Below are 140,112 nucleotides of genomic sequence, written 5' to 3'. Positions count from 1 at the left end.
CTTCTAAATTGCTTTTTACATTTCTAAAGTTAACATCCTTCTCTTCAATTAGCATATTCAAAAAAAATTAAATATCTTTTTTTTTTAAAAAAAATCCTTTTTACTATCTATTTTCTCTTAATTTCTCCACAATTCCATTTCTTGACACTTTCCTCCCTTTCTCCCATTCCATTGCCTTCTTCTCCTCCTTTTTTCCCCATTTCTTTCTCTTCTCTTCCTTTTTTAGATGTATTCCCCTTATCCATTTTTATTCTATCACTATTAATCCCAGTGTAATCAGCTTTTTTATTGTCACTGTTAATCCCAGTGTGATCATCTTTTTTATTTTATCACTGTTAATCAGTGTAATCATCTTTTTTATTCTATCACTGTTAATCCCAGTGTAATCATTTTATTCTGTCACTGTTAATCCCAATGTAATCAATTTTTTTATTCTGTCACTGTTAATTCCAGTGTAATCATCTTTTTTATTCTGTCACTGTTAATCCCAGTGTAATCATCTGTATCTTTATTTTCATTTATTTCCTTCCCAATTCTCCATGTTATCAATTTAAAAGGCAAGGATTTTTAAGTTTATTATTCCTTTACATGTAATTCATATTCAACGTCCATGTAGTGTCTCTTTTTTCTTTTTTCTCTTTTCTTTTTTCTCTTTCCAGATAGTGTCCAATTCAAACGTTCCTTTGAGCCATTCCAATTTCAGTCTTTGTTCTCCCCGCTCCTCTTGCAATCACGTTCTAGTTATATAAACAAAACATTGTACAGTACTTCCAGAATTTGCTCACGATGATATAAATAAGTTTAGTACAATACTTTCTTTCCACCAGCAGATGTCTCTCTCCAATTCACAAATCCTGCAGCCACAAAATATCCCTTTGTAAATCCACAAAAATGATTATTCTCCACTCCTGCTCACATCTTAATCCGATTGCCCCAGCTTGTAGCGGACATAATGGCTGTCTCCCCCACCGTCGGGTAAAAGAGCTGTCTCCAACCTTCTGAGAAGCTTGCCTGCTCCTCTTTGATCTTTCGAGACACCTCTCTCTCTCCCCCGTCCCTCCAAGACAGTTCCGGTGCGAAGATCCCCCAACAACGGTTTGTCTGGCTGGGTTTTCGCAAAGCCCATCAGAGCTTCGCTATTTTCCAGCCAGTATCACCACAACGCTTCCGGTTCCTCCTCAAAACATTAAACTTTAAAGTTTAAGATGTATTTGAACCACTGTATCAATGCGAAGCCATTTATTTGGTACCCTACCTACACAGTATAGCAAGCAATAAAGCAGCTCTATTTGGGAAATTTTTAACGGAATTTATCTTAAATTTGTGGTTGTCCAGATTTTAAAGTCCTGTAAACATTAATATACAATATCAGGACTATGGATATCCTCAACACCTTTCCATGCTAGCCATCAAACTCTATGTCCCAGTTGATGAGAGCTTATTCAATATTCTTTCCTTCCCTTCCCTTCCCTTCCCTTCCCTTCCCTTCCCTTCCCTTCCCTTCCCTTCCCTTCCCTTCCCTTCCCTTAATCATTCTTTTAATTAAAAATGAGAATTGTGCACACTGCAAAATAAACTATCTGCCTTTTTTCTGTCTCAAAAATAACTCTGGATCCCATCAAGGTCCCATTGTACCTTTAGAAAAATGATAGCTAACAAGACTGAGCTTATAACAAATATAGTTTTGAGTAAACTGGATTTTACTTCCCTTACTCCTGTTTTCAGCTGCCCCTTTTGAACAAACTTTTCAAGGTGACAGTAAGGCTACAGTTCCATTTCTTTTGCTATTGTTAAACAATTGGGACTCATAAATCTGTTGATTTATTGGAACTCTATCCATAGATCCAAATCAATCAGATTTGACACAGTTGCTTACTTAAATTAGCAGAGACTCTCAAACTTCCTGGGTGTACAGTGACCTGATATGTGTAAAAACAAAGGAAGATTTCATTTGTGTTTTGTGGACATAACTTACGTTATCATTTAACATTGTATTTTTGGATTAAAATGTTTTTGTAAAATAGCTGATAATCCCTTTCTCAGATGGCCCACTAAGGAATCCTTCTGAAGTAATTTTGGGGGGAAAAACACAAAATAACTTTTTCTGAGTTAAATCTTATTCTATGAATGAGATGACAAAATAGTCACAACTGGTAAAATTATTTTTTGAGGAAACATTTGTTGTATCCAGAAAAGTACTCCTGAACACATGTACCGTATTATGTTATCACTTATGTTATCATTTAAATTATATAGTTAGTATGATAGGTAAAGAAGACCTATAAGTATTTATTATATGTCCCTTGCATACATGTACATGAAAGTGACAGTTTATATTACAAAGCATATTTTGTCACCTCCCCCTCCCCAGCTCCTTTGATGGCTCAGTCAACCTTTCAAGTCAAACCTTCAACCTTTCTGTTTCTTGACTTTTTAACTGAAGATGCTAGATAGTAAATTTTAAATGTGCTTGATATTGAATATTTGCTGCTGGTTTCTTTGTTCATGGAATACATTCTAAATCAGCAAACCTTCTCAAAATACGATGACATGCCTTGATCTCATGTACATATAGAAAAATCCAGACTCATAGCAAACAACTCAACTTTCTTAGCCAAGGTTGTGTGAGGGGATCTTGTAACTGCAGTCTTTGCCTACACATCGACTACATGTTGCCCTTCCTTTATTCATGACTTTGTACAAGAGCCTAGGCAGCATATTTATATAATCTAAAATGTCATTCTACAACAATGCCAGAATGTGGGTAGCCCAGCAAGGTCTACAGTTAATAAGCACTACTGTGGGGGAAGAGATTTCAGTCTTCCACGTACAAGTTCTCCACTTATGGTGGGGTCTGGTAAGCTCATGAATGATTTCATCACAGCTATAAGGTAACATCTTAATCCTTAGAAGTTGTTCATTGCTAAGTCACTGAAACATCAAGAAAAGTTGTCAACATCCAGCTTTATCTTAATTAGTAGAGTAGACAGCACCATTTTTTTAGTTGGCAGAGAAGCTGTTTTGTTCCTTTCATTTTTAAGTCCTTGTGTTTGATCAACTTTACATAGTGGTGCGTAATTTTATCACCGGAATCTGTTGTTGAACCTTCCTCTCTGGCTGAAAGAACTTAAAAAATAATAAGTAAGGATAGATTTAAATAAATAAATGGGGCAATTTGCACATTTGAATGTGCCACCACAGGCTAGGCTTCCAACAGGATGCTCCTTAATCGTCGCTTCAGAGAAGATATTATTTATAGAAATTGTTTTTTATTTAAATACTGCCCCTTTCAGCCTCATTCCAGGTCACTGCCAAGAAGCTGGAACTTCCAGCAAATTAATAATGAAGTGTTTGATTTCTTATCTCTAGGCAAAAGAAGTTTCTCAATTCAGAAGAAGATGTACTTTTGAAGCATACTTAGATAGCTCACCCCTAAACAGGGATTACAATCTTTTTCAGCAAGGGCTATATTACCTCTAGATTTGAAATGAATGCCACAGCACAAGACAGAAAACAAATCAATATGAAAATACACTGTATATTTAAAATGTATTCAGACATAAAAATGTATTTTACATTTTTATGTCTGAGGAAGTAAGACAGACTTGTCCCCTTCAGAGATAATCAGAAGGCTGCTTTGGGTGTGATTTAAATTAAGAGCACATGAAAGCAGTAAGAAGTCAGTCATAAGTGTACTACCCCTTCTTTTTCACATCCTTCTTTTCCTTTCCATCTCCATCTTGCAACTGTCAAAGCCCATAAACACACATATCTTGTTTTCCCTTTGCCTTCCTAAAGTGATATCAAAGACTGGAAACCATAGCAGTGCAAATGCTTAATTGCTCTGGTCAAGCCCCCTGGCAGTAGAGAATGGGTAGGCAGCCTTCTCTGCCTCATCAATTGAGGGCCTTTGTTTTGAGAGCCACACTTCCAGACACCCATCCAGACAACCCTGCCATAAACATTCAGCCTTCTTTATGTCCCTTTTTCTCCCAGAGAATCTAGTATTGATGACAGGAATCATCTGATACAGGATGAGAGGAAGAAAGGTGAAAGCAGTGGGTGTAGAATTAAATCTGCTTACAAAGGCATTCCTGTGCCAACCATCTCCTTTTTCTCTGTCTAGCTACAAGATAAATTTTGTCCTAAATTAGCATGAATAAAAAGTGCCAATTAACTTTGAATCTCACAGAGCATTTCCTATGCGTTTTGATTGTCGTCTAGTTCATTTGATTATGGGATTTATTGACCAGTTCTTTGATTTAACCCGATTGATCCCTAAACTCCTATTTTACTAGGAAAACTTTCACCATATCCTAAAAGGAATGCATATACATAGAGGCATGAAAAAATTCAGCCTTTAATGATAAAATAATAATAAATGCTTAAGGATTGGACAGAAAGAAAGGAGTGATGCTCATACCTTACAGACTCAAGAGAAGTATCAAAACTGCGGTCAGCAGTCTGCTCAATCAATTAAAAAATGATTAGGAAGATACCACCTATCTGCTTGCTTAATCCTATTGGAAAGAGTAAGTTTCTTTGCCTGAGACTGTGGACAGCTGTTTGGTCATGCAAGTTATAAGTGGCATGAGGTTCATCTATAACCTGACAATTATAATAAAGCTTCAAATGTCAAGCTGCACATGGTTAATTTTGATTATTTATTTACCTTATACAATTGCACAACCATCAAGCTTGGCTGAAATCTTGATTTGGATTAAGAGACGGGGGCTTGTGAGATGGACGAGACAATGGAAGAGAGAAGCACTGACTGGTATACAAAAGACCTGCCTTTTGGGCACGTGTTGTTCAACTTATTAATGAAAGTCTTCGTTGAGAGATCACATCCAATCTAGGACAATGAAGAAAATATATAGCTTGGAAGGAGGAATAAACATTACTTGGAATGTTTGGAGGTCTTGGGTATGTTCAGCCTGAAAAAAAGGCTGGGGGGGGGCATAATAGCTGTCCTCAAGCAACTGAAGAGCTTTTATGTAAAAGACAGAGCAGAACTGTTTAGAGTTATTCCAGAAGAAAGCAAAAGAACGATAGGTTTAAATGCAAGGAAGGAAATTTCAGTTGAAAGTTGTGGAAAAAATCCCCATAGTAAGAACTATTCAATAATGTATTTAAGCAGAGCTTGCATGGCTATCTGCTAGAGAGGCTAGAGTAGCAGATTTCTGAACTGAAGTGAACTGAGGTTGGACTAGATGAACTTCTGGGTCATTCTGACCCATACATTCTATAATATATTTGGCCTAAAGTAGAATCATAAGAAAATATACATTGCAGGAGGAAAAAAAAGAGAGATAAGAGCATTATGTACTCCAACTGGCACAGACTGAGAGAGAGCTGAAGATGTGTTGAATCAGTCATTAAAATTATATGTGTCCATTGCTTGTTTTAGAATGATATGTGCAGAGATATGGCTAGAAGGGTAAGCCCATGGAAAGACAGGAAAGATGGCATTCAAAACTGTTAAGGAAAGGACAGCAGGAAGGAGGAGGCAGTATCAATTTGCAGAAAAGTAGGTGTTATGCTTGAGATCCAAATGTACACGACAAAACTTTTCAGTTGTTTAGGAAACGCTATGAGTAACACAGAAACATTTGCATAAACAAGTGCTTGGCAAAATTCCTAAGAAAATCATACAAAAGGCAACTTTGACTGAGAATGTGTCGCTAACTGTAGCGTATACATATATTAATCTGTGCAGAAATGAACCCTATTGTGATTTTGTGCATGCTACCCCCTAGTACTTACTAGCTCAGTAGAACTAGTAGAACTGAACTGACATGAAAAAAAATGTTTTTCACTAAAGATTTAGATTGGTCCAAAAAGTATCTTTTGGGGAAAGGATTTTTGCTGTTCAGTGCTGTTGAACGGATTTATTTCTTCAGAATGTGGACAATGCTTAACTAGAATAAGGGGTTACTTGCTTGACAGTGGCTGTAACAGTGTGATGATGATGGGTGCTTAAAATATGCTAGTATATCTCTCTTTTAGACAGATACCTATAGAAGCCTTCCCCAAGCTCTGCTACTCCCTGGAAAGTTTGGACTGCAACTCTCAACACTTCTGCCCCACAGAGAACTTGGCTAGAAGAAGTTGATCTATACATCTCTAATTGCAGCTCAACTGAAGGTCATCAACATGGTGTACCTCAATCTTCCCCCCCCCAAAAAATTTTTTTATCACATTCATTCCTAGGGACTCCAAGGTAAAAGGCCCTATCTATTGTTTAAGGCAGATTTCCAAATTAAAGCATTTCTCTTCAATTCTATGCTACCTTTGCTTGAACCTCTGCTATCTTGAAAGGAAGGAGGCCACTAATTCCTTCGGTCTTTGTCCTTGTTGAACTGCTGCTCCTGTTTCTTCTACACTGAACTGAAATCTGCCTTTCTGCTATTTAAGACCATTATTCTATAGTGTATCTTGTCTTCTGGGCCAACATGGTTTCCTTTTCTATGATTCCTGGTCACATATTTGAACAATGTTAGCATTTCTGTCATTGGTTCTCATGCCTAAACATATCCAAGTCCCTCATTCTCTCACATGCCTTGCCTAAAGAACTACCCATTCATTTTTCAGTCAGCACTAAATAGTGCTAGCATATAATTTGCTGTCACTACTACCAATTCTTATTTTGCCTCCATGTCCATGGCATCTAATCAATTTACTGCCAGATGGTGTTGTTTTGATCAGTAAGTGGGCCACTCATTATAAAGTAGGTGATTGATTTTCTCTTCTGGATTTGCTGCCCTCCTTTTTTTTTTTTTTTTTTTTAGTGTGTCACAGATAGGGTGGGTAGGTGTTAGCCATCCATTAGAGCATTGCAACAAAAATGGGCTGAGTTTAACTGGAAGACTCTGGCTGTTAGCTTCTCTATCTTGGTATGCCTTCCCCTTCCTTCCACATTTCTGTGGGAATCTTCAAGTTAAAATAATGAGAAATAAAGAAACAGGGGGAGACACTAGGACAAAAATAGGCCTAGAGATGTTGCTCTCTGCAAATTTGCAGTTTCCTCCTGGGTCCTACGGGTAAAACTGAGACTGACTAGCTGCTGGGTATCCATCCTCTAACTTCATAAGGTATGTGGGTAGGAAAATGGGCAAATAAACCACAAAAACACAGCTTGATATCTTTCATCATTCTGTGAATACTGCAATACAGGATCGATGCATTTAGCCAGTACAGGTAATCCTCGACTTGTAACCACAACTGAGTCCAAAATTTCTGTTGCTAAACAAGACAATTGTTAAATGTGTTTTGCCCCGTTTTACAACCTTTCTTGCCACAGTTGTTATGTGAATCATTTTTTTTTTTTTAATTTGATTTATATGCCGCCCTTCTCCGAAGACTCAGGGCGGCTTACAATGTGCTCAGCAATAGCCTTCATCCTTTTGTATATTTATACAAAGTCAGCTTATTGCCCCCACAAACTGGGTCCTCATTTCACCTACCTTAGAAAGGATGGAAGGCTGAGTCAACCTTGAGCCTTGGCGAGATTCGAACCCTGCAGTAATTGCAGGCAGCTGGTCTTAATAAGCTTAATAACAGGGTGCCTTAAACCCCTGTACTACCAAGGCTCTTGAATCATTGCAGTTGTTAAGTTAGTAACATGGCTGTTAAGTGAATCTGGCTCCCCCATTGACTTTGCTTGTCAGAAGGTCACAAAAGGTGATCACAGAACCCTGACACACAGCAACCGTCCTAAATATGAGTTCATTGCCAAGCATCTGAATTTTGATTACATGACCATGGGGATGCTGCAATGGTTGTAAGTATGGAAAATGGACAGAAGTCACTTTTTTTCAATGCCATTCAAACAGTCACTAAATAAATTGTTGTAGTTTGACAACTGCAAATTATTCCAGAACTATATGAACATAATACTTTTCTTTCTCAATCCTCCCCCCCAAGAATATGTAATAGCAATCACATAAATACATTTCAGAAGAGAGGAAAAGATCTGGAGTTTTTTTATGTGACCGCAAAGATAACTTTTCTTACATTTAAAAAAAAAACCATGCATGTATTAGGATGAGTCTAGGGTTGATTGCTAGTTGATTTTTTTCATCTGCATTACATTTATTACACGCACCAACATGCACACAACACACACACCAACATGCCATAGAGTATTAGTTCATATGACTTTTTTCATATGAAAAAAGGGGTGTGTGTGAATTGTTAAAATAAAAAAGCTTTGAGATGTATTTTGGGAAAATAGAACATGAGAAGGAAGAAAGCCAATATTGAGCACCAAATGCTAACTTCTCTGTAGTGGTAGTGATGTTTGTCTGTGTTGATTAACCACAATTGCACAGACAGCTTCCATGGACCTTCTAGAATCAATCTCCTTCCCCTTCAAAAATATTAAACTTGGTTGATGTATTCAGCCCTTTACCCTACAATTCCTGTGTTTATGAAATCATTTATAAACTTCAGTGGAATCAGGAAACCTGACAACAAAATTTGGAACCCTGCATACTCATGATCTCTTGGAGGGTAAATCAGGTTCAGCCTCCGTCCAGATCTTCTCCATGAAGATAGGGAGATCCTAAAGGGTCTAAAGCAGTGTTTCTCAACCTTGGCTGCTGGACGATGTGTGGACTTCAACTCCCAGAAATCCCCAGCCAGCTCTGCTGGGAGTTGAAGTCCACACATCGTCCAGAGGCCAAGGTTGAGAAACACTGGTCTATAGGGTTATATTCAACACGTATCTTCATCTTCTTCCAATGGATATTTTTTTCAATGCTTGAAAAGGGCTAAAATTTCAAGAGGTTCTATTGTCACCATCTTCAAAAGTAGAAAAGAAAAGAAAAGAAATGGTATAGTGGTAAATGCTGTTCCTACTTGTAAGGAAAAAAAATGGGAAGAAATGGAAACTAAGGAAAAAAGAGAAGAACCCATTCACTTCCGTATGAAATGTTATATGAGAGAGTACATGTTTATTTATTTTTTTAAATAAGGAGACCATCTAGTGGAAAAAGACGATGGGATACCACCAGAAGGCATCCCAAAAGAGATTTATCCTGTGCTCCTGTTTGAAAACAAGATACTTTCAAGTGATCTAATTTTCTCTGCTTGGATTCTAGTGGGATCAGGGTAGATTCTATTCACAGAACATGATTACACCATCAATGGTAGGCTGGGTGGGGTATTACACAAGTTAAAAGCCAACATATCTGAAAGGGTGAAGTTTAAGGAAGGCACTATTAGAATCTCCAACTGCATGGAACAGGTTACAGGTTTCTAGACAGACTATCAGTGCCTGGCTAAAATACATGATAGCTTCTCCTGCCTTCCTGATGATTCAACTGCCCTAGTATTGGTGGGCAGACACAGGACTGCTTTTTCTTCAGGGCTTAGTAGTGAGATGCACAAAGCCACTGGTTGGAAGTTTACGTTGGCCAGGACTGGCATGGGGTATTGTCGACAGCTTCCAAATAATTCCTGAACTGTTGAATCTACTTAATTATACTGTGAGGGGGGGGGGTTCCCCTGCAAATATTTAGAAAAATCCAGCTTAATTAATTGTGAAGAGGAACAGAATTAGAAACAGGAAACTTATTCTCTGTGATAAATGATTTTGTACTCTGGTGCTCTGAAGAGTGTGCATGACTGAATTTCAATCGCAAAGCATGATGTGTGAGAGACAGACAAGGAGAGAGAGAGGCTATATTAGTGGAACACATAATCAAAAGCTCATTTACAAATGCAGGAACAGCAGCATTATGTAAATAAAATTCCCACCAAATTATTTATATCCCCCCCCCTTCTTCTGCCTTGATATGTGTTGATGATCTTATTGCCATTTTCTTCCTCATTCTCCAGCTTGAGTTCAGCATGAAAACAAGATCTTGACTGAAATCCTGGGATGGACAGGAAGACAGGGACAAAAGGGTGCACCTTAAATAGTTATGTGGAAGCAGGAATTCCAGCATGCTGTCACTATAAGCTCTGCAATTCCTTAAACCAGAAGCATCTATTTCAGGATGGTGCAGCTGGCAGCTGTTATCAGGACTTACTAGTGCTACATGAGCGCCCCCGTGTGCTCCAATGCACTTTTTTTTTCTTTTTGTCTATGAATTCAAAATGCTGCAAACTATTAGATTCCAAATGGCTGGGCTTTCTTGTGCTGGAAAAAAAGGGCAGGGATTTTTTCCCAGAAAAACCAACCCATTCAAATTTTGAGTATGTTATGATTGGGCAAGTCCTTCCAAGTCACAGGTGTGTCAGACTGTCATTGACCCCCAACCCAGTCAAGATCTTTTAAGAGCACTGCCAGCCAACTTGTTTTGTCAGACCTTATGCTGGGTTTGCAATATGCTTGGATTCAGAGGTGGGTTTCAGCAGGTTCTGACCAGTTCTGGAGAACCGGTAGCAGAAACTTTGAGTAGTTCAGAGAACCGGTAATAAAAATTCTGACTGGCCCCACCCCCATCTATTCTCTGCCTCCCAAGTCCCAGCTGATCGGGAGGAAATGGGGAGTTTGCAGTATCCTTCCCCTGGAGTGGGGTGGGAATGGAGATTTTACAGTATCCTTTCCCTGCCACGCCCACCAAGCCACAGCCACATAACTGGTAGTAACAAATTTTGAAACCCACCACTGCTTGGATTGGTTGAAAGTCATGCTACATGTTTCCTTACTTAAGGATGGTTCTGAAGTCAGACTACCTTGGCCTTCATTGAACCTCTTGATCATTACATCATAGTAATTCTCAAACAGATGGAAGGGAGGATGTAGAGAAGAAGCAAACCACTGGCAAGTTCTGTTCTATTCTTTGTTTTTTCCCTAAAGAGAGGGAAATTGTTGGGAAAACAGCTCCAGGATCAGAAGTACAAATAGACCTGCCAAATTGGTGGCAAGAATAATGGCTGATTGGTCCATTTTGGAGAGCAGTAAGAAGTGTAATGATTGGTTTGACTTTATAAATTGGACAAGGACATAGTTGTATGGATTGTCAGCATGGTACAAAAATGCAGATAACATAGTACTATTTGAAGATGTTTTCTAAGGCAGGCTTGGATTTTCCTCTTCCACAAAAAGGCAGCATATAAATCAATATTTAAAAGTATTGGCTAGCCATATGGGAGAGCACTTGGAAATATGGGTTTTTTTTACATTAAATTATTTCTTATATGTTAAAGGTTTCTACCTAAGTTAATATTTAATGCTAAGGTCCCAGTGTTTTGCACATTAAAAAAAAGAAGAAACAACAGAGAAGGCACATTTTCTGGACCCACAAACCGTAGATTCTTAACAGCTGATTCCCACAGCTTTCTCTGCAAGATGTGATGGGCAGGCTGATATAAGTGGGGAGAGATGAGCCTTCAGATAGCTCAGTCCCATGACATGAAGGGCTTTAACAGTTAAAAAAAATAACACTTTGACTTACACCCGGAAGCAAACAGGTCCCACCTGTTTGCCCCACGGAGCAGAAATGTAATATGTGCTGTTTAGGAATGCATCTTAACTGCCTGTGATGCTGCATCTTCTATCAGTTGAAGCTTCCAGATACTCTTCAAGTGCAGCCCCCTGTAGAGCACACTGCACTAGTCCAATCTGGAGGTGACCAGAGCATGAGTGACTATAAGCAGTGCCTGCTGATCCAGGAATGGGTGCGACTGACAAAAAGCAAACAAACAAAGGCCTTCCTAGTCATGACTGCCACCTGCTTATCAGCCAGGAGTTGTAAGTCAGGGAGGGAGTACAACAAAGCTACACACTGAGGTGTCTGGGGCAGTGTGATCCTATCCAATAGGAAGGTATAGCATAGTCCTAGAAACGGCAGGTCCCCAAATCCAAAGCCACTCAACCTTGCAGGGTTCAACTGAAACCTGTTGTTCCCTATCCAAATCCTCACAGCCTCCATGCACTGGAATAAGATGGTAACGGCACAGTTTAATTCACTACAGGTAAAGGTTAATGAGAAAAGTCATCCCTTATGGCTTCCTTAAGGGCACTCTACCCACACAGAAATGGCTCAGAGAAAAAAAAAAACATTTGTTTGGCATGATGCATCAATTCATGGTTAGTTATATCATGGTTTATCCAACCCCAGCTAGTATGAAAAAGAGTGGCTGGCTCACTCTTTTGGCTGGAAGGCTCCAGTGAGAGGGCAGGGGATAGATGCTTATATGGGAAAATAACCTTTGACCTGAAAAGCCATATGCTGTTGTAAGCTGCCCAGAATCACTTGACAGCAAGGTGGGTGGCATATAACTTTAATAACAAATAAATAAAATCCTGCTCTGTGGGGAAGGGCATGATCATAACTGTCAGGGTGGACCTATCAGGGGCACAGCCAGAGTCATTTGGCTCTTCATTTCATTGTACCTTTTTCTTCGCCATCTTTTTTGTTCCTTCTTGACTTTCTACCTGTTTCTCTTCCTAAGGCGTAAATGACCCTTAAAGGAAACAGCTTAGGCAAAAAATGTGTCCCAACAGATGAGAGTCTCTTGCTTTTTTCTCTCCTTCCATGTGTCCCAGGGGGATCCCCTGTGGGACAGGCACAGGGGATTCTGTACCTTTTATGGAATATTATTTTGGCTGCAAAGGGACTCTGAAAACCCAACTGCCATCACTACTTTATTCACTGCATGTTAAAATAAATATTGATCTATCAACCTATTGAGTCTTTACTTCAGAACTAAACCCTCTTTCTCAGTTCTTTAAAAACACTTACCTAAGAGCTATACTTGGGTCTGCAGAAATCCTCACTACCAATAGAGGGTAGTGGCTGCCCTCTATTGGCTCTTGGCTGCCATTTTGAGGCCAGAAGATTGATAGGTCAATTCTTTAGCAAAAAAGAAAAAAAAATAGAAAAAGCAGATGAACAAAGCCCTTAAGACAGATATTCTGAATAGTACTTGATGGCTCCCTTTCCCATGATTGAAAATACTGGATGGGATTGAAATCTTAGCTGGAGAATTTATTTTAGCTAGCTAAGGAGTCATAACATGTCAGAACTTAGCTAGGGAACCAAACATTGTACAATGTTGAGTAGTAGCAGCACATCACAGCCCTATTTCAGATGCACATTAAGGGCATGCTGTAGAGCAACCCAATTTATGCCAATGTGATCTTGAAGGAAAAGCTGGTAAAGCACCTATGTAAATGAGTCCTATGGTTCTGCTTAGAGGTGGCAGAATAAAGCCCACCAAACATGTGTTATGGATTGCCAGATGTTCATCAATTGCACTGTTTTGTTAAGCTCTTATAACACCATTGCAGCTTGCTAGTGAGTGGGCTACATTTGGCTTAGCTGCATAAATTGAACAGACCTACAAGTAAGTTGGGAGATGTCAGTTGTGGTATTAATAGAATTTGATAAACTGATGGCGGAATATTTTCTAGCTTGAGTGGAAAAAATGGAAATGACACCTGAGCTTAATCATTAACACAAAAATAGGAAATGCTAAATGTTCTAAGATACCAGCCAATGTGTGCTATTGTACAGTTCACTTTTTTACAAGAATGTATGACTCAGTTTTTGTCTCCTATGCTTTTGAGCCAAAGTACTCAGCCTATCAAAATCCAACCACTGCATTTTAAAAATAACAGCGAACATTGCTATCCACCAGAGTACACTGGAATAATCAGTTGCGGATACTCTTTAGTGGTGCAGCTACCCCACTGAATGGTGTAAAGTGTACCTGAACAAAATCTTCTGGTGGCAACTAATGAGTTGTCATCAAGAAAAAGTTTCCTGAGATGAATTCTTTTATACGGTAACAGAGTGAAGATTGAACATACATGATCCACTGGGTATATATCTTCCAAGCTTTAATCCTGGACTAGAATTCAGAAGTGGTTTGATGTTGCCTTCTTTCAATTCTCCAATCTGCCCGGAGGTCTCCCATTCAAACACTGACCATGCCTAATTTAGCAGCTAAATCTGCAGAAGAGCTGTCAAATGCTCCCTCTGAACCATCCAGATGAATGGGAACATCTCATTAGTGCATTTTTATCCAAAAACTGCCATATTTTCTCTTGCCTGACTTTCTTTAATCTGCATCTCCATTACGAACAGGAACAACCATGGGTTAACTTTTAGTACCCATAATTGCAGCAGTCTATCATAGGTTTTTTTTTTATTTGCATGAGCAGACAAGTACATTTGTGTTCTTAAAACTTCCTCTGTTCCAAGCCATCTTTTACTATTGTAGATTTTAATAGAGGTAGTATTAACATTGATGGCCGCTCTCTTTTCTACTCTCCCAGTTCACTCCCACATATATAGAGATTAACTGCTTTGAAAAACTGAGCTTTTTAGCAGAAGGCAATGGCACCTTATCAAATCTGAGGGCACCGTAATTTACCTTTCCTTCTCTGCAAGATTGGAGACCGCCTTGTTTGCTCTGTTCTAGTTCAAATTAGCAGTTTTCCCTTAATAACCCAATTAAGGGAAGGAAATTATGTCGGGCTCAAACAACAAGCTGACTGGTCGATTCCTGTTGCAATCAATGGATCAACACACCAATCTAGGGGGAAAAAAACCAGACTCTGCACTTGTGGGAAAATACTAAGCAGCAGCAGCAGCAATATATATATTAAATATATATATTTAAAATTATAGGAAACAAATCAAAGGAAGGCTTTTCTGACTGGGCATTTTCCAGTGAGAAAAGTGTAAACTAAATTCTAACATGTGTTTTCACCAGGTTGGCAGGGATTATGGGAGGATATAGTATTTAATGATTCATCTTTAAAAAAAAAGCTAAGTAGGGATGAATGGGAACCCCAGGAAATCCCAGGGCTGATATAAAGTAGATTGGAAAGTTTTAAAAAAGCTAGAATTGAAATAGTGTCAAGTTGTTTCCCTATTATTTCTAAGACGGCATAGTCAAATCCATGTAAAGTTGAGCTAGCTGGAGGCAATTGACCTTGGCTGATTCTAAAAACAAAAAAGGATTGAACCCAGTTAGTATTTGCATGGAAGACACCAGAAATCTGAGAGCTGTAGACTAGATTGGGAAGTAAATTTAAAAAATCACTCTGGAAGAACAATAGCCCTCTATTATTGCCAAAGCCACAATATAGACCGATCCATGTAAAATGTAGCTAGATTCCAGCCCCTTGACAAATTTGGTGGATTTGAAAAAGCTAAGCAAGGTTAGACCTAGTTAGTACTTGGATGGGAGACCACCTTGAAATTCCAGGTTTGAGAAGCTAGAATTGGAGGTTGAAAACACAGTACAGAAAAAAGGCAGTGGCAAACACTGCATTATATTCAAGCATTATATAGGCCTGTCCTTGATGTCAGCAGAAGCAAAGCTCTAATTGAAATATACTTTGTAGTAAAGATCTGCTTGTAAACATTGATAAAACACCAGATTGCAGAGGGCTGATTCTTTCAGGTCTAGTGCAAGAGGAAGATAAAAAGACTGCCCCTTACATTTTCTCCCCCCAGACATTTTTATAGCAAATGCTGATAGATGCAAATCGTTTCGTTTTTGTTTTTAAAGATAAGTTTGCTCCTTCTTCAATTCTTGTATACTTCCCAATTTTTATACAAATGCTGGCCTGATTAAACCCCCAACAGAGATTTTAATTTTATCTGAACTCAAAATACACCACTACACTGGCACTATGTTCTCTCCAAAATTAAACCTTTCCCTGCTTTGCAATTTCATTCCCCCTTTTCAGGATGACCTCCTGCAACAGCAGACCAGCTGAATTCAGATGTACAATAAACACAGAAAGATGTGGAACCTTAAGCGATTCTCAAAAAGCAAAAATTCAGTGTATCTGTTATCTCCATAGAAACAGAAGAGGCCCGCGGGACTCTTCAATATGGCAAGAGAAATCATTCAACTTTGCTCACCACATCATTTCCAACTGGTAGGAATACTTTGGTGTCTCTTGTCCAAAGTACTAGAATACTGGTAGTCCTTGATTTATGACTACAATTGGGTCCAGAAGTAATGCGGTCATTGAGTGAGTCATCATGTGACCAGGGCCATTTTTCTCAATAGATAAGTTTTATATGGATTTTGAATAACATGAGAGAGACTACATTGTATTCTGCATTGGAACAACCTGAGGCATGAGTACCTTTCCCTCTGCTAACTGGAGATTTGCAATCATGTGAAACTATTGTGGAATTGTGTCCCGATCCCCTAGCTTTATAGCATACCATGGCCAATGATACTAAATGCAGTTCAGAGGTTACCCTCATTCAAGTGCCTATGAAGATCCCCTAGTGCAGCTAATATTGTCTCGGACCAGTGGTGGAATTCAATTTTTTTTTTACTACCGGTTCTTTGGGCGTGGCTTGGTGGGCATGGCAGGGGAAGGATACTGCAACTTCTCCATTCCCACCCCACTCCAGGGGAAGGATACTGCAAAATCCCCATTCCCTCCCCACTCCTGGGAGAAGGATATTGCAAAATCCCCATTCCCTCCCCACTCCTGGGAGAAGGATATTGCAAAATCTCCATTCCCACCCCACTCTGGGGCCAGCCAGAGGTGGTATTCGCCAGTTCTCCGAACTACTCAAAATTTCCACTACTGGTTCTCCAGAACCTGTTGAATAGCACCCCTGTCTCGGACCCATGACAAGGTGTGAATCCTGAGTGAACGGGATCCACATAACCAGCTTCTGGAATGTTCTGAAGTGGATACTACACATCTCAAAATTTCTATCCTGCTTCTTCATAATTAACATTCCAAAGCAAATGATGGAAGTCAGAAGCCAATACTATGAATGACTTAATTGGATTTAGACCTAGGCAAATAATTTAATAAAATAAGATGACATTACATTAGCATTGGACATTACATTACATTAGCACTGACTAACTTAAGTGCAGCTGATTTCCATTCAGGATGTTTATATTGCAATATACCTTGCAGGTTACTAAATGAAGGGCTTTGCTCTACACTGGATCAAAAATGCAAGAAGCATTCCAACGGATGCTGTCCAGGCCTAACTTAAATACCAGCAATGTAGGAAAGAGATCTTCTGTTCAAGACAAACTTCTCCCACTGATAAATGTACTTATTTGTATAGATTTTAAATTTTTCATTTTTCAAATTTGTACCCACTCCCCTTCACAAAGATGATTTGCAATGGTTTTAAAAAATAGATAGTAAAACCTTTAAGATAAAGAAATCCCAACAACAGAAACAATTATATCACAGTATTAAAATAAAGAAGTGGTGGTCTCTCCTATAGGGGAACAAATGAAGTTAAGTAGACATTTGTTGAGGATGCTTTTGGCTAGATCCTTACACTGAAATAGGGACTGGACACTGAGACCACTAAACTCCCCAGAGTTTAGGCAGGTTCAGAGATTGGACTGCTTATCAGCCATTCTGGCTAGAAATTTTAAAATCGTAGTCCAGCATATTTAGAAATTACCAGACTAGAAAAACTATTTTACCCAATTTGAACCCTCATATGTTGGGGTGGGGAATGCTTCAAAAATGTAGGGTCTAAACAGCTTCCAATAACTGAATTTAATTTCTGTATCTTGTGTGCACTTATATGAAAGGAAAATGTTTGGAAAGTTCAACAGATCCACTGCTCCATTCTGAAATCTATGTCTGAGTTATAAATTGTTGGGGGCAACAAGAGTTACATAAAACTGTAAATCTTTACATAAAACTATAAGTCCACCAGACCAGTACCTCTGGAAAGGTAGAATTACAAGCTACAATGACGAAAGACGAAGCTCAAAAACATCAGGCAACCTATATTCAGAAACTTTGTTTACTAAGGCTTTTAAGGCCACTTATTCAAACACATTCTGGGCAGTTTATTTGAGATATTTTGAACCTGACCAGGCTTTATCTCAATTTCATGGTTACTAATCAGTCAAAAGGTCTCCTTTGCCTTTAAAGTACAGTGACTTACAAAGGACAGCCCTTTATTTCAGAAAGTTGTCCTTTTAGAATTATTTGCTTGGTTTTACCATTGGATTTTCCTTTGTAAAGCAAAAAGTATAAACGTAATTATTTGCTTGGTTTTGCCATTGGATTTTCTTTTGTAAAGCAAAAAGTATAAACGTAATTATTTTTTATCCTTCTGAACCTCTTTTAGACTTGTCCCCCCCCTTTTTTTTTCAGCTGTATCTTTGTATTTTTTTTCCCAAGAAAATACGGTCAAGTACAGAGGGGAACTATTAGAATTCTGTGACGAAATATTTTATTTTGCCCTTAATTCTCCTCAGCGCCTCTCACTTTCTTATTATTCACGTATATTTGATGGTAGCGATGTTTTTATCTCGCAGCATGCTTGGCCGGCTAGCGCCTTGCAAATACCTTGAATTCGGTCCTCACAGCACAGAAAGGTGGTCCACGTGGGAACGAGCAGAGAGCGTTGGCCAAAGCCAGGTGTATCCTATTAGGGCATTCATCAGAAGGGAGGGACTAGCATCACCGGCCTTTTGCGCCCCATTAAGGCTGGCGAATCAAACGAGCGAACTCACAGCGAAACTTCGGAGAAGGGGGGCTAATGGCTTTTGAGGACACAGGGCACGCCCATCTCTCCCTGGGCTTCCTCGGCCGCTGCAATAGCGGGAGTTTTGAGATGGCCGGTAACGCGCGGGTCGCTTCGGCGCCATTGGCCATCTCGCCGCGCTGGGGTTTGGGTAAAATGGGAAGAAGGCAAGCGAACCGGTGAGTGTCGGGGCGACGGTGTGGTTTGGTCTGGGAAGAAAGCCGAAGTTGGAAGAAGGGCGGGGAGGGGGAATTGCCCGCAAATTGCCTAGATAGGCGCGAAGTGCTGAGAGGGAGACGTGGGAATCGGGTGGTGGAATAAAATGGGAAGGAAAGGGTGGGGGGGGGATTCCCATTTTTCTTCCTGTTGGAGAGCTGCACCTGGGTTTCAATTCTCAATTCCTCACGAGCATTTGAAGTACAGCAACAATCCTACGGGAATGCTTGTAAAGCCGTTTGAAGGTCCTCCCTCTCCTTATCGTTTCTTTCCTCTATTGGATTAAGTAAAGGCAGCTCCTTTCCATGTCTAAACTAGGAACTTCTGAGTCGCCCTGCAAAGTGTGTATTCTTGTGAAGTGGCCTTTTGCCCCCGAACATTGCCTTGTAATAAATGTATTGAAGCAGCTGTTTCCTTTTTTTTTTAATACTCTTTATTCAACCTTTTTTAGTTTTAAAAGCACATTTCCATTTTTACAGCTTTCAACTATTGGTAACAATTCAAATTTCATAATTTCAATCTATGGTCTATTATTTCATACATTATTTACATCTTTAAATATCTAGTATCTTTTACTATATTCTATTTTTGTTCTTCATTAACATCGATTTAATCTATTCTTCATATATGTAGCGTATCTATATTTACATATTCCTTTTAACCTTTAACAAGTTTTATCATATTTATAAATGTATATAATTTTCAATTTAACGTACTTTCTATATCATCTTTATGCATCAATTTTACATCCTGTTTCAAGCCATTGATACCACATATTCCAACTCTTGTAATACTCTGATTCCTCTCTGTCTTTAAGCTCCATGGTTAATTTATCCATTTCCGCATAATCGAGGACTTTTTTTTATTATCATTGCATTTGTTAGCATGTTTTCTTGTTTCCAATTCTGGGCAAATAAGATTCTTGCTGAAGCAGCTGTTTCCAAATGTCCACACTTGAGCCCTCGTTGGTGTGATGTTTGGAGAAGCTAACCTTGAAAACAATTGTCCCAGCCAAAAGGAGGAAAAAATAGGCATAATAAAAAGATGATCAATCCTATATGCATGTGAAAAGAACAAGAATTCCTCCTTTTAAAAAAAAAAAAATCTAGAAATATGATAGGGAAGCTTTCTGGCATGGATGTACAAAAGTCTTAGAACATTTTTCATCTGTTTGTTAAAAGGATGCTGTATTTTAAAATGGCAAACTTCTTCACAGACTGAGTATAGTACACACAAATGTAGCCACAGGATGAGATGAAATAGAATGGGGAGACTATTATCACAGTAATTATTACATTAATGTACAGAAATTAATAAGGTTGAAGGAGAAAACATCTTGGAGATTGTTCTACACAGCTATTCTGTATATGGAGGTGTGGGAACTGGCACTTGACTTATATAATGTAAGGCATGTAGTAAGGCCTGTTTTACATAAATTCCCACCATTCCCACCACTAGCTTTAATACTTCTAAAGTTCCACCACAGTTAGGAATAACTGCTGAATCACCTAATGATCATTTGAAGCTGCTATTAGCTGGGTTAAGTAAAGATTGCTGTGGCAATTAAATCACCTGAAATTGAGAGCAACGGTGAAAAATCATCTTGACTTGCATCTTAGTTGGACTAGAGTCATGCCAATTCAAATTTCCAAATTTAATTCTGGAAGTTTAATAACTAGTCTTGGAAGGAATGTAATAAAAGGAATTGATAATGATTCATTAATAAGGACTGCAGTCCTATGATATCAAGGAGCACCTCTAGCTTACACTGTGTCTGTTCTGCACAACAATGCAGTGGTTTAAGGTGAGAATGAGCATGATGACCTTAGGATGTCTTTTTTTTTTTCCTCCAATGTTAAAAGCATTCCAGAATGCTATACTTATTCTCAATTGCTAAGCTAATGGGTGTGCTTAAAAGTTGAAACAATTCAGCTTTATCTCCTGCAGCTAATCAGAGAAAGGTAATGAATTGCAAACAGGAATGTATGGAACATGGGGCATATGGTGGCCTGTGATCCTTTCAATTCAGAATCAAATTAGCATAGCATAGTTGTCCTTTTCTTTTCTGGGATTTTAGATTATTTAATTTCTTCCAATTTTACGCTGTCAATTCAGGAAAGTTCTGAGGCTTGACTGTTATCAGTCTCCTGCCTGATGCAGAAAGAGGTCAATTAAAACCTAATTACATGCATTGGTATACAAAATAATGTTTGAGAAAGGAAGAGTCCAACTGAATGTTAGTGGAAAAAACTTCTAAAAGTACATTGGCAGTAGAACCAATTAATAATGGTTGTTATTAATAAACTTATGTTTCAATTTGGAATCCTGCACTAATGGATGAATTTAATTAGCTAAATGTTTTTTTATAACTCTGCTTCTATATGTTCACAGTCTGCTCTGTTTATTTTATATCAATGCAGATATAATACACTACAATAGGCACAATGTACTTGCCGTATTTAGAATTTGCCTGGGCTTGGAAGCTGAAAGGATTGAACGTACTTGAATGGGAGATTAGCAGGAAATCCTAAGGCTGATAGCTAGATTGGGAAGTTGAAAAATATACTCAAAACGGGGAGCAGCATTCTACCTTCTCAACCTTGGCAACTTAAATATGTGTGGACTTCAACTCCCAGAATTCCCCAACCAACCAGCAGCATTCTTGGCTGGGAAATTCTGGGAGTTAAAGTCTACACATCTTTAAATTGTCGAGGTTCAGAAACACTGCTTTATAGCATTGCTAGAAAAACACTGCAAGGATTGGTTCATGAGGTCATTGGCTATTAAAGTCAATTTATAGACTTTTTAGTTTTGGCTTCACAGAACTTCTAACTAAATCTATATAGCTTGTCAAAATGCCAACTCGTGCTAGATCTGCTTGGATTTTACAATATGGTGTTACTTCTTGCTGTCTATAAGTTTACATGAATTGATTCTATTTACTAACTGCATTTCACATTTGCCTCCTCCAATGGCTAAAAGTAATGTTTACATGTTCGCTATTTCTATGGGATTGTGTGTATTATAATTTTGTGAAATGGGTCATAAGGATTTATAGTGCAAATATGCTGCATCTCAAACAACAGTCAAGATTGTTGTTTGGGGAAAAACATGAATTTGTACGATTTAGCTCTGTAAAGCCTCAGTAGAAGTATGGGTAGATGAGATGCTGGCTAAAAGGTCCTATACTCTAATAATAAGGTTTTCCATGCAGAACTGCATTAGCCTGATGTTCTATTCTTGATCCATACAAAGAATGTGACTACTCAGCTTAACAAAGTACCAAAAATGTGCAGCATAGCACCCTGCAAACCCCAACAGATAACCCTATAGTAGTGGTCTTATGGCTTGGTCATTATCTCACAAGTTAGTCCTCTTTCTAAAACATTGGAAAATAATTTCATAATAGAACATTTGGGAAAGGAAAACAAGTGGAACACATCATTATCTTTGCAATTAATATAAAGAAACTGTATGCAGTACAGAATGATGGATGAGAAAGTTCTCAGCAAGTTAGAAATGACCATACTGTATAGGTTTTTTAAAAAAATTGTAAGCCACCCAGAGTTACCTAGGTGAGACGCATGATGTAGAAATTTACTACTCACTACTCAATTGACTATGGAATCTTTATTATAATGCCATTCTTTGACAATATGGAATTGGAGTTTCTACTAATGAATCCATTTCTATTGTCTTCATAGGGATAACAGTGACATTGTGAAGATTGCAAATGAAAGCTGCCAAGATCCCATAATGGAGATACAACTAGATTGTGAACTTGAAAGTGATGACTGTATCTCCAGGGGAGATCAATCAAGTGAATTCAATAGCATTTCTGATTGGGTGGGTCATAAAGCCAGTCCTCAGCTCAAGGTTAAGGAAGACGATTTGACACCTTTCTATCCAAACATAAGTCCTGATACACTTTCTTGTCATGTGGATTGCTCTGCAAAACTACTGTGTGGACAACAGGAAATATCTTCAAAAGGATTTCCCAAAACTTCAACTTATTGGCGACAGCAAAATCCATGTACACCTGGGGTATATGTTCCTGCTAGAATAATTTATAATCCAGCTTCTCAAGATAAAGATCTGGAATATCAGTGTTTTGACATTTCTAAGGATCTTTATGGACAACAAGAAGAAGAGGAAAATTTTATTATCCTTGTTGACTCAAATGAGGAGGAGAATATATCACCTCAGTTGGGAAAAACTTTGCCTTGTCACTACCAGAAATGTCATACATCTTTCCAAGATCTCACCAGGCTTCAAGAACACAGGAAGCTACACATGGCTAGGAATTCATATCGCTGCCCCTTTTGTGGCAAGGAATTTTTTCGTGCAGCTAATTTGCGAATGCACAAATTGACCCATACTGAAGAAAGACCACACAAGTGTCCAATATGTAACAAAGGTTTCATTCGCACTGCTGATGTTTGGAGACATCTGCGCAGTTTTCACAAGATAGAGCGCTCCAGTGTTGTTTTGGGAAACGCAAACATAAGGAATCAATGGTGCACAGCGAAGACAAATCAGGATAATAAAGGGAATCCTAAACAGTTGGAATCTGCTGCCAGCAAGCTCGGAAAGGAAAGTTCAAAATCATGTATCTGCCCAGTATGTCACAAAGCTTTCCGCAAACCTAACTTGCTTTCCAAACATAAAGTGATACATCGACAAGAAAAGCCATACAAATGCAAAGAATGTGGCATGGCCTTTGTCCAACTGGCTAGATTAAAAAGGCATAATCAGACACATACTGGAGTGCGTCCATTCTCCTGTGAAAGATGTAACAACACATTTACGCGTTTAGGTTCATTACAGCGCCACCAACGTATCCATACTGGAGAGAAGCCCTATTCTTGTTCCTACTGTGGTGTGTCCTTTACAGACTCAGGAACTCTGAAGAGGCATGAACAGATTCATAAAGTCATCCAAATATAATGTGATGTCTTTGTGCTATGACTTCAAATCATGGAATTCTAACCCTAATGCTAGTTCTGATATGCATCTTAATCTCATCTTTGGTTCAGCTAAGGAATTATCTGGTGGAATGAAGATAAAAATGCCAGACTTATATAATAAATTGTCATTACAACTGGATCTTTATTGTACAGTATATTTTTCTTATATTTCTATTCAGCCCAGGGAAGGATGAAGTAAAATTTCAAAGGCCTTAAATCTAGATCTCCACAATCCTAGACTTAACATCTTGCATTAACAAGTCATTGTTTAATGCAAAGAATAGTAGCATTTCACTTACATCCCCTATTCCATGTATGGTAACTGCTGGAATGAAAATAGATGGGAATTGTGCTTCAGAATGATGAAGCAGCCCTACAATTTAGACTGGTAATGTTGTGGTCTGCCAGCAGCTTGCAGAGCTGGCAGCTGAGTTGGACAGTGAGGAGGCTGGGGAGGAACATGGGCCAGTCCTGGAGTTTGGGGAAGGCTCAGACGAGGGCTCTGCATCAGAAGCAGAGATGGGGCCAGGGCCATCGGGGAGTTATGCGCAGACTCCGGAGCCTCCAAAGTCAAACATCAGAGAGGCAGAGGAATAGGAGGAGCCTGTTCCTAGTGGCGCATGCGCAGAGCTGCCAGAAGGCAAGAACAAAAGGGATGACTCGTGAGTAAGGCCTGGAGATGATTGACCCCTCCCATAAAGCTTAAAAGAGGAGCAAAGGCACGTGGGCCCTTTGCAGGAAAGCAACATTGTTAATTCAGTTCCCAGTGAGCATCTCTGTTTGATTCTGGACTCCGTGTGGCTTTGCCAAGTTGGTCTTTGGCAGTGTGTCAAGGGATATAAAGGTTGTTGATTATTCCAAAGGACTTCTCCTGAAGGACTTTTTGCAACTAATTGGGACTCAGCTGTGAATAAAAGTAATTCACAGCTGTTGCAATAAAAGAAGTTTTGGGGACTACTCGCGTGTTTTAATGACTCAGTAAGGTCATTACAGGTAACTTATTTAACCTGCCCCACATTGTAACTCAATATTTTACCAGTGTCTCCATCAATACCAAATCTGGATGTATTCTCTTCATATTTGAAATTTATTTTATTAAGTGTTAGCATTAGGAGCCCTTTTACCCAATTCCTAATCAACATTTTGTTGGGTTGGGAATAAACTAAATTAAAAATATTTGTTGATTACCAGAGAAGAGAAAGAGAGAGAAACGTTTGCCAATGGCAAACATTTATCGGCAATATTCCACCCAATGGAATATATTCCATCTTTCTACCTCAACAAGTGAGAATCCCTTTGGAACAACCTCATCTCTTAGCGGTCCCTTCAATGAAAGGATTTGGTAGAAAAATTAATTCACTCCAGGATAAAAATGGCTTGGAGGATGGCAAATTGGAGTAATGACTCTTCATATAAAATTCTGTTCTCAGTCCTAGGGATGGTATGTATGTTTCTCAAGACCATCAGAGGTCTTGAGGAATTTGAGGGTTCTGCACAGTATTTTAGTTCCTAATACTGTGCTCTTCTGGACAGAGAGCTCTGATGTTCCTGGGATTTGTTGGATCCACCCTCCTTGCCTTTTTTGAGATGTTCACTTCAACACTGTGTAATAGATTACACTGATAGAGGCAATTAAGTTATAAACTCCTGTTGGTTTCATAAATACCCTAGTCATTTTCTTAGTAACAGCATTAGGTTGTTTTTTTTTCTTACAGCCCTGGTATTTCCTTATGACCTTCCTTCAAAGTAATACCGAGTTTTGACATTGCTTAGCTTTTGCAGATCAAAAATTTATTGTCACTAACCGTTTATACAGAAGTTTAACTCTGGACCTATTGTCCCCATAACAGCGCCAATTAGGATGATGGGCTTCCAATAGTAACCTGTGGTGGGGTTTTTTGTTTGTTTTTTAAAAAACAAAACTATCCATTTGGGGGATTGGGAAATTTATTCCAAACAAGTGTGCAAAAGAAGAACATTGGATATATGTACAGAGGGAAACATGCTCTTAAAAACTCAGATTCTTTAGCTTCACACATTGTCTTATCCAAGGGTTGCTAAGGAATGAGAAGGGGGAGTCTATGAAGTTTATATATCAGCTATTTCTGGTTACAAAACCATGTCTCCTTTACCTGAGCTAAATATCAGAAACTCTTGAGAATCAAATATCTGGTCAAGAGTACAGTGCAGGCAGTCCTCATTTAATGACCACAATTGAGACCAGCAACTTCATTATTAAGTGAAGTCATTAAATGAAATATCAAGTCATGACTGCTTACAGCTTTGCTTCAGCTTTCCTTAGCTTTACAAAGGATACAACTCCAAACATATCCAAAAACTTTATTCAAGAGAGTTATGTAAAAACAAATCTTGTAGTTCTTTTCCCCACTTGGCTGCCCTTTGGAACACAAACCACAGCTGAGATATAAGGATATCTGCAAGAGGGACCTAAAGGCCCTGGGAATGGACATTAACAACTGGGAAACCTTGACCGATCATTCAGCTTGGAGGCTAAAGACGCAGCATGGCCTTCTCCAATTCGAAGAGACACTTGTTCGGCAGGGTGAGGCAAAGAGGCAGTCCCGGAACCAGCAAAATCTGGGGGCTGGGCAGGGGACAGAATGTATCTGCCCTCAGTGTGGAAGGGATTACCACTCTCGAATTGGCCTTTTTAGTCACACTAGATGCTGTTTTAGGACCTCTTTCCAGAGCACGATACCATAGTCTCTTGAGACTGAAGGATGCCAATGAATTATATCAAACTAACAATAATACAGCTCTATTAACAGCGTTATGTATCCTAAAAATCAGCAGTAGTAGCAACAGTAACAACAATTTTTTAAAAATACCTTGAAAATCTATAACAATTCAAAAAACTGGCTACCGTATTTTTTGGAGTATAAAATGCACCTTAGTTTTTGGGGAGGAAAATAAGAAAAAAGCTGATTGGCAGTTGGATCGGCCTCCTGGAATATTCCTAATCAGTTGTTCCCAGAAGTGAATTTTAGCAACAGGTTCCTTGTTTGTGAGCTCTGTGCCTTGCTTTTTTTTGTTTGTTTTTTCTGCCTCTGAAAGCCTCCGAAACAATTTCAGAAAAAAAGCCTCTGAAACTCTGTTTGGGGACTTCTTTTCTGAAGCTTTGTTTCTGATGCTTTTTTCAGCCTCTGAAATCTCTAGGACGAGCCCCTGAGAATATAAGTGTAGAGCAAAAACAAGATGTGACTACTTATAAGGAACTTCTTAATAAGGAAAGAGGTATATTACAACTAAAATCTTTGAATCAAGAGAAGAAAAGATAATTAAAACATGGTTTCAGTATGGACAGTTGCAAGCTAGATGGAGAGAAGATCAGAAAGTTGGTATATTGCAAAATGAGGAGAACTTGGTAAAACAAATTAGAGACCAAAGTCAAATGCATATAAAAAGGTTGTATAATGCATTAGTAGGAATAGATTCAGAAACAGAGCTAGTTAAGGACTGTATGATAAGATGGGCACAGAATATTGAAGAACCAAAAATGATAGAAACATGGGAAAAAATATGGGTTAGAAATGTAAAGTTTACGCAAGCCCAAAACTCAAGAGAAAATTTTTATAAAATGTTTTATAGATGGCATCTAGATCCTAAAAAGTTAGCCTGTATGTATCCAAGTTTGCAACCTAAGTGTTGGAGATGCGAATGTGATGATGCTACATATTATCATATATGGTGGACATGTAAAAAAATTAAGGCATTTTGGATAAAAATATGGTGGATTATCCAAAACATTCTCAAGAAGATATAATTTACTCCTTTTTCTGTTGGGTATAATTACAGATTGTACGGATATAGAGACTAAATTGATTTTAAATTTAATAACAGCAGCCAGACTTTTGGTGGCGCAGTATTGGAAGAAGGAAGACTTACCTACTATTGAAGAATGGATGTTAAAAGTAGTGAATTTAGCAGAGATAGCAAAAATTTTGGCATACTTGAAGGACCATTCAAATGAAAGATATATATCGGAATGGAGAAGATGGATTGACTATATTCAAAACAAATATCGGACTAAAAAGTTTCAAATAGCCTATGAATGAAACCAAAATGTTCTTTTTGAATTATGTTTTGTTAAAGGGGAGTTAAAGAGCAAGAGGGAGTTTGGACATTACAGAAAGTTAGCATATTTTAGTTTATGTTTGTTAAATATTATACCCTGTATTTGCTCTGGGAAGTCCGGGGGAGGGGGGTTGGAGGGAGAGGGGGAGGAGGGATGGGAAAAATTGTTGTAATACTTGATAAAACTTTTTAATAAAAAAAAAGAAATCTCAGTTTGAGAAGCTGGGCAAGGCTACATTCGAAGTATAAGACTCACCCAGATTTTCACCCTCTTTTGGGGGGAAAAAGGGTACGTCTTATACTCCAAAAAATACAGTATATGTCTGAAAAATGACTTCATTCCCCTTTGTCAGGAAAAAAAGTAACCTAATTCAAATTCAACACACTAACAATCATTGCTGCCAATCAAGTGTTTAGGTAGTCTTTGAATTTATAGCCATTTGTTAGTAACCATTCAAAGTTACATCATCACTGAAAAAAGTGACTTACAACCAGTCTTTGCACTTATGACCATCACAGTATCCCCAGGGTCACATGATCAAAATTCAGGCACTTAGAAACTGAAATATATTTATGATGGTTGAAGTCTCCCTGAATTATGTGATCACCATTCACGACCTTCCCAGCCACTTCTGACAAGCAAAGTCAATGGGAGAAGTCAAATATGTTTGACAACCCACAATTCACTTAACTGAGGCTAAAAACAAACAACCCCTGAAATGATTCGCTTAACAACTACGAAAAGGTCATAAAATTGGACATGACTCATTGGCAGCCACCTTGCTTAAAAATGGAAATTCGTGCCCAAATTGTAGTTGTAAGAACTACCTGTATATTTCTTGTATTCTTTGATATGTCAGCTAATCCCTGTATCTGAAATATCCACAGCTCTTGGTGTCTTCATAGATTCTACCTGGTCTGGATGTAGCAAAGAACTTTTATATTTTTAATACATAGAAATGATCTGGAGTCATATTAAGAATTCTTTTGATTTCAGTCCAACAGATAGAAATCAAATTCAAAATATATGAACATATATTTTCAGTTCATTCCAGTTCCAGTTCCTAAATATATGAACATATATGAACATATAGTACATTCCAGTTCCTAAATCCGTCACCACATTATTATTGATCATTCTCTGAAGTATCCTGAATAGCAGGGATGTCAAACTCTGACGGGCCGCATGTGTCACACGACCACCCCCACCTCTGGTTTAGCGAAGGAGAAAAAAGTCATGATATGTCAAGTGACAACGTGACTTTGACACCCCTGTTGTACAGTATAAGGATGGCAATATTTTTCTTATATCTCATTTTAAAATAGTAAATTAATTCCATATTATTTAAATAAACCTTCCACTGGTTTACTAGAATAATATATTCCAGCTCATTATTTTAAGATTGCATAAATCATATCAGTTTTGACAACTTCCTTCAGTTTCCTTTAAAAAATGGTTGCTGAAATAAGATCTGTCATTAATTGCTCCTTAACTTCCTAAGTACTTTGAAACTTCAGAAGCAGAAATAGCATCTAGGCCAAGTTGACTGACTTGAGGAACTGTCAAGAAGTATTCTGAGATAAATCAAGCATATATTGAAGTCAATTCCAGAACTAGACAGCAGATGGTGACTTTGTCCTTCCAATGATCAGAAATACTAATGAATGAAAAGAAAGCAAGCCTGCTGACATAAGAAGATGCATAGAAATCAGATGCAGTTTGTAACTACGTGATTCAAAAAGAGCTCTTCACCTTGGGTAGAGGAAAGAGGCACACATTTTGACAGGAATCAAGGTCCTTACCTCACACCTGCAGTAAAAGGCAATTTGTTCTGTGCATGATACCTGAATTTTGAGATGTGCACACCAAGAGTGAAGCAAAGCTGAGGCAGCCAATGGGCCAGAGCCTAAAGCATATAGGGTCCCCCTCTTGCCTTTCCCCCCATTTTTTTTCCTGGGTCATCCTTTCCCTCCCCCCCCCTTTATCATCATTGCCTGAGAAAAAAGGTTGCTTTATGTTAGACATTCACAGAATTTATGACATCAGTCTGAAGGCATGAGAAATTCATTTGTATTTTAATGTTTGGAATAAGATAATTACAGTATTGGAAAAAAAATTCAGCTGCAGGCTGTCTGTGACCCAAAATTACAGAACATTTCCCACCCACCCCCTTGTAAAATTATCCATCCTAGAGATACCAATTGATCTGATTTGCCTTCTGCTTCCGCCTCACCTCACCCTTTACCAGACATATCCATAAAGATGTCAGAACGCAGCAATGGCCTCTTTTTGGGATTGCAAATCTGAATTAGTTGTTGGGTTCACATTGATGTACCCAGGATATTCAGTGAGATCTGGAAGTATTTTCTCTTGCCAGGGATAAGCCAAAGACCCTTTGAAACTATAACCCATAACAATGTGTGGTGGGATCAAGTTTCCTAGCACTGAGGGCAAAGCTCTGTGTACTTTGAAGTTTTGTTTTTTTAAAAAGTAACCTCCTGGCAACCTAAATTCTGGGCCAAGAAAAGTTGATTGAACAGAACAAATTGTTATAATTGCTGTTTTTCATGAATTATTTGGTTGTTTGTGTTTATCACAGTCAGGCACATAATGCTAACTCTGTTGGTAGCCAATAAGAAAGGCAAAAGACTATAAAGAGCATGAAAAGGCCACTTCCCGGTCACTTGAAATTTTAGGGAACATTAAAAATGGACCAGTGAAATTTCACTTGATTTTATTTGCTTTACAAAATGACAAAATTTTGAGATTTCTCAAATAATGCTTTACACCTGATTAATCTGACACATAATCAGGGCAATTGAGGATGTAAGGGCTTCATTTGTACAAATGTCCGGTATCTAATTTAAAATTTGGCTTGTTTGTAGCATAGCATGTTGTGCAAGTCCAGACCATTTCATTAGCTCATGGTTCAGTACACAGCAAGAACCCAGGAAATGCCTTAATTCAGGAACAAGAATAGCATATTTTCAGATTGCAGCCGTTCTGCATTTTCCTGGTGCTTTTGCCGAACCATAAGTTCCTTCTAAAGACAGAATATATACTCTGGATCAGAGATGGTATTCAGCAGGTTCTGACCAGTTCTGGTAGAGAACTGGTAGTGGAAATTTTGAGTAGTTTGGAGAACCAGTAAATACCACTTCTGACTGGCCCCGCCCCCATCTATTCTCTGCCTCCTGAGTCCCAGCTGATCAGTAGGAAATGGGGATTTTGCAGTAACCTTCCCCTGCAGTGGGGAGGGAATGGAGATTTTACAGTATCCTTCCCCTGTCACTTCCACCAAGCCACGCCCACCAAGCCATGCCCACAGAACCGGTAGTAAAAAAAATTGAATCCCACCACTGCTCTGGATCATTCGGCTCTTCCCAATCTTTAAAGTTCAGGATACAGTACAAGAATTATATAGCTTCTCTTGTGGTGCATGCAGGAGAGGAAGAAATTTGTCATTTAGAGATTGCGTGGGGGAGTCCAAGGTAGGGAGTTTGATTCTGATGGTTATGTAGCCTTGAGCATTCAGATAGTGGGAGCCCAGCTATAACGCTGCTGGTTGTTTTGCCCAGAATGAGCAGATTATAAGGACTTTGTGCATCCATCCCATTTATCTGATGGAGGCTGGCCCAAAACTGTACTTAGGCCTCTCTCCCCCTCCCCCACCTTTGATGCAATGGTTATGTTATGACTTTAATTAGACTATGTTGCTTATTAAGGTAATGTAATACAAAAAGGGCACCCTCCAAGAAAACTCAGCTGTTCTTTGCTGACATTGTTTGGTTGAAAAGTAGGTTGGGTGGGGTGGGTCTCATAGGTTTTAATTATTGATTTATTTAAACACACATACATATGTATACCTGGAGGGAACCTTAATCAGAAGATTGTCTGTCTGTCTGTCTGTCTGTCTGTCTGTCTATCTATCTATCTATCTATCTATCTATCTATCTATCTATCTATCTACCTACCTACCTACCTACCTACCTACCTACCTACCTACCTACCTACCTACCTACCTATCTATCTATCTATCTATCTATCTATCTATCTATCTATCTACCTATCTTTTGAACAAGGTTCCTTCCAGGTAAACACACTTCCATCCAGACACCTTGGCAATATGCACTGTCAGCAAAGTGGATTCTTATATACTGGTGTACAGAAGACATGCTATTCCATAAACGGCATTCTTAGAACAAGGTTTAAAATTGAGATCCATTCCTCAGTGCCCTCAGATTAATTCATCATTCTCCTTTTCAGAATTAACTTTTTTGTTGTTGTATTAGAAACAACAATTCAGACATACCGATCATGGACCAACTCTCTGATTTCCCCACTTCCTAGAATAGATTTATGGATTGCTTATTTGTGGGCTTAGTTATTATCCATCAAAGACCTGAAAGAGATACCATCAAGTCCTTTCTTATGATGAAGTACCTGCCTTGGGGCCAAGATCGTATGAAATAATGCTCCAGGATGCAAGACCCCAATTGGACCCTCTGATTACTAATATTGGAGAAGGGAAGCTATTTACTAGGGGATTTTTTTCCAGCTTTTGGGGCTTAATTAGTTTATAGGGGTTGATGGAATTTGGCCCCTTGATTTGGGAGAGGGAGGAGGAAAAATACTTGGCTATAAATCAGTAGAGGCCTTTTATGTAATTTCTTGATTTGTTCTTTGTGATGTCAGCATTTTGGAATAAGCAATCAGATTGGTAAACTACTCTGAAGAGGGCAGGGTTCATGGTTACAACAAGTCAGCACTAATCTTTTGCTCATTATATAGTCTAAAGATGGATATTGAACACACACAGTAGCAGCCAAGGCTGGCCTGCAAGAAGGAAAAAGAAATAAAATCAGCTGAATTATACTGCTGGGTCTTCTAGCATGCATTTTCTTCAAGCATTTCTTGAATCTAAATATTTTGCAGTCCTGTGCAATGTCATAGGACTTTTTCCAGAACGCTGCTACTACACTCCAGCATTGGGAAAATCCTCTTATCTGACAGCAACTGAGAGAACTTTTTTTCACTTATCTTCCACTCTGTGCTCTCTCCACGCCCCCTTTTGCACCCGAATCCCCAGTCTTTCTCTCAGTTGCTGACACACTGGGAGGATTTTCTCTGTGCTCTGAGTGTTGCGTTAGGCCTTTTGGTTATTTTTGATTAGCCCCCTTTTTTATTTCTCCTTTGTTTTTCGGTTAAGGGTTCCTGTGAGTCTATCAGCTGCTCGTCGGTTTCGTGCCCAGGGAGCTGGGTCGTGCCGACTTTCGCGCTTCTGCGACTGCTGCTGCCGGCTTCTGTCCCTGAGGGGCGGATCCGGCAAGACTATTCTATTGCCGGTGAGGTCGGGGCTGACTGGATCGCTCCCCGACTCCCGTGTGGAACAGCGAGCCGGAACGGAGGTATTTGCAGGAGCGGCTACCGGCTCGCTGTGTGTAGTGGCGTGACTCATCCAGCGGCCGTCCCGTCAGGCTTCTGCGGGCGGCGCTGTGCCTGGCGGTGTTTTCGGCCTCGAAGCTTCGGCCGTAAGTGATTGCTGAGGGGGGGGTGTGGTGTGGCTGTCGGAGCTCGCTACCCTCCCGCCGTTCAAAGCCGCTCCGGTTTTCATCCCTGATTGGCGTCCGCGTGTGAGCGGCGCCAGGGGGAAAGCGCTCCGCCATCCTTCAAAGCTCGGGCGGCCCGCCAATTTTACAACTACGCCACCAACTTGCGGCCGCCATTTTGAGCCATTAGGGCGGCCGCCATTTTGGGAATCACCTCGTGGCAGCGCGGACCCTAATTAGAGGGCCGCAGCCTTTTCACCGAGGTCTGGCTGGCTGAGTCTCTGTCCCGCCCTGGGCATTGACTCGGAGGAGGAAAAAAAGGGGGGGGGAGCGTTGCCAGTTTATTGCTCACCCCCGTTGCAGCCATTGTGCAAGGCTTTCCCACACACCTGGGCAGAGACAGGGGTGCCCTGGTTCTTGGCGTGGCAGGAGTGCCAACACTGCTTGTTGGGGCATAGTGTTTGCCCAGAGCGGCAGCCAGACTTTTAATTCATCAATCAATTAATTAATTAAGCAAGCTTTCCTCCAATCATTCAATAATTAATCAATCAAGCTGATATTTATTGATTAAGTAATCAAAGCAGCCAGTCATTCAATCAACCAATTAATTTATCACACAAGTGTTCATCCAATCAATTTTATCAATCAATCAAGCAATCTGATATCTGTCAATCAATCAATCAATTATTGATTCCTTATTTATTATTATTACAAATCCATCTGTCAATCAATTGATTAATAATTACTATTCACCTTGGGGCACCCCCACCATGGCGGACTGTTCATTCTCTTCAGACAGTGATCAGGAAGTCAGCCCTGTCAGATCTAAGTCCCGCAAGAAACAATCGGGCAAACGCTCTGAGTCTGGCGGGCACAAGTCCCGCCACTCTAAGACCTCCTCTGCCGCTGAGAAGGATGCTCTCAGGCGTCATAAGGCTTTGGAAAAAAGATGTGAGAAGGCCAAGCAGGCGTCAGCTTCTTTGGCCCGTGGTGATACGGGATCCGCCCACCAGGCTGTTCCTGTTCCTGACCTTTCGGAGCGGAGACCGGTCCAACCCAGTTCCTTGGCTTGGCAGAAGGGCGTGTCCCAGTCGATGCCTGATGTTTCCTCAGCGGGTTTGGAGGCCTTTCCGCCTCCTCGGCGCCAACCTTCGGCCACTTTCACGCCTACAGCAGCGGGACTCCGAGAAGTGGACAATCCTCCGCCTCCGTCTCAGTTTGACTTCCAGACGATGTTGTCAACAGCGTTGGCTTCTATTATGGCGGCCGGAGCGCAGACAGCGGCCCAGACATCGGCGACGGGGACTTCGGGCACGTTGGCCTCTTCTAGCTCTCGCAGGGCTCGTTCCCCTTCGCCTCGTGAGTCTGTTTCGTCTGAGGGTTCGGGTCATGACGAGGAGGACCCCGATGACCTCGAATTCTCTGAGGATGAAGGTCTGGTACCTGATGCTCCAGCCTTCACGGGCTTGTTTCGGCCCTCACTATTTAAGTCCCTCCTTCACAAGGCTCGTTTGACTACTAATCTGGGTTCGGTGGGAGCACAACCCCCGACTACCCCGTCTGAGACCGGTCCTCATGATGTCCTGTTTAAGCAAGTCAAGCAGGAGAAGGACTTTATTCCGTGCCCTCAACTGTTCGCGGATGTTCTGCAAGCGCCTTGGGCCCAACCAGGGTCGTCCACTGCGCCAAGCAATTTAGATAAGAAGCTGTTCTGTGCGGCGCCCGAACTTGAAGCCATGTTAGACGTGCCCACTGTGGATACACCGGTGGCGTCTCTCACTTCGCATTCGATGGTCTCATCCGATCCGCTGGAGGGGCTCAAATCGGAGGACAGGCGCACCGAATTGGCCTTTCGTAGGTCTCATCAAGCTGTGGCCTGGACTGTTAGAACTGCCACAGCTACTTCATTCTTCAATAGGGCCTCTTTGATCTGGTTACGCCAACTTCGGGAACGACTCCCTCCAGAGGATACCCGCTTGCGCCACGATATTAACAAGATTATTGCAGCCACAGAGTATTCGGCGGATGCTTCGTTGAACTCTGTCAAGTTTGCATCGCGGGCGTTAGCGACTTCTGTCACATCCCGACGCCTTTTCTGGCTACGGCCGTGGAAAGCCGATGTGAAAACCAAGTGGAAGTTGGCGGCGGCCCCGTATAAAGCTCCGAACTTGTTTGGCACGGCACTGGAGCCGATTCTTGTGGAGGACAAAGACAAACGCAAAATTATGCCCTCGTCCTTTCGCAGACAAGACAGGCGTTACACCCCTTACACACAACGTCAGCCATTTCGTTCCTACTCGGGGCAGGGAGGCCCCTCGACTTACCGGCAGTCGTTCCAGGCTCCAGACCGCTTCTCCGACAGACAACGTTTCAGAGAGCGTGGCAGATCACAGTCCTCCTCCAAGCGCCCCTATCGTGGATCCACTTCTAGACCCTTCAGAAGGGGCAAATGACTCGCCGACTCCGGGACCAGTGGGAGGTCGTCTCCGGGCCTTTTGTCATCGGTGGGCCCGGTCCACTCCGGACGAGTGGGTGCGTCGTACTATTTCGGAGGGCCTCGCAATCGAGTTCACGGATCGGCCCCCACGACGGTTCGTCCGGTGCCCAGTTTCCCTGTCCACAGACTCTCACAGCTTGATGGTGGAAGAGATAGCACACCTGCTGGAGATCCGTGCGATAGAACCGGTCCCGTTGGACCAGCAGGGGACCGGCTTCTATTCAATTCTATTTTTGGTTCCCAAAAGTTCGGGAGGGGTCAGAGGCATTCTCAACCTCAAGGAGTTGAATCGGGCGGTACGTTACCGTCGTTTCAAGATGCACTCTCTTCGGTCCATTCTAGCTTCTATTCACCAAGGGGACCTGATGCAGTCGGTGGATTTGCGAGAGGCTTACCTGCATGTTCCAGTGCTTCCTTCGCATCGACAGTTTCTGCGATTCGAGTATGCGGGCAGGCATTACCAGTACTGTGCGATGCCGTTCGGTCTTTCCTCGGCTCCCAGGACTTTCACCAAGCTGGTGGCGGTAGTGGCCGCGTCTCTCAGTACAGTTCCGGTGAGGGTGTTATGTTACCTGGACGACATTCTGATCCTGTCCTCGTCCAGGGCACAAGCGGCGCAAGACAGAGACAGGGTGCTCTCGACGTTCCGAGAGCACGGATTCTCCATCAACTTGGACAAGAGCCAGCTCGTCCCCACGACCGCGATCCTACACCTCGGGACCCTGATAGACTCCGAGAAGGGTCAGGTTTTCCTGTCTTCAGAGAGGGCGAAAAACATCAAATCGCTTGTGGGCCAAGTGCTGACCCGGAGGAGGGCTCCGCTGTTGACGCTGTCCCGTTTGTTGGGGAAGATGGTCTCGTGCTTCCGCGTTGTTCCGTGGGCACGCAGACATTCTCGTCCACTGCAATGGCTTCTTCTTCCATTCCAGAGAACAGGCAGTTCCAACTCCACAAGGACGGTGGTCGTGCCTCCACGAGTCAGACTGTCGCTGGGTTGGTGGAAGTCGTCGGCCATCCTGCAAGGTTGCAGTTTCCTGGAACTAGACCGGGTCGTGATCACCACCGATGCCAGTCTCCATGGCTGGGGAGCCCACCTAGGTGCCCAGGTGGGCCAAGGACAATGGTCTCCCGAGGAACGTGCACTGAGCATCAACCTATTAGAACTTCGAGCCATTCGTCTCGCCCTTCTGCATTTCCAGTCGCTGGTTTGGGGTCGCCATGTCCTGATCCTCACGGACAATACATCTGCCAAAGCGCACATAAACCGGGAAGGGGGGACGAAGTCACAGTCGCTGATGCTCGAGTCGACACGTCTGTTCAACTGGGCAGAGAGGAATCTGGAGTCCATCCTCGCAGACCACATTTCCGGGAAAGCCAACACACGAGCGGATTGGCTCAGCAGGGAAGTGATAGACCAGGCCGAATGGCAGCTGCTTCCCAGTCTATTTCAGGAGATTTGTCTTCGCTTCGGACGGCCTCTGGTAGACTTGTTCGCCAGTCCAACCAACGCCCAGCTTTCCCGGTTCATCACTCGTTATCCGACCCCAGCGGCAGAAGACACAAACGCTCTGCGGTGTCGTTGGCCGGCGGGTCTACTGTATGCCTTTCCACCCGTCACACTGATTCAGCAGGTGGTTCGCAAGATGATAGCGGAGAGGGCGGAGATGTTACTGGTGGCTCCACATTGGCCCCGCAGGCCGTGGTTCGCGGATCTGGTGGAGTTTTCGGTGACAGACCCGTGGGTGATTCCTCCACATCGGATCGTGCTGTGTCAGGGGGCCATTCGTCATCCCGAGCCCCAGTGGCTGCAGTTGGCCGTCTGGCATTTGAGCGCGTCCTCTTGAAGAAAGGCCGTTTGCCAGATACGGTGATTGGTACGATTCAGTCGGCCCGTCGACCATCCACGACGAGGATTTACGAAGCCACGTGGAGGGCCTTTTGCCGTTGGTGTGCGACTACTCATGTGGATCCTACGTCTGCAACGGTTCAGGATGTCCTCATCTTTCTACAGGCGGGTTTGGAGCGGGGTTTGTCTCCCGCCACTCTCAGGCGCCAGGTGGCGGCCCTGGCCACTGTGTTGTCCTGTCCACCGTACACTTCCTTGGCTCATCATCCGTGGGTGAAGGGGTTCCTTCATGGAGCTACGAACCTGAGACCGCCTGCGGTTCATCGTTATCCCTCTTGGGATTTATCTTTAGTTTTGCAGGCTCTCACTTTGTCTCCGTTTGAGCCGTTGGGTTCCACTTCTCTTAAGTTTCTGTCGTTCAAAGTTGCATTTCTCCTGGCGATCACGTCGGCTAGACGCATTTCTGAGATCGCTGCCTTATCCGTCAGGAAAGACTTGTGCATTTTTCATGCTAACACTGTGGTCCTGAGGATGGATCCTGTTTTTTTGCCCAAAGTTAATTCGTGGTTTCACCGGGCGCAGGAATTAGTGCTTCCGGATTTCTGCCCGTCGCCGAGACATCACCGGGAGGTTCTTTGGCACACTCTGGATGTGCGCAGGGCGTTGAGACGTTACATGCGTAGGACGGCCGAGTTTCGGAAGACGGAAGCCCTATTTGTCTCGTTTCATCCTGCATCCATGGGTCAGAAAGTGTCGTCGACCACGATTGGTCGTTGGATTAAGGCCTGTATTGCTGCCGCTTATGAGAATCAGCGTCGTCCTGTTCCTGGGAACATTCTGCCTCATTCTACGCGGAGTGCGGCTACTTCAGCAGCCTGGGCTACCCAGGCGTCTGTGTTGGACATCTGTAGGGCGGCTACTTGGACTTCTTTGTCGCCTTTCATAAGACATTACCGGATTGATGCTTATGCTTCAGCTGAGGCGTCTTTTGGGAGACGAGTTTTGCAAGCAGTGGTGGCTGGGTCCTCTGAGTTGGATAGTGTTTTGCCCGACCCTGGAAGTTAGGCTTGGGTATGTCCCAATGCTGGAGTGTAGTAGCAGCGTTCTGGAAAATGGACATTGACTTACCTGAATGTCCTTTTTCGGAACGCTGCGTATACACTCCATTTCCCTCCCTTTTCTTTGGTTGTTTGCTTGTGGTGGTTTTGTATTAATAAAGTTTGTTGTAGTTCACCTGTGGTGTCTTCGTTCAAGACTGGGGATTCGGGTGCAAAAGGGGGCGTGGAGAGAGCACAGAGTGGAAGATAAGTGAAAAAAAGTTCTCTCAGTTGCTGTCAGATAAGAGGATTTTCCCAATGCTGGAGTGTATACGCAGCGTTCCGAAAAAGGACATTCAGGTAAGTCAATGTCCAATCTGTCTCGCACTACCCTTTCTAGATTGGAAGGCAATATATTTTCCTTTAAGAAAGAAAAGGGAAATGTATACTTCACTCACTAATTCACTGAACGTATTCTAGTTCAATTAGTTCCCAAACTATGTGCCAAAAGCTCTTCCTTGTGAAAAAAATTCATGGAAAAAAAACTGAAAAGAAAAAGTTAATACTTCAAGATTTCTGTGAATCTAAAATAATAACTTTCAGAGTGCTTCTGCTTTCTTTTGGCCTATATCCAGAGTCGTTGCAGTGAGCAGCAGCAACAACAAATTTTAATAACAGTCAATTGCAAAAGGCAGCTTTACTTGGAGCAGCTTATATCCTGCAAAGATAACACCATCACACAACAACATCTGCCTACCCCAGGTTCTTGGGGAAAATTTGATGGATAAAAATGCCAAGTGATCTAATCATCTGGCTGATTGTGTGACTAACAACAACAACAACAACAATTGTTGAATAATGTGGATAATAGTTTTTAATGCCTCTATTTGAGCTGTGTGTGGATAATTTATTTGCTTCCCATGCAGAGATGCAACAGAAGTACTCATCTGCTTGTTATGTTTGTCTCTGCATGAGTCACTGCTTCGGATTACTGCCATAAATATTTTCTGCATTAAAAATGAGACAGTTACTGAACTTCCTTTTTCAATTAATTTATTGAAAAGGGCAAAGAGCTATGCAGGCCACTGACAAACTATCTTATCCCTGGTCTCTACACATCTTACATAGCTCCTCACTCTGGTGTCTGAGATTTCAGAAGGCATTGTCAACATGAATAATCAGCAATATCTCCATGTTTCAGATTTCTTTTATCAGCAATGAAAAGGAAATGCCTCTTTTAGCTATTATAATGATAAGACTCCTTGTAAACAAAAAAAGATAAGGAGATTCTTAGAAACTATATTCTGCATCTAATGCCATAGGTTGCACTTTTTTGATGCTTTTGTAAAATCAACACAAATATTCCTTATGATCTTGTCTTCTCTCCTTTTAGAGTTTTAGCAAACAGGAACAGTTTTGAATTCCTCTTCTGTTCTTCCGTAGATACCTACACTCCATTCAGTGACAGGGATAGAGGGATGTGGCTAACATTCTAAGTTTCCAGAATCTTGGCAGCATCTGCATGAGATGAAGACAAAACGGCCAGCTGTACATTTATGAGAACCAAGCTCTGCAATTAATATGCTGAGGAAAGAGAAGTATTTGTGTATCACTTTCTATTTATGCTACTGAACCATTCCAATTTTACCCAAAAAATCGACTCTTTTGGCCCAGGGACAGGTCTGTTGTAGGAAATGCTCTGAATTCTGGAATCTTAATCTGGAATGCCTTTGTCTCATCTTGTTCAAAGATAATATGTATGTAGCTAGATACAAAAAGCTTGCATTTGGTGTTATACTTTTACACATCTCTTGTTGTAAGGTACAGGAGAAGGTATGTGTAGAACAGCACACCTTTATAGAAGAGATGAGGATCAATTTGCATGCTGCATTCAGACTGCAACTGAGTAGGGCCGGGCTGAGTAGGGTACCGTAGAACTTTTTTGGAAAAAGTTCCCTGCATGTGGAGATGTAGCATAGGAGAAAATATGGTAGTTGATTAATCAATGAGAAAGACAAGGAGAGACATCTAACTACAATGTTTTTCTCTTGGTGACAGAGAAACTCTTCCTATTTGTATAAATATTCTTATGTTTATCTTGTAATTACTCAGAATATTTTACATATCTCACCTTCATACTCTCTACAATAACTAGCCATAACAATAATACCCTTCCCTCTTCACGCTTTGGCGTGCTGAAATTAAGAAACTCTGTTTTGGTCTTTTACTTGCCTTCTTTATTTACTTGTGTCTGTTTATTAATTTGTAACCTTTCCTCCCCTCCTCAAGAGCGCAAGATAACTTACAGGGGAACTGCCTTTATTTTATTTTTTCCTGATCTTTGTGAAAAGACAACCAGGTGCATCTGACTAGCATTGGATTGACAGACCTCATACAAGGATACTTCATTTTTTCAATGGAAATGCTTGTGGATTGATCCAGTGCTAGTCTTATTGGAAAAAATATGTACTTTGTGGAAGAGTTTCTCTTTGGTTTTGGCTGTTGCTGTTTGTCTCAGAAAGCATATTAACAGCCATCTCTGTAATGAACGTAGACAGTTTTTTAGGTTAAATATACACAAGCACATACTACTTACAAATAGATTTGGAAAGGCTATTTTAAAAAGTGGCTTGAACGGCTAATTTTTCTTTGTGGTAATATCTGCCTGAAGACTTGTAGATACTATGAAAACTTGTACAGAATTGTGGTATTTGACTGATATCCTAATATCACCTATTTGTATTTTTCCCCCTCAAAATACTTAGTTTACCTGACATTGAGGAGCAGAATCTAAGGCTTTTTTTAAAACTGTAGTAATATAGAGAACTAACAAGTATCTGCCAGTGAGGAATTACACAGTGGCCATGGTATATGGAGTAATTTAAGCGATATGTCGAAAAAAACAATGTGGTGACGATGTCATTGTATGAACTGATGAAATATGTTCCCATTTTCCCTGATTTCACAAGGCCTTTTGGAAGGTCTGCCAGTCAGCTGCAGAGTTGGCTGTACCTTCTGTTCACATTCCCAGGGAAAATAAACACAAAAAGAGAAATCTCTCTTTTACTATTGAGTACAAGGACCACCCTGGGATCTGGGTAAGGTTTTAGAATAAAAGATCCCTTTTCAATAAAATTTGGGGCTAAAATGTGGGAGCTCTGACTGAATTATATGTCCTCTGTTAAATCAGTCTTTCTCAGTATTGGCTCTTGCAAATCTATTAATAATGGAGAAGACATTTGAAGAGCAAGTTGTTGGAAATAATTATTGGAAATAGCATTAAAGTTTAGAGCTGGATTAGAAGACTTCCAAGGTCCCTTCCAACTCTGATATTCTATTCTATTCTAAGGCTGAGAAAACATTTATATTAGCAATGTGATCTGAAGTCAAACTCTCATCTTAGAAATGAATTTCCTGGCGGTTTTACTGATCCCAAATCATTGTTCCTAGGGGTGAATTTTCAGCTATTTCGTGTATCATCTTCCATCCAAAGTGGCCAGAGGCAGAATAACTTTGTTATCTGGGAAAGGGATTTCAGCCTGATAAACTAAATCCCTGAAATTCTCCTTCAGCAAAAGTTCAGGCGCTCCTATAAAAAGTAAGGAAGACACCTCTAAAGTGGCAAAGAACAACAAGAGGACAGAACAGCAGTGGGTGACAGGAAAAGTACAAATAACAGAAAGAAATGTAGAGACAAGTAGAATTCTGCTGTTTATTTAGGAGAGATCATTTAGTTGCATTCATGCATGAGAGAGATAAGCACCAAACAATAATAGTTACATACTATCAAACTAGGCCCAACTTTCGAAGGCTGCATGCTTTCCATCTTGACCTGTCCCAGGTCATAATCCATAGCTCTTCTAGGCATATTCCAATGATACCTTTAGCATTCAGAATGTATTATTGTTGTTGTTGTTTTGTTGTTGCTGCTATAGCATAATGAAAGTGTTGCTACTGTTTTTAATGGTGATAATAGAATGAACATTAGCTTATAGAAAGTGCTGATGTTAAGAATGTTCATTAAGCCCTTCTTTCATATCCTGCTCTAAGAATATTAAAGTACCTTAAAATCTTTTCCTCATAAGAAAGTAAAGTTGCCCCATCATTTCAGCAAATAACAACAGTATAGCCCTTCCTTCCTTCCTTCCTTCCTTCCTTCCTTCCTTCCTTCCTTCCTTCCTTCCTTCCTTCCAATTTTTTCTCCCCATGTTTGTTTTCTGTCTTTTTCAGCCACTTGTTACATAAGCAATTATATAAGCAGCCATTATTGCATGGAATTTCTCCAATGGAGATAATGACAATCCTAACAATGGCCCACCACATGAAAAAGGAGGCCATGTTGAGAGATGGCTCTTTTCCAAACTAGGCTTCTGGGCAAAGAGAGGAGGATAGTTTACCCTTTCTCTCACAATGGTTACAAGAAAAAAAAAAAAGACAAAGACATTGCCCATTATGTATTTATAATAGCTTGCCTTGAAGGCAATAATAATCTTTCTCTTGTTTTGGAGGGAGGGAAAAAAACAAAGCTGGATTGGAAAAAGACAAAAGAGGACATGCTTTATAACGTACTCTTTTTGAGCTCTTGGGGTATTTCTCTCTGCCTCCACTCAAGATCCCACCCTCAATAGTCATTGGACTGGAGTCTTTGCTACAAAAGAATGAGACTATGACCATAATGTAGGCCTTCGCTAGTTTCATACCCAGAGAAGGTGATCGACTGAAAAAGCAGGTCCATTTTACTTTAAGAATATTATGGGGAGAAATGACAGCTATCTTTTTTTTTTTATTTCTCAAAATTTATATCTTTTACAGTTAATGGACTCCCAGCACTTTAGAATAATAAAACAACAGCACTTCCTAATACCTATATTAATCCTATTAATAAACATAAAAACAGACTAGACTAGACTAGAACAGAACAGAACAGATTTGGAAAGGACTCTGGAGGTCTTCTAGTCCAGCCCCCTGCTCAAGCAGGAGAACCTATACCATTTCAGATAAGTGACTGTCTAGTCTCTTCTTAAAAACTTCCAGTGATGGAGCACCCATGATTTTTGAAGGCAAGCTGTTTCATTAATTAATTGTCCTCACTGTTAGAAAGTTTCTCCTTAATTCCAGGTTGCTTCTCTCTTTGATTAGTTTCCAACCATTGTTTCTTGTCCTGCCTTCTGGTGCTTTTGAGAATAATTTGACCCTCTCTTCTTTGTGGCAGCCCCTCAAATACTAGAATAATGCCATCATATCACCCCTAATTCTTCTTTTCTTTAGACTAGCCCAACCCAAAACCTGCAGCCGTTCTTCATATGGTTTAGTCTCCAGACCTTTGATCATCTTAGTTGCTCTTCTCTGAACTTTTTCCAAAGTCTCAAAATCTCTTTTGTAGTACGTTGACCAAAATTGGTTGCAGTATTCCAGGTGTGGTCTTACTAGGGTTTTATAGAGCGGCACTAATACTTCATGTGATGTACTCTTATGACGTAAGTAACAATTTATTATGAGAGTCTCACCATTCATATAAACTTTACAAACCAGTTTTTCAGTACATTTAGGAGAACTAATAAGAACAACCTGATTTCCAAAGGAAGTTATCCTAGTAGCTTCATTGTTTTTATATATATGGTAGAAATCGGGAATCATTAGCAGTTTTCTCCAGGATACATGGGTCAGGCTGGTCAATTTCAATGGAGGAGGTGCTCATGGTGATGAGTGTCAACCAATATCAGGGTTGTGGCATTCCAGATTTAGCTGAAGTTTCCAAGTGGTCTTCAAGGGGAGCCCAATTAAGTATATGTTATTTTAGCAACATATGTAGGCGGCACAATGGCTCAGTGGTTAAAGATACTGTACTGAGCTTGTCAGCTGGTGAGGTGGTGTGAGTTTTATTTGCATCAGCTGTTGAATAAAAAAAGAGATAAATTTTCCAAGTATATTATGTATGGGTGTTCGAGAGAAGTATAGATGAGCAGCTGTTGTTGCTGTAAAACACTTATGGAAAATAAATTGCATGTAAGTGTGCTTTCTATTGTTAGGCAGTTGTTTAAAATAGCAAACAATATATTTAGACAGAAGGCATACATTCCCATTTTACTGATAGTAAGGCAAATATAATTTATGAACTCATGAGTATAGACCTATAGGTCTAGATGCCTAGAATTTTTGTAGGAAGCCCACAGTATTCTAGAGCAGGGGTCTCCAACCTTGGCAACTTTAAGACTGGTGGACTTCAATTCCCAAAGCTGGCTGGGGAATTCTGGGAGTTGAAGTCCCTGTTGTGAGAGGACAGTGGAGTCCAGCCCTATAAATGGATATTTTGTGACCTTTATGCTCAGTTATCCCTTGGACTATGACAGATTCCCGGACTGGCTTTTCTTTTCCCATCTTTGGTTCGGTTGATGCTCCAAAAAACCGACCTTCTTGCGCGGCGAGACTCTCCCCTCTCACAGGCCTGGCCCTCCACGTTATCGAGGGCCTATCTTGATGACGGGCTTTGAGACCCCAAGAGATGGCATGCAGCAAAGAGGGGGTTGAGGGGTTTTTTAACTAAATTTTTAAGGCAAATTTTAAGGGGACCCGGGAGGACGGGTGGGGGTTGTAAAAGTGGACCTGGGGGGGTCCAGATAGTGACTGCGCGGGATGATGGGTTGATTAGCTGCAGCAGAGGGGTCGCGAAAGGAAATTTAACCGGGGGGCAGGGGGACGATAGAAAGGGCTGTGTAATTGAAATCATGAGTGGGAGGGGCAGGTATGACGGGCGCAGGGGGTCATATCAAGTGTCGGGGGTGCGCACGCGCTGTCTCCGAGCGATTGCGCACTCCGGCCCCCAATGCGTGACTCGTGTCCTGGGTTGTGTAGAGCCTCAGGCCCAGGGTCCGCGGCTGATGTTATGTAATGCCAGGTCGGTGGTTAATAAGGCCCCCCTCATCTGTGATCTTATTTTGGAGGGGGTGCAGACCTGGCAGGTATTACGGAGACCTGGTTGGGCCAAGAGGGGGGGTCCCCCTCGTTGAGATGTGCCCGCCAGGTTTCCGTGCATTTCATCAGCCAAGGGCCCAGGGGAGGGGTGGGGGAGTGGCGGTGATCATTAGGGAGAGTCTTTGTCCGAGGGAGACCACTGTTCCTCAGATAGCCGGATGTGAGTCCCTTTGTGTGAAGTGGGGCCATGAGGTGCAGATGGGTTTGCTGACTATGTACCTGGCTCCCTGCCACGTGGCAGCGACCCTGCCCGAGCTACTCGACGTCATTGCCGGGGTGGCGGTCGATACCCCCAGACTTATTGTCATGGGGGATTTCAACCTCCCATCCGCAGGTGAGGCGTCAGAGGTGGCTCGGGAGTTCATGGCTTCCATGACGGCCATGGACCTGACCCAGTTATTTCAAGGCCCCACTCACATAGGGGGACACACTCTGGACCTGATTTTTATCTCTGGTCAGTGGTTGAATGATCTTGGTAGAGGGGACCTAGATATTAAACCCTTGTCATGGACAGATCATTCACTCCTTCAACTAGACTTTCCTACCACCTGCCCCCGCCGCAGGGAGACGGAACCGACCAGATGGTTCCGTCCCAGGCGCCTGATGGATCCCGAAAGGTTCCTGATGGAGCTTGGGCCGTTTCCTGAGACTCTAACACACGACTCGACTGAAGAGCTGGTGGCCGCCTGGGAGAGGGCGGCCGCTGGAGCTTTGGACCGCGTCGTGCCTTTGCGGCCTCTGACCCAATGCCGATCTCAATTAGCTCCTTGGTTCTCTGAGGAGCTGAGAAAGATGAAGCGTCAGAAAAAGACGCCTAGAGAGCATTTGGAGGACTAGTCAATCCGATTCCGACCGGACACAGGTGAGGTCTTATATCAAGACCTACCTAGTGGCGATAAAAGCGGCAAAATCTAACCATTTTTCCACTCTTATTGCATCTGCAGAGAACCGCCCAGCCGCCCTGTTTAGGGTGACCCACTCCCTTCTTCGGGGGGGGGAGTGCGGGAAGATCCCTTGCAGGGTCGTGCTGAGGATTTTGTGCAATTCCTGCACGATAAAGTCGCTCGGATTCGGGATGGCTTGGACTCCGATTGGATGAGTCCACGGGAGGAGACCGGGGCAGGTCTTGAGAATGTTATCTGGGAGGAGTTTGATTCTGTGACTCCCGAGGATGTGGACAGGGTTCTGGGTAAGATTAGTGCCGCCACGTGTTTATTGGACCCGTGTCCCTCCTGGTTGGTACTGGCCTCCCGGGAGGTTACACGAGGCTGGCTCCAGGGGATTATAGGTGCTTCTCTGAGTGAGGGTGCCTTTCCTGCCGCCTTGAAAGAGGCGGTAGTGAGGCCCCTCCTCAAGAAGCCTTCTCTGGACCCGGCTGAATTAGCCAACTATCATCCAGTCTCCAACCTTCGTTTTGTGGCGAAGGTTGTTGAGAGCGTGGTGGCACGACAACTTCCACGGCACCTGGATGAAGCTATCTATCTAGACCCGTACCAGTCGGGCTTCAGGCAGGGGTACAGCACAGAAACGGCATTGGTTGCGTTGGTGGATGATCTCTGGAGGGCTCGGGACAGGGGTTGCTCCTCTGTCCTAGTCCTATTAGATCGCTCAGCGGCTTTTGATACCATCGACCATGGTATCATGCTGCAGCGGTTGAGGGGGTTAGGAATAGGGGGCACCGTTTTGCGGTGGTTCTCCTCCTTCCTCTCCGACCGCTCGCAGTTCGTGTTGGCAGGGGGACAGAGGTCGACCTCAAGGCGTCTCGCATGGGGAGTGCCGCAAGGGTCGGTCCTCTCGCCCCTCCTGTTCAACATTTATGTGAAGCCGCTGGGTGAGATCATCCGTGGTTTTGGGGTGAAGTGCCATCTGTACGCTGATGATACTCAACTGTACGTCTCCACCCCAGACCACCCCAACGATGCCCTTGATGTGATGTCTCGCTGCCTGGAGGCCGTGCAGGTCTGGATGGGGAGGAACAGGCTCAGACTCAACCCCTCCAAGACCGAGTGGCTGTGGCTTCCGGCGCCCCGATATAGTCAGCAGGTGCCATCGCTGACTATTGGGGGTGAATCTTTGCCCCCCACGGAGAGGGCTCGCAATCTGGGTGTCCTCCTGGACGCGCGGCTGCCTTTAGAAGAGCATATGACGGCCGTGGCCAGGGGGGCCTTTTATCAGGTTCGCCTGATTCGCCAGTTGCAGCCCTTTCTGGATCGGGACGCCCTGCGCACGGTCACTCATGCCCTTGTTACTTCCCGGTTGGACTATTGTAATGCTCTCTACATGGGGCTCCCCTTAAAGAGCACTCGGAGGCTCCAACTGGTCCAGAATGCGGCCGCGCAGGTGGTTATGGGCGCAACCCGTTGTGCCCATGTGACACCCCTCCTGCGCGAGCTGCACTGGCTCCCAGTGGTCTTCTGGGTGCGATTCAAGGTGTTGGTTACCACCTTTAAAGCGCTCCATGGCATAGGACCCGGGTACCTCCGAGACCGTTTTCTGCCACCAATAGCCTCCCACCGACCAGTCCGTTCCCACAGAGAGGGTCTCCTCAGGGTGCCATCAGCCAAGTTATGTCAGCTGGCGACACCCAGGGGGAGGGCCTTCTCTGTGGGAGCCCCAGCCCTGTGGAACGAACTGCCCCCGGAAATTCGTAAGATCTCCGACCTCCGGGTGTTTCGCTGCGCATTGAAGACCCTGTTGTTCCGCCAGGCCGGACTATCAACACAATAGTTTTAAATTGGGGTATTTAATTTTTTGGGGGTTTTAAATCTGAGCCAATTTATTTAATTATTTTAAATTTTATATTGTTGTTTTGTCTGTGTTTTTAAATAGGCTGTAAACCGCCCTGAGTCCTTCGGGAGAAGGGCGGTATAGAAATAAAATTATTATTATTATTATTATTATTATTATTATTATTATTATTATTATTATTATTATTATTATTATTAAAGTTGCCAAGGTTGGAGACCCCTGTTCTAGAGCAATTGGACACTTTTTCTCTCAGCAATTACTTTGCTAAGCAGGTATCAAAGCCCTCCAAATGTGTCTGATTACTTGCTGGGAATTCTGGAAGTTGAACTCTTAACACACCTGGAAGGCATAGATGTGGAGAGAGTGGTATACATTAACCGTGACTCTTTATAGTGGAGACAAGGGTTGCAATCCTGATTGAGCTTGCAGGAGAGGCGTTCCTTCCCACCTCTTTGTAACACCTGGGATCCCCCACGATAGTCAGGATGGCTGGACTTGGTGGGAGTTGCATTTTCAGCAGCAGCTGGAGAATCTATCTTATTCACTTTTGCTAAAAGCAAAAGAGCAATTGAGATTTTGAAAGAAATACAGTAATACAAATGATTTTTTTTTGAAACACTAGGTTTTGAGAATTATTCAGGTGTAGTGGTTAAAGGGTTGGCATGTGAGTAAATAGCACCAAGTTTGTTTCTACTTTGAGCCAGAGAAACTCACTGGATTATTTTAGGCCAGTTTATTCTGTCTTAATCTTTTCTACATCCAGAATTGTTGTTTTGGGGAGGGGAGGGAACGGAAATTCCAAATAAATCTGGTTTGAGTTTCTGGAGCAAGGTGGAATATATTTCTAATAAGTGTAGGAAGTTAGCACCCACTCTCTCCTAGGAAAATGAAATATTCTAAGAAATATTAAAAAGGCAGAATATTATATTTCCCTGGATGAGAAATGGAGAAACATGTTTTTTAGGCAGGAAGCAGACTCACTCTCAATAGCCCCCACCCTCTTCAATAGCCCACAGCAGATGTTCAGCATTTAAGAGATAAAGAGTTAGCTAGGTGTATTCATAGGCAAATGCCCTCACCCAAGATCCAACAAAGGTAGGATTAGCCCTCTACCCATCTAGCAACAGAACTCACCGCATGGCACCTGGGAAGTTTACATCATCATCCAGCAAGGCTCAACCAAGCTTGGGACTCAGGACAGACTACAGAGTTGCCCCTGCATGGCCCCATGGGAGTCTGACAACCAATCAGAATACAAGCTCAAATTCAAAGCCCAACAGAGGGAATAAAACCAAGGCACTCTTAACATCTCTGCTCTTTGCCCAGGATCTCAAGCCATGTGATCCTGTTCATCAATAAACCTTTCCAAGCAACTTCCATGAATCCAGTGTTTTTTCCCCCACTTGGAACTGAACCCAGAAGGATATTCTTCCAACATAAGTAAACAACAGGCATTTTATATTTGGAAAAATAACCATCACATAAGAGAAATGTTGAACTTATTAGTAAGTTATACACAATTTCTGTTGTCTGAATAGATCTAGTTGTCCAGGTCCAGCATTTTTACAGCTTCCATTCTGAAATGCTGCAAAACCCTCAGAATATTGGGGCTGCTGACCACAGGAAAACCAATATCAGCATGTCTGGAGAGCAGAATTGTCCTGTGTTTCATAGGATGTACCAGTTCTACAAGCATATTGGCCTGCAGGGTTGGAGACCTGTCCGAGGGCCCAAGGGAGAGTGAGGTGCCTGTGTGGTGCCTGCCCTTGTTTTAGTTCAGCCTTCAGAATACAAGCTGCAGTTCAGTTAAAGATTGCAAGTTATGTAAGGTGCTGGCACTGTGGTCAGCTAGAGGGAAGCACACCAGCTTTTCAGCAGAGTATAATTATTTCGGATTGCTGTGTTTGTTCAGCAGCTTTCATTCTCTTAGAGACAAAGGAGACGGAAGGAGGAAGAATTCCTATAAACCACCAAACTCCTCTGTTTCCTTCAGCAGGAGGGAAGGAACAAAAAACACCCAATTTCAAGCATGAAGTTCTGTAACAATATGCTTCAACCTGTTGGAAAACAAACAACAAATGTTAATGCCTAGCACTATGCATAAAGACTCAAAGTGAGTGTTATTTCATCTTGTATTTGTTAAGGAGAAACTATTTGAGACTTTGTTTGCCTCACAACTGGATATCTAATAATTTTCCACACACACACCCTTGCAGCCGCCTTGTAAGAAAATTAAAAAATGGAAAACTGCATATAAATTGCATGTTTATCATGGTTGAGGGTCAGCTTCTTAACCCAATCCCTACTATTAATTTTTAGATAATCTATTGACCGTATTTCCCTAGGTTTCATAAATGTTTGTTAGTCTTTCTTCTCAGAAAAAAAAAAAAGATTTACAACTGACTGATTTAAAAAAGCCTATCCTATAATTCAGTGGTCTCCAACCTTTCCGGCTATGTGGACCAGCAAGGGGGCTGGGGGAGGGGGAAAGAAATGGTTCCATGTCAGCAGCAGGCGTGTGCAGCTTGCTGCTCACACAAATGGAGCTGCGCATGCGTGCCCGCTTGCCGCATGCACGGCCCGGTTCTGAACAGGCTGCAGCCCAGTACTGGGCTACGGCACTGAGGTTGGGACTCCGTTTATAGTCCATCTCTATAACCCCTCACATAAATGTACTTCACCTCTAGCCTGTGGCTGAAAATGATAGGAGTTCACTGTTTGCTTTCAACAAGTGTTCTGAATTTTCTGGAATGGGTTAGTATTTCTTCACTCTTTCTCCAAAGGATCAAGATTGTCATATGTGAAAATCACAACAGGCAGGGCCTTCTTTCCTCACTTCCAGTTTGTATGAGCACCACAAGCTCAGGGTTCAGCTTTGATCATACAATACGGGCCTGATCTTGTCCCAGGCCAGAAATTAAAGAGGATTATGTAAATCTTCCCAGTTCCTGAAAACTATTTTTTCTGGCTTAAATTGAATGGATTAAACTGCCACACTCAACAAGGTGTGGCAGTTTAATCCATTCAATTTAAACCAGAAAATTGTGGCTTAAGGTGTGGCATTTCACTAGCCCTTCTTTGGGAAGGCTAAATTAGGAGAGCTAGATGGTGACTAGAGATGGGCATTGCTCATGTGGGAATATGTGGGAATTCTCCCTCTCTTGGGTCATTGACTAGCCAGATAGATTAGCCATCTCAATATTGGGGCCGACCTAACATGGCAAGAAGGCATTTGGTTAACAAACTGTTACGAACACAGGATGGGACCACAGTCTGTTGATTCTCTCATAATGGCAGATCTTTTTACCAAGACAGTGAGGGCTAGGTAGCAAATTAATCGCCAGCGAGGAAAGGCAATAATAAATAATAGTGGTGTCAAAATCCTCCAGAGAGTTACTCACAACTGAAAGGATCTTAATTCAGGGAGCCCGGTCAGAAGTCCAAAGCCAATGGAGGTAGTCCTTGACTTACAAAGTTCATTTGGTGACCCTTCAAAGTTACAACAGCCCTGAAAAACTGGACTTTTTTCACATTTATGATCAATGTAGCATCCCCATGATCATGTGATCAAAATTCAGATGCTTGGCAACTGATTCATATTTATGACAGTTGTAGTGTCCTGGGAGCATTGATCTCCTTTTGCAACCTTCTGACAAGCAAAGTCAATGGGGAAGCCAGATTCACTTAACAACCATGTTATAACGTAACAGCTACAGTGATTCACTTAACAATTGTAGCAAGAAAGATCATAAAATGGATCATTTAACAACTCTCACTTAGCAAAAGAAATTTTGGACTCAATTGTAGTCATAAGTTGAGGACTACCTGTACTAGTGGGGCTGTCTGGGATAAATATAAATCCTTCACAATTATTTCACAAATATATTATTTTTTTGCCTGGCATTTTAAGGATCGTATATTCTGTTTTGTACTGTATATTTTTATGACCTGCCATTCTGAACAATTCAGGCAGGAAAATGCAGTTCAGGAATTTTATTATAAGGAAAGATATGCAGAAATATATGATTTTCACTTCAAGAATATTATGAGATGATAGAACAGACTGCAATGTTTTGGTTTTAATTGTTGCAAACAGTTTGTCTTTGCAAACAAATATTCCTGAATATGTGGCAATATTAAATATTATACTTCAGTAACTGTGTGTTTATGTATGTTGAAGTGCTAGACAGTCCTTAAGAATGAATGCAAAGTGTTTTCTAAAGTGACTTAATTACTCAAAGTGTTAGACACAGAATGTTGAATTTCATACACATACATGTGTATAATCTGATTTCCGTTTTAAAAATAAATACAATAATCTTTTAAGAGGGGGTAAATGGATTCAGAATGTATTTAAATATTTAGATTAGCTTTCTCTTATTTCATAAGCATTTCTCCTCACCCTTGAATTTGTGTTTTTAAAGAGCCCAAACAATGATGTAATAATATTTACTGGTACTGAGCACGAATATGTTTGTTTTTGAATAAAAACAAAAGCCAATTTAAATGGTATTTAGTAAGACAGTGTACTAAGGTCACCCAAACGAGTGCTCTCAAGATGTATTATAATATACTTCCCAACACCTGCAGACACATGGCTAATGATTGAAGGAGTTCAAAGTTGTAAATCTAACATATCTGGGGGAACAGCAACTTGGAGAAAGCAGAAGTCCTGATGCTTTTAACAACTTCTTTTAATTTTTTTGATTTATTCTGCAGTGCAGTTATCCATAAAGACTCAGCTCTGGTTTTCGTCACTAAAAATTAATTGATTGAATCTTGAGTAAGGCAGGAATAGCAGATGGCTGTTAACACATTTGTTAATCTGTTATAAACAGTATCCAGAACACAATCATATCAGTGTCTGATAGTAGTTGAGTACTAATTCAAGAAACATCTATACACTGTATATGTTACATTTGTTTATGAGTTCTTGGGAATTGTACTGTTGAATATAAAACCTTCGCAACAGTTCACCATGCTGGTCACCAAGATTGTTGGAGGAAAACTGACAATTGTAGTAGATGTAGTTTTTCATGTAGTGGGTAGTACCCTGGCCTAGAAACTTGGAGACTGTGAATTCTAATTTAGACCTCCCTTAGATGTGAAAGCCAACTGAATGACTTTGGGCCAATCATGCTCTCTCAGCCCAGCTCACCCTATAGAGTTGTGGTGGGAAATAGAAGGAAGGGGCATTAAGCGTGATTGCCATATTGCATTTATAAAAGGTGAGTTGAGGAGGAGGAGGAAGTGGGAGAGGAGAAGGAGAAAACTTTAAGAATGATGATGAATTTCAACTTTCTTGAATTTTGGATCCTTTGCACCTAACCTAAATGTCTGGTGCCTTTAGCTTTCTACTCCAAAGTCACATTTTCGTCATATTAAACTTAATTTCCACTTAGGATAGGAAGAAATTGAGAGGACTAGAGAATATCCATAAGGGATAAAGTGGACGTTTGTGCTAGGTGAAATTGGTGTCAATGTCACTAGAGTTTCCAGAGAACTTAGACATAGGATGCCTGACAAATGGAATGTCATACTCTGGCTCCCCTACAAAACAGAGAACTTTTTAAACATACATATGTAAATTACACCACTCATCCTCCTTATGGTTCTAGAAGATCATGGGATTTGAGAAATCATTGCCCCCCCCCCTTTTTTGGGGGGTTGGCTAATGAAATAATGTTGATGTCAAGGATTTTAAACTGTAATTTTCCGATTCTGTTTCAGCCAGCCTCACCTTCAGCCTGCGCCTGACAAATCCAAAGGGTAGAAGCATATTTCAGGCAGTGCTAAGCATTATTCTGATATGGGAGAATGCCTATGTATCTCTTGAACAAGTTTTTCAGCAGCCATGGATCACTTTCCAATTCCGAGAAGTCATAGAAGCTAAGCAGAATTTCCAAGGCCTGCACTAAAGGATTGAATGATTAGATTTATGTCCAATGTTTCTTTTGTATAACTCAAGGCAGCTGTCAACTTGCAAAGCTTTCAAGTTGCCATGAGCAGGAGGGAGGGAGAACTGAAGTGAATTCCATACATTCTTCCTGACCGCAATCAAAAGGAGGATGTTAGGTTTCACAGCCAGCCAAAGTGGTTAATTGGAGAATGTGATTTATGACATGGCCAGAGAGGAGGGGAGAGACAGGGTCATAGGGGAACGTAAATCTACGTGGGATCAGTCCTAACTGCATCCGAGTATTGCCAGAATGACTGTATAATAAATGACTGTATTTCCTTTGAAGTTTGGATCATGGCTCATGAATTAATTAGGGCAGTGATGGCTAACCTTTTTGCCATTGTGTGCCAGGAGAGGGGGGGCGGGGGAGGGTCGTGCACGCACGTGCCCACGCGCATGCGTGCGCAACCCCCTCCCCCCCGCTCCTGGCACATGATGGCCTGGTAGGCCCGTTTTTCTTTCTTACCTGGTTCCAGATCCTCTCTGTGTATCCGGGAAGGGCGAAAACAGCCTTTCCCACTCCCTTGGAGGCCCTACAGAGGCTGAAAGGGCCCATTTCCCAACTCTCGGTGGGACAGGAAGTGACATTTTTTGCTGTCCCCAGCCTCCAGAACCTCTCTAGGAGTCTCTAGGAGCCTCTCTAGGAGTCTCTGGAGGCTGGGGACAGGAAAAAATGTCACTTCCTGTCCCACCGGGAGTCGGGAAATGGGCCCTTTCAGCCTCCGTAGGGCCTCCAAGAGAGTGGGAAAGGCTGTTTTCGCCCTTCCCAGATACACAGAGAGGATCTGGAGCCAGGTAAGAAAGAAAAACGGGCCTTCCCCACCCCCCAGGCCCTCCAGAGGCAGGAAACAGCCTGTTTCCCTACTTCTGGTAGGCCCAGAAGGCCCGAAAATCAGCTGGCCGGTGCGCACATGCGCCCCAGACCTGAGCTGGCATGCCCACTAATATGGCTCCGCGTGCCACCTGTGGCACGCGTGCCATAGGTTCGCCATCACGGAATTAGGGCATCTTTTGGAAACTCGACAGCAGCATAAATAATGATTGCTGTTTCCCCAGGATTATGGCATGAGAATAAAGATATAGAATCAGCATCAGTTAGTTCCAAAATACCTTAACACTTCCTGTTCTACTTTCTGGAAAGAGATACAGAGGACTGGGTGTCTCCAATGTGGAGACTAAAAGCATTTCTTATATCCAACTGAGTAGAAAGCACAACCTAGGCTTTAAACCAGTATAATTAAGATAGTTAATGAACTGCATAAAGGGGAGGGAAATAAAACTAGGTTCTGCTTCACCTTCAGCCATGGAAGTGCTGTCACTGTCTTTGGGCCAGTCAAGCTCTCTCTCAAGCCCAATTTTTTGCACAGGGTTGTTGTAGGGGGACAACCAAAAAGATGTGTACTACTACCTCCAGCTCTTAAAGAAAAAGCACAGTATAAAACTAATAAATGAAAGAATGGCTCCCCAACTCAAAATGTAATCCTTAATAGGCAGATGTTTCTTATAGCAATTATTATTATTTTCATCAAAATGTGTATTTTTTTTCCTGATGATAAATTAATATTGTTGAGTTTGGGAAACTGCAGGTGTTCATAACACAACTGAACAATGTCTTAGTTGAATAGCAGCCTTTTGTTGTGTAATTTATTCTAAACATCCATATTGACTTTGGAAACATTTAATTAAACTGTTTTGGCCAATGAAGAAATTAATAGTATAGGGTTCAGTATTAGAAGGGAAAAAAAATTACGTGTGATATGATGAAATTAACTACAAATATTCTCCTGAGATTATCCAATTTGTCTAACAATGAAAACGTGTGAAGAGATTAAAAATATTCTTTGATACTGGGTGCAATCTAGCCAAGATCTCTTGATGGTACCTTCCTTTCAAGGGGAGAGAATTAAGCACATAATAGTCATTACCACTGAGATAAATGGGGTTTAAACATGTTAATTTTGGTTAAACCATTTTCACTGGGTCTCTTTAGAAACAGAATTAGAAATTAAATACATTAGAAATAGCTCAGCCATTATGCCAGGTTACAATTTGATAAGGACTGAGGCCTCTTTTGCCAATCCAAAATTTTAGAGCGCTCCAGGGACTGTTCATATCATTTTGAATACCTTGAGAAATAAGGACAAAATTAAGCTCAAGTTCTAAGAAATACAACGTTTACATCACTTAGTCAGAACTATATTTTGCTAAGGATGACTATGCCAAGACAATATTGTCCTGTGATTTCAAGGACACAAAAGAACAGTAAAAAATATGGTATTGGACTAAAGTTCCAGCTTCCTTAGAAGTTCATTTCTTCTCTCCTTTTCTTTCAATTTACAGTTCTTAAAAGATTGAAATTATGTAGCTAGGCAAGGAGAATTAAAATTATTTCTTAGAATCAAAGATTGACCAACTAAGTCCCCAATGTTACATATTTTTACTTGAGGTTAAATCCCTTGAATTGTGGAACCAAGCAAACAAACAATCATATTGGAGTTCGAATGGAATTCCTGTAGCCTCTAGCTTCCCACTCATTCTGACTTCCATTAGAAGAATAAATTAGTCAACACTAAAGAAAAATACATGTACCTACTTAACTTCTATTATTTGCAATAGGGACCCCAAACTTTAGTTCTTTTTGGCTAATATTTGCCACAGGATTGTGCTACTTATAAAAAAATTTAATCCAAGAATCAAAGTATTTACTATATATACTTGCAGGTTAAAATTATCTTTATATCATTGCAATTGAATAGTAACTTCAAATTGGGAGAAAATGTATCTTTATTTTCATAATGATCCCTTCTGAGTCTTTACTTTATCTTATCTTACCTTACTTTACTTTTATCAAGTAAAATGGTATCACAATCATATATATATATATATATATATATATATATATATATATATATATATATATATATATATATATATATATGATTGCTAATTCTTCAACCTCCAGCTTGATTCCAGCAATCATCTCTTCTAGAGATGCTGCTATTCTTATTTAATATGTTCATGGTATAAATTAATAAATAAAGATGTGGGGAACATCTCTGTGTCGCTCCCTTCCCTATTTTGGATCACTGTGAATTCTTCAAATTTAGTTCTTATTAGCTTTTTTGTTCATGCTATAGATTACTCAGGAGAATAATCAGGCATTCTGCACACCCTTTAAATATTCCACATTCTGACTTAACTACACACCCATTTTGAAAAGTTTAAACAAATGTTTCTGCAAATAAATCACTCACTAAATAACAGATCACACCATTCCTGGTGACAAATCATATTCTTTTTTGGCCCATGCCTGTATCCCTAACTACAAAAATACACTTTGCAAACTCTGAAATTTCAATGGCAATTTAAAAGAAATTGAATTACAAAATGGGAATACTTGAAGCAAGAACAAACATTCCCTTGCTCTACATTTGTTTTATTCTATTTGTTGGAAAAATATTTTAATATTAAAGCATTTAAGGGGTCATATTTTGGCCATGTATCGCCTTTAAGACAGTGTTTTTCAATGTCAGCAATTTTATGTTGTGTGTAGATTTCCCTCTCGCACTGTCTGAGGGGATTGTGGGAGCTGAAGTCCACACATCTTAAAAGTTGCTGACATTGAGAAACACTGCTTTAAGAAACATCAAAGGTCCTTCAAGGGTTGAGAGTAACAAATAGTTGCATGCACCTATTTAAATATCCGGCAGAGGGCGATAGGAGCTGCCATTTCCCTAGGAGCCTCAAGCCTAGTTCTTATTCATCTTATGCATCTGGGCTAGAAACAAGGTTTGAATGGTGATGGAACAATGCAGATGCCTCCCCCACTCCCAGATCACATCACTTTAATTAATCTAGCACAATCTATCCTCTTTCGCTTTGAGAGTTGAACAAATAGGGTCTGTGTGCAAATGGGGACTGACGTAGCCAATGCATTTTTGTGCTCTTGGTGTTTTAGGTTTGTTCCCTCTTGAGCTTCTCCCCTTGTGATCTGCTCCATCATGTGTTGTTGTTGTCATTGTCTTAATCTGGTCTTTGTTTGTGATTTGGGCTCTAAGGTTGGGTCTCGTCACTTGTCTCGTGCACCTAATAGAAACAAAAGCAGTGTGAATGTTGATTCCAATTAAAAGTGTTAAAATATCGTCATCTGGGGCTATTACTGCACCATGTGAAGGACAATCTGAGATCTATATGAACAACAAGAGGCCTGTCTTGATTTCTTTTCTGGGCCAAATGAATGCAACTCCCTATCCCACTTCCTAGTTGAAGCTATCAAATATAAATTCGCTGGGCCAAACTGAAGAATCAGTTGCATGACTGCAGAGATGTACATCTCTTCTTTCCTTTAGGAGCTTAAAGTGGTGCATGTAGCATTCTGTCTCCACCCCATACTCCATTTTCTTCCACAACAACCTTTGAGAGGTAGGCTTAACTGCTCACAACTACCATGGCAAATGATAGTCTTGAACCTTGGTATGCTGGCCATGGTACAGCAGAATGCCATTCCAAGTTCCATTTTAATTTTTAGTCTTTATACAGCAGGCAACGGGACCAAAGGCATGTTAGAAATGTCTCAAATTATAAGTCTCCTGGGTCATATTAGCAAGGCTGATGTGAAGAGTCAGTGGCAGCCATCTTCAGGCCAATGGTCTTTCAGAGTTAGGCTGTAATTCCAAGGCTGCAAATTACTGGAGTTGAGATAGGGTCCAAAACATCTGCAAGATGCTCAGTCAGAGAGAGAGGGCTGGTTTCTACTATTACATCAGCCTGTAAATCAATTAACCAAAGCTCAATTAAGATATAAATGTCTAAGTTAGGGGAGCCAAGATTTTGTGGCTAAGGTTGCCTCTCTTTAAGCAATTATTTCTGGGGACAGCCAAAAGTCATTGAGAATGGAATTTCCAGACGACTTTTTAAAAACTGGTTTGGTGCTTTATAAGACTAAAAACAGCATGTTAAACCTATTGGAGGCTTAATACACCTTTTAAAGTCACACTGCTATAATGCATGGTTTTAATCTTTGGGGTCTCTGAGGTAAAGCTTTCCCCTGTCCACCCATGTTTGACTCTAGGGGATGGTGCTCATCTCCGTTTCTTAGCTGAGGGAGCCAGCGTTGTTTGAAGATGCGTCCTTGGTCATGTGGCCAGCATGACTATTCCCCAAGCTGCATGAAATGCCGTTACCTTCCCACCAAAATGGTACCTATTTATCTACTTGCATTTCCATGCTTTCAAACTGCTGGGTGGGCAGGAGCTAGAGCAAGTAACAGGAGCTCACCCCATCATGCTGTGTTTAGTCTCAAACCCCAGCTGTCAGCTTTCCAGCTGACTAGCTCGGCGTCATTGAGCCATTGCACCCCCTCAACATAGGTACAATGGATGAATAAAACGAGAAGAAAAAACATGAACTAATGATTCCTTGAAACTGTAGTCTGCTTGTATAATATCCATGCTTACTAGTTTTACTATCTCTTTTATAAACAAGGTTAGAAAAGCAGGAAGAGCTTCTGGAAGAGGAACACTATTTTGGGTCATGTGACTGGGAGGAAGAGGGAGGGAGGGGCTTAGAATGCAATGGTGAATAGCATTCCCCACCATTGTCCACATGCCTCTCCCATAGTCATGGGGAGCTCTGAGGAAATACTTTGTGATTCTTGTTCTCCACATCCAAATCCAGTTTTCAAACTCTTTCTTTTGCCAGCTTCTCTCCCAACACCAAAGCTGGTCCTCTTCTGTTTTGGTTTTGGAGAATTGACTGTTTCCACTACTCTGTTGGGGTGAAAAGTATGAAGATGAAAAACCAGTTTGAAGTTGTCCTGTTGGCTTTTAAGTCAGTCCAACCTATCCTTAAATAAACACAAGCTACACAATGACAATATTCAAAGCCCTAGACAAATAAAAAAGGTGAAAACCTCTCTTGTTTTCTCCTCAAAACTCTCTCTCCCTCCCTTCTTCTTCTTTTTTTTTTGCCCCACAGATACCCTGTTTCTCCTGCTGAGCTGTCCTACTTGTGTCCAGAAGGCCAAAGTGAATTGTTTTAGGCCGCAGGAATATTTGGGGAGAGCAAAAGTTGGATGAGCAGGAAAGATGTTGGAGAAGAATAGTTAGGCTATGGGTGGGGATTTTTTAAAATTATTATTATAATATTTGGGATGAGTGGTGGCCAAAAATGGTGCTGGGTATCCAAAGTTAGCTTTGGATGGAGTCTGAATCAAAGCAGCCCCCTCTCTTCCTTGCCCCCCCCCTCTCTTTCACACACACTTTCTCACTTTCCTCTTTTTGCAGCCTCCTTTGCTTTATCTTCTGTCCCTCTGACCTAAACTGTTTCTCCATGTGAGGCAAGGTAGCACTTGTCCCTCATTCCATCTGAGCTGAATCGTACTTTGAAGGGGAAGACAGCACCACCTCAAACAGAGCACATTAAGATGGTAGCTGAGCCAAGAAGGCCCAGAGCAGAGGCCATGCAAGCCATTTCTGCCCTCCCAGTAGGTACTACTGTGAGACAGCTATCTTCCTTATTCTAGAGATCTGAACTGAACTTATACCAATAGAGTTGCCATATTCCACATCACCAGTTCCAGACAGTCTAATTTATATATTATGCAAATTGATCCAATAAGCAAATTAGGCTGATTTGCATTCTAAAAAGGGATTTTTCAAGGAAATTACATTGCCCCTTCCTTTACATCTGTTCGTTATATTTCTCTCACTGACACAAATCAGGGCACTGTTTTTTTTGTTTTTTGTTTTTGTTCTTCATTTTTTTTGTGGGTATGTTGGTATAACACACTGGGCCAACCGCCTTCTTTTCTCCTGTGCTTCCTTGCTCACCCCACCTTCTCCTACGCCTTCTCTTTCTTTGACTACTTGCTGTTCCTCTTTGGCACTTTTCTTCCACTTCCATCCATCCAACATTTGATGTTTTTATCCACTTGCTGCTGCCACTTTTTTTATCCCTCATTTTCTGGAAACTGCACACAAACCTCTGAGTTGCCTTGGTTTGCCTACTTGCCTATCCCTACCACTTGGTTGCTGCTGATTCTCTGACTACACAAGTTTTCATTATGTTTTTTCTACCCGAGACCGTGTCCTTCCCCTCTAACCATGCACTTACCATGCTCTTCTCCCCTCCTCAAACCCCAGAGAACACCCACACCCATGTGCTCTCATGGCTACCTTCCTCACTATTCAGGTTTGTGTTTTCCTCTGCTGACTCCTGTGCTTCCTTGCATAGTGTACCAGGCTGCACTGAAACTGGCCAAAAGTGTGGGATGAAAAAGACTTTTATGTGCATTCTTTGGGGAAAAAAAACTTATTTGGGGGGGGGGTGTTGGCAATTAGGTTGCAGACTGCATTTAACTCTGGATCACTTTCCACTTTGTTTAGTTCCTATGTTCTGGACGTGGGAAACAAAACACTTAAACCTTCTAGCGCTGGAACATTGGAGATACAGGCTAAAAGTGAGAAGTGTGTGTTCCCCAATACCAGCCCTCTGTGCCAACACAGTACAGACCTACAGAGAGATGTATCATCTGAGGACTTTCTCTACCCCTGCTCTCATCCTATCATCATTTTGACAAATTCTTCCAAGTCTGCCCAGTAACAGCAAGGAGACCCTCCTCCCCCAACCAAATACCATCTACTCTTTTTGCTTTTTCTTCTACAGCAGTCAAAACACACTGGCACTCTCCTAGGCCTTCAGTTTCCCAAGCTATGTAAGGCTGTGCAGTTCCCACCGAGAGACAATCAGGTTTCAAGGAACAACTTGTTTATCTCTCTTTGTTTCCTGGAGGTTTCTCCCGCACTTCCTGGAGATTTCTCTCGCACCCCCCTTCTTCTGGTCATCATCAGCAGCAACTTTTTCCCTAGATACTCTGAGACTTGCAGATACTGGATGAATGAAAAGCCTTCTTTGGCCTCCCTTCGGTTTTAGAAAGCACAACCACCCTCCCTCTTCAGGATTCTCAGCCACAGGAGGCAAAGGAAATGTTTCTTACTGTTTATGGAATGACTCAGCAAGAAAAAGGAAGCAGAGAAGAAAGAACAGAGGAGGAGGAGGAGGCCAGAGGGAGGTGGTGTATGGCAATTCTGTTTTGAACATTTTAAGAGTCTGGAACCTGGCTGGTGATTCTCTAATCTTTGCTGAGCCAAAAGTCTTCCTAATTTATATGAACCGGAAAATGCTGATACTATAGAAGCATACTTGTGAAGATGCACTCAATAGTATTATGATGATCTAATTTCTTCTCTGTACAGCCCCATCAACGTGCAAGGTGTTTATATTAAAGCTACCAGATCTGCAAGAATCCAACAACCATCAAAAAGCAGAAAAGAGATATAGAAAATGCTCCTCCCTTCCTGCCAATCAGAGGTCATGTGGAGAGTGAAGAGAAGGACCAGGGGAGACATGATAGCCATCTTCCAATACTTGAGGGGCTGCCACAGAGTGGAGGGGGTCAAGCTGTTTTCCAAAGCACCTGAAGGCCAGACAAGGAATAATGGATGGAAACTGACCAAGGAGAGATTCAACCTAGAAATGAGGAGGAACTTTCTGACAGAACAATCAACCAATGGAACAGCTTGCCTTCGGAAGCTGTGGGAGCTTTATCACTTGAGACTTTCAAGAAAAGATTGGACTGCCATTTGTCAGAAATGGTGTAGGGCTCCTGCTTGAGTGGGAGGTTGGACTAGATGACCTATAAAGTTCCTTCCAACTCTGTTAATCTGTTATATCCAACAGAAAAAAGAGATTTCTCCATTTCTCCATACTTTTGCAGCCCAAATATGATCTTCGCTATTCTTTATATCCTTTCAAAGGCCACACTGATTGGGAATCCTAGGTATTAAAGTTCTAATGTATTTGGAAGACGTTGATTGAGGAAAGTTGTTTTAAAAAATTAATATGAGCTAAAAGCTAGGTCTCTATTTGCTGGCTGTTAATAAGAAGAACTATCACGCTATTTCTGGCAGTATTATAAGAAATCCTCCAGCCTGTGCATTATCAATGTTAGGACTACCATGTCTGGATTGCAAAGAGCAGGACAACCACTTGAGACAGCGGAAGTATGCATTGCAGCCCCAGGAACATTCCTTGCCATGATTGGTCCATCATCTGTTATGTAGGGTTAGTATATCTGGTTTGTCTAGCAGCAAAAATTCTCTTATCTGTCATTTTTTGGATTGTTTCTGATAGCACATGATATATATCATGAACAGAAGCTGCTATTAGCCTTTTTCTGCCATCAAAGTGTCTGCTCTCGTTTTAAAGCCACCTACAGTATAAAAATACACCAGAAATGTTTGATTTAAAAAGGGCTTTCCCACTGCTCACTATTGCCTCACCAAAATCCAACACTAAAACCCCCACTCTGGGTTTTCCATTTATTTCATCCAAGTCAGAATAGCCAGGAATATGAGAAATGTAATTCACTCCATATATAGAGGGTGTCACCATTGAGACAGGAACTTTCACCCAATCAGAACAGAAATATCTAAATTGGCCTATGTCATTAGTTTTCTAGCAAGTGAAAAAAATAATCCACAATATTGTGAAATATGTGATTTTTCTGTGGTTGACCAATGTTTTTTCCCCTCTTCCATATTTTATAATTGTTCCATTTTGTAATTACCAGTAGGTGATGTAGATTGAGGATAGGGGAGGGTGGCAAATGAAAGAAATCCAAGACAAATAACCTTGTGAGATGCCCACAATTTAACTCTATGGATTTCTTTCTTAGGGATAGTGATAGGTTATGGTCTGTATTCCAGAGGTCTGCCTTCTAGCTCTCAAATTATATGTTTAGGATCTGTTTCAGAATCAGGTCCTGACCAATTTTTAAAATACATATCAGCAGTGTATCATAAAGCACATGTGATTCAGGTTCCTTTGGAAATATCCAGGCACCATTGATATATAAATGAGGTTTTGTGCATGTATGTTGAAGGTGCAAATGAACAAAGGCAAGTTGGCTGCATGTTGTTCATATGCTCTACTATTACAAGTGTGCTCTTACAAGGACAAAACGTATAAGCAGCTGGAGTTGGCCATGTCCATCCAGCCATTTCTAGTAGCATCTAAGCTCTTCTGCCCAATTCTGTTTTTTTTTTTAAAAAAATGGATATGTGTATGAACTTTTCAATGACTACTATAAATTATTAAAAAAAGAGAACTGAAGGTAAAAGAGAAAAACATATTAGTATTCAAATAACAATCAAGATATATTTTAAATGGCTGTGGAAAATCTAGTCCAACCTCTTGCTCAAGCATCCCCTTGGACTAGAAGACCTCCAAAGTCCCTTCTAACTCTATTCTGAATTCAAAAATCAGGATTTTGAAACTAGTCTACCTGGACAAAAGGGGAAACCAGCATACCTTATTTAAAGCTTGAATGTGATTTGCGTTTTTGCAAATCCTTACTTGACCTCCCTTAAATGTGTTTGCCAACCAGTAGATATCACTATCAATAAAGATAACTGTTTTTCCCCATTGCCTTTACTTTCATTCCCTCGGGGAGAGGATCAGTACCACACACTTTCAACTTTGGGCAAGTCACTCTGCCTGTTCTGTGTCCCTGGGTTGGGTTCCTTCTATTCTTCAAAACCCACCCTCTCATCACTGCATCGCCAGCCACACAATCCAATCCAATCCAATGCAATCCAGACACTCTCTGCTTAGACTTCAGAAAAGCCAAGTTACAATTACATAAGTTGTTTGTCAATTCACTGAAGGAAATGAGATGACCCAAGGGGATGAATTGGTTCCATATGTTTCATGTCAGCATTCTCAGTATTCCCTATTTGTGCAAAGTCCCACAATAAGCAGACTTCACCCTAGGGTGGTAGTTCTTCTGCTAATCAGAAGAAGGCATGCCCTCCCTTGCACATGCATGAAAAGTCCAGTGTGTTATCTCCTGCTCAGTGGCAATTAACAGTTTAGGTTGTATGCCAACTGCAGTGGAATACCTGATTTCACTTAAGTGCAGAGCTAATTTAAGCCACTCCCTCATGCTGAGTAGTGCTTGGGTCTGAAAGGATCTTGGTAAGAATTTCATGGTTTTGGGTTAGAATAGGGATTGCAACAGCCCCCTACATGGAATTAAGTTTTCACTTGAGGCAAAAATGATTGGGCTCAAATTCCCCTACTTTGGACACATTATGTGAAGACCCAGCTCTCTGGGAAAAGTCCAATGTGGGAAAGGTGAAGAAGGAGAAGAAGAAGACAACTAATAACAAGGTGAACGGACTCAGTTACTGTGGCAATGGGTGCACTGTTAGAAGACCCGAAAATTCAAGTTAAAGACAGATTGTCATGGAGAAAATCTATCCACGTGGTCATTAGGAATCACAAATAACTTGATGGCACATAATCAACTTATGTGCAGCTGAGGAAATGGTGCTCCAGACGTTCTGACATAGGAGACTGAATGAGCATATGAAGCAAAGGCAGACAACTCAAGTTCCTCAAAGACCTTAGAACAGAGATCATACAAATTGATGGCAAGTTTTTTCATTATCTTCCAGAGTTATTGAGAGCAAGGCAGCCTATAAATTCATTAAATTATTATTATTTGCAAATTTTACTCAAAGAATAGGTTTCAGAACCTATTCTTTGAACTTTGTTTTTTTAAAAAATAAAAAAAGTTAATGTTTCAAAGAAGAAGAAAAAAGAACTTGGTGTCAACTATTGCAGCTTCACCTTTCAAAACTATATATATGTTATGTTCAGTTCCTAGCAGCAGAGTGCCGCAGCCTCCCATACCACTCACAGAGCCGATTGATAAATTTTCTGGAATTTTGTTAGCTGGTTGAGGGCAGAGCTGAGCCACTACATATAGTACACTAATCCGCTATTTAATGGTTAGCGGGCACTGGGCGGTAACAGCAACAGAGTCATCAGAGCTAGTTAAAGATTTACCAGCATACCAGGGGCTCTGAGCCACCAAAAAGTTTCTGTATCGGATGCCTTTTTTCTTCTGAAAGGAAACAGTTCTTTGGAAGCCCAGATTATACATTTATCTGAAGCTTTGTCTTGCCCAGTATTGACTATCTGACAATTTTTGTATAGCCCAGTAAGACACATGTGCTTTGTTTAGCAACCAGAGTATTTATCTGTATGTATGCAGAATGCCTCATTCTAAAAAAGCATAATTTTATTCATAACCATATAATTACCTAATTTGTTTTTTTTTTTTAAAAAGGAAAGAAAGAAAACTCAGATATTTTATACTTTTGGGTTGTCATTAGCTCAAAATAATTACATTTTGGATGGTTTACAGCTCAGATATTTCCAGCTCAGGATATAAATATGATGCTGAGGGATGGTTAGTTTCAAAATGTACTTGAAAATCTATCCCATCCCAGATGTGCTTATATAAAGGCATCATGATTATTGCTTCAGGACGTTTGTTTAAATAAGGCCTTTGGAAAAGAAAACAACAGCTCAATTGCTGATTGTTAAGAGTGACACTTTACTGTTTAACACATTCCCTGCAATTCTTGCCAATTTTAATTCGGGGAATGAAGAAGAATCAGCTGCAATGATGGAGTTGGGAACTGATCATCACAAAAAGAAATTATTCACTTGAGCTTGCAATTCTGTATAAGGATTGAATTTGGTTTTGCAATTTCTTCTTCTTTTGCTTATTTATGAAATACTGTAATGAAACCAGACTCTTCCCCTCAGACTGGTTCCCTGTTTGTTCTCCTGCATTGGTCAAACTGGTTCATTTCCTGATATTTGGCCCTCCTAAACTAAGGCTGATTTCTGGGAAATCTGCTCAAATGTTTTCTTTGAAGAAAAAAAAAAAGCTCCATTCTGAATCGGTATTATTATCCAATGCCCATATAAACCAATCTCAGGAAAGGATCACAAGTTGTATTCAACTACAGATTGTACAATAATACAGCTAGCAAACATGAGCTGAAAACATCCCGTCAATCCTTAGAGGGCATTTTTTTTTGCTACTGATCACCCTTCTCGGTGCACAAGACTGACTTACAATGTTGTACTGTCTGTTTTACAGTAGTGTCTATTTAATTCATGGATTTGTATGGCTCCATATGTGTTGCATATCGTAGACTTATCCAGCTGTGGCTGATTGTACTAAGGTTGGGTATGTGATGCCCGGGTGTTAGAACTTCCCCACCTGGAATGGGGTACCATCATCCAGCTTAAAGTTAAAATTGAGTTCTAGTTTCTTAGAGGTATAGCTTTAGATCACATCATTCTGCTTGGCCTGGTCAATCATAACTGGTATAGGTGCTTTCCTTTCTTTGCCCTTCAGAAGCAAATCATAATCTCAGTAATTTCTTCATCTACTATACAGCTGAGAAAGAAAGAAAGTGACCCTGCAGCTTCCATGCCAGCTTCCATGCCTAAGGGAAGACTAGAACCTGAGTCTCTTTGCTCAGAGTCCACACCTTAACCACAATGCAGCACCGATTCCTTGAATACGTATATGCTAACATCACTTGATAGAACATGGGAAAGGTATAGAACAGAACAATGTATTATTTTGTAACTTTTGAACAATAATCAAACGAACTTATATAAGTTAAAAAAGAACTGTAAGCAATTTAATACTTTACAGAATTTTCTTAATTGTCCGTGCAAGATGATTCCTGGTGATTTTGTTGTATAAATATATGTAGATTACTAGTGTTGTTTTCTCTGACAATATATGTCTAATCCAAAACCCATCACTCTGAGAATTGGAGGATTTGTGAGGAGTGTGTCACATCTTTTAGACTCATCCTTGTCCCCACAGCTCCCCAGATCCACTCCCTGTTCAGCCTCCAGAATATGGGTGGTGGTGCCCTACATTACCAGACTTTGAGAGATAAATCTTAACAAACCGCCATCACAGCACATCCCTATCTTATACTTGAAATGTGAGAATGTGCAGGAGAATGTGCAGGGGAAAAATTAAAAATGATCACTTGGTGTGTGGTGGGGTGAACAAGCCTGACAATTTTAGTGGTTTCTTTTCGTTCTTCCCTAAAGGAACATGCTCCTTCTTCCTACTTATGGGAATCAGACAGAACAACTGCATAACTGGGATTTTGGCAACCACCTGATATGAGCAGTAAAACCAAGGTGCTTTCTTCCTGAAATTGAATTACAGTTACAACTTCAGGAATCCTTATCTGAGCAAAGGTTTGCTAAGAAAACAAATGATTTAGATATGACCTGAACAGGTCACTGCTGTAGTCACTGCCTCTTGGCTGTTAGTTGATGAGCTGACAGCACAGGAGGGAGAGAAATCTCACTTAAACTGACTGGCTGAAAAAAATTTAATCAAAAAGAGTTCATAGAAGAGCATAATGCATGTCACTCTTCGTGAGAAATTCAAGATAGTCCCTGTGTTCAAGAGGATCCCTTAGTTTAGACAAATTTTGGTTGCCAGAAACCCTTGAGAAAAAAAATTACATTTTTGGCCAACAGGCTATATCTTTTTTTTTCTTGTGAAGTGGAAGTTGCCATGGTGGCTTCTCTTTGTATCTTGCTTTGCTTTTGAAATTCTAGATGAATTCCAGTCGATACTATTAGTCAGCCGACAAGTTCAAGAGTACAGCTACTGTGATTTGCCAGTTTTCTGTATATCAGGCGAAAACATGCTTTTCATCATCTGGAAGAGAGAACAGACATCAGTGGATATCATTTTCTTTCCCAGCTAATACAGAAGCAAGAGAAGAGATTTACCTGCTAATTTTCAGCATGACAAAGAAAAAAAAATTGAGGACACTTCCAATTATATTATGTCATAATCCCCCCCATTGAGTAACATGTAATTTGTGTTTTGGGGAAACATTCTACTTTCCCTCTTTCTTCACTGAAGAAGATAAACACAGTTAATCTCATATAAAATGTTTTATAAGTGGCAAGTAAGCACAGTTCTGAATGGAGCAGAAAACCAGGTAACTTTTGGTAGATTTCTAGCAGTAGATTCCAGTTCAGAAGTGACCAGTTAAGATGAAAAGGAAATGACTGGATGAAAACAAGTATCCCAGTTACACTAAGAATTATTGGGCTTCTTAGCTAAGAACAAGAAGTTGGCTAACCAACAGGGTTCATGCTGTACCATCAATAATGACACAGAAATGGGATTTGTAAGGGCATGCCTGCTTAAGTCCCTGACCTACATAACTTTTAATGATGCAAGAAGAGGCCCATCTTTCAAGGCCACTCTATTCAGGTTGTCAATCTCTCAGTTTTAATTTCCTTAGTATCCTAATTCTCCGGAGATTTTTTTCCCCGGTGACACTCCCTGAGAAACAGAAATACTCAGTATCTCAGACCCAGATTTTCCAAAACAATTTATCTCCATTGAGGCTATTTAAAATTGTATTGAATCTGAAGCACTGATTTATAGTTACAAGAACTATATTCTCATATTTTCCAAGTAGTATTCCTTTAGTCTAGAAATTGCTGTGATCGTTTTTAAATATGTACTAACAGCTGTTCTGATAACTGCCATTGTCCTCATGTGAAGCCCATATACAGGACAGTCAAGATGGAACACATAGAAATGAACTGGCCTCAGGCTGGCAAAGGAACAAGACAAATCTGCATAGTTTTTCCTTACTTAGTCAATCTATATGCTGATTATATATTGAGGGAGGGTGGATTGTAAGGTGAGCATAGTTTTGGAACTGAAGGTACAAACGTCAATAATACTATGCTGATGAAGCTGAAATTAACTATAAGATCAAATTAATGGCAACAGGTACTATCCTTAGAACTGACAGTAAAGATACTGAAGCGGTGGATAGTATCTCTCTTTTAGGATTGACTAAATCATGTTCCCAGACTGGTACTTGCTAAAAGAGGAATGCAAACTTTGAAAAATATATTCAGATACCATAACGTGCCTCTACCTACAATAGGATAATCATGGTGGCAACAGTTTTTCCCCTGTGACACTTTGCCCTTTGTAAGAATCAGGATGAAACCATCAGTATTGATGGTTTAAATTTTGGTGTTAGAAAAGACTCATGAATAGCTAAGAATATGAACCAGTGATAGGACAAATCAAACTTTTCTTCTGAGGGACAAATTACCAGGCACAGTTTATTATATTTTGAACATGGCTCTCTTGAGAATTCTATAATATTTAGAAACATGGAAGGAAGGAGAAAAAGAGGACCAGTAAAATGAAATTACTCAATGACAGCAGGTATGATGCTCCATTGAAGAAGTAGACCAGGGGAGATTGTCGTTGAAAAAAATCAGCCTCTAAGAGTCGATATTGACTTAATAGCACATAGCCACTGTTTTAAAAAAGACATTTAGTTGTCTTAAATTTCAGTGTTGATTCTTTGTTTTTGGCAATTGCCATAATAATAGTCCTTGACTTATGTCCACTCACTTAGTGACTATTTGAAGATATAATAGCACTGGAAAAAAGTGATTTAGGACCATTGCAACATTCTGAGGTCATGTGATACAGCCAGCTTCCCACGAACAAAGTCAATGGGGGAAGTCAAATTAATTTAATGGCCACATGATTCATTTAACAACTACAGTGATTTACTTAACAACCATGTCAAAAGTTATAAAATCAGACTTGACTCAATAACTGCCTTGCTTAGCAACATTAATTTTGATCCCAACTGGATCATAAGTCAAGGACTGCTTGTAAGTTATATTTGACAATTTATAATGTTTTAAAATAGGTACTTTCCCAATCAAACATTCAAGATATACGTGTCAACACATTTTTAAATGTGTTGACACATTTTAAAAGTTTTAAATTCCAAACCGGAACCAAAATTTCACATTTTGCTTACAACATTGGTATATTCACATTGGAACATTTGGTAGATTTTATTTTTGTGGCTTTTTTCTCTGAAGTAACCAATCTCTTTCTGTAAGCATATAACATTCGAATAACAGACATTATACATACTCAGGGTAGAACGGTTGAATTCTTGGTGTTCTGTTGAACTTCAGGAAAACTATCAAATTTAGAGAACATTAAGATCCCAGCATGTAAAGTTGCTGTAGTATGGAAAACACTGGAAAAGCTGACTTGCAATAACATTAAATGTGCTAACTGTTGTAAGGGAATCTTGCCAAAAAGATAACGTATCTCCAGGTCAATATTCATATTTGCAATCTTTTCTGATGAAATGTAATAGTAGATGCTATTGGGCACATTCAACTAGTCAGAGTTTGATCTGAAGTATCATGATTCCAGCTTCTCTGTGCCCCTCCCCTGCTTTACCCCACCCCCACCCCCAATCCAGGAAAAAAAGTAAAGTATCAAACAAAACCTAAGGAGGTAGACTTTTCCATGCTTGAGTTATGATTTTTTAATAGTTGCTATTCTTGCAATAGGAATCTTGTTTTCTGTGAAATGTAATATTCCCTTGAAAATGACTAAGATTCAGTGATCGTTACATAACTGAAATTTTCTTAAAATGTCAAAAAAAATGTCCTTTTTTTGTAGTAATTTTGTTAAACGTTACAAATAAAGACATAAAAACTAATATGAACTAAAAAGGAACAAAAAAGCGTATAAAAGGAAAAATAAAAAGGAAAATAGAAAAAAAATAAGAATATGGCAAAGCAAAAGAAAAAAAACCCATATAAATAATTGACCTCCTCCTTCATCACAACAAAAATAAACAATTTTAGTAATATCACCTCTAAAAAAAAACCCCACAAATGATCTCTTCTTCCCATATACCATTTGTTATTTATTAACAAATCCTTAAAACCTTTCTGATCAGCAAAAAATCCATTAAGGTTACCAGAGACAACAATCTTATCTATATATTTATATTAATTTCTTTTACTTCTAACAACCTTAATCTTTTGTCCTTTCAAATAATGTCATAGAACTTTATTTCTTTTCTTTTCTTTGTCCCTTCACACAAAATTCTTCAAAGTTTTAACAAGTCTCTTTTGTAAATTCAGTATAGGAAACGTATCCAGGTCACAATCTTGGTGTGTTATTTGTATATCATTTTTAATTGTTATAACATTAACTGGTTTCATTTGTATATCTAGGGTAACTCCTTTAAAAAAAAAACATTCTGTCATTTTTAAATCCAGTTTCAAATCGGTCTCAGTCTTATCTGGTAAAACTTGTTTTTCTTTCATAATACCTTTTAAACACTATCTAAAATAGCAACAACTCTTAAAATTAACTTCTGGGTCCATTGTTCAAAAATATTCTTCAATACTCCAACATGAAATTATTTTGCTCCATTTGTCTTAGTAAGTCAGATATAAGCGTTCTTCTTCTTTAATTGTAATCTTTTGTTCCTTCTGGTTCCCTCTAGTATCCAACCTTCAAAGTTCATAGGTGACATTTTAAAATGTTTTTTAAAAGGATATCTTTAAAAGAATTGCATTTAAAAAAAATATATCAGATTGTGTAGGCAAAGTCAGAGGTAGTATTTAACAGGTTCTGACCAGTTCTGGAGAACCCGTAGTGAAAATTTTGAGTAGTTCGGAAAATCGGTAAATACAACCTCTATCTGGCCTCACCCCCATCTATTCTCTGCCTCCCAAGTCCCATCTGATTGAGAGGAAACGGGGATTTTGCAGTAACCTTTCCCTGGAGTTGGGAAGGAATGGAGATTTTACAGTATACTTCTCCTGCCACGCCCACCAAGCCATGCCACGCCCACCAAGCCACGCCCACAGAACCGATAGTAAAAAAAATTGAATCCCACCACTGGGCAAAGTGTGTTATCAAAACTCATTCTGGGTTTTGCACCCTGCTTTTCTATGTAGCCCAGATTCAAGCTGGCCTAGCAGAAGTAACAATGAGTTTTGATGGCCCTCCTCCCTTGCTTGCACAGGCAAAGTGAGAGTTCTGTAGAAATGTCCTCAGGCCTCAGCTGCCTGCTTTGTCTGTTCAGGCCTGCAGAAGGCAGTCATAGTTTTAAATGTATGGGATCCCCTGTGACACATACAATATTTAATGATTAAAAGTGGCATATTTATCTCTTGCACAACCCTAACCACAATCAGGTGGTATGTGTGTGTGTGTGTGATGATGATGCTACTGCAGTCTGAACATCTGGCTTATAGTGTTACATAAGAATATGGAAAAATACTTTACTTTTACTTTTTTTTTAATAATCATTCAGATCCAGAAGGAATATTGTCAGATAGGCAGCTTCCATGGTAATGCACGATTTACTGAAATAACTTACTTTTAACCAACCTTGTCAGATTTAAGATTCTGGCAAATTATCGCTCACGACAACAACCCATATGAATAATGCTATTCACAGAAGTCTGAAGTGAAATCTATAACAATGTGACTTCTCCTATTTATAGTAACCTGCAGCAGCATTACAAGATGAGTAATTATAAATTGAATCTCTATATTGGCTCTTAATTCCAATTTATTACTGTCTATTCCTATCTAAAAGGCCGCTAAAACAGCATCTCAGTGTTTGGAGTACAAATCTAGAACAGGGATTAATGTTAATCCCTGTTCTTAAAATAAGTGAGGCAACATATCTCAGGTGGAAGATTCTAGAAGATTCTAGCAAAATACTAGAGAAGGAAGCTAGAAGCCAGGCAAGCTATGCTATATAGCTAGTCTATGTTCTACCTGAAGGTTGGCAAAGATATTTCTCAAAAGTCAATAATAAAGATTGAAATAGTCACCCCTGGCTGGGACAGGCCTGTGTGTGGTTTCTTCTATCCTTCAGAAGAACAACAAACTGGAGTCTGAGGAGATAACGCATTTTCTGACTCAGTTTTGGAAAACAGATTAATTTGCCAATTTGAAATTATTCAGGTAAGTTTACTCTTCATTAATTTCAACGATAGAGACTAATTAGAAAGAATGTCAAAATATATAACTTATTTTGGAAATATAGATTCTTATAAAAGACCAACTGATGTCTAGTGACAAAAATCTCATATTGGATTGAGATTCTGTTTCCAATTTGCTTCCAAATAACTTTTTGCACATTGGAAAAAGATGTCAAAAACAACTAACTTTGCAGTGGGAAGATAGATAATGTGGAAAAAACAATTTTAAATATTATGACTACTGTTACCATAGATCCTGACTATAAGGGGGAGTTCCTATTTCTGGAACTGAATATGTTCTGTATGCAAAAGTTTGAGGTTCACTTTTGGGCAGCTAAAACAGTTGCCTTGAATTACTTCATTTCCCCTGAAGCCTTCTGATTTCAGACTTTTACTATCACTCTTTAGCTCATATATACATGCATTTGCATTTGAAGAAATCATTCATTTATTTAAAGCTTATTTATACTACCTGCCATGCTCTGTACCTCCAGAATGCATATAACGGTAAAATATTTTATAAAATGTAAAATAAATCATAATTTCAAAAATTAAAATGTATGCTGGACCTTATGCAAAATGTGTACAGAGAGAAAAGTTGAGTTATAAAGAATACAGCTGAAAAGAGCAAGGAATAATTCAAATTAAAGGAGGCAGGAGGAAAGGCAAATATGCTGAAAAATTAGTAAATGGTTTTGAAATACATAAAAAGGGCTAAACACCGTGCCCTAGTGAATGGAATTAATAATAAAAGCGATGAAATATTTGAGATGGTGTTGAAGTGACATAATATAGAAGCACTGTTTTAGACGTCTGTTTGGGAATAATAGTGGTGTAGGGGAACTGAAATGAATATTGTAACTCTTGGTGTCAAAGAAAAAATATTGGAAAAGAAAAGATAAATGTAGTGAGAACATCAAACATGATGAATCTGGATGTGTTGCTAAGGGAATGCTAATGTTTGGATATGGTTCATTAATGGAGCAGCCATGTAACTTGTTCATCATATGTGTGAAGGCTGCATCTGTTCCTAATAATTAGAACAAATCTTTTTATTGTTCCCTTAGGCAAAGGGAAAGGTACTAAGAGTGAGTACAAAAAGACTGCGGGATTCATTAAGCATGCCTTGCAAGGTGTTTCTGCAGAATTCTAATCAAAATTGTACAAGAGGGAATGAAGAGCAACTTTTGGGAAGTTGCTACTACTGAGTACTGTGTAGTCACCTGACCTCAGGGTTACTACTCAGGTGACCCTGAGGACACAGATAAACCTCCAAGTGCTTCAAAGACCCTCTAAAATAGGGGTGTCAAACTTGTGTCATCATGGTGGCGTCACGTGACATAATGGGACTTTTCCCCCTTTGCTAAACCGGCATGGGTGTGGCCAGCATCCAGCCCATGGGCCGCGAGTTTGGTAGCCCTGCTCTAAAAGGATGCAAATGACAGCTGCCTGCAAGGAATATAAATCCTTCCATTCCCTACTATCCTGTCAGAGCTGAAGAAGCTTCTTGGATGAGAAGCTAAACATCTTCAAAGAAAAAATAAGAACGTCCAATTGCCTCCTGAAAAAGCACCTTTGGGCTAAATTGAGAAATGTACACTTTTGAGAAAGAAAGTCTATTATGTGATTTAAAAAGAACTTATACTAAGGTAAACAGTCTTGAAGTAGCAAATGTTTTATGTGAAAGAGGTTCCAATTTCTGTAAAATGTATAAGGACTGAGCATGCATCATCAGAGCAAAAGATTAGACTTAAAAATACACTCAGAAAAATAAATGAAATTTAGCACAATTCTTAGCTTTTTCCTACTTCTGTAAAGATAGATTATCCTTCCAACTGATGCTACCTCTATAAGAAGTTGATTTTTGTATTTTGCTTTTGTTTTTTTGAGCCTTCAAGTCAGTGTTGATTCCTGACAACTTCCTGGATTAATCACTACAGTTTTCCTGGCAAGGGTTTTTGGAAAAAATTGCCATTGCCTCTTTCCTAGAGCTGAGATTGTGGCTGGCCCAAAGTCACCCAGCTGGTTTTGTGCCTAAAGTAGGACTAAACCTCACAGTAGCCCAGTTTCTAGCCTGATGTCTGAATAGGTACACTGTACTGGCTCTCCTGCGGGAGATTATTACCAATAAAATCCTTCTTGCAGATTTCTATTTTAATTGAAAGAGAATTTTAGCTCTTCCCCCTCCTTGGCATACAGCTTTTTGGCTCATCTCTCCTCTGCCAGAGAACTGCCTGCAGTTTTCCAAAAATAATAAAAGTTTTTCCACCTGGAGAAGGAGGAGTTATGGGGAAATCTGCCATTTGCCATGTGCTGAGAAGAAGATGTTGACTGAGAATATCTGTCTTTTGCTTGGCATGCAGCTGTCAGTCTGAAGTACTGTGAAAGTAGCCTTGTTCCACAAGAAGTATTTAAGAAGCATATGGTAAAACAAGATCAGGTCAAGGACTGATGGACAGTCTGAATCTTGTAATGAGTGACCAGTACAAAGGAAGAAGAACACTGGTTATGTTTAGAGAATAAGTAAGGTAGAGCACAAGATCACAATAAATAAGATAGATCACAAGAAAGGGGAAGGCTAAGGAAACAATAGCTGGATGGAGTTGAATTGGTCCTCAAAAGAGAGGGATAAAAAATATAAAGAACAAAAGCAATACATGAAGCTGTGTATGTATGTGGGGGAAGCAAATACGATTTATAAGTATAAAAAGGTATGAAGAAGTATAATGAATGGTGTTTGTGTTAATTAGATTTCATTAGATTTCTTTTTCTTATGTCATAACTTTATTTGGTTTATTCTTTCTTAATCAGTTTTCTCACTTTGCACATGATTATTTCTTTCAAAGGTGAACAGCATGATGCATAGGTATATACATACATATATAATTTGTACTCAAATATATAAAACATATAAAATGGGTTACGAGTAGTGGAATAATACTACCTTGCAATGTCACATTCCAAGGTGAATTGTTTTTTTCAGCATCTGTCTAAATTGAAAGAAGAAGGCACATCCTTTCTCTTAAGAGGGAGTGTATTGGATGGCATGGCCTCTCTTTCTGACAATTGCCAACAAATATCTACAACAGGGGTGTCAAACTCATGGCCAATGGGCCGGATGTGTCACATGCTGTCCCTGCCCCCACCCAGTTTAGAGAAGGGGAAAAAAGTCCCAATACATCATGTGACAACACTGTGACGATGAGAGTTTGACACCCCTGATCTACAAGATCAAGAACACTTTTGTTGACAAATGGAAATGCTAGATGCATATACATATATGGCACTTTACTATATATATTTTTGGTCTGAAGTTGTTTAGGGCCTTAATGGTTATTTTATCAAAGCTTAAATTTGGGGTGATAGCAGCATATATCACATATTCAGGATGCTGTACTCCAAATCTCTTGATAACTGTTTCCAGGGATTTCATAAAAACACTGACTACCGTGGGGAATAGGGTGTTTCTTTGTGGCACTTTGTGGCACTGTTGCTGGAGTTTTAAAACTATTCACCCAATGAGTGACACCACAGGTAGCAGTGGGGAACATCTGAAAACAATGCTGTTGAATCCCAGCCCACCTTGTAAAATAATATAACCACTGCTATAAGACAAATTCCTTGTGTATCCAATCACACTTGTCCAATAAAGAATTCTGTTCTATTCTATAGGGGAAAAAAATCCACTAGGAAATCAAGCAAAAAGTAAAAAGGTTCTATTGCCATATCTTCTCCCAGTGTGGGTCATCTAATTTGATCCCACAACAAATGGAGAAAAAATTATTTACCATATTTTTTTGGCATATAAGATGCATCTTTTTCCCCCCTAAAAGGGGGTGAAAAATTAGGTGCGTCTTATACACCGAATGTAGCCCCACCCACCCACTGGCCCCCACTCTTTGACCTCTGCCTCCCAGCAGTTTACCTCCTTGCAGCAAGCAGCAAGAAGAAACAGCTCGCTTCAGCACAGCCTAATTAGCACAAGTTGATTGGATCAGCCTCCCAACTCTTAGCTGTTTTGCTCTCAGCTGTTTTGCACCGGTTTCTGCTGCTTGCTGCAAGGAGGTAAATTGCTGGGAGCAGATTTTTTTTTCTTGTGCTAATCAAGCTATGCTGAAAACAAAAATGAAAGTAAAGCAGGCTATTTGCTGTAACAAGGCAAAATTGCTGGGAGGCAGAGGCAGAGGCAGATTTCTTTTTCTTGTTTTCCTCACCAAAAAAGGTATGTGCGTCTTATAGTCCGGAGTATCTTATACTCCAAAAAATATGGTACTGCAAGTCTGTCCACAAGTAGACAGAAGATAGAAGTCTTTTTTTCAAATGAATTTGCAGCTCCTCTTATAATAGTAAGTGAAGTCAAAGGTCAGGAGAGCTTTCACCCAGCTTCAGTTAATGGACCAGATGTAGCTACTTCTGGAACTTGGTGCTATGGTAACAGTCATTCAAATTCTCATCATTTTGCAAACACATTTTTTTTTTTTTTTTTGGCAGCTGCCTTTGACGATTGTGGTTGATCCAACATACAGTGGCCAAGCAAATAACAGTTTGGACAGTTTAGCCAAGTCATATATATTCTGCAGGAGCTGCACTAGCTGCCAGTAGTTTTCTGAGTCCAATTCAAAGTGCTGGTCATTACTTATAAAGGCCTTATGTCAACAGACAATACCATTCAACATAATACAAATAGGAAGTGAAAGCTGTGCTTTAAATTAGAAGGGATTTTTTTTCTCTTTTAAACAACACTCTTCATTGTAAGGTTGATGACAATTTTGGACACCATGTAATTTTGCAGCCAACAGCAGCGTTTAACCAGAAGTAAATCCAACATTCAGTTTATTCTCTTGAACATCAGCACAAGCCTATAAATGACTATTTAGACATGGTGCTTTCTTTCAGGGAAATAAGCACAGGATTGTAATCCAAGAATAATCTTTCCCAAGTTGAGAATGCTGGGAACAAAACTGAAAGGTGCCAAGTTTGCAAAGCCTGTCTTAGAATATTTAGCAGCTGGGTGCCAGCTTGACCAAGCTGAAATCGGAAGACAAGATCTAAAATTCGGAATGTAAGCAAGCAAACAAGCAAGTGATAATCTTTGGTCCTTTTGAGAGATGCTACTGCTAAACTAGAATTGTTCTTAGAGCAAGAAACTGAAAAAAACCTAGTCACACCTAAGTAACCTTGATACATGAGGAAGAAGGAAATATCCCTGTAACTCAAAGCAACCAGGGAAAGCCTTTGACAGGCTCCCATGAGGAAGCCAATGTCCCAGTGAATGGAGTAAGAAAAAGATTTAAGCTGCTTATGGCTGGTCCAAGGCTTTAACAAAGGCCTGCTGGAATAGGGCAGGAAGTGACAAAGCAACCACTTGGCACACGTCTGCCTTTCCAACAGTATTCAATGAGTAGATAGTTTCAAGTTCACTAGAGGACAATCTCAGCATTGTGATGCCTCTTGCCCACCAAGCAGACTACAGAGGTTTTCAAGAAGAGAAGATTGCCAAGTTTCTGGTCTAAATTTGCAAATAAATCATATTGAAGGCTGTCCATGGAGAATCAGGCTAACCACAATTTTGTCTGATCGAAGCTCCTCTTTCATTTTTACATGTTTTCTGAACACACACACTTCCCACCCACCCCCATCCCAGTGGATCACTCAATCATGTTGACATAGTATTATATAGCATGGGTTTGAAATCTCAGCCACCAAATCTGGATTGCCAAAGAAATATTGCATCATCTTTTGCAGCAAAACAACAAGTTAACTGATTACCATCTTATCTCAGAAACATTTGTGGATCACAGTCCATGTTATCAATGACTGGGTATGAATTATGAGTTGCTTCATGTGTAATTATTGCAGTACTTTTGAATTACCAGGAAAGGCAACGGTGACACACTGGACAATTTTGCATTTGGAATCCAAATTATTTAAACTTTTTTTTTTAAATCTCTTACAGCAGAGGTCTTCAAACTTGGCAGCTTTAAGACTTGTAGACTTCAACTCCCAGAATTCTCCAGCCAGCATAACTGGCTGGAGAATTCTGGGAGTTGAAGTCCACAAGTCTTAAAGCTGCCAAGTTTGAAGACCTCTGTTTTACAGTTTGATTGAAGAGAGGAGAAACTAAGCAATTCACCTTTGATTTTTATATAGGTATATCAAACTATTCTCAAAGGCAAAAAATAGAAAAGAAACAGGCTAGGCTGGTTTTCTTGCAGGTCAGAGCTGGCAGCCATAAATGCAGGGAGGGAACTGAATGAGCAGAAAAGGAACAGCAGACTGGGATGATTACATTCCCAGATTACCATACACTGCTATCTTGTATAACTGTGACGGGAAATGCTGAAAGGAGTTTTCCCTTCTACAAAAGTCTTAAAGGTAGAGAGCCTTTCCAAAGCCCAGAGCTTCAAACTATGTCCCACACTTTCTTGCAAGATGAAGAAACTGTGTGAGATGACTTTCATGGGTTAACATTTCTGCAGAGCAGCTGTTGCAATGAATTGAAAGTCTCTGGAGGAAATGAAACAGAGAATGTGTTGAGGAGGGGGAGTTATATTGCACATCTGGGGAGGGGAAATTAATATAAGTTCTTTGCATATTAAGCAGCTGAATTGAAGTGTATGATCTAAAAATAAGGAGAGGAGATATGGGAGGTGAATAGCTGTCACTCAAGATGAGAAAATGAAGGGCTTTAGCAAGGGATCTGTTTAATCTATCCCTACCCTTATTTAATGATCGGACACTGAACCCCTTCAGTCAAGTAAGAAAAAGGGTCAGGTTATGGGTCACAATGTCATACAGGAAAATGAGCCGCTTTCATGGCCCTCAGTGAATGGAGTAGCATACTTTGGAACAACACCTTCTACTCCCTCCTTCACACTTGCAGGGAAAATTTTCAGTAACCCTAAGAAGTCATCCTATATGTGGAACTGATTGGCTATATCATGGCAGCACTCAGACAGTGGGAGGTTGTTGCCCAAACTACATAGTTGTATATCATGGGTTTAGTAAATGCTTTCACAGGGAGCATATTTTATCTGTAAAAGGGTTTTTGTCCCTCAATACAAATTAAAATCAATCTCACCCATATGTATACTGAAACAGAGAAGTGTAGTTACGGTAGTTGCTCCTGAGTAATGCATTAACTCTTGCATCTCATTTGACTCCTAGGAAGTTTGAAAACTACTTCAGGCAAATATTCTCTTTCCTCCTCTGCAAACATGATATGACAACAGCATGTTCCAAATGTGCAGAATTTCACAAGTACTTATGTGGGCTAAGGCAAAAATAATTGCAGAGAATTGCTAGAGGTAATATAAAGATGGTTTATTTGATCTAAGTTAAAATATTTATTTATTTATTGGAATTTGTCAAACAAATAGGTATGTTGTTATCTCTGATAGTCCTTAATGGACTTTTGCTGATATCAGGACTGAAACAATGAAGCATTGTGGATCTGTTTATAGATAAAAGATGGGATATGGGAAGAAAACTTTTGTTGTATTTTAAGAAGACTTGATAAATTGCTAAAATTGTGTGGCGTACTGGATGGTCTCTAAGTGGGTTGTTTTCTTCCAAATGTTTCTACAATTGTTTATATTTGTGATGAAATTGGAAAGTTACTTGTTTATATATTTCTTTTGTTTCTTTACTATATACTTATTTTTCTTCTTTTCTAATTGCCTATTTTTCTCCTTTTATTTCCTTTTCTGCACATTCTACTCTATTTATTCTATTTTTTTCAGTGTCTCTTGGTTTTTACTATTGTAATTCTATTTTGTAAAATTACTACCAGTATACTAAGAGGCAAGAGGTTGAAAGTGGACCCCAAATTTTGTATTGAATATTTTGATGTACCTTTTCTGCCCTGATAATCAGCTTGATGTGCCTTGCAGGTCAAGGGATGGTGAGCTGTTTCTCTTTTTACATAGGAAGCACCTCAAAAGAGATAGTGTTATTGGGGAGGGAGAGTTAAATCAGAAAATGAAGCTCACTGGAACAGGCTACTATTGATTGAGGATATTGTCAGTTTCAGTTAAGGTGCAGTAATGTATTCCCATTTCAGTTAAGCCGAAATGATGAAATATTTGAAATGTCATGGTACAAGTTCCATTGTTTTTTGTTTCCATTGTGACATCTCAATACACATTTTGTCAGATATATGCACACACCTCAGAAACACTTATGGTGATACTAAAGTGAGATTTATATGACAGATTTGAGATTCCACCAATGTAATGTAATACCCTGCGTCCAAACTGAACTGAAAGACAAACCTGTTGTGGCAGGTGATTTCTCACTTGCAAGTTGCACATTATGTAAGCAAACTGCAGAACAATGATAACCACACCACAAATGTTTCCATAGATTCTTAGATATGCACAAAATTTCAAAACAAACAAAATAAGTTGGCAGGTTGGGTTCTTGTGATCAGTATTCCAGATGTATTAAAAAAAATGACAAAGTTGGATAAATCTGTGGATCCTTAGGGATTTCCTGGCACCAGGTATAACAGGTCATCAATGTGAAACTGCTTGTCTTTGGAATAGATTGAGATTACCTATTCCTTGGGACCTCTGGTGGGAACACATATATCAAAAGCCATAGCAGTGGTGGGTTGCTCCCAGTTCGCACCGGTTCTCAAGAACCGGTAGTAAAAAATTTTAATAGTTTGGAGAACCGGTAATAAGATTGGCTGGCCACGCCCCCGAACCGGTTCCCGGCCCCGTCACCGTTCGCTTACCCCGCCCACTCCCAATCTATTGCTGCCTCCTGAGTCCCAGCTGATGGCTAGAGGGAAAAAAAACTGTTTAAACTCTTTCCGTGGGGCTTCAAAGGGCCGCCCTACAGCTGATCAGTGTTAAAAGAAAACAAATGAGTAGACGGGTGCCTGCAAAAATAGAAAAAACAGCCCCTTTCGGCTTCAGCATAGGTTAATTAGCACAAGTTGATTAGATCGGCCTCCCAACTCTCAGCTGATTTGCTCTCAGCTGTTTTGAGGAGGGCTCTGTTGCTAGCTGCAAAGAGTGTTTGGAGCAGATTTTTCCCCCCTAGCTATGCTGAAAAAACAAAACTGAAAGTAAAGCAGGGTCTTTGCTGCAACGTGACAAAATGAGGCAGAGAGAGATTTCTTTTTCTTTTTCCTCACCAAAAAAGGTAGGTGCAAAACTGCAAACAATGGGAAATTTAGGGCAAAAGAGGAGAGTTCAAGATTTTAAAACACAAAAGAAAAAAAGCTCTATTTAACTAGGGAATTGTAATAATTGAGATACTATTAATTGTATATTGTGTTGAAAGCAGAAATGGTTAAGTTGTGGTTTGGAGGAATATATGGGGAAATTATTTGGTTTATTATTATTGGTAAATATAATTAATTGATTTGTAAGAAATTGGATTGCATGGAAATAATTGGAATATTCATGTTCATATTGATTAATATACAAAAAAGATAGTTATATAACTAATTGATTTATATTAAAATGTTGAATTTGTATTAAACAACTGTAATATTACATAATTAACCAACGTGAGGATGGATATAAAAATAGATGACAATGGGAAGGGGTATAATATAGAATAGAAGGGGAAAATTGAATTTGATTAAGATTAGAGATGAGGATGAAGGGTAATATTGGTTTTTTAAAAAAATAGATGAGGAATAAATCTCATCTAACCAAGAGCCTTGGTTAGTACAGTGGACTAAAGCACTGTTATTAACATCTGCTGCTTGCAATTACTGCAAGTTCAAATCTCACCAGGCTCAAGGTTGACTCAGCCTTCCATCCTTTCAAAGGTAGGTAAAATGAGGACCCAGATTGTGGGGGCAATAAGCTGACTTTGTATAAATATACAAAAGTATGAAGGCTATTGCTTAACACATTGTAAGCCGCCCTGAGTCTCCGGAGAAGGGCAGCATACAAATTAAAAGCAAAAAAAAAATGGCAAAAAGGAAATATAGAAATTGTAAATTTAATTGAAATGACTAAACATTGTTTAAATTTGTGAACCGGCTAAATACTCTGTTCAAAGAAAATACATTGTATGTTTGTATGTGTGTTTCTAATTATTGCTATTTATTCATATTTGTTCTCTTTTATTCTTTAAAGTTTAACAATTCATTCTTTATCTTAATATCTTTATATTTGTTTGGGATTGCCTTTCTTCCCTTTCATCTTTTTTATTGTACAGCAATCTTTCTCCTCAAACCTACCACCTCTCTCTTTTCTTTCCTTCTTACTTTCTCTTCCCCCCTTCTTCTCCTCCCTACTTCCTCTTCCTTTCTCCTTCTCCTCCTCTCTTCCTCCCTCTCTTACCCTCACTCCTACTCTAATTTCCCTTCCCTTCCTTCATCCCTCTCTATTGCTGTATGCTTTTGTGCATATGGACTACTCAGAGAGCTGAAAAAATTATTTTTGACTGGTCCTCGCACTTTTGACCAGTCCTCGAACTTACGACTGTCCTCACATTTTACGTTTTTCTCCTTATCTTGTCACCAGGGTGAAGAGAAGCAGTTGTGAAATGAGTGACACGGTTGTTAAGAATGCTGCAATGGGCATAAATGATGACCAGTCATAAGTGCGAAGACCGGTCAAAAGTGCGAGGACCTGTCAGAAATCACTTTTTTCAGCCCTCTGGGTAATCCTTTTGTGCATATGGACAAGAAGCTGACAAACTCCATGCTTTATATGTGGATAGATTTTACTGAACAGCAATTGCCCAAGACTGATGGGAGTTGGATTCAGAGCATGTTGTACATCTCTGCTTCATAAGAATTTCTGCCTTTAGCTAAATTTAGAAATGTATCTGGGCCTGGGGCTTGGAATATGTTAAGGGACTGGTTTCATAGCTTTATTGATTGATAAATCATCTTGAGTAATGCTTCTATTGATTTTGTGGATGTTTTTACTGTTTTAATATTTTAAAATTATTTTAGTTGTTTTATACTTTTGAATTGTTAGCTGTTAGCCCAGAGTTACTTGGTTGAGTTTGGTGGTTATAGAAATTGAATAGCAATAGCACTTAGACTTATATACTGCATCACAGTGCTCTACAGCCCTCTCTAAGCAGTTTACAGAGTCAGCATATTGCCCTCCCCCGCATTTAGGAGGTAAAACCAAGGTTTCCATTTATTTATTTATATTTATATTTATTTATATTTATATTTATATTTATATTTATATTTATATTTATATTTATATTTATATTATTTATATTTATTCGTTTATTTGAGCCATGGTGCTGTAGTGGTTAGAGTGCAGTATTGCAAGCTAATTCTGTCAACTGCCAGGAGTTTAATCTTCACCGGCTCAAGATTGACTCAGTCTTCCATCCTTGTGAGGTTGGTAAAATGAGGACCCAGATTTTCGCCCTCTTTTTTTGGGGGGGGGAATAAATACGGTATATTTATTACTATAAACAAATGAGTAACAGATAGTTAAGGCTTTCTTTGTTCAACTGTAGGATGTTATGGATGATCACATGGGGAAACATTTTGTTCTGACCCAGCCTTCATGAGCCCCACTGAACAGCTTACTTGTGAGGAGAACCCCCCTTTTATTTAGAAAGGCAGGAATACATGGCATTCACTGACAAAGGCCCAGGTCACACATCCATAGGTGATTTACAAGCCGTAGCAGTCTCTTGAGTTCCCCACAGGGAGCCTCAATTGGCACTTCAATCCCAACACAAAGAGTCCTGACCAACCTGGTTAGTGGCAAGGAAATCCAGGCAAGGAATCCACCAGAGGGAACTCTTCTGGAGCATGAACGGATGTCTCCGACAACCACGCCTCGCTCAGCTTAGGCCCCAAAAACAGCTGTCTCTCTGCCTGAGCATGAATAGATGGGCCCTGCTCTGCATCTGGCTCTGAGACCTCCTGCCCCTCAGAGCCTTCCGCTGGCTCCGCTGGCAACCCAGGCACCTCCTCCATCTCCTCTGACTCCTCTGACTCGACTGCCATCTCCGCTGGCATGGCAGTCGACAAACCACAATACATTTCATGGACAGGTTACAAATGTGCTGTTTACTGATATATTTTTGATATATTTCTGGGCACAATTCACATTGTTGCCAATGATATTTCAGGAATGAATGACAAGGTTGCTATTTATTTAAATATTTGTCTAATACCCTCCAGTCATATTTTGGAAATATTTTACAGGAAGAAGAATCAACATATAAATATCAAGAAAAAATGTAATATGTGAAAGGTCCAAAATTAGGAAGGCAACCCAAAACATCAGTATGATACCAAAAGTACAGTAAACAAGAGATGCCTCTTGTTTTCACATAGCTACTGCTATTACCAGCCAGCTATGGCATGCTGTGCCTGGAGAATTAGAATTAGAGACATGTGACTGGGGAAATCAGCCATTCCTTGAAAGGGGTTATTGTCATCAAAGAAAACCAAATTTTACTTTAAAAATAAGGATAAAATCTGTTGCAATATTTTCAGGATCAGACTCAATAATATTAGTAAGAGTTAAAGGTTTAAATATATTTCCTTTTATTTACAATAGGCATTCTATATTCACTGAATATTCACAGATAGAAGCGAGGAAAAGGGTGTAGGTGGCTCCTTATATATACAATGGGTGGAGCTATAAGTGGGAGTGGTGAATTATGAATACATTAAGAAGTGAAGAATAAGTTAACCCCTGATACCCCGTTCATATATTATTTACACATTAGAGAATAAGGCATTTACATCTGACAAATCCCCCTCTAAATGCCAATTCGTTATACAACACCAATTACACTCAGATTCAGGACAATACAATACATACAACTTAGAAGTTAAATATTTGTGTTGCTTAGAAGGTAAAGGCTTTGTCAATATGTCAGCTAATTGTTCTGAGGTATCACAATGCACTGCTTTAATAAATCCATCCTGAGATAATTGTCTCACATGTTTAAATTTTATATCTATATGTCTGGACCTTTGTCCAATGGCATCAGATCTAGATATTTCAATGGCTGCTTTATTATCTTCATGCATAACAAAAGGCAAAACAGGTTTTTTCCAAACATCTGAAATTAAATCATTAAACCATACAAGGTTATTTGCAGCTTTGGATAAACAAACATATTCCGCTTCTGTCGTTGAAGTGGCCACTAGTTCTTGTTTACCAGTGTACCAGTAAACTGGACAGTCATTTAAGAGAAATATATAACCAGATGTACTTTTTCTACATGAGGTGTCTCCAGCCCAGTCTGCATCTGCATAACATGTAAGCTTTGGTTCTTTATTGTCTTTAGGTTCTAATATTAAGCAAAAGTCTAGTGTACTTTTCAGATATCTTAAAATTCTTTTAACAGCTTCCCAGTGATACATTGTTGGTTTGCTGACATGTCTGGATAATAGATTGAGTGGTAAGGCGATATCTGGTCTAGTCCAATTAGATATATAAAGAAGTGAACCTATGATTGATCTATAAAATGTGTTATCCTTGAATTCGGGGGAAGATTCATCAGTATTTCTTAGAAAATCAGTTTGCATAGGAGTATCACAAGGTTTGGCATTGTTTAAATTGCATTTATTTAAAAGTTCTACAATCTTATCTCTCTGAGTAAGTTTGAATCCCCTTCTAGTCTTATTAATTTGGACACCAAGATATTTGTTTACTTTACCTAGAGATTTTAACGAGAAATGTTCATTTAGTTTGGTTACAAAGGTTTCTCTTCTCTCTTTATGTTTTCCTATGTATAAAATGTCATCCACATAAATCAATACAAATTCAATGTAATCATCATCCTTTTTGACAAAAAAGCAGTTATCAGCAGTAGTAGCGTTGAAGTCCATGGTTCTAAGTACTTTCACTAAACAATCATACCATCGTTTACCAGATTGTTTTAACCCGTATAAACTCTTGTTTAACAACCAAATTTCATTTTTGTTTGTGTATTGACTGTGAGGTGCTCTTACGTATATTTCCTTATCTAGTTTAGCGTGTAGATACGCAGTCTGTATGTCGTATTGAAATACATCAAGGTTGAGTGCTGATGCTACCACTAGAGCTGTTTTGACACTCTCTGTTCTTACTGTGGGGGAATACGTGTCAGTATAGTCCTCCGGATATTTCTGTGCATAACCTTGTGCAACTAGTCTAGCTTTGTATAGCGTATTGCCTCCCTCTAAGTTCTTAATTTTATATATCCACCTGGTACCAATAATTGTTTTATCCTTAGGTGCAATTGCAGGTGTAAATACATTTAATCCTTGTAAACTTTCCATCTCTTTTTTCATCGCTAATTCCCATTTTTCCTTTTCTTCACGAGGGAGTCTTAACACTTCCTCATATGTATTGGGTGTTGTTGGCTCACCATCCATATGCATTATGTAATCCTTGTATTTATTTGGCATTTGATTTCTGGTGTTTCTAATGGTTTTTTCAGGTTTACTATCGTTATCATGCAAATATCTTGCTTCCTTTTTTGTTAATGTGTCTGTCTTAATTTTGTGTTGGCTATTTGTCCAAATTTTGGTTTTGTTCTTATTTTTGTTGATATTTTGCTTTTCTATGATCCCTTCTTCATGAGATTTTGTACCTTTATATTTATTTGGAAATATTTCATTAAGATGTAATTTAGACCAGTTAGCCTGTTCATGGAACACAGCTGTTCTGGAGACTATAAATTTGTTATTGTTATCAATGAATCTGTACCCTTTAGTACCGGTTTCATATCCCATAAATCTGAGTCTTCTGGATACGTTTTCTCCCTTTCTTCTTAATTGTTTAGGTATGTGTACGTCTGCAGTGACTCCAAATATATGCATGTGTGCTAATTTTGGTTTTCTATTATACATCACTTCATATGGTGTCTTATTTACAATGCTGGACCATGTTCTATTTTGTGTGTAATTTGAATAATGTAAGGCTTCTGACCAGAATTGTTTGCTTAAGCCAGCATCTTCCAATGTGCATCTAATCATGGTTTGTAATGTGGAATTTTTCCTCTCTACAATCCCGTTCTGGAATGCAGAAAATGGACTAGATGTGTAATGTAACATTCCTTTGTCTTTTAACCATTGGGAGAATTCTTTAGACATGAATTCGCATCCCCTATCTGTCATAATTTGTTTTATTTTGATGTTGTGTTGTGTTTCTATGCGTTTGTAAAATTCTTTAAATTTTTGAAATGTTTCATCTTTGTGTTTTAATGTATAAACAAACCCATAGCGGCTATAATCGTCCACTATTGTCAGGAAGTAACGTTTTCTATAAGTGATTGATGGAGTTAATGGACCAACTAAGTCCATGTGTACTAAATCAAAAATTTTGTTAGTTGATCTAGTAGATTTTCTTGGCCTGGGGCTAGTTTTTAGTTTTGTAGATTTACATACTGAGCATTCCAAATAGTTTTCACAATTTTTTATTTTAACACCTACTGCGTGTTCAGTCATTTTTTGTACTACAGGAAAACTGGCATGTCCTAACTTCCTATGTAAGATGTGAGCACACTCATCATGAATTGGCTTACCTATTTTTGGTTTTTTTTCATTGTGTGCATCTTTGTGATCATGAGATGTTTTACACTCATCATTGTCACTATTGCTAATATTTTCATCATCTACTTCAATACAATCTTCCATATTTGAGTCAATGTTATGCAACCATTTTTCCTTAGTTATCAGATAAGGTAGGCCTCCTTTAATCATCACTGTGCCTATATTTATTTTATTCTTCTCCAAAATCGCTTTTCCTTTTGAAAAAACAATGTTAATGTCAGAATCTCTACTTAGTTTTATAGCACTTAGTATGTTATGAGGTATCTCAGGTATTAGCAATACCCCCTCTATTTTTCCTAGACCAGGCAAGGTTACATTCCCTCTACCTAATACTTGCACCTTTTCTTGGTTAGCTACCTTTATTACAAATTTATCTTCTGCAAATGAAGACAATATATTTTTGTTATTAGTGGTGTGATTAGTTGCTCCAGAATCAATAAGCCAATTATTGTTCTCATTTTGCTGTATGTTAGTGTTGTCTTGTTTATTTAGCCCGTTCAGTGAGCCAGATTTTCTATCCTTTGAATTATCTCTGCCCCCTCTATTCTCTTTGTAATTTGGTGGGCTCCTATATCTATGTCTATCTATGGAAGACTGTCTATAATTGTATTTGTTTCTATATTCTGACCTATGCCTTTCTCTTGAAATTTTGGGACAGTCTCTTCTATTGTGTTCCCTGGATCCACAATTGTGGCATTTAAATGTTTCATTATATTTTTCTTGGAAAGCTACTTTCCTATATGGTTTGTGTTCTGTGTGATTGCTAGAACGATTCCTTCTTGAATTGTCTTCTGCTATCAATTTATTGGATAGACTTTCTATGGATAAATATCCTAGATTGATAGTGTCTAAATGTGACATAAAATTGTCCCATGATGAATCAAGTGAGTTGATAATAACACTTTTCATTGTTTGGTCTGAAATCACCTCCCCCCTCAAATGCAGCTCAGCTCTTATTTTGTTTAAATATATTAAATGCTCACTTATGGAAACCCCTGGTTTTACCCTAGATGAAAAGAAATCTTTAGACATCCTTGTGGTGGTAGCTACACTGTCACTGTGAAACAAATTAAACATGCATTGAATGATTTCTGAAACAGTCAGATTTGGCTTAATACTATGATACATTGCAGGAGACACACTAGATATTATTAAGAAAAATGCTCTATGGTGTAAACAATCTATTTTTAGAGTCCAAGGTCTTTTTGGGGGACTAGTGATAAAAAATAATAAGTTTTCCTTCATAAAGACAACCTGGAGCTGTTGATACCATTCTTGCAAATTAACGCCATCAACCCTTAGCTTTGGGAAGTCACTGGGTAAATTTCCGACATTATTGTGTCCATTACTTACAACCTGAGGTAGTCCGTGGTCTCGCAAGTGTAGAAAATTGCAAAACGGCATGGGGATGCTCGCAACGAGTCTGCATGGTCTCCTCGCCAGTTCATGTCTTCCCGGACCGTCTGCGTAGTTCTGCGCATGCGCGTTGTCCATTTCTTCTTTGGAGTCGTCGTGGAAGGTTCTCTCCATTGTGGCTCGCTCGTTCTGCTCCTCTTCAGATGAATCGGTCTCTGGTTCGATTTTGGGAGTCTTGACGACGGCGGCTGCTCTTCCTCTTCCCCTGAGGGCTTTGGTGCTTGCTTCGGTCTGTGGCGTAGGGCGGTACCGGCAGGGCTCTCTGGGTTCGGGCGTCGGCGTTCTCGTAGTCAGGATGGGAGCGGGCAGGTCTTGAGGCATCGGCTTGCTCGCTCGCTTCTTCGATAGCTGTTTGTTAATTTTTAGTTTTGGCCCAAATGCAGCAAAAAGCTTTTTCATTGCTGATTTTATTTGGGAGTTTGTTGAATCATCTTCACTTTCTGATTCTGATTCTTCTGAGGAGTTTGAATCTTCTTTTTCATTTTCGTTGTTTGATAACGTTTTTCGCGCCAGAAATTTTGAATTGAGCATTTTGATTGGCTCTGCTTCGCTCACCCTGGAGGCCTGTTGAAACCAAGATGGCTGCCATTCAAAATTTTGCGCGGGATCACCGTTTTTCTTCTTCGTAATGACTTTCTCTGCAGTCATATCACTCACTATTTTTGGGTCTTTAGACTTTTCATTAGTGATGTTTTTCTCTCTCGCTGCTCCGCTGTTCTTCAGCATATCTTGGAGTTTCGCGATGAGGCTTTCATCATTCTTCTGGCTCTTTAATAGTTTTAATATCTCTGACCTGAGTTCGTTATTCTCTATTTCGATTTCCTTCTGGTCATCAATTTCATCTATTATTTCTTCGTCTTCAGTGGTGTATTCTTCGGATTCTCTCGAAATTGCGTTTGTGGATTCGTTGATTATTTCTTGTTCTGTTTCCATTTCTTTGCTGTAGGCCCTGGTGTTGGGCCTATCTTTCTTAGACATTTTTAAGTTTTTTATTGAGTCAATTAACCATCCTCTGCTACCAGCTTGTTGCAATATTTTCAGGATCAGACTCAATAATATTAGTAAGAGTTAAAGGTTTAAATATATTTCCTTTTATTTACAATAGGCATTCTATATTCACTGAATATTCACAGATAGAAGCGAGGAAAAGGGTGTAGGTGGCTCCTTATATATACAATGGGTGGAGCTATAAGTGGGAGTGGTGAATTATGAATACATTAAGAAGTGAAGAATAAGTTAACCCCTGATACCCCGTTCATATATTATTTACACATTAGAGAATAAGGCATTTACATCTGACAAAATCCACACATTTTTATCCCAAATATATCCCAAATGCAAACTTTGAATATTAGAAGACCTTGGTTTAAAAAAAGCATGTAATACTCCTGACAAACCACAAGATGGCGATGGTCTGCTACAAGTAAAGGAAAAAGTCACTGCAAAGAACCTGGAGTGGAATTCAAATAATTTACAGATTATAAGATTATATTAATAAAAAAAATTCCTGCCCAACCTGAAGATGGATTATAGGCTGAAATATACACAATATCTGAAATGGTACAGAGAAATTAAAGACAATAAATTTATAGTACAGAAAAAGAAATTAAACTTGGCACAAATCCCTGTTTAAATCTTTTACCTGCATCAACAGAAATAACCAGATTGATGAAGCAAGAGTTCTTGCTTGATTTCTAAATTCTTACAACTTCTTGCAAATTCCAAACATTAATTGAAGGCTGCTGTGGTGGAATAGGAGGAATGGTGGGAGCAGTTTTTCTTACCAGCCTCTCTTCCTGGGCTGTTTTTAGGGGGAAAAATCAACTCACCGTTGCTCTTTAGGGAGGAAAAAAGCTCTTGCTGCTTCTAGCAGAGAGGGCAGCTCAGGGAATCTAGTTAGTTCCACATGACACACAGACTATCTTTCCAAACTGATAGGTAAATTCAGACTGACACACTGCTGGAATGAGGCCAAGAGACTGGCATCCACATCTTAAACATCCTAATTATTTTCATAATACATTAAATGCAAGAATGATATCTGACATCAGTTAAAAAAATAAGATCAGCAGGAACCAGGCGAGAAAGTTACAGAAGGTGTTTGTACCTCTTTCTTAGCTTGAAACAAAAATGGAACTTTAGGTCTTCAACAATAAACAAAGCTAGAAACATGATAAAAAGAGGATTCATTATAACACTCTGGATTTCAGAATAGCGTAAAATATGTATGTGCTCATTTAAATAATTTAATATCAAGAAAAAAAATTACAAATGTAATTAGTAGCATGATGAAAGCTAACACTGAGGCAGTTCAAAATGCCAAGAATTTTTAGGACTGCTTTCACACATGAAGTACCCGGGCAGTGGCAAGGGAAATCAAGATGAACAAGTAGTTTTATGGCATTTCAACCCATGCCTATTTTATGTGTGTGGAAATGTTGCACAGATGCCCAAAAGGTAATGCTTGTGAGACCCTGCAAATGCCACTATTCACAGGCTCTTAAATAAACCACAGAGATTGTGCTCAAAGATCTTCATTCCAATCAGAGGTGGGTTTCAGCAGGTTCTGACCAGTTCTGGAGAACCGGTAGTAAAAATTCTGACTGGCCCCGCCCCCATCTATTCTCTGCCTCCCAAGCCCCAGCTGATTGGGAGGAAATGGGGATTTTGCAGTAACCTACCCCTGGATTGGGGAGGGAATGGAGATTTTACAGTATCCTTCCCCTGGAGCGGGGTGGAAATGGAGATTTTACAGTAACCTTCCCCTGCCATGCCCACCAAGCCACGCCCACCAAGCCATGCCACGCCCATCAAGCCACATCCACAGAACCGGTAATAAATTTTTTTGAAACCCACCACTGACTCCAATCCATGAAAAAAACAGTATTCTCATTCACCTCTCCAGACAATTGTGTTCTGAAGATGCTTTGCTAATTATTCTTTAAAATATGTCTTCCTGATGTTCCTTTTATCTCATCCCTTGTCCATAGCTCTTTGTCTAACATCATATTTAGTTGGTGGGTTGAGTGACAACCTATATCTTGAACACAAGCCTTGCTATATGCAAGATTTCTAGGCCTTCGATGTCATGCTGAATCTTCCCAGCTTATACAGACTGATTTTTTTACTTCCCAGTAATATCCAACCATTTAAGTTCACTCACAGAATACTTGATTTAGGCTTCTGTTTCTTCCTCTTTTAAATAATAAAACACATCCACATTGGTGATCTTTATTTTGCTTGGCTGGAACTTTACCTGACTATAATTAAAAATGTAATTAATAGCATGACTATAATATTCTATAATATTCTTCATCCTTTATGGCTATACTATTCTTCACTGTTTATGGGCAAAAGCTATAATATTCTTCACCCTTTATGGGAAGAGATTAAACAATGTTTTATTCCCAAAATCAGTAATCATTCTGGAGCAAGAACTAAGCATCCTAGACTTTGCTTGGCTCAGACATCAGACATGCTGTGTTTCTTTGCAACTTCTGTTCTACTTCCTTCCTTCCTTCCTTCTATTCTATTCCATTGTCTTAAAATCATTAAATGGTTAAGCCATTAAAATCATTAAACTAGGAGCAAACATGAGCAACTAACGCAGGGTTTTTTTTCAGATTGCATCATGAATGAGAAATGGATAACATTTCAGATACAATTTGCAGGTGGTATTTTTCTCCGATTACATCTACTTGACCCACCAGAGTGAGGAGACAAGGAATGCTATGGGTCCCCTCTCCTAAAGAGGTACATCTAGCTGGACCAAGAAGAAAGGCCTTTTCCATAGTGGCTCCCTCCCTATGGAACATAATCCCCACAAAAATAAGATTGGCCCCCACTTTGACGCTTTTTACAAGGCCCTGAAGTAGCTTATTTCATTGACTGATTGTTGTCACAAGGGAAGTGGGAGGAGTTATTGCTTTTTATTGTTCTTTATATTGACTATTTATCTTTGTAAGCCACCCGGAGTCACTGAGAGTGAGTTGGGTGACCATATAAATATTCTTAAATAAGCAAATGTTCAACCACAGAAGTGACTAAAATTTCAAACATATTCCACGCCATAGATACTTTGGCAATGGTTTCTTTACAGAGTTGAGCCAGTACAACCTTTCCCAACTTCAGGTGCTCCCACTGGGTCAAGACTACAATTGGCAAAATTATCAGGCAAAATGGCTTTTAATCACATTTGTGCCTAGGAATTCAGGAAGCTGTAGCTCTAACCTCCTAGAAGGCACAAGAGACTTCTAGAAGGATTTTGAGGTGTTGAGAAACCAGGTTCGGAGGCTGGTAAATCCCATATTTCTCAAACATGCTATAAACACAAAGAGAAAATGAACTTGGAGATAATTTAAATAAAAATAAAATGGTCTAATGCCTAATAATTAGGCAAGCGTACCTAGACCCTAACCTAAGCTTTTCTCATTTCCAAATTTCAGAAAAAGTATGGCTGTTAAACATTGTAGCGGGTCTACAAATTAACAGAGACAAAACCAAATTACTTGTTAAAAATCTCAAGGGGGCACGGAAATTGGAGATAGAGAATGTGATGGGAATACAAATAGTTAAAAAGATAAAGTATTTAGGCATATGATTGACCCCAAAATGCTCCTCGATAAAAAAGAAAAACTATGAAAAACTTATCTTGCAAATGGAACAGGATCTAGATCGGTGGAGGAAAGTACAGCTATTCCCTGCTAGGAAGAGTGGCAGTGATAAAGGCACATGTGTTGCCAAAATGGATATATCTTTTCCAAACGGCTCCAGCAAAATTAGAGAAAAAGTTTTTTAGTAAAATAGATCAGATAACTGGAAAATTCATATGGCAAGGGAAAAAGCCACGTATCAAAAGAAAAATGATGCAGGAGCATAAAACAAGGGGAGGTTTGGGACTCCCCAATTGGGGGCGGTACTATCAAGCTTCTTGCCTGGTTTGGGTAAAGGATGGATAACACTGAAGAGGAAGCGTATATTAAAAATTGAAGGGTATAATTTACAGCAGGGGTGGCATTATTTCCTCTGGCCAAACAAAACAGGACAGCATAAATATTTCACGAATCATTATGTAAGGGGATGTTTGATTAAGGTATGGGATAAGATTAAGGGAACGATGTATAGTAAGGTTCCTTATTAGTTCGTGACCCTCGAGGCGACTACACACCCACCTCTATATAATTTGAATAAACCTCTGATTTACAAGGAATTGTTGGATGGTGGGGGTAATCTTAGATCCAAAGCGGACCTACAATTACGGGGAATCAATTTGGACTGGTGGTCATACATACAAATTCAAGCAAGGTATCAAAAAGATAAAGCTAATGGGGGATTTTTACTTCACCACAAGAGTTGGATAAGGCCCTACTGGAAGGTGATAAGAAATGCATCACTAAGGTATACAATCTCCTCCTGTCTCGATTGGAAGCCGATGAAATAGTTAAAGACTCGATGATAGCCTGGGGGAGGAATTTCGGATACTCATTAGATCTGGAAAAATGGCAACAAATATGGAACAGAAACGCAAAAATGATGATGGCAGTGTCTTTCAAAGAAAATATATTTAAAATGTTATATAGATGGCATATTCCACCAGCAAGAATCGCAAGGATGTTTCCTGGAATTCCAGCAGAATGCTGGAAATGTGGGTCAGCCAGGGGTACATTTTACCACCAATGGTGGACAATTGTACAAGCTCAAAGCTACTGGAGTAAGATAAAGGACTGGCTCATGGAGATTACAGAAGTTAGCTTTCAACTGAGACCAGAGGTCTACTTATTAGGAATAAACCCGGGGGGGGGGGGCGTGAGGAAAATAGACTGGTACCTTTTTATTCATATTACCACTGCAGCTAGAATTGCATATGCGCAATTTTGGAAAGAGAAAGAAGTACCATCGGATCAGATGATTATTAACAAAACTTTGTGGTGTGCAGAATGTGATAGACTAACGTATATTCTTAAAGATAGACATGAATCAATATTTAATCAAAACTGGGATAAATGGTATAAATGGATAGAAGTAAAAATGATATGAGGTAGATGTTAGAAAAGCATATAGCACAGATTTGAAAATAGTAAGCTAAATATATATAAGGTAATATTAGATACAAGAAGACTAATAAGTGCAAGATGAAATATGATAAATTTAATTGAAGCTATAGTATGATGATATGTAACGTTACTTAGGAACTGTATGTATATGGGGGTTGAATCAACCTCAAACGTATGTATGTGATTTTGTTCTGTTATTGTCTTTTTTCTGTCTTTTGTTTTTAGTTTATAATAAAAATTTTAAACACATATTGATGATTAAAACACATATTGATGATTCTTATCCTGCCTTTTTTTACTTGTAAGTTATTTGGGGAAAACAGTGTGAATTTTAATAATTCTAAATGGTGGAGCTTTTATCTTTGCTGTCAATAAGAACATGTTGCTATTGCTTCAAGTAATACCTTTGCTATTCTAAGATGCCCAACTGGTGTTCCTAATGTAGAACATCTCAGGTATGTTAATACAGTTGTTATTTATTTACACATTTAATTCATTTTTATACCACTTTGCACATCACAATGCAAGCAACAAACTTTTTCCTGAGATTTTTATGGAGAATATGCATTTCTCTAAGTCTTGAGATTTATTTGGAAAATAAATGTTACATGTTATGCTTTGGATAAGGACTATATTAACTGATTATATAAAACTGAAAACCTTACACTCAGGTGAATTTTAATCAGTTTGAAGGCTAACTCAAACAGCTTCAGAAAAATTGAGTCAAAATGTTTGGACACTTCTACATAAAACAAAACCAGTTGCATTAGGGGAGAGTATTTTCTAGGTGCATAGAAATATTTTTAAGAACAACATTCAAACTGTCTGAAATACAGTGAGTATTTACCAGTGAGCAAAATAGTGGTCCTTTCTTTTGTGTAGGTATGCAGAAAATTGCATTAGAAGCAAAATATTACTGAAATATTAGCAACTTAATTTATTGTGACATGAATTATTCCAGATAATCCTAATAGAGGCTACCAAGCATCATAGGCTATTACTCATCAAGATTTCCTCATTATTTGGTCTGGAATTGCAAACTTTTAATAATATCTTTTTATGAGTTATGCACTTATGAGTTACATAGCTCAAGGTTTTCCATATTGTCCTTTCTAGCTTTTTTAATTTATCTTGTAGATTTTTTAAATTTGATTTTGTTTTAGAGGAGAGTACTAGAGCACAACTGCAACATCAGCATTCTAATTTAGGCAGGCAATATTATAGGCTTACTTATTATATATTACCTATAATATTCCTTATTATAGGAAGGCGTACTAAACAATTATAGGCTCATCCCATGTTATTCTTCCTATTGATCTTGGCTTGATGAGGAACAGTTGATTATTTGCTAGTTGAATAGCTCATTTAATTTTCCCAATGTCAGCTTTTTTTTCCTTATGAAGGAAGCCTTAATTACTGATTTTCTAGCATTATTTATTTAAAAAATTCAGCAAAGATATAAAGTAAACAAAAAAATAAGAAACCGTAATTAATGTGCAATAAACAAATAGACACAGTTACTGGGACAGACTAGAGAGGATATTCAAGGGGAACTAGATCCATTTCCTTTCCTATCCTGAAATCAGTAGGAAACTATACGAACAGTTGACTTTGTAGAAAATAAATCTTTAATTGAAATTGCTATGGATTCTTACTAAATGGGACTTACTTATAAATAAACATTGTAAAAGAAATTTCAACCTGATTAAAGGCTAGGCTAGATAATGTGATGCTCTATTAAGGTGTTGTATGGAATTTTGTGTTGGTTCTAGTTTCAATTAACTGCAATAAAGGAACGTTACAAGGAAAGTATGATGGAAACTATTTATATATGTGTTTGTTCATTTACTTTATTTGGCCACCCAACATGCAAACTGAAACTCTAGGTACGTAACCGAAGAATAAAATCGATACAAAAACAATGTACCAAACAAAAACATTACATTAACCGATAATTGTTTTACATCAAAGTATTTCTAATGATAGACTCATTAGTCATCCTGGCTCAATGCCTGGAGAGAAAGCCAGGTCTTCAAAGCTTTATGAAAGACTGGCAGGGTCAGGATTAGCCTACTCTCGAAGGATAAATTGTTCCATAGGGTAGGGACCTTGCTGGTTTATTCTACATCAGCCTTACTTCCCAGTCCTCTTCTCTTCACTATCCAATTTTTATGGCTTAAAAAGATCCAGGATTGGTTTTATTAATACTCATGTTTGCCCTCAATCAACCAATGGCACAGTTTGCCTTCAGAAGTTGTGGGAGCTTCATCAGCTTTCAAGAAGAGACTGGACTGCCATTTGTCAGAAATGGTGTAAGATGTCTCCTGCTTGGGTGGGAGGTTGGACTAGATGACCTAGAAGGTCCCTTCCAACTCTGTTAATCTGTAATCTGTAAACCTCTCCATCAGATCATTCCATGATCCCAAGGCTGGGGCTGGAGCAAAAGCATGAGAAGTTATATAACTCTTAGTTGCTCATCAAAGATGTAATATAGTCTTTCAGATTTGACCAGAGAGACTGCATTTTGCCTGAACTTAAAATGCATTAAAAGCTCTTTTTATTTATCCACCAAGAATAAATAAGTAAGTTTCAGAGACTGATAACTTTTTGTATCAGTGTATGTATTAAAAAGACAATAAATGAAATGCTTAGGTTGTTAAAATGTCTATATTTCTAGATAGTTTAAAAATTTGATTATAAACTCTCAGGATTTGTCATCTGAAATTACTTACTATTACTAATAGAAATTATTGTTTGAATATCATATGGTGGAATTTAGATTAATCTTCCTTTGAGATTATTGATCATATTTATGTAGCTGGTCATTTCATTAATGTTCTTTTGTGTAGTGTACAATAAAAACAAACCATAAAAATGGGACATACATCAAAAACTATTCTGTAATTTAAAAACATAATACTCCCATACAGGAATCCAGGCTCTTTTGCTCTTATTTCTAGGTTAATCATAGCTTGGCAATGAACTGTTTTTGATTCTTAGCTGCCATTTTTAAAACAAGCCAACTTTAAAAGCTATTTCAATAAAGCATAGTTAAATACCATGGTTATTACTGGTTATTTGTAAATAATGGTAACAGTATAAAAGAGTTGGAAGGGAGATCTTCTAATCCAACCCCCTTCTCAAGCAGAAGACCCTATACCATTCTGGACAAATGATTGTTCAATTTCTTCTTAAAAACCTCCAGTGATGGATCACTCATAACTTCTGGAGGCAAGCCATTCCATTGATTAATTGTTCTCAGGAAATCAGGAAATTTCTCCTTAGTTCTAGGTAGGCTCTCTCTTTAATGAGTTTCCATCCATTACTACTTGTTCTGCCTTTGGAAAATAGGTCAACCCATTCTTCTCTGTGATAACGTCTCAAATATTGGAAGACTGCTATCAAGTCACCCCTAATACTTCTCTTCATTAGACTAGACATACCCAATTCCTACAACTGTTCATCATATGTTTTATCTTCCAGCCCCCTAATTATCTTTGTTGATCTTCTCTATTCTCCATTGAGAGTGGAAACAGCAGCCAGTGTGGTACTACTCATCCAATCAGATTGAAGGACTGAGTCAGTCAACAACTTTAAGTCCCGCCCTTGTTGCCGGGCAGGTCCAGCTTTGGCTCAGTCCTTCAGTTGGACTGGCGTGTGGGTCTCTAGCTCTGACTGTTTTCTTCAAACTATCTGTCCTTTTTGGAATTATTGGCGTTTTTTGAATCTGGACTGTTTCTGACATTTCTTCTGCTTCTCCCTATGGACTTGGTTGCCTTTGGACTTTGTGAGTTTTTTTCCTGTGTTTTCCCTTAAGGGCTGTTAATCCCCTTTGTGAGGACGTTTTGATTTGTCCCTTTGGGGACCCCTGGGGGGCTTCCTGGGAGTCGCTGTCAGGCTTGGCAGCCCCTTTTTCTTCAGGATCTGACCCTTTCCTTGCTGATCGCTTCCCCCAGGGTTTCCTATTGTCTTCTCGGCCGTTTTTTCGCGCCGTTTCTGTGGCGGCGGCCATTTTGTCGCCCTCCGCTCCAATACGCAGCTTTTGAACTCTTAAAGAAAATTTCTGCCTGCTGCTTTGGACTTTGAACCGCTCCTTACCCCTCTCGGGAAGCTGGATTTGCTGCCTTCGTGGTCCCTGGTGGCTTCTCTTCTGCACACGTCCCACGCTGCTGCAAGCACTATTTTCAAGCCGCTCCAACTACCAGCTGAGTTAATTAGTGGAGATTCCTTCGTTTCCGCTGTTCCTCCGCAGCGCTGACAGCCGACCAACAGCTGAGCCGAGTTTGCAGGCTCCTTCTGTTTGCACGCTTCCCTGCTGCAGCTCCTGGAAGGCTTCCTGTCTGTTTGGCAATTAAGTTTGTGAGAGTGGAGCTTCGCGCCCCCCCCACCATCCCAGCGACAGTGACTGAGCTGCTGTTTCTTTCTCAAAGCTGTGGGCAACTTTAAGGGGCAACTGTCTGGACTGCACTTGACTGGGCTGGCTGTGCGGGTGTTCGTGGAGCTTCGCGCCCCCTTCCTTTGGTTGTTGGACTTGTTTTATCCCCGCTGTCCTTGCCAGCCTCCATTGCTGTCTTCCTCTTGCAGCGGCCATTTTGTGGAGTGGCTGCGCTCCCCTGCCGTTCGCCCTCTGGATCGTGTGCTCAGGGCTTGAAATTAGTGGAGTTGCCGCGCTCCCCACCTGGTCCTCATCTTGCGACTGCTGCTTTTGTCTTGGGATCTGTCATTATGCCGAAGTCATTGACCAAATCCAAACATGGGCGTAAGCACACCTCTGCTCCTCAGAGGCAGTCAGAAGATGGATCTGCCTCGTTCCAAGATCCTGCGCAGTCACTTGTTGCCCCGTCTTCTCACGCCCATCACAAGAGCAGGAAGCATGGCAGCGCGCTGGACAAAGTGGAAAAGCGGAGGGACAGAGTCCTCACTCAACTTTGTGCCAAAGCGAGCTCTGACCTTCAGGCTTCAACGGCTTCTGCTCCGCTGCAGAGTTCTCGACCGGCTACTCCGGACCAGTTGTCTCTCAGGGACTGCCCGGTCACTATCTCCACTTCGAATTTGTGGGGCCCTGTTCCTGCGGATCTTGTCGCTGCGCCGGCCCCGGATGAGGATGTTCCTGATATTCCACCTCCTCTAGACTCCTCTGAGGTTCCCTTGGCTCCAGTCCTGCCTCAGGAGGCGGTGAGTTGTCCTCTTCCTTCCGACCAACTGCAAAAGATGATTGAGGCTGCAGTGCAAAAGACTTTGGCAGCGGGTCTTCGTCCCTCCAGTGTTGCTGGCTCTGTTCGGTCGGCCTCACCGGAGCAGTCTCGTTCTTCTGGTCATGCACCTTCTAGAGCGCCTCACTCTCCTTCTTGCTCCCAAGCTAGTCAACTCTCCTCCCTGTCGGATGCGGACAATAGTGACTCTGGGTTGTCGGATGACGAGAACCTTCCACCTGATCAGCCGGCGACTACTGCCCTTTTTCCGCAGGCCTTGTTTAGGTCTCTTCTGTTCAAGGCCGTCAATACGGCTCGACTTTCCTCCCCTGCTTCGCAACCTTCTGTTTCTGTGCCATCCGGGACTTTAGACTCGATGTTCGCTGAGCCGGCCAAACCGATTACAACCATCCCCACGCCTCCCCTTTTCCTGGATGTCGTGAAACGACAGTGGGCTTCGCCGGGATCGGCCCCTATCCCTTCTTCGTCTGACCGTACGAATTTCCATGTCGCATCTGAACTGGACACTCTTCTGCAGCTTCCATCAATAGATGCTCCCATCACCGCTCTTCTGTCTTCTGCCACTGTTCCGGGCGATCCTGCTGAGAACTTACGACCTGATGAACGCCGTGCAGATATGGTCCTCCAAAGGGCGCATCTAGGGGCGGCCTGGGCCATTAAGGCGGCCTCTACAGCGTCCTTTTTTAACCGCTCCACTTTGTTGTGGCTCCGCCAGTTACAAGAGAAATTGTCACCGAAGGATGCTCATATTAAGCATGACCTCAATAAGATTGTAGCTGCGGTTCAGTTTTCAGCGGACTCGACACTCAGTGCTGCTCGTTTTGCTGCCAAATCGCTGGCCTCTGCTGTGACAGCTCGCCGTTTGACCTGGCTCCGACATTGGCAGGCGGACGCCAGGCATAAGTGGAAGCTCACCTCGGTCCCGTTTGGGGGGTCCCGTTTGTTTGGGGAAGCTTTAGATCCCTTTTTGACCGAAACCAGGGACAAACGGAAAGTTTTGGCGGCGGCTTTCCGACGGGGGGATTCTCGCTTCTCTCCATATCCCCCTCGACCCCACCTTCGAGGTAATGATGTTGGTGGTCCCTCTTCCTCCTCCTTCCCCTCGCCCTGGCCGTATACAAATTTTGGCAGGCATCGGGGCTCACAAGATAGGGGATTCCAGGGCAGATCGTTCGGGTCTAAACGGCCCTTTCGAGGGGGAGGAGGTTGTTTCATCCGTCGCCGGCGCTAATTACACTGCTGATCCTCCCATTGGCGGCAGATTGGCCATCTTCGTGGCCGCCTGGGAACGGTCCACCTCTGATCAGTGGGTCCTCGCCACTCTTCGCTCTGGTCTAGCTATTGAATTTGTCTCCACCCCCCCTGACTCCTTTGTCTGTTGCACGATTTCTCGTAATTCGGAGAGAAAGTCCCTTATGGACGCAGCAGTTCAGCATCTCCTGACCATTAGAGCTATTCAACTCGTCCCTATGGGCCAGGAGCGTCAGGGTTTCTATTCCCGGGTTTTCCTGGTTCCCAAATCTTCGGGGGGGTGGCGCCCCATTTTGGACCTGAAACGCTTAAATAGGTACGTGGTGTACCGGAAATTTAAAATGCAGTCATTACAAACTATTCTAGCCGGTGTTCGGAGGGGCGATCTCCTCTCTTCCATAGATCTTACGGAGGCTTATTTGCACATACCTATCCTTCCTTCCCATAGGCGTTTTTTGCGTTTTTGTTACGGGGGGGTCCATTATCAGTATAGGGCATTGCCCTTTGGTCTCTCCTCAGCCCCCCGTACTTTTACGAAGGTGCTGGCTGTTTTAGCGGCATCTCTTCGTGTCCGTTCTGTTAGACTTTTATGCTACCTCGATGATATTCTCCTGTTGTCCCCTTCTGTTGTTCAGGCAGTTTCGGATGTTCGCCTCACGGTAGAGACTTTGGCAGCCCATGGTTTCTCTGTTAATTTAGATAAGAGTCACCTCTCCCCTTCCACCAGTTTGGTCCATTTGGGGGCCCTTATTGACACTGTTCGGGGTAGGGTGTTTTTGTCCCCCGATAGACAGGCGGGTATCCGTCAGTTAATTTCCAAGGTGGAATCTTGTAGGGCCGTTTCCCCTCTCGTCCTCTCCCAGTTGTTAGGGAAAATGATTTCTGCCATCTCCATAGTTCCCTGGGCACAGCTGCACGCACGGGAACTTCAATGGTTTCTCTTGCCGTTGCAGAAGGCGGGCAGAGGCACTTCATCCAGGCCGGTTCCGGTCCCTCCTGCTGTTCGTCGGTCCCTGCGGTAGTGGCGTTCCCCGGCCCTAGCTGCGGGGTCGTTTTTCCTGGAGCCTCAGAGGGTGGTAGTGACCACAGATGCCAGTCTCCTCGGTTGGGGGGCCCTTTGCCAAGGTCAGTTGGCTCAGGGCACTTGGAGCCCAGCAGAGTCCCGTCGCCTGATCAACTGGCTAGAACTACAGGCGATCTTCTTAGCTCTCTGGGCCTTCCGAAATCTGATCTCCAACTCCCACGTCCTCGTTCTGACGGACAATGTTGCAGCGAAAGCGCACCTGAACAAGCTGGGGGGGACCAGGTCGAGGTCGCTTCTACTGTTGGCCCTGCGACTGGGATTCTGGGCAGAGCGGCACCTTTGCTCTCTCCAGGCAGAGCATATTTCCGGAGTGGACAACGCCCAAGCGGACTGGCTGAGTCGTCGTCGAGTGGACAACGCAGAGTGGCGTCTCCATCCCCGGATCTTCCAGGAGCTGTCTCGACGGTTCGGCATGCCGATTATCGACCTCTTTGCAACGCACACGAATGCTCAGCTGCCTCGGTTCTTCGCCCGATTCCCAGATCCTCAGGCAGCGGGCGTTGACGCTCTTCGAATTCCATGGCCGGCGGGTCTTCTCTACGCCTTTCCCCCGACCTCCCTCCTGCCCAGAGTGGTTCGCAAGATCTTGTACGAGCGGGCGGAAGTGGTCCTTGTAGCGCCTCATTGGCCCCGGAGACCCTGGTATGCGGACCTTGTGTCCCTCTCGGTGGCCCCATCGTGGCGCATTCCCCTCAAGGACGACGTTCTGTCTCAGGGCGCTCTGTTGCACCCGGACCTGGCCTGGCTCAACCTGACCGTTTGGCGGTTGAGCGGAGCACTTTGACAGCAGTGCATATCCCGCCGGACGTTATTCAGACATTGCAGGCCTCGCGCCGCCCTTCTACGGATCGGATTTATTCTGCCACTTGGCGTGCCTTCTGTTCCTGGTGTTCAGAGTCTGGCGTTTCTGCTCTTCAGCCATCCATTGTGGACATTTTATGCTTTCTGCAGCAGGGTCTGGCTCAAGGCCTCTCTTCCAATACGTTACGTAGGCATGTGGCCGCGCTGTCTTCGGTCCTGGTCTGTGGATCTCTGCCATCATTGTCGCAACATCGCCTAATCCGGCATTTTCTTCGAGGGGCTACGAATTTGTGTCCTCCTGTATTACACAGATACCCGACCTGGGATCTCCCTTTAGTATTGGAGTCGCTTACGGGACCTCCGTACGAACCTTTGCGGACTACTAGTCTCCGTCTACTCACCTGCAAGGTGGCCTTTCTTGTGGCGATAACGTCAGCCCGTCGTATATCGGAGATAGCAGCATTGTCTATCCGTTCTGACCTTTGTGTCTTTCATTCGGACCGTGTAGTACTCCGCTTGGACCCTACCTTCGTCCCGAAAATCAATTCAGTTTTCCACCGATCGCAGGAAATCATTCTGCCTAATTTCTGCCCGCATCCTGCTCATCCCCGGGAGCGCAGATGGCACTCGCTCGACGTACGGCGAGCTTTGCGGATCTACATTAAGAGGACATCTGTTTTCCGTCGTTCAGAGTCACTGTTTGTCTCATTTCTGCCCGTTTCCCAAGGGTGCAAGGTCTCCTCATCTGTTGTCGGTCGTTGGATTCGGCATACCATCACCTCGGCCTACGACCTTCGTTCCCTTCCGCGTCCAGCTTGAGTGACCGCTCATTCCACCCGTAGCGCTGCTACGACTGCTGCATGGGCGACCCAGGCGCCTTTGTTTGAGATCTGCAGGGCGGCCACGTGGACTTCGCCGGTTCCCTTCATACGTCATTATCGATTGGATCAATTTGCATCGGCGGAGGCGGCGTTCAGACGACGGGTGCTTCAGCGTGTCGTTGCCGGAGAGACGGTTGTTGCTGACCAGCCGGTTCCCACCCTAAACTCGGGACAGTGAACTGGGGTATGTCCCACACTGGCTGCTGTCTCCACTCTCAATGGAGAAGGGGCGTTGGTCCTACCTGATACGCTCCTTCTCGTTGAGTGGAGACAGCAGCCAGACCCTCCCTTACTCCGGCTGTGTTTTTTTCTGTCTGTCTTCCTCTTCTCTTTCTTTACCTGGTGGCAGATATTGCCTTCTGTGCCCACACGCCGAGTCAGTCTTACGAGTCTTCACCAAAGCTGGGCCTGCCCGGCAACAAGGGCGGGATTTAAAGTTGTTGGCTGACTCAGTCCTTCAATCTGATTGGATGAGTAGTACCACACTGGCTGCTGTCTCCACTCAACGAGAAGGAGCGTATCAGGTAGGACCAACGCCCCATTACCACTATGCTTATTGTCTTTTTGTTGTTCAAAACTAATTGTACTCAGACAACATGCTGTTCGTGTGTGTGTGTGTGTGTCTGTGTGTGTATGTGTGTATGTATGTATGTATGTATGTATGTATGTATGTATGTATGTATGTTGATACACTCTGCCAGAAGAAGGGACGATGTAATATGTGAGGAGCTTGGCTCATTCTGTTCCTGATAAGCACTGGAGGTGATTTATAATTAGAGTCAATGAACAATGTGACAGAAATGAAAAGATTTTCTTTAAACATTTTCCATCAGTCATCTCTATTTTAGGGCTACTCAGAATTCCTCAGCCAGGATGACTTTGCTGAGAATTCTGGGAATTGAAATTCACATATATGGATTGTTTCTAGGTCTGGGAACATTTTCTAAATTTTATTTTCTTATCAATCAGTCATTTTAATATAAGATAGGTACTGATTACTATGTAATGTTCTTATGCCATTCCATAGTTGGCATTATATTTGAACATTTTGTAATGTATTTGATGCAGTTATGTAAGATGCCACATAGTTTGGATTTATTAGTCAGCATTGAGGAAACCTCCAATTGTTCTAGTTTCTCTGTACCAGAGAATAATTAAAATAAATATTATGTTGGTGTAATCCAGCTGCCAGATTCTAAGAACAGATATTTCATTGTTAACGTAGTTTTTTTTAAAGTTTGTTTAATTGTAATTAAAACATTGCCAGTTTTTTCCTTCAAATTGCATCAAAACAGTTGAAAATCTTTAAAAAGGAACAAAAATAAATATTTATATGACTAGTGATTTCAATATTTTAGAAAATGCATATTTGATGGAGCTAACCATGGATTTTTTATATTCATAGTATGAATATCACCTGGCATTCTGCACAGGGTGAATTTCTAAAGGGTAACCTGTTTGGAGAGCTTGTGTAAAAATCAAAGAAACTAAGCTTTTTCATTGGGCTTAAGAATCGGTTTGTTCTGATTTCAATGTCTTGTTATTTTGCAGACATATTAAGTTTTATCCATGACTTTAACCTAGTTGTAGGCTGCATATATTAAATGGAGCTTTCACATGTTATCTTAAAACTGCATTTATAGTTCTAAAAGTCTTGTAAATAATACAGAAGATAATATATAGTATATAAAAAAACATGACCGGAAAACTTATCTTCCAACAGAACGTCCAAAGCTACAGCTTTTAGTCTTTCATCTGAAAACATCTCATGAATCAAGTATTTTCAGGACTTCAGTATTTATATCATATATTATTTCTTTTATTATGAGATTTCATGGAAGAATGTGGATCACTTGACAAAATCAACAAGGTCATGCAAGATTAATTTATGAACATCTTGTTACTGGCTAAGTTCCAAAAGAGGAAACATAGCCCTGTCGAAGGAAGCAAAATGGGTGAAAAATTGCAAAAGACGGATGGTGCTTATAAACATTCTCGTGGTAAGAATTGCATCATCAGTGCAGGCCCATTCGCTGTTGTTCTTTGGGTTTCTTCTATTGAGGGTAAACAAACTGATCTTGTTTTCCTGGGATCTGCAGCTGCTGCTGCCTCCTTGTCTCTCCACTTCTTTTTAGTCACCTCAACACACCCCAACACACACACACATACACACAAATTCCAAACCTTCTGGTAGTTTCTTAGCTCCACTGTAGCTCCTATGAAGTAAAAGGACAGACTGAGTGGTGTATGCATTTTTTTTTTAAAAAAAATTGAGTGACAGCAACACCCAGGGCTGAAAGAACAAACTGCTCCCATAACTTGGTGACATCATCGTAGTGAGTGACGTTGCTGGGACATTTGTGTTCCTGCTCAACTGTTGCTTCCAGTATCTGCAGGAGAGGAGCTTGGACTGAAAACAATGCACTAAAAGTCCCAGACCACTTCCTGATTAAATTATTCTAATTGGAAATTAGGATTACAAAGTATGGGCTGCATAAATCTGCCATACAGTGGTGTTCCAGATTTTTGCCACCTGTACATGGAAGTCCTATATAAATAAAACAGCAAACCTACTCATCCAAAACCTAGTCCCATAACTGGGACCTGCAGCTTGGTAATTAAGTGAAGCAGTCACTAAGTGAAAACATGACTGTGTTTATGATCTTACTTCAGCTTTCCTTTGCTTTAGAGACCTGCAAACTTCCACTGTCACTAAACAAGACAGACTACCTACAATTCTGAACATCTATTAGGGATGCCCTGTGGACTTTAGAGGTTTCCAGCCATTGTACAGATAGTCCTTGACTTACAACAGTTCATTTAGTGACCATTCACAGTTACAATGGCACTAAAGAAAGTGTCATATGACCGTTGCCAGTCATATGATCAAAAATTCAGGTGCTTGGCAACTGACTCATAGTTATGACCATTGCTGTATCACCTTTTGCGACCTTCTGACAAGCAAAGTCAATGGGGAAGCCAGACACTTCATAACACTTAACAATCATGATACTAATTTAACAACTGCAATGATTTACTTAACAACTGTGGCAAGAAAGGTCATAAAATGGAACAATACTCACTTGACAAATGTCTCCCTTAGCAGCATAGAATTTGGGCTCAATTGTGGTCATATGTTGAGGACTACCTATACCCCAGGCTGTCAAGCCTCATGTGCTGCCCATTATGAAATGAATGCGTAACCAGTTCTCATCCTTGGCTTGATCGAAGGGCTGCCTTGTAGAAGAAGTTCATCTGCTACAATCCTGTCAATGGGCAAACTCCTGTTTCCGAGAACACGATTTGGAAATCGCTAATCTTAAAACCAAATTTAAACCTCTCATTCCAACAGCTTGTTCAAGCTCTTGGAGGTTTATAATTAGAAGCCTAACGCTAGCTCAAAACAAATTAATCTTTCCTAGGCTTCACGCATAGTAGGCCAGCAGCCAGCACCTCCATTTACAGAGATAGTGGTAGAAAGCGTTGAGCACTTGTTATACAGGCTGACCTTTGGGCTCTTCTCACGTCTCATGAAATAGCCACTTGCTAACATAGATGGTCAGGTCGCACAAACTGCCTGTATAATATCAAAAAAAGGAAATTGCAACATTTTAAAAAAATATTCCTTCTATGTACTCAATTTCCATTGCATCTTGATAAAATGCTCAAGTGGTCTTTTTGTTTTATTAAGAGATTAATGCAAAGTATAGCAGTGAGTTTATTCAGAAAGGAGTCTAATAGCCCATCATTTGCAACCACAGATTTGATATCTTCCATGTCTTCAAACAACAGTCAGAGTCATATGAGGTTGTGAATTTCTCTTGCCTGTGCTCTTAATTGTATTTGGAGATGTCTTCTGTCCATGCAATATAAACTGCTGGCAGTGTGTTAATGCCTGGTGCTACTGTGCATTTGCTCACATAAAGTGGGGTGATTTCTCATTTCCTAAAGGGATTGGAAAAGGGCATGGATCTAGGCACAGTCACCTTTACTGCAGGTCTTTCTCCACTTGCCTCCAGCAATCTCTTTATCCTGCTTTGACACAACATAGTGCTGTCAAGGTGAATAAAATCTGATGCAATTCACATGCTGTTCTGTCAGAAGAACAGACAAGCGTCCCCTGTTGGCTAAGACAAACTAGCATCTCTTGACTAGTTCAGATTGGAGTGGGAGGCCCCTTATCCTGTACTCCTAGGCCAGGGGTCAGCAACCTGGAGCCGCATGTGGCTCTTTCATCCCTCTGCTGTGGCTCCCTGTCGCCGGTCGGCTCCACAATTGATAGGGCTTTCAGTTAGGACAGGTAGAGGAAAAAAGGACACCACGCTAGGAGGAGACTCTATGGTAGGGGAACCAAACTTCCGGTTGGCAGGGGGAAAAGGATGCCATGCTAGGAGGAGACTCTATGGTGTGGGGAACCAGATTTCCAGTTGGCAGGGGGGAAAGGACGCCGCACTAGGAGGAGACTCTATGGTGCGGGAATCAGACTTCCAGTTGGCAGAGGAAAAAGGATGCCACGCTAGGAGGAGATTCTATGGTGGGGGAACTGGACTTCTGGCCGGCTCCAAAATTGAACAGGGGTCTTCCGGTTAGGATCTTTGTGGCTCTTTGAGTGTTTAAGGTTGCCGACCCCTGTCCTAGGCATTCTCCTCCATCGTTGGTCTTTTTCTTTCTCTCTCTTTTCTTTCCTTCAAAAAGAAAGAGCGGGGTTCAGCTGCCAGTTAACTTCGACTGAGATCTTCCTCCATTTGGCTGAAACATTCATTGGTGCTGGGGGAGGAGCACCATAAAACAGGAGACTTAGTTTTGAGAAACCCCGTCCTTTCACTTTATTGTGCCAATCACCTGTTCAGTGGGCTTATTTTGGTTGAGGTCTTAGCACTCTTTCCAGAGTTAATACTTTACCAAGCAATGCACCTATTCTATTAGTCAGCTTGAGCGAAGATTGCCCAGTGAAGTTGGAAATGTTTGCTTTGGGTATCATGCAGCCTCACTCCACAGATCAGCTGTAACTCCATTGCAACAGGTAGTCCTCGAGTTGTGAACGTAATGGAGCCTGCCCATTCCTGTCCTAACCTGAGGATTCGTGGGAGTGAATCTCGTACCTTGAACAAGATCCCTCCCTCCTTTTGCCCACTCATTCGCTAATCGAATGCGAGGCTCGTTAAATACACATGAGGTATTTCAGGGTGGGGAAGGCCATGGAGGGCCTACCAATGGAACAGGCCACCTGCCTGAGACCACCAAAGGCCTCCCTAACCCACTGAAATACCTCATGCTGGCCCAAATTGCTCTCCCCCCCAACCTGCCATGACGGTTCACTTACCTTGTGAAGTTCTAGAAAGCAGACTCCTCTCTAGCCTCGTGCACCACATTTGGGCCTCCGCAGGTCTCCCCCGGCCAGTTGCAGACAAAAATGGAGCCTCTGGGGGCTGGATCCAGCCTTGCAAGGCTCCATTTGGCCTTAAATCAGGGGTCTCCAACCTTGGCAACTTTAAGACTTGTGGACTTCAAAGCTGGCTGAGGAATTCTGGGAGTTGAAGTCCACAAGTCTTAAAGTTGCCAAGGTTGGAGACCCATGCTTTAAAGCTTTCTTTGCCCAATTTTATATTAACAAAATCAAGGCAAGGTTGAGTTTCTCATGCCTCTTTCTATCTATGGGGTGTGTAATCTCCAATCTTTGTGGCTTGTTCACTCCTTCCTTCCTGAACAGTTCTCTCAGATCTCCCTCAAAGTCAGCCGAAATTCCTTTAGAGTGTGTTTGACATACGATTATAATATGAACTGAACTGTCTGCTTGATATAATTGATTCCATAACTAGTACTTTAAATAAGGTTCTTTCCTCAATTCCATGGAAATGGATCATTAGTATCTTTTGTGACCTCTGAAACTCTCCCAAAGGATTATTTCCAAACAACTCCAGCAATGACTGCCCTAATGTAACCCATGCTTATTAGGAATTATTATATAAATTCAGAAGAAGCTGAATTTATCTTTCAAAAAAAAAGAAAGAAAGAAAAAAGGAAAGGAGTATCTTTCCTTCACTTTCCTGGTTAAAGTTGCTTTTTCTAATTCCAAATAAATTCATAATGGTGTTAAAATTAACCCATTCTGATATCAAAAGCAGCCTCAGCTGAAGAGGGCTTCTGTACCTGTCATAGCTGTGGAGAAAGGAGCATTTGACAGTTGCCGTTTGTTATGCAAGATTGAGAAACTGCATCTTCTCAAATTTTGGTAAAGATAAATAATCTAGGGTGGGATTGAGTATGGGCAAATCACGACAGGTAGTAAGATTATCCTAAGAACCAATTATTGTAAGAATTTGTTTTAATAATATCTAAGCACCATCATGGGGCATGAAGTCTTAGCATATACTCTGCCTTACAGGTCACAGGCAAATCAAAGAAGAAGAAAAAAGGAGACCAGGAGAATAGAAAATAAAAGAGGGGATAATGGTCTCCTCCCATTGTTTTTCAGGGATTTTAGAGAGGAAACCCCTGTTCAGTCCTTCTTCTCTGCCTGTTCTAATCAGCAGGTGAACTGATATTTTAAGGTTAGGATAAAGGCTGACAAAAATGGAATGAAAGAAAGGGTTTGAAAAAATAGAGACGGGGAACATTTAAAACATTTTTCAAGATTTATGTGGATGAGCTCTGATGATTAAATTGGTTTAGATGATGACAAAGTTCAGGTATTACTGCAGCAGCCAGACAATGCGAAGGTCATTGTGCATCTATGATTTTGATTAAGACTTATGACATGCCTTTCTTCCAAGAAGCTCACCTCTGTACACTCTTGGAAGCAAGGTGATTGTTAAGTATATCACACCTGGTTTTATGACCTTTTTTGACATGGTTATTAAGCAAATCACTGCAGTTGTTAAATGAATTACATGGTCATTAAGCAAATCTGGCTTTCCCCACTGACTTTGCTTGTTAGTAGCCAGCTGGGAAGTTACAAATGGAGACCTCATGACCCCAGGGGGTTGCCAACATTGTGTCAGTTGTTAAACACCCAAATTCTGATTACGTGCTTGTGGGAATGCTGCAACAGTCTTAAGCGCAAGGACCGATGCTCAAGTTACTTTTTTCAGTGCCTTTGTAACTTCAAACCAGAGGTGGGTTTCAGCAGGTTCTGACCAGTTCTGGAGAACCGGTAGTGGAAATTTTGAGTAGTTCGGAGAACTGGTAGTAAAAATTCTGACTTGCTCCACCCCCATCTATTCCCTGCCTCCCGAATCCCAGCTGATTGGGAGGAAATGGGGATTTTGCAATAACCTTCCCCTGGAGTAGGGTGGGAATAGAAATTTTACAGTATCCTTCCCCTGCCACGCCCACCAAGCCACACCCACAGAACTGGTAGTAAAAAAATTTGAAACCCACCACTGCTTCAAAAAGTCACTAAATGAATTATTATAGGTTGAGGACTACACACACACATAAATATTCTATCTTGCTTTCAAGTTCAGATGTGGTACATAATAAGCTGAAGATAACAAAGTTCTACATAGTTTTTGTCTGCTTATATTTTAGCCTTAAATATTTACGGATATTTAAGGAATGGGCATTTCGAATAAAATATCTATTCTAAATATCCATTCCTTTCGGAGAATATACTTGAGCAAATGGTAGAATATTTACTGAGAATGGGAATATGAATAGACACATTTTAAGATGTGTAAATGCTGGTAGAAATATAATGGGTAATAAGTATGTGGAAAGTCTATCAAAAGCAATAATGGCTGTGTATAAGAATGTGCTTCAATCTATTATTTTTTATTATATGGATGTGGAGAATTAGATGGGTCAGCAGAAACAGAGAAAGAATTGAAATGCAGTGGAAATGGTTGTGATAAGAACAGTCAGGGTCAAGAATGGGTGCTGAATGGGTGCTGAATGAGTATGGATAGGATGCAAATATATATAACAGAGGTTTGGTTATATCCAGAGAATATAGGATGAAGATCAGATTCCATAACAAATCTGAGGGAAAGGTGAATAGGCTATGATGACCAAGCAGATTGTGGTGGAATTCAAAAATCATCAGAAAGAGGCGAGAAGTTTAAAGAATAAAAAGCAATATGAACCAATGTTTACATATGGTGGATGCAAAGAGAGAAAGGTACTTAGCAGTACAGTTAATGGTGTGTGTATACATTTTAATTTGCTCTTTGACGATATATTTGTCAGTGTAACTGACATAGTGATGGTTACTGGTTTCAAAATGGCAGGTGTGACTGGCTGAGCAAACTCCTTTACATACATGCAATGCAGTGGTGGGTTTCAAATTTTTTTACTACCGGTTCTGTGGGTGTGATTTGGTGGGCGTGGCATGGCTTGGTGGGTGTGGCTTGGTGGGTGTGACAGGGGAAGGATACTGTAAAATCTCCATTCCCACCCCACTCCAGGGGAAGGTTACTGCAAAATCCCCATCTCCTCCTGATCAGCTGGGACTCGGGAGGCAGAGAATAGATGGGGGTGGGGCCAGTCAGAGGTGGTATTTACCGATTCTCCGAACTACACAAAATTTCCGCTACCGGTTCTCCATAACTCGTCAGAACCTGCTGGAACCCACCTCTGATGCAATGTGTGTGACACTACTCTTGGTCATGCCCTCCATTTTGAACCCATGAGTATCCCTGCAAATGCTCATGTTTCAGCCTAATTATTTCCGCTTACTGTTTTTTTCCACTTTGCTTCACATTATTGATCTCAAAAGGGAATAGAATAGTAGGTAAGTAGCAAATGGCTAGTTGTCTGTGAGAAAGCCATTATTTAAATAATAAAATATTTGAGTGAGCCCAAAGTTCTGCCTTCTGCTCTCCAAATCTGTCTCCCTACAACCCATTGAAATTAAAACCAGAGGTTAGTGTCGAATACAGAAAAATAGTTTGGGAAGTGGATAATTAATTATTCCTGCATACTTCTTCCAAAGGCTTGGCAAATACCTCCAGAGTTCCCGAAGCGATTCGCTCCTTTAATGTCTAAAGTTCCCCTTCCTGGTAGGCAAGCAGGGTTCCAGCCAGCAGCAGCCCTTTTCAAAGGGCAACATGTGCAGAATGTCCCCAACCTCCTACAGATGTCTGTAAAGAGCCACAAAAAAGCATGTGGTTTATATTAGCCAGAGAAACGAAGATTCAAGTTAGGAGCCAGCCAATTAAATTCTTCCCCCGGTCTGCTCTGAGAGTGCCAGTCATTGGTGGATGAAATGTGAGCCTTCGGGGATGGGAATGGAGAGGTCAGCTTTCAAGCAGATCTGCTGCAAAGACTGGGTTGTGGGGAGAAAAATTGAGACAGCTATTTCTGACCAAAAGTAATATAGTGTTAAGAATGTGTTGCCAAGAGAGATTAGTCATGGTTATTTGGTACAGGGTGGAGGTTACAAGAGTTTCTGTGAGTCATCAGAAACTGGTTCATATAATAACAAAACTTAGACTTTCCCAGTTTGCATAATTACTGCTCTGGCAGTTCTTCCTCTTTCTTTCTTTCTTTCTTTCTTTCTTTCTTTCTTTCTTTCTTTCTTTCTTTCTTTCTTTCTTTCTTTCCTTCCTTCCTTCCTTCCTTTCTTTCCTTCCTTCCTTTCTTTTCCTTTTTTTCTTTCTTTCTTTCCTCCCTCCCTCCTTTCTTTCTTTCTTTCTTTTTCTATCTTTCTTTCTTTCCTCCCTCCCTCCTTTCTTTCTTTCTTTCTTTCTTTCCTTTCTTTCCTTCCTTCTGTCCTTCCTTTCTCTTTCTTTCTTTCTTTCTTTCCTCCCTCCCTCCTTTCTTTCTTTCTTTCTCTTTCTTTCTTTCTTTCTTTCCTCCCTCCCTCCCTCCTCTTTCCTTTCTTTCCTTCCTTCCTTCTGTCCTTCCTTTCTCTTTCTTTCTTTCTTTTTCTTTCTTTCCTCCCTCCCTCCCTCCTTTCTTTCTTCTTTCTTTCTTTCTTTCTTTCTTTCTTTCTTTCTTTCTTTCTTTCTTTCTTTCCTCCCTCCCTCCCTCCCTCCCTCCCTCCCTTCCTTCCTTCCTTCCTTCCTTCCTTTCTCTTTTTCTTTCTTTGTAAAGGTCAAGCCAAGAAAAGATTAAACTGAGCAAACTGATCCTGCATTGCACAATTCTTACTCATTGGGCTTCACATCAAAGTATGAAAAAAAATAGCCACAATATTTTACTAAGAGACAGAAACTTAAAAATATTGTTGAATTTCCTTTGAGCTGTTGCTAAGGTCTGAATTGATAAAGTATTATTGTCTGTTGATATAGCACTGCCATACCTGCGTTTCAAAATGAGATGCAAGAAATTCAAACTCTCTGTTGTTATCTCAGGGACAACAGAACTCAGCTATGATGGCCATAATAAAATCTGGATCTGTACAACTTGAATTGTATTTATATTGTACCCATGTTACCCATTAGAATATAGTAAATTCAGTCCTTCTCTAAGCTTTAAAAATCACTATACAAATATGCTACCCAGGTACATGCCATACGCTAAATAAATAAACCCTTATACAAATTTGCTTTTGAAAGATGTATGGTTGGTGAAAAGGAAAATACCAAAATGCAAATATTGAAAGTACACTGTTTTTGCAGCTTTATCTTCAGCCAAAATCAGTTACACTTTATACAAGCAACATTTGACTGGTATAGTACAATGCCCCATTTGGAGAAAGGTGGCTGCGTCTTAGTTCCAACTGAAAATAAGTGGAGCCTTTAAATTTTCCAGTGCAGCAAAGAAGAAGAAAAAAGATTGTCCTTTCTCTATGATCGAAACACAGAATATGCATCAACTTTTATTCCATTTATGTGCCCATTTGAACCAATTTATATTATTTCATGGCAGAATGCTTAAAGAGAGAGAAATTCCAACCAATAGCTAGTACATAGTACTAGCATGTTAAATGTGCTCCCAATATACATCCCGTAAGCATCCTGTACACATATGAGGGGCTAACATAACTTTATGAAAAGGTGAACTGACCATTCTTCCAACATCCAGGGATGTTGCACTTATGGGTTCCAAGCAGTGGTGAAATCCAAATTTTTTTACTACCAGTTCTGTGGACATATTTGGTGGGCGTGGCAGGGGAAGGATACTGCAAAATCTCCATTCCCACCCCATTCCTGGAGGAAGGATATTGCAAAATCTCCATTCCCACCCCACTCTGGGGCCAGCCAGAGGCGGTATATGCCAGTTCTCCAAACTACTCAAAATTTCCGCTACCGATTCTCCAGAACCTGTCAGAACTTGCTGGATTTCATCCCTGGTTCCAAGTGAGATTCTAGAACAACAATAACAGCGGTTTGGCTTCTGTCGCCGTCAGACGGTCTTTTGAGACCGCCAGCCCCGTCGCCCGTAAAGAGCCGCCTTTACAGCTGAAAGGCGGCTCGAAAAACTCCATTTCCTTAAGGAAATGTGAGACAGAGCCGGCGAGGGCAGGTAGAGCCCTCTGCGAAGTCCCCAGAGTTTTTTTTTTTTACTCTTGGGGACGAAGCAGGATGAGGCTCCCTATTCTCCTCACCGCTGCTCCGGGCTTCGGGAGAACTCTGCTTTTTGCAGAGCCAGGCAACGGGACCAAGCCATTCATTCAAAATTAACAGATTGTTTAAACAAAGAGGATGAGATCTGGACTTTGGACCCTAAATCGCAAGTATTTCTATCAATTTTATAAGCGATCTTAAAAGCGAAGGAAAAAAAGTTTAAAATGGCGACTGGCTGAGGCTTGAGAAGAAGAAAGCTGAAAGCGAAAGTCCTTCCGCCTGAATAGATTAACAAGCTACAAAGTAGCAGAAATAATAGCGCTGGCTAGAATTGGAAAGAAAAATTTCTACTTTATGTTTCTTTCTTCTTGGAGATTTGATATTGATATTGTTTGAAGAGAAGCCTTTTTCTTTAAAAAGAGTCTGTTTGTGTGGCAGGATGGCGTTAAAACTAACAAAGCCAGACAAACAAGCAGCGGGGGGGGGGGGTTCCCCCATTTACAAACCACATGAACAAGTTTTGAATTTGCAGACTCAGAAGAATGGTTTTAACCTAAAAGAATTTGTCTTGGAGGAGATGGCAAGACATGATGAGATTGTGAACCAGAATCTTGAAAAATTCAGGCAGGAAATTAAAGAGTTGGTACAACAAAAATATGCCAATTTGAAACAACAGTTTGTAACAGCTTTGAAAACTTTTTCAGAAATAGTTATAAACATGGATAAAGATACTAACTTAGAACTAGAGTCTAAAATGGAGGAAGTTGATCACAAGATTAATAATTTGGACAATAAAATACAAAGAATTGAAAATGATTTGATAAATATTCAAGACAATAGCTCAGAAGTAAAGTCTAAAAAGGAAGCTGATCACGAGACTTACAATGCAGATAATATAAAACAAAGGATTGAAAAAGAAGTTACAATGATGCAATACAGGCCTATGGAATTTGCGGTCAGAATGAGGGGATTACAGGAAAATGATAGAGATGATTTGAGAAAGATGTCTGCTGAAGTTCTGGCTGTAATTTTAAAGGTTCGTCCTGAAGAGGTATCCTGTAAGATTGATAAGGCCTACAGAGTAAATTCTTGGATTGCAAAGCAAAGGCAGTTGCCTAGAGATGTGGTGATTTACTTTACAGATAAAGGAACAAGAAATGATATTGTGCAAAAATCTTTTAACTCTACTTTAGAACTGAATGGAAGAAAGATTTGGATATACAAAGAGCTGCCATCCAAGATGTTAAGAGATAGAAAGCAATTTGGATTTTTGGTGACTGAGCTAAAGAAACAAAACATCCCATTTAGGTGGGATGCTCCAGTTGGTATAATATTGAGATACCAAGGAGAAAGATATCAACTAAATACTGTTGAAAAAGCGGAAGAATTTTACTACAAGGTTCTCAAAATGGGTTCAACATCTCCATGTATAACACATGAGGGGAATAAAGAAAAGCAAAATCAACAAGAGATTGAAATTCAGGCTAAGCAGATGGAGGTGGAGGTAATGGAAAAACAACAAGTTACAGAGGTTTTTGTGGACGACCCGCTTTTGGATTCTCCTTCAGAGGTTATAGTTGGATTACCTATAAATACAAGAGAGACAGCTTTGGATTCTAATGCGATGACTTATCAAGTTACAGACCAGCATGGAAATCAATCAGTTGATATACAACTCCTAGAAAGGCAACCAGGATGGAGATCTAAGCCACAAAAAGTTAAGAAAAGAAGAAGCAGGTCTTACAAAAATAAAAAATTTTTAGACTAAACAACAGTGTAATGCCAGTTACTTAAGAGACGATTAAATACATGAAAATACAGCTGAGGCAAAGTATTGGTTTATACTATTTTGAAGAGAGTGACAGATCTCTGCAGTGCTGTGCTTTTGGGATGTGGAAGATGGCCTTTAATTGAGTGGATTGGAACTTTCTGTTTTGGATTCTTTGATAAATGGATTACGTTTATGCTGAGCTACAAGGCAAGAGAACTATGGGATTGGGGCATGCAGAAGATCTGGCTGTTACCCTAACACGGTGGTTGGAATTAATAATCTAGATGAAAGACACTACAGAAGATACTATATGGAATATAAATATAAAGTCACTCGGGTGGTTTTTTATATATGAAAACATTTATTATTGATGGGGGCAGATGGTAATTGAAGATACTGAACATACTGTTGGAACTAGAATTTGATGTTACCCTAATATGGGTGATTGAATTAACAATCTAGTTGAAAGACATTACAGAAGATACCATATGGATTACAAGCTTAAAGTCATTTGAGGATTTTATTTACATATGGAAATATTTTTTTAGTGGTGTGGGCAGAAGAACAAGAATATTAAAAATATTATGTATGGTAGACCTGTAGGAAAATGGGTGGAGCTGGGTTAGTTTACTGATTGTTTAGTTTAGGAAAAGGGATGTTATGTTATATTAATACACGTAAAAGACTTGAATTAAGAGATATATGTATGGGGGAGGAGGAAATGGGTAGATTATGAGTTGAAATTGCTAAATTAGGATTTATTATATAATTTTACAGCTGAATGTTGTTCTGAAATGTATAGTATAGGGGGGATATAATAATATTGTTAGAAAGAAAGGGTCAGTATATGGGGGGTGGAGTAAAAGGATGGTAAAGTATTATATAATCTGTTATTAATCTGGGTTTTATTTTGGAGAAGCCATAGGGGGAGGGGAGAGGGAGGGGGGTTAGGGAGGTGGGGGGAAGAAAAAGGGGGAAATTTGTATTTGAAAAACTTTTTCAATAAAAAAAAATAGAACAACAACAACAAAAAGAAAACAATGTTGCAGGAAAAAGTATTCAATGAAAACTCTCATTTAGGGCAGCAGTTGCTATGTCAGAACTATACAAGTAGTTCTTGACTTACAACCATTCATTTAGTGACTGTTTGAAGTTTCAGTGGCACAGAAAAAAAGTGGCTTATGACCATTTTTCGCTTTTATGGTCATGGCAACATCCCCATGGTCACATGATCAACATTCAGATGCTTGGCAACTGGTTCATATTTATGAAACTTGCAGTGTCCCTGAGTCACGCGATCCCCATTTGAGACCTTCAGACAAGCAAAGTCAATGGGGAAACCAAATTCACTTAACAACCATATCACTAACTTAAGAACTGCAGTGATTCACTTAACAACGGTGGCACAAAAAGTTGTAAAGTACACCAAAACTCATTTAGCAACAGAAGTTGATACTACTACCTGTAGTATCAATGATACTGCGCATAGTGTGGATACACGATGGCTAGTATTCAGCCATCTTTAACTTAATGAGCTTTGGATGGGAAAAGTCAAAAAGACTCTGTCTTGCCCTGAATGTGCAGAGCACATTCTGCAGTGCTCGGCATCATGAGCAGATCACACATAAATTGCAATTACTTACTGAATGGCTATTTGATTGTGTGGAATGTATCCTGTGTCTCAAGGCTTCATAGAATACTAAATCATATCAGCCCCTTTTCCCATTTCAAGTTCCCATGAACTCAAAATGTAGGAAGATAAATCTCACACTGTGTGAGTATGCCACCATTGTGTTGAGCTGCACACTTTCCTTTTCTTGAAGCTGTAATTACACTAATGCAGTGGTTCTCAACCTGGGGGTCGCGACCCCTTTCGGGGTCGAATGGCCATTTCACAGGGGTCGCCAAAGCTCTCTCTCTCTCCCCCCCCCACGCCTTCACTCACCCTCACCCTCTGCCTCTGTTGGATCGCCGGTCGCTTACTCTGCCCACTCCCAATCTATTGCTGCCTCCTGAGTCCCAGCTGATGGCTAGAGGAAAACAAACAGTTTAAAATGGACTAATTCCCTTATAGTCCTTTAGACTAAATTTCTCTTCACCTCTTCATCCAAATCACCAATAAAATTGTCGAAGAATATTGCCTGGTGTTACGGCACCAGGCTAGAAACCAGGAGACCTCAGTTCTAGTCCTACCATAGGCACAAACCAGCTGTGAGACCTTGGGCCAGTCATTAATGCTCAGCCCTGGGAAGCAAGCTATGGCCGATCACTTCTGCAAAAACTTTACCAACAAAATTGTAAGGACTTCTCTCAGCAATCACCAGGAGTCAAAAACTGACAATGAACGAACGAATGAATGCAGAGTATGGCACTGCTTTTGGCACCCGGCTTGATATTTCATTCCAGTATGTTGAGAAAGCATTGATGAAAACTGTCTGAATATGATTTTTATACACTGTATTTTTCGCACTATAAGACGGACCAGACGATAAGACGCACATTAGCTTTAGAGGAGGAAAACAAGAAAAAAAATATCTGCCTTAGCCTCCCAGCATCCATCCAGTATTCATCTGGCTAGCATCCTTGCAGCAAACAGCAAACAGCCTGGTCAGCTTTAGCACGTTATCGAAGCCCCAGCATGTGGCTCGTCAGGGCTCTGCTCCATTGCACCCACCACTGGTCAAGTGAGCTGAACTGCTGCCACCGCTGCTGGAGAACACTGGAGCTTTCATGCTGAGCAGCTGATTGGCGGTTGGATCTGCCTCGTGGAATACAGCCAATCAGCTGTTCTAGGAGATGGGGATCACCATCACCACCATCTATTGCTGCCATTTGCCACCATTTGCCATTCAATGCCATCGCTGATTGCTTCTGCCGATCGCTGCTGCTGATTGCCACCGCCAATCGTGCCGATCACCTCCGCTGATCGCTGCTGATTGCCGCCAATCACTGCCGTTCACCGTTCACTGCCATTACTAATTGCCACTGCCGTTCGCCACCAATCACTACCAATCACCATTCACTGTTGCTGATCGCCACCATTTGCCACCACCATTCACCACCAATCACCACTGATTCAGCACCACTGCTGCCATTTGGCAGCAGTGGCAGCAGTGAGTGATAATGATTGGCGGCGGCAATCTCCGCCATCTAGAACAGCTGATCGGAGGTATCATGGGAAGCTGATCCAACCACCAATCAGCTGCTTTGCATCACAGGCTCCAGCGTTCCCCGGCTGCGGCGAACGGCTGCAGCGGTGACAGATGGCATCTAACCCCCCCATCACCACCACAATATTCGCTCTATAAGACACACAGACATTTCCACCCACTTTTTTGGCGGGGGGGGGAGTGCGTCTTATAGTGCAAAAAATACAGTGTCTGTTTCTCAGCAGCATTCACAGGGGGTTAAAAGAGGCAAGACAATGGTACTTGTGGCATTGCAATCAAAGCCCAATCCTTTAGGGTGTTCACCGTCATCACACATACAGAAGGCAGGGCTTTGATCACTGCTGCATCTTCATTAAAAATTTTGCTAAAATCAAGTTATATTATAGCCCACAATCTAGTAAAAAGAGTAGCATGATGAAAGAAAAATGATATATAATTAGACCGATAAGAATTGTTATGAGAAATGCTCATTTCTGGTAATTATTGCATTGTTTTCCATGTGCTTATATCTTGATCTGTTCATGAGTTATTCTACAACTTTCCCGGGTATTTCCCAAGATTTCTGAAAGATAATACATAAAGATTTAGCAAATTTATCTGCAAATTCCTTCAGTATCTTTGCATGTAGTTCATCTGATCCTGGAGATTTAAACCCTTTCACACTGAATTCCTATCCTCCCACTTCAGTCCTGCCCTTTCATTTTTTTGTTCACAACTGCCTGATAAAACATTGTCCTGTTATTGAGAGCACCGAAACAACAAGAGTAGGTATCTTCTTAAATTGCATTTACCTGTCCTGCTTGAGAAGGTTATATAGGGGTATTTTCTGTTTGTTTTGATTTTAAATCTTCATTTGATGCCCTTGATGTTCTTAAGCTTCAGCAACAAAGAGTGTTTTTTAAAAAAACAAACAAACAAACAGATATATATATATTTTCTTCTGTTTGATTCTCAGTGGCTGCCAAGCCAAGTGAGTTTTCTTGGCAAGGCTTTTTAGAAGTAGTTGCCATTGCCTCCTTCCTAGGGCTGAGAGAAAGTGATTGGCCCAAGACTAGAACTCATAGTCTCCTGGTTTCCAGCCTGATGCCTTAACCACTACACCAAAGTGGCCCCTAATAGAGGATTTAGACTGGTAGGGCAATGGGTAGAACAATAGTTACATGAGAAGACCTAAAACTGAGGCAAATGCAGAACAGTATTTAAACTGTAAAACCTAATGAATTCTACTGTGCTAATTCCAACATTTCAAAGGACTATATATGATACCATATTTTTTATTTAGAATAGGCCATCGTTATATTAAAAAAATGAGGTCATGTATTTTACTCAACAGAAAATATCATTTACATAAAATATGTGCATACATCAAAACAAAATTAAAAAGAAGCTTAAATAAAAATATCTGAAGAGCCTTCCCTCCTTGTCTCCTATGATTTTCCCTTTCTTTCTTGCTGCTACTCAATTCCATCTGCAGTTGGAGCCAGTGGTGGGTTTCTACCATTTCGCCCTAGTTTGGGTGAATCGGTAGTGGTGGAGGTGGGAGGCTCCACCCACCCACCCAGACGTCATCACAGACACTCTGCGCATGCACAGAAGCACCACGCGCAAGTGAAGCAAGCATGCATGCGCGCTCACAGTTCCAAACCAGTAAAGAAAGTAAGAGGAACCCACTATTAGTTGGAGCCCACCAGAAAGTCCATAGGCTATGGCCTAGCTCCCAGGCAAAAGAGACTTCCCTCTCCCTCTTTCTCTCTCATTTCCTTTTCCTCCTCCTCCTCCTCCTCCTCCTCCTCCTCCTCCTCCTCCTCCTCCTCCTCCTCCTCCTCCTCCTCCTCCTCTTCCTCCTCCAAAACACACATCACTGGTGTGACAACTTTGACAGTGAGTAGGGCACTGAGTTCATGCACAGGCATGCAGTAGCTGATATGTGTCTGCACATGCTCCCAACTTAAAAGGAACATTAATGATAGCCATGGCACATGGAGAAAAGGAGGGAGAATGGTTGTGCAATATAATTGCCATCTGGATTTTTTTTCTATCTTCCCCTGCAAACACCCCTCTTTGGGACAGTAGCTATCATAGGTCATAATCCACTTAGAGATCTTCCATTCTTGAGTGGACAGGAGAAAAAGGATGATGGTGATATACTATCAAAGTCGGTAGAATTGTCATGCTTTATTTATTTATTTTTTCCTGAGGCATCCACATTATGTTAAAACTAATCACTGTTATTCTGTGTTTTTGCTGTGATGTTCTTTATTTACTCAGACTCAGGAAATTCAGAAGTTTTTCAAAAGAACAGAAACCTATTCCATTTTCCATAGATTTATGGGGATATTATGTGTTCAATGGCCCTTGCTTTGCTGATTTTGCTGTCTATTATATTATTTTAGTCTCGGCTGTCTGCTTGATTTAATGCTTTTAACTGTTTTTAAGTTTTCTCCAGTTTTATATACCACCCAGATTTTACTGAAGTTGGGCAGCCAGTTAATTTAAATAGAAGAACAAATACAATTAATAAATTAGATGTTGCTACTCACAGCATTCCTTTTCTGCCTTTTAAGAAAGAAAATAATTTTAGCTTAGCTAGGGATGCATCCGAAAAGTGAATTTATCAGAGGTTACATATGCTCTGGTTACCCTTTCTATTGGCTGATTCTATTTTATCTGGCTGTTTATTTTTTGTTCTTTTACCTTTCAAAATATAACCATGAAAGAGTTTTATCACTAATTAAGGCATTCTAAATTGAAACATTCAGTGACACTTGCAACTCACACCAGGGAAGAACAACAAGGGGTATTTTTTAACTTTGTGAGGACTAATGACAGTTTCTGAAGACTTTAATAATAATGCTACCACATAACCTTACGGAGATGTATAGCCATGCTTTTATTTATTTATTTTATTTTATTTTGTTTGTACATGGTAGCAAGTATAAGTATGAACATAAGCATGAAAAAAATGAAGTAAATACATATAAATGGGGACAGTAAGACAGGGACGATAGGCATGCTGGTGCGCTTATGCACGCCCCCTTTATGGACCTCTTAGGAATGGGGTGAGGTCCACGGTAGACAGTTTAAGGTTGAAGCTGTGAGGGTTTGAGGATGTAACAATGGAGTTGGGTAGAGCATTCCAGGCGTTGACCACTCGGTTGCTGAAGTCGTATTTTCTGCAATCGAGTTAGGAGCGGTTTACCTTGAGTTTGTTTGCCCATGTATTATTGAGGTTGAAGCTGAAGAAGTCGTTGACAGATAAGATGTTGTAGCAGACAATTTTGTGTACTATGCTTAGATCAGACTGCAGGCGGCGCAGTTCCAGATTGACCAAGCCCAAAATTTCGAGCCTGGGGGCATAAGGGATTCTGTTGTGAGTAGAGGAGTGGAGTACTCTTCTCGTGAAATATCTCCGGACCTGCTGAAATATCTCTGGACCCACAAAAACTTGGCTTTTTCTCAGCAAAAGCCAAGTTGGCTGGGGAATTCTGGGAGCTGAACTCCATACACCTGGAGATTGCTTTGGTAGGAAAACATTGTTTTGGATGGTGGATGGATGGATGGATGGATGGATGGATGGATGGATGAAAGAAAGAAAGAAAGAAAGAAAGAAAGAAAGAAAGAAAGAAAGAAAGATTTAACCTGCTACCCTTTTATAGAGTTGGCTCTACTATGAGATAAGAATAAGGTATCTGTTTTAGGCGGTACATACTTGAAGAGTGTGAAGCATCACTATCTCCCCAGCTGTTATCCACATAGTCCATTTTCCCGAGGTAGCTCACTGCTGGTAGCAGTGCTTCCTAACCTAGCTGGCTATCTCACCTATCAATATTTTCATAACAGAGAGGACAGCACTGTGATGATTCCCTATCTGAAAGAGAAGGTCAAGAGGCAACTAATGAAGGTAGATACTTCAATGGACATTACACACCAACTGCTCACTACTCTCATAATGCAATGTTGCACCACTTCTACAGCTAAATTGATGGTCTTTAATTAGGATAAAAAACTGGTGGTGTCAGAGGAAAGGGCTGTGCGCCTTACAGCTTGTCTGGGATCATCTAGACCAGACTGCTCTTCTTGGGTACAAATTGGGGAAGCTCAGCCATCATTAGCATTGAATAAAAACTCAACTGGTGGTCCAGTATGGTTTGAAGGGAGAGAGACAACTCTGTCCTTCTCTTCAGCAAGCAAAAAATCATCTCTATAAAAGCTAGCAGGATTGGGGACAGCCTGCCTAGCCACTGTTTGGATCGAACAAATTGCAACAATAGTTCTAGGTCTTTTATTTTTTTGTACAGTATGTTCACACACCCTAAAACGATGAATAAATCATTAACTTGCTACTATTGCACACCAGATCCCTCAGCTTGCTTCACAGCACAATATCTGCTTTCTTTCTTTCATTTTTCTTGCAACACCAGTACAGATTGAACCAATATTTAATTTGTTGCTAGCCACAAGTTACTGCAAGGTCTTTGTGCCATAATTTATCTTGGGAGACGAAGTTGATGTGTCACTCCCTAAACAGCACAGGGATAAGAAATGTTTGAGATACTGTTAGATTTTTGAAAATTTAGGCAGACATTTGGATATAGTGATAGATGACTTTTTTTTTTAAAAAAGGAGTGGAGCTATAACCAATCATTAAGAACATATTTTATACACATCTTTAAGCTCCAAAACAAGATACATCAGTGAGCTGTGGAATTAGAAAATTAGAGGGCATCTCTAAAATAATTTAAATCCTGCCAAAGTAGGCGCTCTTCTGCTGCAACATCTATAGTAGGTGACCAGATCATTCATCCTTTGCCAGCTCAGATTAAGATGAATCCAACATTTTCCAAGACTGCTGAACAGTTTGTACAGTAAGAAAGATCCTCTTGAAGAACCTTTCAAACCTTCTTTCTTGTCATTTGGACCTCTTACTCTGGGCTGCACCACCCGTAGCAACAGAACACAAACTTGCCTTATCATCCCTGTGGTCGTTTTGTGAGTAAGCTCCTTAAGGCAAGGATCTATTATTTTCACTTATCTGCTTCTTCTATAAATATGTTTATTGGTGATCAGTATAATGTACTTATATATCTCAGTGCATTCCTGCAGGCTTGCACACACTCACTCCCTCACTTCCCTCTGGCAAACGTCTCTCTTCAGTTCTCTTCCCTCTTCCTTTCAGTCAGTGTGTTGTCCTGATTGCCCCTTGCCTGCCTTTTCTCATTCCTATTTAAGAATTTTCAGGGAGGCTTCACATAAAGAAAGAATACTTGACAGCCAGCCTCCTGTCAACACCCATTATCTCCAAGAATGCAGCCAACCTTCAGCAGCCCTCTTCATAACAAGTTACCAGTGGGGAGAAAAATATCCACATGCTGGGAAGTTTCAAATGGGTTATTTGGACGATCACTTCCTCAGAGGTGTGACTCTCACTGATCAATTGTGTGAGGGATATCGGAAGAACTCGTTGCCAGAGAGGACGGGGGTGGGTGGGAACTCTGACAGCCCTCCCCACTGTATGGGATAAAATAAGAGCTTGCTTTAGAGAGGAGGGTTTGTTTAGAAGGATTTACAGCTACCCTTTAGACAGCTAGTTTGGCACCATGGCAGAAACCACGTACCTGTGAATTCTAGTCCGAGTTTAGATATAAAAGTGGGAGACTTTGGGTCTGTCACTTTTTCTCGCCTAGGAAGAAGACAATGGCAAGCCATTTCTGGAAAATGATTTTGTGCCATCAAATCATTTTCAACTCTTAGCTATCACATATATTTTCTCCATTACGATCTGTCCCTAATCTGGTCTTTCAAGTCTTCCAATGGTGCATTTATCACCACCATAACTGACTCCATTCATCTTGCTGATGGTCAACCTCTTCTTCTTTTTCCTTCTACCTTTCCCAGCATTAGAGCCTTTGCCAGAGAGCTGGATCTTCCAATAACATGTCCAAAGTAGGATAATTTGAGCCTGGTTGTTTGTTCATCACCATTTGTGCCTCTGAACCTCTGAAAATGCTATCAAGAAAACTTCAGGGACTCATCTGGGCAATTACTACCAGTAGAAGTCAACAAAGACTTGGAGGCATGTATATACACACACACACTTGTATACACAAACACACACACACACACACACACACACACGCACAAACCAGTTGCCCATTAGTCCTGGGATAACTAGAGATATTACGTAATTGAAGCCTGGAGATTTTGGGACACTAAAAATATTTTTACTGAAAAAAATGGGACATGATTACAGATTGTCTAAATTAGACCTATTTTGGTTCCAGTTATCTTTTTAAGAATCTGCAATGCTATTTTGAATAATATTGTCTTCTGGTCAGGCATAAAATACCTTGAGCCAATTCCAATGCCTATAAATTTTTCGCTTGGGATGCATTTTTGAGAATATATCCAAGTGGGTTTTAGTAATCTACCATATAATCAACAAGCGGCAGCAGATTTAGTTAAAGTAAGGGTATACTAAAGCTTCTTCTTCTGCTTTTTAAAAAAGAGATAGAACCTATGCTTGCAACATAAAGTGAGCCACAAATTATCCAACCACATTTTACTTTAGCACACTGTACAAATTCAATGTGTATGGTTAGTTTATAGTTGCATGTATCTCAGAAATTTGGATGGCTGAAGTAAACTGCAGTTCTAGTGCAGTTAATCATAATTAAATGTGTCATGCTCACCTTTGCAGTAAATTTCTTATCCAGCTTTCTGATACTATCTGGGCCCCTTAACCTTTCCCTTTCAGCTTGGAAGCAGAGATAGACTAAAATATTTGTCTGCCTCCAAAGATTCAATGAGAGATGAGAATTTTACAAGCTTCAGAGGAGGATAATTTTGCAAGATCCAATCTGGGTCAATCATTGGGACCACAGGTTTTATTTCCTGAGCTTTTAGGCTTGTGCGGGAACTCATCTTCAGGAAAAAATCTCTCTCATTCTTGTGAGAGAGAAGTTCCTTGAGGATGGGCTCCAACACAAGTCCAAAAGCTTGGAAGGTTAAATCTCTGGTCCTGGTGACTGACCCAGACTGGATCCTATAGCATTATCCTGGGACACATATATTTGCCTTCAATCATGAGGGCAATTTTACATTCCTTCCTTCCTTCTTTCCTTCTTTCTTCCTTCCTTCCTGCCTTCCTTCCTGCCTGCCTGCATTCATTCATTCATTCCCTCCTCAGATTGGAGTATTGGGGCATTTAGTATTGGGGCAGAATACATGGTGTAATTGTATTTGGAAATGACCTTAGGAGGCAGGAGGAAGAACTGCAAACTAGACAATTGTCAGAGAAGAGACAGCTGAGTCCACAGAATGATGGGGTGTGTGCAAACATCTCAGAAAGGACCCTTCCCAGAAACCTGAACTGTACAGCTAAGGGAAGAGTAATGTACCTTCAGATTTACAAGATTCTGTGAATATAACCTTACAATAAAGACAATAAAAATCTCATAGGATTGCTACTTTTGCAGAGATAAAAATAAACACAGATCCCTTGAACCTCTAGAAGAAAGTCAGGACATAAATCCAGTGATTTAACTTAACATAATCTTCTCCACTGAAACATTGTAGATTCGTCTTTTTGTATATAAATACATCTGCAAATACATGAGATTGTTGTGATAAATTACATGCAGAGCACTTTTAAAAGGCTCAAAACTGTTATATAAATGCTCAGCCTATCAACCATTTGCTAACAAAGTGCATTGTTGCCTTTGCTTTGAAAGAACTTTGGATATTCCTGAAAAAAAACCTGAAGCCACCAAATGATTAAAGGATCACCAATACACGGGACTATTGCCTGGTTTTAAAAAGTAATGGATGAGAAAGTCCATCCGTCCTCCTATATTCTGTCTTTTCACAGTATTTCACTGGAGCCCTCCTCCTTACTAAAACTGAGCTGTGTTCATCCATTTGACTTCAGCAGTTTCCATAGTAACAGCTCATTCAGCTGCAGCCCTTGACCATTTCCAAAACTAGCTTGCAAAACAGGGAGGAAAAGAGGTCACTAAACATCACGTGACCTTAATAGTCAGCCCTTGAAGTCTGGCAGCATGGTAATTGGCTACCGTCCTTGCTCCTAGCTTCCCTAAAAAAAGGAGTGAGTACATAATGGCTCAGTATGAATGTGCTCTCTTGCAAATCTCATAAATATGGATAATTTCATAAGGCAGAAAACTCATTAGCTGTGGATTGAGGTATTTGCCTATATTGCATATTATGTTTAGAGACAAGAAGATTTTCATAAATGAGATATTGGTGAGAAAAGATAGGTGTTTTAGTCTTTCTGGAGAAATTGGAACTCTTTCAAGTTTCCTTTTCCCTTACCTTTCTGTTTTCTCTTCCATCACTAAAAATCTGGAAAATCTGAAAATTGTTTCCACACCACACTGGAACATTTTCAAAACATCCATGTTCTGTTTGTTGACAGGCCAGTGGCCGTGAACTTGGACTGCATGGAGAGACACATGCCATTTCGCAGATTGACTTCAGATGGGATCCCTCCATCTCTTAAGAGATGCTAATCCCATAGACATCACAACAAATCTTTGGGGATCAAGGACAGGTAGCTTCAGAGAGTTTTCCAGAGGAAAATTCTACTGTATATTCCCAGATTTGACATTTTCCTGGCTGATAGTTGTTTCCTGGCTTCCTTCTGAGCAATTGCAGCTGTCCATTTATTGAAAAGTGCCATCCTCTTACTCAGCAGATTAGTGACGTCATGTTCCTTCTGGTTTCACATCTGGAAGGGAAGTGCTTGGGAACAAGCAGACAAAGCATGTTCTCTAACACCTCCTCGGAGACCTGAACTTGATTCTTTAGCTGGAAGGCAAGTTTTGATACTCATTCATGTTCTGTCTCTTTTCCCCTCGAGCTGACTTGGAAGCTGTGCAAAACAAAAACATGGCAAAAAGAAGATGAGCTGGAACTAGTCAAAGGATTTTTTTAAAAAAGTGTGATCTCTCTTTGATATTCCCATTTGTGTTAATTTTGTAATAGATATACATCAAGGTATGGCAGTCAAGGAGCTCCAATCCACTTTAAAGACATGCTGCACTTTGGCAGCTAGATACTTCAAAAGCTAAGCGCCTCTTTACCAGGGTCATGACACAATTACCTGTGCAATGTTGATTCTTATCCAGACCCTTGAACATCATAGGGAAGCCTATGTGTTTCTTAAAGGCTAAACTAAATCTGATTCATGCATTTTTTCCCTTTTAATTTTTAAACACCACCCTGTAGTGCAAATCTCTTACCAATTTAGGTCATATCCATGTAAAAATCCATTTCTTTCAAATGCATATTATGAATATTAGAGTTGTCCGTAAGGAAAGACAATCTGTATGTACCAATGGAGAGACTAGGAAATCTGATAGGATGTTGCAACTGCTCTCTTGTACAAGCATTGACTAGAAGGCAACAGGTAAGGCTGTTCACTGCTTTTCCACCTAACAACAAAAGGGTTTCTACTGCCTTAATCTGCATTTTGCAGGGGTTCCTGCAAAATAAAGCATTGGCCTGTAACTAGTATAGTATTAGTATAATTTTATTTTCTATTCTAAAAATGCCTAAGGGTCTTCTTTACACTCCAGATGATTCTGATAACTAAATATGATGACCAGCAACTTGTTTTGCCATCTTCCCCTTTCTTTTTGAAATAATAATAAAAAAATGTAGAGGCCAGTGGATCTTCCTGGATGGCCAGTGGATCCAGCATTCCTGGATCTTATTTAATGGAATAGCATAATAACAGAGTTGGAAGGGACTTTGAAGTCTTCTAGTCCAATTCCATGCTCAAACAGGACACCATACAGTATACCATTTCAGACAAATGGTTGTCCAATCTCTTCTTAAAAACTACAGGTGTTGGAGAACCTCCAACTTCTGGAGGCAAGTTTTTCCACTGATTAATTGTTTTAACTGTCAGGAAGTGTATCTTTAGTTCTAGGTTGGTTCTCTCCTTGATTAGTTTCCATCCATTGCTTCTTGTTCTTGTCTTCAGGTGTTTGGAGAATACACAGAACCCCTTCTTTATGGCAGCCCCTTAGATATTGAAACACTGCTATCATGTCACCCTAATCCGTCTTTTCATTAAACTTGACATACCCAATTCCTGCAATCATTCTTTGTATATTTTATCCTCCAGTCCCCTAATCATCTTTGTTGCTCTTCTCTGCACTCTGTCTTTTTTATATCACGGCGACCAAAACTGGATGCAATATTCCAGGTGTGATTTTACCAAGTCATTATAAAGTAGTATTAGCCCTTCACATGTTCTTGAGTCTATCCCTTTATTAATGCAGCCTAGGACTGCTTTGGCTTTTTTGACAGCTGTAACACAGTGCTGGCTCATAGTTAAGCGATTGTCCACTAGGACTCCAAGATCTCTCTCACATTTATTACTATTCTATACCCATGCATTTGGTTTCTTTTTTTCTTTGTTCCAATTATGTAGGTGTTCTTCCATAACAACTCCTTTTTTCATCCTTTATGGCTTCCAAGCCCCCGTTCCATCCATTATTATTTCTTAATATTATATACACAAAAATGAGAAATTCAGCTGCCAGTTCTTTAGCTTGTGTTGGCTTTCATATGCATCAAGTTCTGCCCAAGAACCTAGGTTGTTCTAATGTACAGTGACAATGTAGTATATGTGCAGATCCAAGCAGTGTGGCCTTTTATAATTGACTCCCACTGCAAACCGGTAGTAAAGGTAAGTGGAACCCACCCCTGATGTAAATGCAGTTGTACAAGGATCACTCCCTTTGTTGGCCTCACATAGTGTTCTTTCCATATTTATTCCCTTTACTAAAACTCTATTGAACTGAGCACTGTATGCTTTAATCTAACAATATTGATTGTGTGCTGAAATTAAGCAACACAATGTAAGATAAGCAAGTAGGTCATAATTTCACAGATATTTCCTTACCTAAAACAGAGAAACAGAATGACCGGGGGAGTGGGAGGGAACAGTAGCAGCAGGAGTGACTTCTGACTTTATGCCAGCTTCTCCATTGAGTTTCCTTGTGGGAATCTGGCAGGGAGCATCAAAAATCTTCCTTCCCCTCCCTTATCCCTGTTTTATTAAACAAATTCTCTTGAAAGGATTTTTCAGATTACAAACTGTTAATGAGCAGTTTTCAAAGGAATTATAGTGCTTTTAGATATTTCTATCTTCCGCCTACACTATTTGTCCTTTATATTGAGATTCACATGTATATTAGATGCACTATATGTCTCAGGATTACTGTTGGGTGATCAGGTTTCTCAGAGTCATAGTGAAGTCGCACACCAGTGGTGGGTTGCCCCCGGTTCAGACCGGTTCACAAGAACTGGTAGTAAAACAGGTGGGAGGCTCTGCCCACTGACATCATCATAGGTGATCTGCGCATGCGCAGAAGAGCACACACGGAGGCGCAATGCGAACTGGTAGTAAAGATAAGTAGAACCCACCCCTGTTGCACACATGCCACATGTTTCCTCCTTCAACAGGAAGGAGGAACTGGCAGCTGCGTGTATTACCATAAGATGCCTTTAAAGGAAACTCCGCTAAGTATATGTCAACATATTTAAATCCAAAAGACATAATGGGGAGAAGACCGCAGCCTTTCTTCTTTTTGCCCAGATGCTGAATACATGAAGCAAAATATGAGCACATCTTGGCTTGTAATCTTTTATTAAGAAAGGCAGGTCCTCTGTCCTTTGTCATCTTTTCCCGAGCAAGCTTTCTACCAGATAGGACGACCTATTTAACCAGCATTCTACAGACTGATGCCTGATTACAAGTAAACTTCCATCATTCCAGCCAGCACCTCACAGCATAGCAGTTTAAGATGCTATTATATCCCATCTCCATTCTGACTGGAGAAAATTTGACCTAACTTACAAAACATTTTCTCATTCCAGATGCCCTCCTACTCCATGAGCAGCTCTAATTCTTATTCACAAATACAGGGACAAATGTATCTTAAAGGCCATCTTCTATATCAGACTTGGGCATTTTATGGCCCGTTGGCCACATCCAGCCCATGGGTTGTTTCTCTCTGGCCGCCATGGTGGTGGCAGTGAAGATGTTGGTATTGGATCAATATCAGTAGCATTGGGGGCAAGATATCAGCATCAGGGATGAGGTGGGCAGGGTGGGGATTGGGCAGGAGCGGCAGAGTCAATGGCTGCTTTCCACAAGTCTGTGTCTCATGTGGTCTCTTGGGAAAATTAATTGCCCATCTGTTCTACATGAACTTCATATGATTTATGATCTTCTTTTGAGGCATTTATAGAGAAGAGGAATGATAAAGAGAAGGGCTTTTCTGGGTTAGCACTTCAGCTGTGGATAATACCTAAGATCTATTTGCTTTCAGCTATCACTGTATATTTTTAAATTTAAAGTAAAACATTCTTCTGGGCTTTGGCCAAACTGCTGAGTCATCATTATCTTACTCCCCATGTATAAAAAATTACTGAGACATGCATATTTCCCAATGTGAATTTGTCTCTTTTGTTTTGCTAATGCTACTTCAGATACTGGCTGTAACTTTTTTAAAAAGAACAATTAAATCTAACCTATTCTTGTTGTATCACTGCACTAAGAATGAAAGGTTGAAAATAGGGACACACATGTTTTAATCTTTTAATTTAGCTTGGGCATCTTCCAATTTTTCCCCCCAGTGTTGGTGGAAGACCCCTGAAGTCTCTTGGGACTATTTAATGAAGTGCATAAATACACCAGAGAGGCATATCAGGTTTTATATTACTGTATTTTTCAGAGTATAAGACACACCCTTTTCCCCCTAAAAGGGGGTGAAAATTTAGGTGCGTCTTATACACCAAATGTAGCCCCACCCACCCACTGGCCCCCACCCTTTGGCCTCTGCCTCGCAGCAGTTACCTCCTTGCAAGCAAACAGCAAGAAAAAACAGGCCCTTTCAGCTTCAGCACAGCCTAATTAGCACAAGTTGATTGGATCCGCCTCCCCACTCTCAGCTGATTTGCTCTCAGCTGTTTTGTGCAGGGCTCTGCTGCTTGCTGCAAAGAGATAAATTGCTGGAGCAGATTTTTTTTTTTTTTTTTTGTGCTAATCAAGCTATGCTGAAAATGAAAATGAAAATAAGTCAGGCTGTTTGCTGTTTGCTGTAAGGAGGCAAAATTGCTCAGAGGCAGAGGGAGATTTCTTTTTCTTCTTTTCCTCACCAAAAAAGGTAGGTGCGTCTTATATTCCAAAAAATACGCTAACTATAGATTTGATAATGAAAGATATTACAAAGAGAAGGCCATAATGTTCATGATCCATAGTTGGATTTGTTTGTTGTTTAATTGTAGCATTATTAATCCATCTCTCCTGAAAATCTAAGCAAGGAGATGAAAGGTAAGAACCTTGTCTGAATTTAACTCAGGGAGGGCACTTCCAGAATGGCACGAATGAAGGCAAATATACATGTTCCAGGATAATGTTGGAGGATTCAATCTGGGATAGTCACCAGGACCAGAATTTTAGTCTTCTGAGCTTTTGGATTCATTCTGGAGCCCATTCTCAGGGAACTTCTTTCTCACCAAAATGCGTTCCTTGAAGATGGGGTCAAGCACAAGTCCAAAAGCCCAGAAGACTAAACCTCTGGTCCTGGTGATTGACCCAGATTGGAACCTGCAACTTCCAGAATGTCCTTACTGGGCAGTTCTAAACTATTATTGCTATCTATCTCAATTGCATTTGTATAGTTATATATTGTTTAAAATGATTTTTCCCCCCATAGGAGCAAACTGTGACACCAAAATATGTTCTCTGCAAAGTCAATGTATTTTATAAAGGTGACTCAGAGTGTAAACAATGATTTGAATGGAAAAAAAAACTGACTAAGCATACAGAGTGAAAGAAGTTCAGCTCTTATGAAATATGAGACACGTCCAGGGGGGGGAAAAACCTTTAAGCTAGCAAGCTGCGAGTCTTTGGGCTCAGTTCATGTCCATGGCACCAACATGTTCCCATAACCACTTCTTTCTGCCATGTCCTAATGATATTGCCTTTGTCTCATCTCCCAACTCATAGCTGAGGCAACTTAATCCCATCTTTGCTTTGCCAATGTTACAATACTGTAGCGTGTTTCCACTTCACCCAACATTATTATTATCACTTGGCTATGATGTGGTGTGCTTTACCAACAAGGGTTGCTTCCATGAAGCTTGGGTTCTGTCTAGCATTTCTAGGACGCCTACACTAGTTTCAAAGAGGTGTATGCAGGTATAACACCTAACTGGCTCATTTGAAGCACTTACTTAAGAGCTTCCTTATAAACATGGATTATTGCTATTTTCAAATAGCCTAAGACTTCATTTAAAGAATAGGTCTAGCATTCTTTTGAGAGATCATTCGCTCTGTGCAATTCAGATCAATTTAAACTGGGAAAGAGGATCTTTGGATGCATTGAAGGTTTTCTGTTACAAGGAGTTTCATGTAGCTGTTACTTTTACTGTTTTTATTACTTTATGATGCTTGCTTAGTAAGGTTACTTATTCACCACTCTCTCTCATTTTTTCTTTATTCATTGGTTCCTCCCAATACTGTACTATGCCTCTTCAATGTGCCTGTTTACCTGTTAACCAGGCTTTTTTTGAATATGGGTTTAGCACTCGTTCAGAAGAGTGCTAGAGTGATGTTTGGAAATAGTCCAACTCACAGGTCAAGGTGAAGGGTGACTTATTATGCAATTTGACAAGTGGCTCAGCCTGCTGTTCCAACACCATCTAAACTTCCTCAACTCTGTCCTACCACACAATACAAAGAGTGATTGGTGATTATATTCCCTCGGCACGTAACACTTAGTGGGAAAGAACATGAAGCTGGGAGAATCCATCAACCACTTAACTTAAATAACACCACTCAATAACCTTATTCCTTTGTCAGAATAGGGATTAATAATGAGAGCAGCAGAAATATACCAAAACTCTGAAATTAAAGAATAGTACATTAACCCATCTGGTTGGTATTGCCTGATGACTGCCTTATTGTAACAGCTGCAGATCAGCAAACGGATGTATAAAAAACACAAGAAAATTACAAAACAGTTTCCATTTGCTTGCCAACCACTTTTCTTTTTTCTTCACTGCTTGCTTTTGAGATCATTATAGTCTACCTTCATCTAAGTACCTTGTGAAAAGAAAAAAATTCCACCATACTCAAGATAGATGTCTTCCCAGGAACTTTTGTAAAGATTCAGACAAAGAAGAAAAAACTATTTTTTTTAATTTGATTTATATGCCGCCCTTCTCCAGAGACTCAGGGCGGCTTACAATGTGTTAAGCATTGTAAGCAATTAACACCAATGGACCCCAGGATGCTCCTCTTCCTTTGAAACAATGATGGCCATAGTCAAAATGCAGTCTTACTCATTAAAATAATACTCTCAACGGTGTAAAGCAAGGAGTGGCGCCCACAGATATTCAGTTAGGCACTTACTGGTATTATCTGGAGTGTTAATTGTGGATGCCCCTGCTGTGCTCCCCTCCTTCTCCACTGATGTCACTTTAATGATATAAACTATTGCAGACACTCAACATGTGTTGCATAGAAACCTTCATGTATACAACTGTATGTTTATTGAATTCAGAAGACCAGTAGAAGAAAGCTTTTTTCGCAAACAGCAGAGTCAAATGAAAGAAGAAACAATGATGGACGTACCATATTGGATAGCTTTAAAACAGGGTTAAACATAATCACAGAAGTGGATTACTCATAGGGATCACTAATCATGGTGGGTATGCTGTCTTTGGGATCAGAAACAGTTTCCTTTTTAATACCAGATAATGGGATCAACAATGCAAGAGTCTTGTACTGTATCTCAACTAGATTATGACTCTATTTGGTAGGGTTTAGCTAATATGGCAACAAACAATGAACTTGATGGACTGTGGATATGAGCCTGCAAAGGTACTTTCTGTTTCTCAAAGAAAATCTTATGAGGTATAACTGACCTGCAGCAGAGTCTTTGTGAATGGACAGGTTGATTAAAGTATACACAACCATCAACTATTGAATTCAGCTCCAAGCTGGGTGCTCTGCTATGTAATCATAAGCCATGGCTTCTTTCTGTGTGGAACAAAGCCAAGGCTGTTCCTGACATTGTTTTGATACTTTGGTAAGTCAGGTGGTTGGACAAATAGGGTCACTGAAAATAAGATGAGCAATATCAGTGTGTCCAGTGAACCACCAAATATGTAGGAATAAAACAAATGTTTTAAAACAATTGGCCCAGTAGGAACCGAGAATGGTCAGTGCCCTTTAGGACCCACAAATGATGTCAGCTGGAAAAGCAAAACAGCTGAACCAGCAGGGTGGCCAGTATGTTCCCTTGTTTATATCCCTTTCAGCTCACAATATCCTGGAAGAGGAAGGGTCTGCCAAGCTAGAAATCTGAATAGCAACATTTCCTCTTCATAATAATGCAGTTATTTACTGTACATTATTCTACATGAAGTATACACTCCAGGATAAGATGTATTCCAGATCTGATACATACATTGTGGCAGTTTCCAAAGTGTAGAAATCTACAGTGTTGTTCTGGTATTTTTTAACTTGCTGCATTGCTGAGCATCCAAGCGTCTTGGAGGTTTACAAAAGAAATGCAAAATCAAGATATTTGTGACAAAGTCACAAAACCAAAACTAGTAAAGCAAGGAAAATGGACGAAAGCTAATCAACAGTTAAGCTTTGTTCCAAAAGATTCACTTTGCTTAGAGTTACCAGATTCAGCAAAAGGAGGACACTCTCTGGGAAACCAGAGAGAAAGGTCCAGAAGTGTTATAATTGTATACTTGCTCCTAGGAGAGAGTAATCCCTCTCAGAAGAGATAGCTGTACTTCTTCTTGGAAATTATGGCCTCTGGCCATGAGCACCATCTCTGTTAAAAACAGATGTTGAGGCAGAAGTCCAAGGCCCCATGCTATGCATTAGCAGTAACTATCTCACATATTTCCGCATTGGGGTTATTTTGTGGGTATAAGATAAGTGAGCATGGCTGCCTGGAGGGGAGGCAAAAAAAATCAAGATAGTGATCGTGACCACAGGATCAAAGCCCTGCCTCCTTTTTACATGCATTACACACACAAGGCATATAAACAAGGGGAAGGATTTTGATCACATATTCACTTCCAACCTCTCTTCATAGAGGCCCATGTGTTTAATCAATTTGTGATATGATATAATGAAATCTTTCTATTCATTTATTCAGTGTCCAGAGTGAAAAAAGATGAAAAACAATCTAGATAATCACTGCTACCTTTTTACCCGAATGTGATGGCAGCTAATACATCTAGAATATAATAAGAGAGAATGAGAGAGGAAAAGATACAAAATTAGTATGTTTCAACTCACTTTAACATAAAATGGTTGGCAA

General features: G+C 40.5%; 1 protein-coding gene and 2 long non-coding RNA genes across 4 annotated transcripts; 2 read left to right on the top strand and 1 right to left on the bottom strand.

Annotated features, from left to right (window-relative positions):
• The first annotated feature begins 18,473 nt into the window (after nt 1-18,473).
• On the top strand, nt 18,474-23,780 carry LOC117661279 (uncharacterized). The gene is made up of 2 exons (XM_034409943.3): nt 18,474-18,637; nt 22,379-23,780. The coding sequence occupies exons 1-2, from the start codon at nt 18,474-18,476 to the stop codon at nt 23,619-23,621; spliced, it is 1,407 nt and encodes a 468-aa protein (XP_034265834.2). The 3' UTR covers nt 23,622-23,780.
• An 18,574-nt stretch (nt 23,781-42,354) lies between these two features.
• Nucleotides 42,355-92,916, bottom strand: LOC132711363 (uncharacterized). 2 transcript variants are annotated; one of them, XR_015733191.1, is made up of 3 exons: nt 92,878-92,916; nt 48,726-48,936; nt 42,355-44,558 (listed from the first exon to the last, which is right to left on the bottom strand). It is a non-coding gene; the product is annotated as an uncharacterized LOC132711363 (long non-coding RNA). The 2 variants fall into 2 exon arrangements; XR_009622194.2 differs by lacking the exon at nt 92,878-92,916 and having other exon boundaries at nt 48,726-50,824.
• Nucleotides 73,839-85,000, top strand: LOC148114707 (uncharacterized). The gene is made up of 3 exons (XR_015733192.1): nt 73,839-74,110; nt 81,295-81,434; nt 84,621-85,000. It is a non-coding gene; the product is annotated as an uncharacterized LOC148114707 (long non-coding RNA).
• Nucleotides 92,917-140,112: the final 47,196 nt, after the last annotated feature.

This window comes from Pantherophis guttatus, chromosome 3 (assembly GCF_059756535.1).
Source record: "Pantherophis guttatus breed Tessera chromosome 3, ASM5975653v1, whole genome shotgun sequence".
Taxonomy (NCBI): Eukaryota; Metazoa; Chordata; class Lepidosauria; order Squamata; family Colubridae; genus Pantherophis; species Pantherophis guttatus.
Note: the sequence above shows the minus strand (reverse complement) of the source record. Positions and strands in the feature narration are given on the sequence as shown.

What these genes read in the sequence shown, in the direction of transcription:
- LOC117661279 (XM_034409943.3), top strand. Translation starts at nt 18,474, where the DNA reads ATGGCTTTTGAGGACACAGGGCACGCCCATCTCTCCCTGGGCTTCCTC. An exon ending in GGAAGAAGGCAAGCGAACCG is followed by an intron (nt 18,638 to 22,378) that starts GTGAGTGTCGGG and finishes TTGTCTTCATAG; the next exon opens with GGATAACAGTGACATTGTGA.